Below are 144,179 nucleotides of genomic sequence, written 5' to 3'. Positions count from 1 at the left end.
TGGCACACACATTTGCTAATTCGCTGCAATAATTGCAAAAATTTTGTGACTGACCTGTGGCCCTAGATATACAAATGTGTTTCTCCTGTAATATTTCAAAAACTACTGAACAAATTTACACCAAAAATCCAAAAGTGTAATTTACGTACCAAAATCTACCTTTCTGCCAAGTTTGAGGTAATTCCTTCCAGCGGTTCAGGCTGTAGTCATGTTTAAAACTCCTATGAGAATTGACATGGGAAACATACGTTTTTTTGCCCCCACCCCCCTTTTTCTTGGCCCCCACTTGATGGATCCTGCCGAAACTTCCTATGCTCAACAAAAACAACTGGCACACCTTTTTGGGGAAATTTCGTGAAGATTCATCAAACAGTGCCAAAGATATAGGCAAGTCAAAAATGCTTTTTCAATGGAAACTTGGTCCTAACTATAAATACCTACAAAGTTTTAGATAACGTAATAGTTTTTAATGTTTTATGATGTAATTCACATTTTGTATGTTTGTGTTTCCCTGTCGGCATAGTATCAAACAATAAACTATTTGGATTTGGATTGGTGATAGTATCAATTGTAATGCATTTTAATCATTTAACCATTGTGTACACTTAACTTCTGATTGTCAATAGACATGGTCAGTTGCTACTTTGAACGATTTCAGGTGTCACGACTTTGGAAAACAGCAGGTGAGAATTGCTTACTTAAAGTACAAGAACATGGGAGAAAGGCAGATGAAGAACACTGAGATTGTGGAGAATGGTTCAGAGGAGACTGGGGCTGTGAGATATGAGCCTTGTCTTCCGCCAATAGGCTTGTAATTGCTTCACAACTGCCTATTGTATGGGTCCTGCTTGCTTCGCTCAATCACTTTATGGCATTTCCCTGAACCTTTTAGTCTACCCTTTTCCCTTGAGTTTACTCCTCATTGTTACTTCATAAGCTTCTGAAGACTAGCCTTCAATAGACTTAAAAGGCCTGTGTGATATTCATTGTGACCACCACGTCTCAGCATCTCCTTGTACTCCCGTGCAATTCTGTTAAGACCTCCAAAGGAGAGAGTGCAAGCCCAAGTCATGAAACATCTAAACCACCTTTGAAAACATGACATCTACTTCGGTGTGTTTTTCTCTCTCTTCCCCAACCCCCGTCTTTCCCTAATTTGAACCAGTAGGATGGAGAGTCCTCTTAAGATAGGGACAAGTTAACCATACTTACTGTTCTAACTTTGGGAGAGTGTGGACTAGCATAGAAATGCCTTCTTCCCAAATGACTCCTACATGCTTATCCGAAGAAAGGAAGATAATTGAGGACATGCATAGATTGCTATGCTTTAAATAGAGTCACAATTAAGAACTCATATCCCTCGCCTCGTATCCCATTTCTTCTTGACCAGGTTAGGAAGGCAGTGATTTACACCAAACTGGACCTGCAGGGAACATTCCACCTAGTCACAGTCTAAGAGGGGGACAAGAGAAAGACTGCTTTCTGTACTCAGGATTGTGCAAATACACAGTCTTGTCTTTCAGACCCTGCAATTTTCCAGTTGGTCATCAATGAGGGATTTGGATTTGCTTAGGTATTTTCTGCATCATCTACATAGATAATATACTGATTTTTATTTGTTTGGAGACAGAGCATATATCCCATGCTTGAGCCATCCTTTGACAAATGGGAGCACACAACCTCTGTTTGAAACTAAAAACATTCATTTCATGTGGCTCATGTAGAGTTCTTTGGTTATATTCTGTTATTGTCCTGAGTCAGTAGGGCCCATGAGAAAGCTGAATCTATTATATAATGGGCTTCTCCATTCCCAGTCTGAAAATTCAGAACTTTTTAGGATTTGCCAGAATTAAGCAGTGGTCTGCAGACACTATAACACCTATTAGTTAAGCACCGTAAAAAACAGATTCATCAACACAATGATTTTGCACCATCTAAACATCAAGAAACCTTTTGTAGCCCAGGCAGATGCATCACGGAAGGCTCCAGGGTGAATCCATTCTCAGTGGGGCATGTTACTGGTCAGCTTGTCCCAATGGCTTAGTATTGCAAAAAGGTATTGCCTGCTCAAATGTATTATCCAGTTGTGGATCTTGAGCTCAAGACCATAAAAGCAGAATTTGAGGAGTGACATTAGTACTTGTTAGGTGTCCGCCACATAATCACTATGTACATTGATCATAGGAATTTACAGCTCCTGAAATCTACGTGATCCCTAATGGCTATGCAGTTGTGGTTTACCTTTTTTCAGTGAGTTTGAATGCATAATCACCTATAGACTAGGAAAGGAGAATAGCAAGACTGTCTCAAATAGAAATGTCTGAGTTGAATATTCTGCAAGAAATAGCAGATAAACCACTAACTATCTTTCAATACTTTCCAGGCAGAAAAGGCCAATAAGGTGGTAGAGCAATATGGGGGTCATTTTGACCCCAGTGGTCTTTTGTCAAGACCGCCGAGGGACCGCCGTGCTGAAGACCGCCAGTGGTGGCGGTTTTCCGAATGGCGTATTCTGACTGTTGGCAGCTCTCCGTCCTTTTTCGGACAGAGAGCCGCCAACAGCCATACTGGCGGTCGGCGGGGAAGTGGAGGTTGCTCCACCTCCACCGCCACGTCAACAGAACACCTCCCACCGAATCACGTCCTGTGATTCGGCGTGGTGGTGTTCTGTTGACGGTGTGGTGTCGGCGGAGCAGCCCCCATGGATCCCGTCCCCTCCCGGGGGATCGACGGACCAGGTAAGTCGATCGTCCGTGTGCGTGCATGGGGGTGTGCGTGTGTGTATATAGAGGGGGTGTGAGAGTGCGTGTATGCTTGCGGGGGTGTTCTGAGTTTGGGAATGAGTGGTGTATGTGTGTAGGTATGTCTGTATGGTTGTGTGCGTGTCTGACTGTGTGTGTGGATGTTGGCATGTATCTCGGTGTGTGTGTGTATGTGTGTTGGTGATGCCTGCGTGCATGTCGTGTGTGAATGAGTGATGTGATGTTGGGGGTTTGGGTGGGGAGGGGGGTCCTGCCACCTTTGGGGGTGGCAGGGGTGGTGGGGGGTGTAGGGGAGGGAGTCAGGGTGGGGGTGGGGGAGACCCCTATCAGTGCCAGGGAAGGAATTCCCTGGCACTGATAGTGCTTACCGCCATGGATTTCATGGCAGTTCCAAACCGCATGAAATCCATGGCGGTCAGCCGGGTCCAAATACCGCCGGCAGTATAGTGACGACCGCCGGGCTGGAGACCCAGGTCTCCAGCCCAGCGGTCGTCTCCGCCCTCCGGAGAAGCAGCGGATGACCATGGCAGTAACTGCCATGGTCATAATTGCGAAATTTTGACCGCCAGCCTGTTGGCGGTCTTACCTCTGCTTCTCCGCCGTCCGCCAGGGTCGTAATGACCCCCTATGTGTGCTGTTCTTGCTGTCTGACTACAGTGATTGGGTGACATCCTGTGGACTGCTGAATTCGCCTAAAACAGCAATCATTTCTATAATGGCATATCACCAATTTATTGTTATCAAGAGTAGGATCCAAAAACCACACCTTTCGATCAACCAAAGGAAAGTAGATATCCTTCTGTGCAAGAACACCATGATAGGCTATACTCAATAGTGCCAAGCCACATATACCTCTTGGCCCAAGCAAAACAGACATTTAAAACCCAGGCACACAAACATCAACAGTCACCCACGTGCCAAAAAAGGATAAAATGTTACTTTCAATTAGGTATCTCCATCTATACTGTGCCAAGAAATTTTAAGCAGGCTTATTGACCCACATAAAATCTTGCATGTTGTTTACCTGATAGATATGGAGACCAAATTACTTGCAACACTTAGGGCCTCATTATGAGTTTTGGGGGCGACTGAGGCTGCCCGCTAAACTCTTCGGGTCGGAAGACTGCCACTCCGGTTCTCCGCCCGCTGGCCCTATTATGAGTTTCCCGCTGGCCCCGCGAGAAACTCACCACAGCATTGATGACGGCTTGTAAATGAGCCAGCTGCCTATTGCGGTGCGTCAGGTGCGACAGCACTCGTTGCGCTTTTCACTGCCTGTAAATCAGGCAGTGAAAAGCGCAACAGGGCTGTCCTTCGGGGGCCCCTGCACCGCCCTTGCCGCCATGGGGCCCCCCATCTCCTCCAGCCTTTGCATGGCGGTGGAACCACCATGCAAAAGCTGGCGGATATGGGAGTCATAGGTCCCAGGGCAACGCTGCTTGCAGTGCTGTCCTGGCAGATTTAGACTGCCTACACCGCCAGGCCATTGGCCGGCCTAAAAGTGGCTGTGCTGGCGGTCCGACCATGGTGCTTTCGCCACGGTCGTAATGTGGAGGTCGGACCGCCACTCTGACGGCGGTCCGACCGCCATTGCAAGTGTGGTGGTCTTAAGACCGCCACAGTCGTAATGAGGGCCTTAGAGTGCATCCGTGTTTCAAGGCTCTGCAGTGCTGAACAGCAATGATGCTTTTGCAGCAATATTCGGCTACTAGGTGAGCTGGGGAAAGAGAAAGGCCTTGTCGCTGTCACGAATGACCACACGCTCCGCCATCACTGGTTACCCTTTCCAGTGGAAGAAGTGTCACCTCAGGTATCTGGGCATTTTAGATAACAAGGACCTGGAGCACATGGTGGCATTTGGCAACCTGGACCCAAGTATGGTGCAAATGTGACTGGACCTCACAAAGTAGTTTCAACTGAATCTCTCACTCGGGGGGACAGACTCAAGCAGGGAAAATGGTTACCCTCCCCTGATCCACGTATGTGTCGGGCATACTCCCCAAATTAATGCCCCTGTTGACCCTCTGTCAAATAGACAAGCCCATTAAGCTCTTCATCTGGGGTTCAGCAAGACTCTCACCTGGCAATTCGGAAGCTTATCACTCATAGATTAGCAGGGGGACTGACTGCACCTGTCTTCTGTGGAGCATTACTGTCTAACTCTATATTTGGCACAGATGGTGTATATGCACCCCGGGTTTAAGACTCCTTGTTATGGGTCCCGATTGAACGCAGACTCCAGGAGGCCTCATTGGGACACAGACCCTCTATCTTTCTGGCTGAAAGCATGTGCTGAGGGCTTGCATGCTCGTTCTACCAGACCTAAAGCTGCGACCACTGCATTAGCACTTGGACTTCTGGCCCTTGACATCAGTCACGCGGCAATGTGGGCATCTATGCACACGTTTACCAAACACTACTGCCTGGATAGTCAGGTCCGTAGGTACAGGCACTTTGCCCGTTCGGTCCTGCAGGACTTTTTAGTACGATCTTAGTTTGCAGACTCACCTCTGGCGATGGTATTGCATGGATATCTAGACTAAGGTAAGGAATCTGCAACTAAATGTCTCTATCAGATGGACAAATTACTTACTTTCCGTAACGCATTATCTGGTAGAGAAATTATCTAGTTGCAGATTCCTTACCGACCCACCCATGTTCCCTGCTCTGCGAACTGATTTCCAGGGACAGGCACAGAGACTTCCTTTCAGGGCCCTAGTTTTGCTGCACCAGTGATCAGCGTTCTTCATGGCTCTGGGCTTCTGGTGTGGAAAGCTGTGAAAAAAACCTGACATCAGCATGCAGGGGTGGACCTGTGACATCATATCCGGCATGCATGCTGATGGATGCGGAGCCAATTGACGCCACCTAATGGTGCTTAGGGGTACTGCTCGAGAAAAATCTTCAGATCCAGACTTACATCTGGGGAAATTCTAAGGTAAGAAATCTGCAACTAGATGTCTCTATTAGATAACTAATATTTATAACAAATATATATGATGGTTGTATTCAAATTATTAATATTTGTTGATGCTACTCAATAAAAAGCATTTTATTATTCATAAATGTGTAAATGTGTCACAAATTAAAACTTGCAAATATTATGAATTAAAGTTTTTGGATTTGTGGGGTGTTAGAAATGGGGTTTCTGGTTGGCTAGGGTATGCACCTCAGCCAGGCAGAACTTACCCACTCTAGTCAGGGCAAGGGAGTTACACGTCCAAGAAAACCCCTGCTCACCCCCTTGGTAGCTTGGCACGAGCAGTCAGGCTTAACCCGGAGGCAATGTGTAAAGCATTTGCATAACACACACAACACATGTGAAGCAATATCCCCACCACAAAGGAAACACAACACCAGATTATATGAAAATATACTGTATTGTACACAACGCAATTATCAGACCAAACATCACATATCAGTACTATCCTGCTACCTTAGCAGTTGTCAGAACGTTACACATTAGTTACTCTGCAAATTAGCAGTAGTCACACATAACACACAGGTTACTCAGGGGGTCATTCCAACCCTGGCGGTCATCGACCGCCAGGGTGAATGACCACGGAAGCACCGCCAATAGGCTGGCGGTGCTTCCCTGCCCATTCTGACCGTGGCAGTAAAGCCGCGGTCAGAAAAGGGGATCCGGCGGTTTCCCGCCGGATTTCCGCTGTCTGGGCTGAATCTCCATGGCGGCGCTGATTCCGACCCCCTTCCCGCCACCCTGTTTCTTGCGGTTTTTACCGCCAGGAACAGGATGGCGGGAACGGGTGTCGTGGGGCCCCTGGTGGCCCCTGCACTTCCCATGCCACTGGCATTGGCAGTGCAAGGGCCCCCTAACAGGGCCCCAGAATGATTTTCACTGTCTGCTTAGCAGACAGTGAAAATCGCGACGGGTGCAACTGCACCCGTTGCACCCCTGCAACACCGCCGGCTCCATTCGGAGCCGGCTTCTATGTTGCAGGGCCTTTCCCGCTGGGCCGGCGGGCACTCCTTTGGCGGGCGCCCGCCGGCCCAGCGGGAAAGCCAGAATGGCCTCCGCCGTCTTTTGACCGCGGAGCGGCCAGATGGCGGTGACCGCATGGCGGTATTCTGCAACATAAGCAGTAGTCAGGAAACACGTTATCACATTAGAACACTTGTCATAAGAATATCATAAAACGCCCATAGTAGGAACATTAGAAAAAATATGGCAAGTTAGGGAAACATATTAGCAAGTCATGCCCATAAAAGGACCATTTGCATATGCCTATGAAACACATCAAAAACAGGTAGGCAACAGATAACTCAGACGAAGTCTCTAGTAAGAACTTATGTTCTATATATTGTTCCTTTAACAGTACCTGGCTTGATGAAGGCACCACCAGTGCCTAGAAGATGAACAATGGGGCCCCCGGCGCTCCTATGTGCAAAATGGGGGCCTCTGACATCCTTTTGAGGAGAAGAGGGCGGCACGCACCTCCTCTAGACCATTCATGGGCCCCTCCGGGGACCGTGATTACTGGGGGCCATCCAGGAAGTGCTTTTCAAAGCGCTAAGGCCATACTTATAGCCCGGGTTGCGGCGGTGATTCCAGCATGAAACAGTTGCCTCGAAGTGCCTGAGGGCACAGAGGAGTGCTCTCTCAGCGCAAAGGGGATATCAAGGCAGCACTCCTTGTGCAGGGAAAGTTACAGGGGTCAGGGGCCACGGCACCCTGCCCCTGGGAACAATGAAGCAGGAAGGAGCACAAGACTGGTGGGTCCAGCTACAGGCCAGCACAAGGGGTGCAGATAATGGCAGTTCCTCCTAGTGACCAGGCAGGTCACAGGTTAGCACAGCAGCAGCAGCAGTCCAAGGCGGTTTCCTGGTGAGTCCATTCAGCAGCGTCTTGTGTCCAGGTTCAATTTCCAAGAGTGTTCAAATTGTGGGGAAAATTCCCCTGTACTTATAGTCAGTTCTTACAGTGTTTTACAATGGTAGAGAGAGGAGGTTCCAGCCAGTTACAACTGGTTCTGGGAGTGCCCCCTCTCTCCTTTCAGCACAGGCTCCAAACATCAGTGGGGGGTTAACGACCCTATTGTGTGAGGCAAGGGCACAGTCTTTACAAATGCAGGTGTGCCCCACCTCTCCCTTCTCTCAGCCAAGGAAGACTATTCAGTATGCAGATGCACCTCTGTGACACCTCCACCCTCCCTGTGTACAGGCTGTCTGAAAAGTATGCACAAAGCCCCAACTGTCACTCTGCCCAGATGTGGATTGGAGTCAAGCTGCAAAACACCAGAGTCATAAGCACAGATAAATGCGCACTTTCTAGAAGTGGCATTTCTGTGATAGTAATAAAGAAAACACCCACACAAGTAAGCAGTATTTATTATTACCATCACAACCATACCAAACACGCCTACGCTACCCCTCATAAATCAGACAATACCCCTTACACATAAGGCAGGGCATTTCTAATGCAATCCTATGAGAAGGCAGCACTCACAGCAGTGAGACACCAAGTTAGGCTGTTTGTCACTACCAGGACAGGCCATGCAATATGGCACATGTCCTGCCTTTCTACATACATGGCACCCTGCCCATAGGGCTAGCTAGGGCGTACCTTAGGGGTGACTTACATGTAGTAAAAGGGGAGTTCTGGGCCTGGCAAGTAAGTTTAGATGCCAGGTCCCTGTGGCAGAAAATTGCACACACAGGCCCTGCGCTAGCAGGCCTGAGACAGGTTTTGAAAGTCTACTTCAGTGGGTGGCGCAAGCAGCGCTGCAGGCCCACTAGTAGTATTTAATTTACAGGCCCTGGGTATAGAGATACCACTGTACAAGGGACTTATAGGTAAATTAAATATGCCAATTAGGTATAAGCCAATCATACCAAATTTAGATGGGAGAGCACCTGCACTTTAGCACTGGTCAGCAGTGATAAAGTGCTCAGAGTCCTAGAGCCAACAGCGAGAGGTCAGAAAAACCAGGAGGAAGGAGGCAAAAAGACTGGGGATGGCCCTGCGTAAGGCAAAAAGTCCAACATGGGGTGTTTTGTTATTGCTACGAAAATGTGGTGGTGGTCTTTCTTTTTGTTAGAGGAGATGATGAAGATGATATGTCTGATATAATAGCAAGCACACAATCCTCCTCTGCTCCTATCTCAGAAACATCAGGTGATACAGAATATTTCCGCTGTTAAATTTCCCACAAATGTTTGTTTTCTTGGACAATTAAATTTCAGACTCACTAGTCTTAGCCATGACTACAAAAGGTGACCCTCTCAACACCTTCCTACCAGGAAGTAGGTCTAGCATGTACGCTGACATACGCACCTTGGTGGGAAATGAATGAAGGTTCGATGCCAGTGGTGGCAACAAACTTTTTCACTGCACTGGCCACTTTTCCCACATGAGGCTCCTCATTAAGTTCCATCTTTACTTCTTGTTAGCAGCACAAGCAGTAGCACTTAGCAGAGAAGTCTCAGACTTCTCTCTTTCTCAGTCTTCTCCACATGCAAGCGATTAAAAAATAAGAAGGGAGACAGTAAGACTTGGTCATTCTGATCAATGCAATACAAGCCATCATCATATTAATACACCTATGTCTAAACTAATTATTTTGTTAGACAGGCATTACTTAGACAAAAAATCTGTGAAAAGCTACATAGTAGATACCATGTGAACCTCCTCGGCCCATGGAACAACTAGGGAGCCAAGCACCTGCTCTGAATTCTGTTGGTGGCTTCCACTGGAGTGAGTCCTGAGCATCAAGTGGTGTCACTAAAGTGCTAGGGCCCCTGGATAAGCATCAGAGTGTACTCCTCCTGCCTAACCCTAAAAGCTGGGACCTAGAAACTTTTTCAAGGATTTTTGATAGAGAACCAACAGAAGACCAGGTCCAACCTGCCAATTCCATCTGATGAATGCGAGCTTTTCCGCAGCAGCAAACCTGTGAAAGTGGTCAGGAAGTCACAAAGAAGTCCTGTTTGTCCCCAGCTCCAGCCTTGCATTGCTGGAGAAATCTAAGCTCCAGAAAAGTGACTAAAGGTGACAAGAGACCTTCCTTAGGTGCAAATTTTGAACTTCTCTCTCTTTGAGCTTTCCGGCAAATAGTAAATGGCTTCACCAGGGCTTCATCTGACAGCTTTCCGGTCCTTGTGGAACCCATCACAGCCACTGCCAGCTGCCTTGCCCCACTGTGGATTTTAGACGGATTGAACCTGGTGTCTGTATCTGACACGAGTTCTATCACGGGTGGCCTTAACTTTTGATTTTGACCCGGTCTAACACAACCATTTGCCATGGTTGGTGCTATGTGCTTTGTGCTTTTTGGCACAAAAACATAATTCAAACTTTAAAAATTCACATTTCCGGTTTCCCTTGTTGAATGTTTATCATTTTGGTGTTGATTTGTTTATCAAAATTGTCTCTGTGTTTATAAATTACAGTGTGAAGTTTATTGTGTTGTGTTTCCTACTTTTCAACTGCAACTAATAATCCACATTCTCACAAAAATAAATACATATGTACATGAATTAACTTTGAATTTAGTTTGAATAAATAGAAATAGGTGGAGAAGGGTACAAGTGTCATAATAAAGATTAAGGTTTTTTAGAGGCATAATTCACGTGACGGAGTTCTTAAAGACCTGATAACTTGGCAACACCTCCAGGAAACGAAATGTATTTACAGAGGTTTTCAATATCATTAGATTGTACAGACCTACTCAACCCAAGAGCTGAAGGCTTGGTAGAAAGGACAAACCATTTGGACAGATAATAGTTACAGCTTAGCACACTACCAGGAGCTGTGTACTTACTTGAATGGAGTACTTTTGTTTCTATTGGACGGAGAATGGCAAAATACAAAATCAACACTGTGGTTTAAAGGATTTTTGTAGGGCAAGAACACTACAAGAAAGGTTTAAATTAAAGAACTTTGGCCCTCATTATGACATTGGCGGTAAATCCCACTTACTGCTGCACTGACTGCCGCCAACGTACCGCTGCAGCAGATATCCGTTCACCATATTATGGCACACACACACCAATCCGTCACTATTCAGCCACATACACAATTCCACCACACCAAAGGTCAGTGATAAACTGGTGGTATCAAAGCCCACACCGTTACGCCAATGGAACAACGCCCACCACATTATGACCCACGAATCACCACGGCGGACATTCAATGGCAGTAAACCATTGGCGGTACATAACGCCGCACTCAAAATACACACACACAAACAAAACAACACCACATTGGACAACACACACCTGACACCCATACACACACCACACCCACCCACTCACACCACTATAAAACACACACCCACATTACCCACAACCCTTTACCATTACAAACAATTGCCACCAGAGAGAGACAGCAAGACCACTGACAAAACCAGAGCCACACACTACTCACACCTATACACCACTCACGTACCCCACATCACACACCCCAACACATTACTCTACACACCCTCACCTACACACCTCACACAACAACCATGGCACCACAAAGACACCTTCTCGGGGGAGGAACTAAGGGTCATGGTGGAGGAAATCATCAGTGTAGAGCCTCAGCTATTTGGAGCACAGGTGCAGCAGATATCGATAGCTAGGAAGATGGAGCTATGGCGGAGAATCGTGGACAGGGTCAACGCCGTGGGACAGCATCACAGAACTAGGGATGACATCAGGAAGAGGTGGAACGACCTACGGGGGAAGGTATGTTCCATTGCAGGAAGACACCAACTCGCTGTACAGAGGACCCCCACCTCCTTCCCCACAACTAACAACATGGGAGGAGTAGGAGGAGGACTGGACTCTGGTAAATCAACTCTAATCTACTACTACCCCCCTACCTGCATGCCATCACATACCCTCACCCTCACTCCCATCACTCCACCACCTCCAACACACACCACCATCACATCTCACTCATCCCAATGCCAAGCCTTGCATGCCATACCAATGCATGGACATCACACCACAGCCCTGGACACCTAACACTAAAGCATGCACACTAGAGACAATGATCTAGCCCACCACATACCAACTAACACAAGTGAAAGCTGCCAGGGCAAATCCAACCAAAGAGGGCAAGCCACTGATGCACAATATGTCACACACAGAAACAATAACACATCATTTACATCCCCACAGGTATCCCAGTCAATGTCCCTGGAGAGGAGATGCCAGCAATATCCAGTCCCCCAACTGAAGAGGCCCACAGTGATGACAGCAACTCTGGTCGCCTGGATCTGGATGACCAGCCTGGCCCATCAGGGACCTCTGGACAGTCGATTACCCAAGCCCAGTCACAGACAACCACAGAGCGTCACCCATCTGGAAACACCACCACAGAACCCACCCAGGGTACCCACACCTCTGTCCCCAGGACACGTCAATCAGCAGTGTGTCTACATCTACAGGGACCCCAGGCCACACCTCAAACCCATGACAATCAGGGACCTGGGGTCAGTGGCAGTGTGGACACAGTTCAGGGGTCAGAGGCACAGGACAACAGGGAACCGACTCTCCTGGAGGCACTTGCAGAGATAGTGGGAGCATACCAACATTCCCAGGACACAATGGGCTAGATCCTGAACAATGTGCAGGAGAACAGGCGGCTGCAGGAGGGACAGTACCATGGAATCAGGGAGGACTTGCAGGCCATCAACAACACCTTGGTCTCCATAGCAGGCTTGCTGGCAGACATGGCCACTATTATGAGGGAGCCAGTATCACAATAGCGGGCCCCTGCCACAAGCCAGACACCTGAACTGCTTTCCACCTCCGTTGCCGCTAGTGGACAGGAGGCCCGCCACAGGACTCACAGGCCACCAGCACCCCTCCCCCTGCAGAAGGAGAACCACCTGCAAACATTCCCTGCGATCCAGGCAGAAGCCAGGGACTATTGCCATGACCCCGCCAGGAAATGAGACTCTGCTGATTGTCACCCTTGTGTCCCATTCTGTCACCCTGTCCACCTTGAACTGCCATTGCTCCCCTTCCTATGTCCCCATGGACAATGCACCTGTGCTACAGACTGGAACTATACCCTGGAATTTCCTCCATGATCACCCCACCCCATCCCCTTGCACCTGCCCCTCAATATTTTAGCACTTCAATAAACACCCTTGGAAAAAATAGAAGTATGGAGTATGCCATATTTTTTAAGTATGTATACATTAAACCATGTACAAACATTCCGATTTAACTGTACAGTAAATGAGTACATATGAAAGACATGTAGTTGGTTGCAGTGATCACACCAAGAGCTATTGTGAGGCACCAACATCTGTAAAAATGAATTGCCAAAGGGTACAGTAAGTGGGCATAGAAGTGGGAAATAGCCAAAGAATTTCTAAATATTGACAAATGTGAAGTGACGCTGTCTTACCTGTGTGTCATTGAAAATATTGTCTTATCACTGCTGCTCTGTTGTCCTCATCCTCTCCCTCCTCATCCTCACTGTCCACAGGGTCCACAGCTGACACACGGGCATCTCCAGCCTCCTCCTCCTCCTGCAGAAATGGTACAGGCGTCTCAGGGCAAGGTTGTGCAACATGCAGCATGCCACTATTATCTGGCAGACCCTCTTGGGTGAGTAGCACAGGGATCCACCTGTTAGATGGAGGCACCGAAACCTGGCCTTCAGGAGGCCAAAGGTTCTTTCTATGATCCTTCTGGTTCGCCCATGTGCCTCATTGTAACGTTCTCCTGCCCTTGTCCTGGCATTAGTCACAGGGGTCAGTTCCATTATAGGTTTGGGTAACCAGAATCATCTGCAAATATTGAGGGACAACATTTAGCCACACACTATCCCATATGGCCCACACCATACCCATACACCAACATATATCGGGTGGGGACCAGGGCTCACCTATTAGCCACAGGACAAAGGCATCATGCACCGACCCAGGATACTTAGCATTGACATGGGAGATGTACTGGTCCACCAAGCACACCATCTGTACATTCATTGAGTGGAAACTCTCACGATTTCTGTACACCTGTTCATTTTGACGGGGGGTACAAATGCAATATGTGTTCCATCAATCGCACCAATTATGTTGGGGATATGTCCCATTGCATAGAAGTCAGACTTCACTGTGGCCAAATCTTCCACCTGGGGAAATACAATGTAGCTGCACATGTGTTTAATCAGGGCAGACAACACTCTAGTCAGCACAACTGAGAACTTTGGCTGTGACATTCCTGCTGCCAAGCCCACTGTCACTTGGAATGAGCCACTTGCCAGGAAATGGAGTACTGATAGAACTTGCACAAGAAGGGGGATCCCAGTGGGGTTACGGATAGCAGATATCAGGTAAGGCTCCAATTGGGCACACAACTCTGTGATTGTGGCCCTATCAAGTCTATTGGTGAGGATGATGTGCTTGTCAAGTCCACCAGGGGTCTGTACATGGGGGTATGTCTCAATCTCCTATTCATCCGCAGCGGTAGCAATCTAAGGGACAAAAGGAGAGGTGAGGAGCAGGTCACAAACTGAACAATGGGGCAACAACAGTACAATGCATGCTGTCAAATTGTAATGGGTCAGTGAGAATTGTCCGGTATGTCCAAATTTAAGGAGTGACGCAGAAATTATCCTGGGCCTGCCCCCCTCCTGAAATGGCATCCACCTGTCCTGTGTGGAGGGAAAGGTGGAAGTGAGGTAATTCCGCTGACGTTGTGAGCCGTTGCGGGTGGCGGTCGGGAACCGCTGTGCAACACCTCATTGGGTAACATTGGTTCCTGTGGGTTACAGTGGCCAATGGTGATGTACGCCGGCGGTGACGGTATGCCCCGCCGCGGACGTGACCGCCATTTTCTATCTGATTCCTCACTTGCTACCTGACCTTCAACAGGAGAGGACTTACACTGCATGTGCTGCTGTGACTTGTGTCTGGAACCTACCATGGCCCATGTGACTGGGGAAAGGGCCCCTGCCTTCACTTTGGCGGAGTTGGAGAGACTGGTGGATGGGGTCCTACCCCAGTACGGACTGCTGTATGGGCCTCCAGACCAACAGGTGAGTACACTGTTGGCACAATGCATGTGGCATGAATGCATGGAGTGGTGTGTGAAGGCCTCGTGTAAGGGGGGTGGGATGGTTGTCCCCTGGGCGGCATACAGATTGTGTGCTGGGCCATGTGTGTGTAAATGTTGATGTGAAGGGGTATGGTGAGCTGTAAGTGTAACAGGTAGGACTGTCTGATTAATACTATTTTCCTGCGTGTATTCCCTCTGCAGGTCAGCGCCCATCAAAAGAAGGGTATATGGCGTGCCATCACCAAGGAGGTGCGGACCCTGGGGGTTGATGGCAGGCGGAGCACCCACTGTCGCAAATGGTGGGAGGACCCGAGACGCTGGGAACGGAAGACGGCGGAGGCCCAGCTAGGGATGGCCTCCCAACGAGGAAGGGGTGCCCGTCGAACCCTGACCCCCCAGATGGCCTGCATATTGGCAGTGGCCTATCCTGAGCTGGATGGGCGCTTGAGGGCATCACAGCAGCCACAAGGGGGTGAGTACAGTGCCCATCATTACAACTTACGCATGGTAGGGTGGTATCCGGGAGGGGGATGTGTGTCAGTGGCTGCCCCTAGGTCAGGCCTGACATTGCAGCATAGGTCCCCTGGTGGCAAGGGTCCAGAAGGGATAATCCTGCAACCTAGCTCATGGGCATCCACCACTGGTCAAGGCTGCGTGGATTTGAGGTGTGCTGGATTTGCTGGTGTGTGCCCCTCCCCATGCACTGGTAGCTAGCAATATCACTGGTAGTGCAATGCATAGTGCGTAGGCCTGTACCCTGTGTGTGAGTGTGCTGTGTACGCCAACGGTGGTGTTGGTGCAGCAATTGACCAAGTGTATCCTTTGTCTCTTTCACCCCCTTTTTGTATTGTCAACCTATCCTTATGTGCATTAGCATAATCTGGTGGAGGAGCAGAGGCACTGACGACGGAGGGAGCTGCATCCCACAGGACCCAGGAGGCGGAGTCCACGGACCCTGAGGGCACCAGCGGGATGGAGGGCGAGGGAAGCACCACGGCGGAGACTGGAAGGGGCAGTTCAGACACAGATACCTCCTCCGATGGAAGCTTCCTGGTGGTGGTGGACACCTTTGTGACCACCCCTGCTACAGGTGCAGCCGCCACCCCCCATACCAGCACCGCCCTCCCAGCAGCCCCTTATCGATTTGCTCGTGCCCGCTCACCCAGGAGGGTGAGCATCTCCTTCGCCCCAGGCACCTTAGGCCCTGCCCCAGTTAGCCCTGCTGCCCGGAGTGAAGAGGCTATTGACCTCCTGTGATCCATCTCTGTAGGGCAGTCAACCATTGTGAATGCCATCCATGGGCTGGTAGCCCAGATGCAACAGACTAATGTGTTCCTGGAAGGCAATCACACTGGCTTGGCACTGGCATGGTGGTCCAACAGAGATCGATCCAGGCTCTGGCCTCCTCTCTGATGGCAGCCATTGTCCCTGTTTCAGCCGTCTTCCCTCCAACTTCCTCTTCCCAATCCCATTTCCCTCAACCCCAACCTATACCAAGCACACAGGCAGACGAGCATGCACACAAGACAACACACAAGAATGGCACAGGCAAACACAAGCACCACACATCATCCCACAGGCACTCACACAAACACCATCCAAATGCAGACATAACAACATCCACAATTTCCACTGTCTCCCCCTCCTTCTCCTCCTCCACCTCCCTCCCAGTTCCATCTACAATCACACCTGCATGCACTACATCCTCATCCACTACCAGCATCACCACCACACCTAGCAGAACACACACCTCACTGGCAGACACCTCAACAAGAGCCATGCACACGTCCCCTGTGTCCTCTCCCACTGTGTCTGTACCCCTCGTCCTAAAGTACACAAACGCAAGAACTCAGACACCCAACAGCCATCCACCTCACAACAGCATCCAGCCCAAGCACCTGCACGCAAAATCAGCAGACACATCCTATAACCACTTCCTTTTCCTCCACTCCTAAGCCTTCTCCCTCTTCCCGCCCTAATGTCCCTAAAAAGCTTTTCCTATCCACCATTGACCTCTTCCCTACTCCTCCCCCCTCGTCCTGCAGGTCTGGCCAGGGTGGCAAAAACCCAGCCAGGCACCTCAGCCACCCAGTCCACGGGCCCAGTAATCACCACACCCACTCGTGGTTAAAAAGGATCCAGGGCACATGTCCTGAGGGTGAAGGAGCCTGCACCAGGCAGCCTCAAGGGTAAGGAGCCTGCCCCAGCTGCTGCCAGGAAGACCAATGAGCCAGCCAGCAGGAAGGGCAAGGGGTCTGGGGCAGGAAGTGATGGAGCCCCCACCACCAACCATGGTTGTGCAGCCATCCGAGGCTGCAGGGGATGGGCTGGAGCCTCCCCCACCAGCAGCAGCAGCACCACTACCACCACTGAGCAACCGTCACCCCCGGCGGACGGTATGTAGTCCTGCCTCCATGGGCTGCTGTGTGGCCTGCCCCTTGCAAATCAAGTGGGTATGAAACCTACCTGAGAGACTTTGACCTTGAACTCCTCATGATCAAGAGCACAGGGCACGATGCCCCATCCAGAACCAGTTGGTAAGATACCCACCAACCCCAGCCTCCCCAGGATCAAGAGCACAGGGCACGATGCCCCCTCCAGAACCAGCGGGGAAGACACCCACCAAACCCAGCCTCCCCAGGATCAAGAGTACGCCACAATGCCCCCTCCAGAACCAGTGGGGAAGTCACCCACTCAAGAGACTGTGGCCTTGCACTTCCCAGGACCAAGCACAGGGCATGTTGCCCCCTCCAGACCATGTGGGCAAGTCACCCACTCAAGAGACTGTGGCCTTGCACTCCCCAGGACCAAGCACAGGGCATGTTGCCCCCTCCAGAACCAGTGGTCTTATTTCATCTCCCAGCTGAGGTGCCCCCCGAGGTGCCTGCCTATTTACCAACTGATGCCCCTGCTGTGTTATCTCCGTGTTGATGCAGGTGACAAGTGGGGCCTTGGACTTTGGCCTGTGGCCATGTGGCCCACTCAAACTGAGGACTGGGCAGTGTCCCTTGAACTGTATAATTGTAAATATCTGTTCCATTGGCTAAATCTTTATTTCTACTGTGTTGATCTTATTACACTCACTTTAGTAAATTAATTTTGTCCTTGCATTATTCAGCCGATTTAGGGTGAATACCTTGTTTTCTTGTGCATCTGGTTGTGTGTATGGTGTGTGTATGTCGGGTGTGTGTTGTGCGTGTTGGTGTCACTCTCCTTTCCCCCCCCCCCTCCCTTGTGTGCTAGGCGACTGTACTCACCGTTGTTGTCTTCGCCGTCGTTGGTGTTCGTAGTGGAGCAGCACGAGATCATGGGGAAGACATGCAGCTCGGGCTCCATGGCGGAGTGGTTGTTCCGTGTGTCTCCAATGGTGAGTCCTTTCCCTTCTGAGCTCAGTTTCTGCCAGGCTTTTGATGTCGTTGGTACCGCCCCGGAAAAGGTGGCGGATTAGCTTGTCATAATACGGTGGGCAGAACATTGACTTCCGCCTGGCTGTAGGAGGCTACCACCGTGGTGCCTGTTGTTTCTGCCCTGGCGGTCGGTGTGGTAAAGTGGCTGTCTATCTGAGATCTATCCACCATGGTCATAATTTGGCAGTAATTACCGCCAGCCTGTTGGCAGTATTACCGCCACTTTTACACCAACCGCCAGGGTTGGAATGAGGGCCTTTGTCAAAATGGCTAATTTTTCTTTATGCCACCGTGATCTTTCATAATTTCAGCATTTCACTTTACAGATGTGACATGTAATGCCTGAGATTACATAATCACGCCATGCATAAGAAATCTTTAGTTCGTGTGAAAATCCCATTGCTGAAGTATGGGAACAACAAAAAAAAACTGAACCTCAAGCAACTGCACTTTTAATGCTGGCCATGAATATATCAACCTGAACATTCATTTTGAGTAGACATTTTACCCAAGTGGACCGTTTGGGTAAAATTGTTTTTAGCTCTTTGTCATTTTTGGATCTGGACTCTGGAGGGATAGCATCATTCATCCTTTGTATGCTGTCTCTGCTGAATCATCTTTGGAATGTTTGCATTTTGTGGAAAAATCAAATAAGTTTAGTGCTTGATGTCCGAGAGAGGGTAGGGCCCACTATTTGTTTTATAAATATTTGGATTATTTCCAATTTGTTTGTTTTCTGGTAGATGACCTGGACTTGGAGTAGGCAGGCTCAGATGGGATTAAAATAATAAAGTAAGAGCAACAGACATAGTGGAAATGGTTCTGACCTGGGATTATATATATTTTCTACTTTTCCTTGTGATTTGTTCAGTTTTGTGATTATACTGTTGTGTTTTCCTTCTTAGAGCATACTCTGTTGTGGGACATTGATGTTATTTTTTAATGCATTTTCCACTTTCTCACTGCCACTGTGAAAAACACATTTTAAGGGCTTGTGAGAGGCCTTAAATTTATGACAAATGCAGGTTCTTTTTCCCTACATGTACCATCGGTTGGCTTGGCATCAAGCAGTCAGGCTTAACTTAGAAGCAATGTGTTAAGAATTTGTACAGCAATTCAAACAGTGGTAGAATGCAAGCACTACACAAGAAGAATCACACACCAAATTAGAAACATAGCTTAGATGTTAATAAATAAAACAAGATCAAAACAACAAAAATCAAATCAGGATGACCGAAGATATGCAACTTTAAAGATTTAAATGAGAAGAGCACCAAAAAGCACAAAGAGCCTACTGTGGATATCTGGTTGCGCGGGACTGGGACAAAGTCACAAGTGCAGGCCAACTGCAATGGAGTGCAGGCCAGCTACAGGGACCCAGTTAGGCCCGCGGAACAAATTACCTTAGATCCTGGTCTGCGGAGCGCTGCAAGGATGAGCGTTGAAGATGCATGGAACAGCCGAAGCACTGTACTGGCTCCACGGTGCGTCGAGGCTGCAATGTTAGGGCCTGCCCCATTGTCGAGGGTCTCGTCGACATGGCTTGTAATTCAAAGTCCTGCATCGAGGATGTGGCGCACAGTCGAGGCAATGTGTAATCTGAAGAGCTGCAAAGCGTCTTCGTCAAAGGCTGCTGTTGAAGAGCGATGCAAAGCTCTGCACGAAGGATGCTTTGTGCAGTGGCGGTTCTGATGGGCTGCAGTACAATGCAGGCCTTTGAGACAGGTCCAATCCACACAGCAGCAGTGATGCGTCAGTTCTGTTCAAGTTTGCACTGTGCAGCAGAGGAGATGGGTTGGTTCTGCGGGATCCACAGAGGCTGGCAGAGCACCTTAAGCCCACTTCCAAGGGTCCAAGACTAGGGTGGTACCACTTGGCAGGATAGACGTGCAGATGGCAGGGTCCAGGTGCACGATCAAGGTTGTTGGAATCCTGTGGTGACCTTCAGGCTTCAGATTAGGAAGCAAACCAACTAGGCCTTGGAGTCACTCTGGGTTCTGTGTTCAAGAAGTGCAGGTCCAGTCCTACTCTCCCAGGCAAGAGGGGAGCAGGTCAGCACAGCAGGGCAGTAGTCCAGCTGAGTGACAGTCCCTTCCGGAGCATAGAAGTCCTTATTCCTGGCATCCACAGATACAGAAGTGTACTGAAGAGTTGGTGTCTGAGGTCCAGTATTTATACCCAGTTGTGCCTTTGAAGTGGGGAGAAGCTTCTATAGGCATGCCTTTGAAGTGCACAGGTGCCCTGCCTATCTGCCTGCCTCCAGACTAACTACATTGGGTATGTTGCCCATTGTGTGAAGGCAGAACACAGTCTATTCAAGTGTAAGTACGGCTGAGTCCAGCTTCTCCCTTCCCGCCCTGCCAGTGATGGCCCATCCAGTCACACCTAAGCTCCCTATTGTGAGTGACTGTCTAGGAGCAATACACAAAGCCTAACTGTCAACTACGCCCAGTCATGTGACCGAGAGACAGGCCACAGGCACCAAATGACTAAGGCAAGAAAATGCCAATTTTCTAAAAGTGGCATGTTTAGAATTGTAATTTAAAATCGACTTCACCATAAATTAGGATTTTTATTACAATTCCAAAGACACCAAACATGAAATGATTGCCTGTTCCCATCTGCAAATTACACTCATTAAATGCAATAAGGTGCTTCCAATGTTAACTTATAGGGGAGGTGGGCCTTGATGTAGCGAAAAACTAATTTAGTAGTTTTTCACTACCAGGACAGGTAAAACTGAAAAGTATATGCCCTACTTATTAAATACACTGCACCCTGCCCTCTAGGCTGTCCTGGGCCTAGGCTAGCGGTGATATATTTTTTAAAAAGGAAGGTTTGGGCTGGCAAAAGGTTTGTTTTGCCAGGTTAAAATGGTGGCTGAATACTGCACACACAGGCTGCAATGACAGGCCTAAGTCATGTTTAAAGGGCTACGTAGGCGAGTGGCACAGTCAGTGTTCAAGGCCCACTAGTAGCATTTATTTATAGGACCTGGGCACAGGTAGTGCCACTTTACTGGGGACTTATAACAAAACTAATTATGCCAAATGGATATAAGCCCTTTAGCACTGGTTAGCAGTGATAAAGTTTGCAAAGGCCTAAGGCCAGCAAAAATGAAGTCAGCAAAATCAGGACTTCTGAAGGCAAAATGTTAGGAGGGAAACCAAACCAATGATGCGAGGTCTAACACCAAGGCTACCCTTATCACCGATAGATTAATAGAGTTGACACTTATGCTGCCTTGCCGCCAAACCTCTATCTATTACGTCACCCACTGTCCCTACCTTTAAGGGACAGAGGCAAGAACTGGCTAAAGAACTGAATGCGAAGAGGCACTGTTTAAAAAAAAAATGGAAGCTCAGAGGGGACATTGCAGGCCTGAACATACACAAGCTTGGGAGTTAATTCTGCAGGATTGTCCATTGATTGCAGTTATTCCCTCTCCCAAGTGGAGACTCCTCCAGGGAGTGATGCCCTGTGTTCCCCAAGCAGCAGTGGATTACTGGGTTAACACAGCTGGCCCTGCTCCTCCCCAACCTAAAAGGGGTGCACTGCGGAGACTCTGCAGCATGCAATGTCCTCACCTGGCATTCATTATTGCCTATGAACCTGGGAAAGTACATTCACTTTACTGGATCTTTAACTTTAATATTGTTTTACTTTTCTTTTTCCCCTTTGGTTTACATCTACCTTTACATGTCATGCTACTGAACATGCATGTTTCAGTCTTTTCCTTTTGTTCACGGATCACACTGTTCTGGATAGCTATTCTGTTTTCATTAATATACTGAATTGTACAGTGTGAGATGGCACTTTCCCTAATGTTAAGAACTTGAACACAGACTGCACTGATTTTTCTCAACTGATGTTTTTTTTTATCAGAGACTTAATAAAATATGCTATTAAAGAAAGTGTCAAAACGATTTATAAAGATTTGCTTAGTGTATCTGGAAGTGGTGGCAGGCATTTCCATATATGTTCAGTTGCAAATACTTGTGCATACGGACATCTTTGTTTTGGACATCTAATTTCGCCAAACAAATATTTCTTATCTGGGTCCATGCTCTTTTTAGATAGTTGAGTGTGGGACCTGCACCCTAGTATACCAGGCTGCAACAATGTATTACTTTCTTACATATTTTTCTACAACTATATAGTTAAAGGGTACCCAATCCTCAAGTTGCTACATAAATCTGGAGTAAAGCAACGCAGCGCAAATCACTGCATTGCCTTACCCTGGGCAGATGTTTCATGGGCGTTGTGTGGGTGTTCATACGCAACTCCCAAGTATTTTGCTGCTTTACCAGATTTACCAGAACTGGTAACCCTGGGAACGTGACAATATGCTACACCTTCCCAGGGGAGGCGTAACGAGGAGAAACATCTTTATTTCTCCTCGTTACTTCCTGTTTCTATGTGTGCTGCTGCATTCTGCAGCACACATGGATAGAGGAATATGCCCCAGGCCTTTTTTTAGTGCAGAAAGGTGGCCTTGCTGCTCTGCACTTCGTGTCTTTTCACATAATTATGCCACATAGGCCCATATTTATACTTTTTTAGCGCTGCATTTGCGCTGCTTTTTGATGCAAAAACAGCACAAACTTTCAAATTACAATTGTATTTTGCAAGTTTGCGCCGCTTTTGCGTCAAAAAATGACGCAAATGCGGCACAAAAAAAGTATAAACATCGGCCATAGTGTTTTAGCAATGTGTCTATTAAAAGGGCCTTTGCAGTCCATGTTAGAAATGGTCCTTTTTGCAGGGTTATCCCCAAACATTTTGCCGCCTTCCTACTATTTTTTTTAATCTGTTTTGGCAGGTTTTAGGACTCTAGGCACTTTAATACTGCTGACCAGTGCTCTCTGTCTTAATTGGATTGGTAATAGCCATGATTGGTACATTTGATTTACTAGTAAGTCCCTTGGAAAATGCACAAGAGATGCCCAAGGCCTGTAAATCAAATGCTACTAGTGGGCCTGCAGCACTGATTGCGCCACCCACTTGAGTAGACCTGTAAACATGCCTCAGTCCTGCTGCTGCAGTGTCTGTGTGAGCAGTTTTAACTGCCAGTTCAATCTTACAAGTACGCCCACTTGCCAGGCCCAAACCTTCCCTTTTAGTACATGTAAGGCACTCCTAAGGTAGGCCCAAGGGAGCCCCATGGGCAGGGTGCAGTGTACTAAATAGGTAGGACATGTACTGGTGTGTTTTACATGTCCTGAAATACTGCCAATTTCCATTTTCACTATTGCAAGGCCCATCTCTCCCATATGCTAACATGGGGATTGCCTTGAAATATCTCTTAAGTGTAAGTTCCCATTGGGAGCAGATAGAGATCTGGAGTTTGGGGTCTCTGAACTCACAATTTAAAAATACATCTTTTAGTGAAGATGTTAAATTGCGTGTTTGAAAATGCCACTTTTAGAAAGTGGGCATTTTCTTGCTTAACCATTCTGTGCCTCTGCCTGGCTGTGGAATACACATCTGGGTCAGGATGACAGTTGGGCTGGTTGTGAATTCCCTCTAGACAGTCACACAAAGGGAACTGAGGGGTGCCCTACATATCCTGATGGGTCTTCCTGGGCTAGAGTGGTGGGAGGAGCTGACACTTGCAGCTGAAGAAGGCTGTGCCTGTCCTTACACAATGCAGTTTCCAACCCCCTAGAGTGAGTCTAGGACCAGGACAGGAAAGGCCGGGTCTTGTGCACTACAAAGACTTTCCTTTGAAGTTTGCCTACTTCAAAGGCAGAAATGAGCATGAGTATTGGACCCAAAACCCCAGACTTTTAGAACACTTCTGGATTAAGAGGAGACTCTGCCAAGGAGAAGAGCTGAAGAAATGAGAGGAGTACAGCCCCTTTGCTGTGTGTGCTTTGCTAAGTTGGTCTTTATTTGCTGCTTTTGCTTTGGAGAGGACAAAGACTGGACTTTTCTGTGCATCCTGCTTGTAAAGTTTCTCCAAGGGTGAAGTATCAGAGACATCAAAGATTTCACCTGCCAGCCCCTGGGTTCTCTTGCTGAGGACCCTGACTTGGCAAAAGGTGCCCACTATAGTCTCTAGGCCCTTGGGAGTGAAATGTGGCATAAAACAAGAAGAGACAGGCACATCGACTCCAGAAGACTCCAGAACCGGCTTAGAAGCCCAACTCCACACTGCTTCCTGCACCCGGAGCTGTGGTCCTGCTGAAATGCGACAACCACAACTAACAGCACAGGCCCGACACCACAGCAGCGCCTATGAAGTCCTGCAACACCATAAGTCCTGAGTGCTGTGTCACCGATGTCTATGACACACGACTCCACTGCGGTGCCTGTGGCCCCATGGCGTGACAGTGACACCGCGAAGTCTCTTCATTTGTGCCTTGACCCACTGGACTTATCAACCCCACTGGATCGTAAGGAGCCAACGCCTTGCCACCAACGCTGCCTCACCTCCTCTGCCCCCGTAAGGTACCAATGCCTCACCTCTGCAGCCTCCGGAAGGAACTGGTGCCTCACTCCCCCTGCATAGCAATAAGGAATCAACGCCTCACCTCCTGCGCCGCAGTACAGAACCGTTGCCGCACCAGCTCTTCGCCATAGCTCCATCTTCCTTGCTACACCTCACCTCCCCAACTCCATGCCACATCTTTGACTCTGCCTCATTTCTAAGGTACTGCACTTGGTGTCAGTGCGACTCCATGACAGGCACCACATTCCCGCAAGTGGTGTCAGACTGTTGGGAACGACTCTGTCACGACACCCTGATAGCACCAGTTGGAGCTATTGTGTTTCTAAGCTCTTTATTGGGAATTAATCTTTAAACATTCATATCTTCATTTGTGTATGTTGGATTTTTGTTGTTTTGGTCTTTACTTCGATAAATGTTGTCTATTTTTCGAAACTGGTGTGGTGTCCATTTGTAGTGTTTTCACTGTGTTACTGTGTGTGGGTATAAATACTTAACACATTGCCCTTGAAATAAGCCTGACTGCTTGTGCCAAGCTACCAAGGGGATGAGCAGGGGTTATATTAGCTGTGTGGCTCCCTTATCATGACTACAGTGAGGGCCTCTTTTTGGACAGGGTGTAAACTGACTGCCAACTAGAGACCCCATTTCTAACAGTCCCCTTCTTGAAAAGATATGCACTTCCTGCCAACAAGAGTAATTTTATCCTTCATGATCCATCATCATTTCATCTGGCTAAGATACTGAATCAGTCTTTATGTCCGTCTTGAACTTTTGATGATAGATGATGACTACTGATCCTGACAGTCGCAAAACTACTCATCGGCCTCCAACATAATGGACTAGAATGTACAAAAAAAATATACAAAAAAGTAATGGATGGAATTATTCAATTATTCTCAGCCATTGGTAATTGGGGGGGCAGCCCAGTCCATCGTTACTTTGCACACCACGCCACCTCAGTTTGGACCCTGCCATATGCAAATCAGTATTGACCCTGCCCCAATGGGAATATTCCAGGTGAGGTCCTCCCTTAACCAGTATCAAGCAACCCAGGACCAGTTTTGGCTTAGTTAGTGCTTGTCAGCCAGATACAGCTTGGTTCCAGTGACACTGTGCTCACAGGATCCAAGTTTGAGCATATCCTTCTGAAATGATCTCTCTCCACTGTAGGTAGTTTATATGTTCTTTTATTTCATTAAATTCATCACCCAAAGGAAACGTCCATACAACGAAAGGGGCACAAAGCTCTCCAACCTTCCAACCGTCACCATCCACCCTGGAATGCCACGACATCATATCATGATGTCACAACATTCCCTGCTCTAAGCATATCACGATCACCACATTACTTCCCCTTTTTTTTTTTTTAACAAAACTAAACATTGTAGTACACTACTACCACCTTCCTATTTACAATAACTGAACTGTAACATATCTATTATGTAAATATTACTAAGACGTGATAACATCTTGAAATTTCTTTGGTTTGTAACAAATTCTAGTACTTGTTCTACTTCTGTAACAGTCATTAACCGGTTTGCTCATTCTACTGACTTGAGTATTTTCAATCTTATTTTTTTTTTTTTTTTTTTACAGCTGGATCCAGAGCTATGCGTGAAGTACTCCACCAACTCCCATCAGATAACATCACAGCATTTTTACGTACTTCATGTATTTGTTGAGAATCTTTAAATTTAGATAAACCTTTTTTAACTAACACAGGGTTTTTCACTCTTACCCAATCACCCACCTGCAATTCCCTACTTCTGTTATTTTCCTCCATTCTCCGTAACCCACACAAATTAGCATTGTGTTTGGCAACCTGCCAGACCTCATTCATATCACTACCATCATGGAACAACTTCACCATCCAAAAAGGACATAATTCCGTAGATGCCAACCTCCCTCTCATTAGTTCAAAAGGAGTTTTTCCCGTGGCAACATGAGTTGTCGTGGGATAAGACCACACTAGTTCCTTTATAGCCTGGTCTACAGAAGAGTGATTTCTGTAAGAAACCTGAATGCAGTCTACTAAAACACGATTGAATCGCTCTACCATTCCATTACTCTGTGGATTATACAGTGGTGTTCTTATGTGCTTGATTCCACATTTACTCAAGAATTGATGCATCTCTGACGACACAAACTGAACCCCATTGTCAGTTAGAATTTGCTCTGGGAAACCCTCACGACTAAAGATTTTCTTCAAGCAATTAATCACAAGACGAGTGGTGGGAAACCTTACTGGTTCAACTTCTACCCATCTGGATAAATGGTCAACTATGACCACAAAATACCTCATGTCAGGAGGTAAAATGTGATAAGGGCCAAGAAAATCAAGGCCCAATTTTTGCCAAGCTCTTGCAGGTGACGGAACAAAGGTACTGGTCACCCCTTCAGTAATCAAAACTTTGTCACTGGCACAACACCTTGTACAGTTTTTTACAAAATCATCAATTTCTTTATCCATACCTGGCCACCAAAAATCAGACCTCAGTTGTCTTTTAGTGACCGTTGACCCCAGATGACCAGTATGTGATGTAGCAATTAAATTCTTTCTCAAACACTCTGGCGGAACAAGCTTCTTTCCTCTGACTAATTTGCTACCCTCAATAGACAGTTAATCAGAAACTTTCCAATACGGTTGTAACTCCAACGATAAACACTTTTCCTTGGGCCAACCTGCTTTGACCATACGCATTACTTCGCACAAAACACCATCATTTAACACCGCTTTTGTCCACTCTTCTTCATTCAAAGGCATATCATTCTCGGTGACACAAGCTACAAAACATTCTTCAATTTCAGTTTCCCAATCTTGTTCTTCACAATTTTCAATAGGCAACCTAGACAGACAGTCTGCCCTCCTATTCTTCCCACCAGGAATGTATTCAACAGAAAATGTAAACTCCAGTAACTTGGCAGATAGTCTAGCTATTCGCGCCGTTGAACGTTTCATTTTTTTTCCAGATAGAATTTCTACCAGAGGTCTATGGTCAGTCTTCAACGTGAAAGGTCTGCCCCATAGATACTGTCTGAATTTTTCAATACCCCACACACAAGCCAGGAGTTCCTTTTCAATAACAGAGTATTTACGCTCAACCTGTCTTAGTGTTCTTGATGCAAACCCCACCGTGCTTTCACGTCCATCATCGGACAATTGTGACAGAACAGCCCCAAGACCATATTCACACGCATCAACAGTCACAACACTATTCTTTTTTTCTGAAAATGGTTGTAGAGCAGGAACGCTTACAATTTCACGTTTGATCTGTTCAAACATATCATTACACTCATCAGACCACACAAATACAGAATTCCTCAAAGCTGATCTAAAACATTCTGTGTTTTTTGCGAAATGTTTAAGAAACTTAGCATAAAATTCACACAATCCAAGAAACGACAACATTTGATCCCTGGACTTGGGAGCAGGAGCTTCTAATATACTTTTGACTAAACCTGGCTTAGGTTTAACACCACCCTCTGAAAAAACATGACCAAGATACTCAATTTCTTTAACTTTGAAAACGCATTTGTCACCTCTTAAAGTCACCCCTCTATTTTCTAGTGTACTAAGAACTTCTTCTAAAATTTTATCATGTAAGATTTCATCACCGGTAAAAACTAAAATGTCATCTTGAAAAACTGCAACATTAAGGTTATCAAGAAACATGTCTGACATCAGTCTTTGAAATGCTGCAGCCGCCGAAGCTAATCCAAAGGGTAATCTGCAGAATTGAAAGGTTCCATCCGGAGTAATAAACGCTGTCAAATGTCTTGAGTCTGCATCTAAATCCACTTGATGATAGGCTGACTTTAGATCTAGTTTAGTAAACCATCTGGATGAACCTATTTTTGCAATGAGATCGTCGATTCTTGGAAGAGGAAAACTGCCCACCCATATAGCTTCATTTAACCTTCTCAAGTCCACGCACATTCTTAAATCACCTGTTTTTTTCTTGGCCAACACTATGGGAGACAACCACAATGTTGCTTCAACTTTTTCTATTATTCCTTGTTCACACATTTGTTTCAACAAATTAGATAATTCGGACCTTACACTTAAAGGTACATTCCTTAGTTTGTGTTTAACAGGGACAACATTATGCTTTAGTTTTATTTTATGAATATAGTTAGTAATCTTACCTAACTGTTCACAGAACAACTTCTTAAACTTTTGTTGCCAATCATATGCATAGTTTGAAGCAACATTAATTGGGTAAGGACTCTCTTTCTCTATTATCACGGGTTTGTCTCGACCTGGCATAATTGTGAGATTGAATTCAGCTTGATGAAGTAGCCCTAAAACATTGATGCCTTTTTTTGCAACATAAACTTTTCCTCGTAACGTCTTATCTAAAATTGTCAATGACGCCCAGAAATAACCTAGCAAATCAATTTTGCTACCTTCAAATGCAACTGTGGCTACATCTGGAGGAAAAAGAATTTTGGAGACCCATTTTTCCTTATAATTATCTTGTGCTATAATGGTTATTCTAGCCCCAGTATCAACTAATAATTTAATTTTTTCCTCATCGATCATTACATCGATATTTGGATCATTGACAACCTTGTTTGTATTAGCAACATCTTTGACAACCAAAACATACTCATTCATTTTTTCACCCGTACCACCCTCAGTATCATCACTCAATACACAATGAACATTGTACTTTCTGGCGCTCCTACATACTCTTGCAAAATGCCCGGTTTTGTTACAATTTTTGCACTGTAAATGAATTGCAGGGCAATTCTTGAAGGATGACACATGTGTTGAAGAACCACATCTGTAACAGGTTAATTTCTGATTAAACTTATTCCGAACAAAAGTATTGTCTTGTTTCTTATTGTTGCCACCTTGTGCATTAAGAACAGCTCCAGAAATGGTTGTTTTGACCATTGAAGCTTCTAGCTGTTTGGCATCTTCCATTGAGCATTCAATGCTCTTTGCAATGTCAATGGCTTTATCTAACGACGGATTCTTGCAAGTTAGTAATTTCTCTTGAATTCTTTTTGAATGACATCTAGCGATTAATTGATCTCTGATGAGTTGCGAAGTAAAATTCTCGAATTCACACTTGGCTGCTAAAACCTTTAAAGCAGTTATAAAAGTGTCAATGCTCTCACTGGAACTTTGTGCTCTTGTAAAAAATTTGTAACGATGTACCACAATGTTCTTTGTTTTGATAAAATATTTATCCAGTTGGGTAATGGCCATATCAAACTCATCCAATTCCTCCTCTTCAGCTAATTCAGGTAAATGATCAAAAATGTTTTGGCCTTCAACTCCCAGATGATAATACAATAAACTTTTTTTTCTTTCCGGTCTAAATTTGTGGCCATCTATAGCACCAAGATATGCCTTAAAAGAACGTAGCCACAATCTCCATTCAAGAGGTGGATCACCAGGATCTTGTAAAAAAGGTGCTGGTGGTGAAACGTTTTGCATAATTACTTGTATTTGTTAATATTACTATTATCTTCTATTATATGTTATTTTCTTTTAAATGTTGTAAAAAAAAATTTTTTTTTTTTTTTATATAATACCTTTCTTCTTGTTTATCTCTTCTTGAAACACAAGTCAAATTACCAACTAAAAGATGGCTGCAACATTTTTTTTTTTTTTAAAACAAGCTTCACAAAATTGTCCTTCCTCTATTGCAATGGTGAGGCAGAATCCCTTTTCTATGTTTTTTTTATTTAGAAAGACTTGTGACGTACTCGAAAACACTCTGACCGTGAAGACATCAGGTAAGTTAACTTTTTTTACTTCTTTCCTTTCTTCTTCCTCTTTTTTTTTTTTTAAATACACAGCTTTCACACGCCTACGCGCTTACTCGTTAGAGCGCGTGTGTGACAGCTACTTCAGCTCGTGCCGTCGCACGAGCAAATCCAAACCCGCCTATGCTCGCGCAAAACGCGTGAAGGCGCGCGTCTGTCAACTGCTTTAGCTCGTGCAGTCGCACGAGCAAATCCAAAATCTCCTACGCTCGTGCTATCGAGGAAATACCCAGCTCTGTGCCCCCAGCAAGCGCGAAATTTTACTAAAAGAAAAACAAAACAGCTCACGGAACAAACGTTTAGTTCCAGGTGATCGATTCCACTCTTAACATGTTTGAAACAGCGCCGATTCTTCCACTTCTAGCGCGTCCGAAGTAGCCTCCTTTTCATCCTCGTCGCCACTGAAATGATCTCTCTCCACTGTAGGTAGTTTATATGTTCTTTTATTTCATTAAATTCATCACCCAAAGGAAACGTCCATACAACGAAAGGGGCACAAAGCTCTCCAACCTTCCAACCGTCACCATCTACCCTGGAATGCCACGACATCATATCATGATGTCACAACATTCCCTGCTCCAAGCATATCACGATCACCACACCTTCCCATTAAGTGACATGCCCAGTTGTGGGTCCCGTGCGCACTGTCTTATATAAGAAAAATCATTTTTGAATAACAGATGTTTATTGTTCACCAACTCACGTGTTCTACTCAATGACCTCGGAAGGACAGCAGTATGCCAATAAGGGCCATCATTATTTCAGAGCTAAAACTATACTTGAATTGGCAGAGCCCACGGGTACGCGCAAACACACACACACACACACACACAAACTCGTGCCACATAGACAACCACATAAACCCCCTACACACACACTCACACACAAAAATACACAAATACACCTATACACACAAATGTACAGCAGTAGCAATCAAAACCTTTTTAGTTACTTTACTGCATAATAGGTCAATGTAACGGCCTCCCATGCACCACCCAGTCTGGGGCCCTGTGATCCGTCCCTGGTTCTTTTTCAAAGATTTACAGGCCACATACACACACAAAATTGTATTTTAAGCCCACCTCTGACCTGTGGCACACCTTGGCCCTCATTACAACATTGGCGGTAAAAGCCACTTACCGCCGTGCAGAAGACCGCCAACACACAGCCGCGGCCGCAGAATTTCGCCACAGCTGTTATGACCCACATTTCTGAATCCGCCAAAAGTCAGACACCCACACAAGTCCGCAACACCAAAGGTCAGTGATAAACTGGCAAAAACAAAACCTCCACCGTCACGCCAACAGAAATACACCCAGACTATCATGACACACGAATCCATGCGGCGGTCTTTCAACCGCGGTATTCCATTGGCGGTACATACCGCCGCGCTCAAAATACACACACATCTACAAAACAAAGCCACATTGGACAATTCAAAATACACACACCTGATACACATACACATACACACACCACTCCCACACACATATTACAATATAAAACACACACCCACATCACCCACAAACCCCTACGACCAAAAACTCCAAAAGAAGGCCAGAGAGAGACAGCACCAGCAAGAACAACAGCATCCACAGGCACACAACACCATCACCCACAGAACTTCCACGCACCTCACACAACACCCCACTACATATCACCACACTTATCACCACACACTCCACCCCACACATCACCTACACCACCCCATGGCACGGCAAAGACACCCCAGGTTCTCGGAGGAGGAGCTCAGGGTCATGGTGGAGGAAATCGTCCGGGTAGAGCCACAGCTATTCGGAGCACAGGTGCAGCACACCTCAATAGCAAGGAAGATGGAGCTATGGCAAAGAATAGTGGACAGGGTCAACGCAGTGGGACAGCACCCAAGAAATCAGGAGGACATCAGGAACAGGTGGAACCTCCGGGGGAAGGTGCGTTCCGTGGTCTCAAGACACCACCCGGCGGTTCAGCGGACTGGCGGCGGACCCCCACCTCCTCCCCCACAACTAACAACATGGGAGGAGCAGGTCTTGGCGATTCTGTATCCTGAGGACCTCGCAGGAGTAGGTGGAGGATGGACTCTGGTAAGACAAATCTTAATTATTACAACCCCCACCCTACCTGCATGCCAGCACATACCCCAACTCCTCAGATATGTCCCAACATCACAAACCACCCATCCCAACACCAAGCCCTGCATGCAACAAAGCAAGGACACACATCACCAAAGCATGCCCACTGCACATACCCATACAACCCCCTAAACCATCATCACACAAGGTCCCACACAGGAATGCAAGCACTGGGGTACACGGTCACCCACCCATTGCTCACCATGACACACACAGATGTAATAACCATCCTTTTATACCCCTGCAGGACCCCTACCCAAAGTAACCGGACAGGAGGGTCCACACATGCCCACACCACCAACAGAAGAGGCCCACAGTGATGACACCAGCTCTGTCCAACTGGATCTAGATGACCAGCCCGGCCCATCGGGGACCTCGGGACAGTCGGTTCCCCTCACCCAGTCACAAGCCACCACAGAGGTTCCAACCTCTGGAAACACCAGCACAGCACCCACCCAGCGGGCCCATACCTCCGTCCCCCGGACACGTCAATCAACTGTGTGCCCACCACTACAGGGAACCCAGGATAACCCACCACCCCAACAACAACAGGGACCTGGGGGCAGTGGCAGTGGGCACACGGTCCAGGGGACGGAGGCCCAGGAACACAGGGGAACTGGGAGGGCTGCTGTGCGACAGGGGGTGGACAGGCCAAGGGAACCCACTCTCCACAAGGCCCTCTCCTCCATCATGGGAGCCTACCACCACTCCGAGGAGACGATGGCAACGGTACTGGCCAAGTTTCAGGAGACCCAACGCCTGCAGGAGGAGCAGTATATGGGCTTCAGGGAGGAACTCAGAACCATCAGCTCCACCCTGGGCACCATCGTAGGGGTGCTGAAGGAACTTGTGAACACCAGGAGGGGCACTGTGGCACTACAAGGGGCCCCTGACACTAGCATGGACGATGAACTGCCCACCACCTCTGCCGGCGCTAGTGGACAGGACGCCCTGCCACAGGACCACCACACCAGCACCCCACCCCCTGCAGAGGGAGAACCACCCCGCAAATGGTCCCTGAAATCCAGGACAAAGACAGAGCACGATGCCAAGACCCCCGCCAAGAAATGAGACCACCCTGATTGTCATCCTACTGTCCCACTTTGTCACCCTGTCCATACTTAAACTGCCCCAGTTCCACTTCCTATGCCCATATGGGCAATGCACCTGTGAGACTAATAGACTGGACTCTGCCATGGACATTTCTCCGCCATCACCCCTCACCATTTCACTACCCCCTCCAATATTGAGCACTTAAATAAACACACTTCGAGCACAAAACAATCTGGAGTCTGTCTGTGATTTTGAAATAGTGTATTAGCAATTACAGTGACAAAATGTTCTTTCAATTGTAATGTCAACATACCTATGTCACACAACTCTAGTCCATGAAGAACCTAAGCAGATGTCACACAGTGGGACCCACATCTGTGAAATCGTAAGGGAAAGTGACAACTCAGTGACCATACACTGGGTGAAAACGACAGACAGTAGAGCGGTAGTAGTGTTAAAGTACATGAAGTAGGCAGGTCTGTACTCGTACCTGTGTCTCACTGGAAATATTGCTAGATCACTGAGTCCCTGTTGTTCATGTCTTCTTCCTCTGCTTCCTTGTCTTCACTGTCCACAGGCTCCACAGCTGCCACAATACCGCCACCTGGACCATCCTCCTCCACAAAAGGCACCTGTCGTTGCAAAGCCAAGTTGTGAAGCATACAGCAGGCCACGATGATCTGGCACACCTTCTTTGGTGAGTAGAATAGGGATCCACCTGTCATATGGAGGCACCGGAACCTGGCCTTCAGGAGGCCGAAGGTCCACTCGATCACCCTCCTAGTTCGCCCATGGGCCTCATTGTAGCGTTCCTATGCCCTTGTCCTGGGATTCCTCACTGGGGTCAGTAGCCATGACAGGTTAGGGTAAGCAGAGTCACCTGCAAATGGTGAGGGACAACTGTTGGACACGCACTAACCTGGAGGGATATCCCCAGACCCAGACAACCATTCCCACTGACTTGCTTCCAGGTGCTCACCTAATAGCCACTCACGGTGCCTCTGGAGTTGACCCATCACATAAGGGACGCTGCTATTGCGCAGGATGTAGGCGTCATGCACTGAGCCAGGGAACATGGCATTCACATGGGAGATGTACTGGGCTGCCAAACATACCATCTGTACATTCATCGAATGATAACTCTTCCGGTTTCTGTACACCTGTTTACTCCTGTGGGGGGGGACCAAAGCCACATGGGTCCCATCAATGGCACCTATGATGATGGGGATGTGTCCCAGGGCATAGAAATCACCTTTCACTGTAGGCAAGTCCTCCACCTAGGAAAAATGATGTAGCTCTGCATGTGTTTCAGAAGGGCAGACAACACTCTGAACAATACGTTGGAAAACATAGGCTGGGACATCACTGATGCTATGGCCACTGTTGTTTGAAAAGACCCACTTGCAAGGAAATGGAGCACTGACAGCACCTGCACTTGAGGGGGGATTGCTGTGGGATGGCGGATTGCTGACATCAGGTCTGGCTCCAACTGGGTACACAGTTCCTGGATTGTGGCACGGTCAAGCCTGTATGTGATAATCACATGTCGCTCCTCCATTGTCAAAAGGACCACCAACGGTCGGTACACCGGAGGATGCCGCAATCTCCTCACATGTCCCAGCGGACGGTGCCTATGAAGGACAACAGCGAGCACAGAGTCAAACAACTCAGAGGTACGTACCCACAGTTTACACAGAACACCATTCATACACAAAAGATGGCCTGTATGAGTGTAGAGTCTAGGTCTAGGTATGTGTGACGCAGTTGAAAATGAAGCCATGTGGGCCCCTGAAATGGCGGCTGCCTGACCTCTAAAGTGGGACAATGGGATGTGAGGTAACTGCGCTGGCGTTGTACACCACTGCAGTAGGCGGTCGAAGACCGCGGCGCAATGCTACATTCGTTAACATTGGACCCTATGGGTCCCAGGAGCCAATGACGATGTACGCCGGCGGTGACGGTACGCACCGCCGCGGATGTGACCACCATTTTCTATCTGTTCAATCACTCGATACCTGATCTTCGACAGGAGAGGACCTACACTGCAAGTGCTGCTGTGACCTCAGTCTGGAAGAGACAATGGCTCGAGTGTCTGGGGAAAGGGCCCCTGCCTTCACATCGGAGTAGTTGGAGAAGCTCGTGGATGGGGTCCTCCCCCAGTACACGCTACTCTACGGTCCTCCAGACAAACAGGTAAGTACACAGGGAGCATGTTGTATGGGCCATGCCTGTGTGGAGAGGGCTTGATGTAAGAAGGAAGGGGGGAGAGTGCTGCGTGCATGAAAGACAGTGAATGCATGTGCCACATGGCAAGGGTAGGGATGGGGGCCAATCACTTTGACGGTGCAGTTGGTAATAACTTCTCTTTTTCCTCTTTACATTTCATGTAGGTCAGCGCCTACCAGAAAAAAGATATTTGGCGTGCCATCGCCAAGGACGTCCGGACCCTGGGGGTCTACCACAGACGGAGCACCCACTGCCGTAAAAGATGGGAGGACATTCACCGCTGGAGCAAGAAGATGGCGGAGGCTCAGCTGGGGATGGCCTCCCAACGTGGGAGGGGTGCCCGTCGCACCATGACCCCCCTGATGTTCAGGATCCTGGCGGTGGCCTACCCGGAGTTGGATGGGCACTTGAGGGCATCACAGCAGCCACAAGGGGTGAGTACACTCTCATTCTACTGACTTTGCGCGCAGTGGAGGTGTCTGGGTGGGGGAGGTGGGCTGTGGGATTCCCTAGGCCACGGCGAGTTACGTAGGCAAGGTACCTCCGTAAGGCAGGCCATGTGGCACCCCACCCCACCCCTGTAGAGTGCCAAGTACACCTAGTCATGCCCCTGTGTCATCTATGCGTGCAGATGTCGTCCATAGCCTTGTAGGCCATTTCCCAGGAATTGAACAGTGGACCCCAAGAGCTCGGCGTAGTGCAGGGGGCTTCTGTGTCTGTCGTGTCTGCCAACGGTAGCGGTAATGCATGCACTCAACATGTCTTTCTTCTGTCTTCCCCCCTTTTTGTGGTCTCCCTGTTCTTGTGTGCATTAGCATCATCAGGCGGAGGAGCAGTGGCACCGGAGCACGAGGGAGCTGCATCCCACATGGCCCTGGAGGGCGAGACTACAGACTCAGAGTTCACCAGTGGGACGGAGGGCGAGGGGAGCTCCACGGCGGGGACAGGAGCTGACACCAGCGACACGGACTCGTCCTCTGATGGGAGCTCCCTTGTGGTGGCGACAACATCTGTGCCCCCGCATCTACAGGTACAGCCGCCAGCACAGCCCTCCCAGCAGCCCCTCAGCCTTTGCCCCGTACCCGCTCACCCAGGAGGGTGGGCATCACCTTCGCCCCAGGCACCTCAGGCCCTGCCCCAGTCACCCCTGCTGCCCTCAGTGAGGAGGCCATTGGCCTCCTCAGGTCCCTCACTGTTGGGCAGTCTACCATTTTGAATGCCATCCAGGGTGTATAGAGGCAGTTGCAACAAACCAATACATTCCTGGAGGGCATTCATTTTGGTCAGGCGGCCCTTCAGCGAGCTTTTCAGACTCTGGCCTCAGCACTGATGGCAGCCATTGTCCCCGTCTCTCGCCTCCCCCCTCCAACTTCCTCCACCCAGATACAAACCCCTGTACCTCAGTCTATCCCAAGCACACGTACAGACCAGCATGCACACACGTCAACACACAAGGGAAGCTCTGGCAAACATAAGCACCACACATGCCACAGGCACTCACGCAAGCATCACACACATACAGACACACCAACATCCACTGCCTCCACTGTGTCCCCCTCCTCCTCGTCTCCCTCCTCCCTCCCATTCTCGTCTACACTCACATCGGCATGCACTACCTCTACAGCCACTACGTCTCTCTCCAGCACACCCACCACCACACCCCGTCAAGTGCAGTCACCACCCCCACTACCATTCACACGTCCCCTGTGTCCTCTCCCAGTGTGTCTGTGATGCCCCCTCCCAAGATACACAAACGCAGGCACACACCCACCCAACAGCCATCCACCTCACAACAGCCTCCAGCGCATGCACCTTCACCCAAAGTCACCAAACGTACACCTCCTACAACCACCACCTCTTCCTCCACTCCCAAACCCCCTCCAGCTACCCGTCCCAGTGTCTCCCAAAAACTTTTCCTGTCCAACCTTGACCTCTTTCCCACACCTCCCCCACCCCGTCCGTCTCATAGGTCCCGAAGTAGCACCTCAGCCACAACATCTCAGGGACCAGTGGTGCCTGTAGTCACCGGAATCTGGAGTGCACCGGCCACCAGGGCAGCCAGTTTGGCACGGAGCCACAGCACAGACAGTCCCCCACCTTTGAAGCATCAGAAGTTGGCCAGTGCCTGGCGGGAGAGGGGGAAGACTCCAGCCACCAAAGCCGCTCCCAGGAGTCCCGGTGGGAGTGTGGAGTCAGCTGTGACACCTTCAAAGGTGGGGAAGGGCCACAAGAAACCCTGCAAGTCTGGGAAGAGCAGCACGGCGGAGAAGACCGCCATCATCCCCGATGCCCTGGAGCCCACCTCCAGCACAAGCTCAGCTGCCCAGGACAGGACCGCTAGCACCGGCCCACCTGCCCAGGAGGCCACCGCCAGCACCAGCCCATCCGCCCAGGAGGCCATAGCCAGCATTAGCCACCGCCAGCACCAGCCCAGCTGCCCAGGAGGCCACCGCCAGCACCAGCCCAGCTGCCCAGGAGGCCACCGCCAGCACCAGCCCAGCTGCCCAGGAGGCCACCGCCAGCACCAGCCCACCTGCCCAGGAGGCCAGCACCAGCCCAGCTGCCCAGGAGGACACCGCCAGCACCCGCCCACCTGCCCAGGAGGCCATCGCCAGCACCAGCCCACCTGCCCAGGAGGCCACCGCCAGCACTAGCCCCGCTGGGCCATGAAGGACCGCCAGCAAAAGCCCCGCTGGGCCATGAAGGACCGCCAGCAAAAGCCCCGCTGGGCCATGAAGGACCGCCAGCAGCTGAGACTCTGCAATGGAGACCGCCATCTCAAGCACCGCTGCACAGGGCACCGCCGTCTCAAGCACCGCTGCACAGGGCACCGCCGTCTCAAGCACCGCTGAACAGGGCACGCCATCTCAAGCACCGCTGCACAGGGCACCGCCGTCTCAAGCACCACTGAACAGGGCACCGCCATCTCAAGCACCGCTGAACAGGGCACTGCCGTCTCAAGCACCGCTGAACAGGGCACCGCCAACTCAAGCACCGCTGAACAGGGCACCGCTGTCTGAAGCACCGCTGCACAGGGCACCGCCGTCTCAAGCCCCGCTGAACAGGGCACCGCCATCTCAAGCACCGCTGAACAGGGCACCGCCATCTCAAGCACCGCTGAACACTGCACTGCCGTCTCAAGCACCGCTGAACAGGGCACCGGCTTTGCATTCCCAGGATTGAACAGTGGGCAAACCACCCACTATACAGACTTGTGAGACTGTGGCTTTGCACTCCCCAGGATGGAACAGTGGGCATGTGGCCCCCTCGTGGATTTGGTGTCATGTACTCAAGAGGCTGAGGTGCCCCCCCTTTCCCTCCCCCTGATGTGCCTGTTTAGTTGCTCTCTGATGCCCCTGCAGTGTTCTCTCTGTCATGGTCGGGGATCTTGTGTGGGCCTCGCCCATACCGTGTGGTCCCAGTGTTCCACAGACTCTCTTAGAGCACTACCTGGACTACTATGCTTGGTATATATTATGTACATGGTGTATATATATATTTCTGCCTACTTGCTTTTAATATATTGCAGTGGTTACACTCATTTTCTATTGTCTTTGCATTCTTCCAGGGGGTTTGGGGGGTGTAACTGTGATGTATTGATATGCATTAGTGTGTGTGTTGTAGTGGGTGAGGGTGGGGGTGTTGCGTGTGTGTGTCCCTGTTTTTTTCCTCCCCCCTCCCCTGTGTCGTAGGTGCAGTACTCACTGTGGTCTTCGCCGCCAGCGTTCGTGCTCCTGGTAGAGGAGCAGGAAGACTATCGCAGGGAGAATTTGGAGTTTCGGGTCCATGGCGTCCTCATTCCTCGTGGGGTGTGTAGAGGTGAGCGTTTTCCCTTCGGGATTCCTGTTTCCGCCGTGTTTTTATCTGCGGTGAATCCGCCCCGGAAAAGGTGGCGGATTGGCCTGTCATAATATTGTGGGCGGTACATTGTCTCCCGCCTGTCTGTTGGCGGTGACTGCCGCGCTGTTTGTTTGTACCGCCGTGGCGGTCAGAGTGTTGAAGTGGCTGTCTTTGTTGGTGGTTTTCGCCACAGTCGTAATTGCACATGTCTTACCGCCGGCCTGTTGACGGTCTTACCGCCGCTTTAACACCGACCGCCATGGTTGTAATGACCACCCTTGTCTTTCGGGCCAGCTGGGCCTCTTGCTGGAAGGATGAGGTTGACATTCACAAATGCTGCTCTAGCTGCCATAACAAGTACATGAGAGCACTGTTCAACCTCTAACCTTGAAATGTCAAAGGCTCTTAACTTGTCTCACCAGATACAAACCTTTTGTATACAGAAACCCTTGAAAAATTTAAGACGAAGAAAACAAAAGTCGAAAGGGCCGCATCATCTAGTATGTAAACTGCCTCAGGAAAACAGGCAAACAGGACTTCTGGGTGAGAGGTCAGGTATTATCACCTGATGGGAAGGGGGAGGCGCTAACATGATTTGCTAAATTTAAAGGGCTATTGAGTTTGCATGTGTTTGAGACATGATGCACCCTCATGATCTAAGGAGTGTGGCAGAAAGGGTAATATGTCACTCACCACGAACATCATGGACAATACTACCATAAAACAGGAATGATTAATAAGAATATATTTGTTATTTTAAGTTATATTTTATAACGCACTTCATGCGGTTTTAACTGCCACAGTGGAAAAAACAGATTTCTAGCGTCAAATTTGATTGTCTTTTTTCCTCGTGAAGGATTTACGTCAGTGCATTCTGCCAATTTAAATAATTGATTAGCAGAAATTACATTGGTGATAATGGATGGTATTTTAATGCCTTGGGTGCCAATATATTCAAGCTGCTCGGTGTATGCAATGAGTGCCATTAACTTTACTTCTTTCCCCAGATATGAGTTAAAATGAGACAGTCCCTTTATGTTAATTTCAATAATTATATCTATCGCTAATGTTTTTTGCAAACTATACCCAAAGTAACAATTGTGTTTACCGCTATGGTTTGGTCTGCGCCATTAATGTAAAAGTGATTTCTATTTTTATTGATGCCCCAAAAGTAATCCTTTAAGTTCACAGCTAAGTCGTGTTTTCATTACGTTTTAATCTTTTTTCTGCATCTGCATTACTCACGATTTTGCATACAAATTATCTAAATCTTTCTTTGTACTGTATATAGTTTTTGATTTCTAGTCTTATAGGCCCGTTTCCTGCCTCCTCATAATCAGAAAGTTTCAAATGGGGTTGATTTTCGTGGCAGAGCCATCGTGAGGATTTTTGGGGCCCTGGTTAGACATATTTAGGAACTCAAAGTGATGGGTAGAATGCTATAATTAATCTCAGCCAAGAGTATTTACTCGAGGCCGCCTAGGAGTCATTTTTTTTATTTTCCCACCTTAGACAGCAACCAGTCACTTGTCTGTGTCATGCTCCAGTAGAAATAGCCCAACCTAACAAACTGGCCAGGTCCTCTCTAAACACGAACACAAGCAACCGAAGACCAGTTTTGCCAATATGGGTGGCGTCATTGTACCTTCACCTCTATGCCACAATGAACATGGGACCCATGTCTTGGCATACTCTTGAAATTCAGGGCATTACGGTAAGGAAAACAAGAAAATGATGGGTGCATTGCTTGACCTTATCTCAGGCACTGGTTACTGCTACTTAGGACCAGAAAGAAAAGGAAAAAAGCCTCTTGGGATGAACGCACATGAGATAAGTGCTTACAATAAGACACCGAAGACTTACATTGCACTCATGAAAAGACAAATAGAACAAACACTGGCAAAGCCAATAGGTCTCGCCTTTGGGACCTATTGGCTTTGCCAATGGTTGTTAGCCAAGATGTAATTTATCCACAATACTTTGCAGCATGACTAAAGAAACAAAAGCTTAAAAAAACATATCCACTCCTACCAAATGAGTTAAACTTTTTAATTCAGGTTGGTGGGGGCGTCAAAATGGAGGGTCTGTGTGTGAGGGAAGCAACAAGGTGAGGGGTAAACAACTGGCTAATGGGGGAGCAGAGGAAAACGTGTGAGCAAGCAAGTGGGGAGAGAAGCAACGGAAATGTGCTATTTGGGGAAGTGGAATATCATGAGGGAGAAGGATGGACACAGGGCCGGCTTTAGTGCTGGTGGCGCCCTGTGCAACAGTTTATTGTGGCGCCCCATGACCACCTCCTCGGTTTCACTCACTACCACCCGGCAAATGTGCCCCTCATCGCTCCCCTTTCACATACATTCATGTGTTTTAAAGCACTTTTAAAGGCTGGCTTTACTAATCCACTCAGCTAGCCACATAAAACATAGGAGCATATTTAAGGGCCCCTAGCACCATTCCAACGCCATATTAGCATCATTTTCTTTACGCTAATGTGGCGTTAGAATTCCAAAAAACGCGGTGCCATATTTACAAAGTGGCGCAATGCATGCATTGCACCACTTTGTATCCCTGTGCGCTACATTATGCCTGTACCAGGCATAATATATGCAAATGTGGGATTCCCCCATTAGGGAGGGTCCAAAAAATGGCACAAAGAAATCTGACAGATTTCTTTGCGCCATTTTTTTCTGGCACTTTTAACGAAGAAGGTGTCTGTTGGTTACAATGGGCCTCTGGGTGCTTTGCAGGATTAGCATCAACATTTTTCACACTAATCCTACAAAGCGCCGGACTAGCGTCAAAAATTCTGATGCTAGTCCCCTAACTACCGCAATGGTGCGCCGTATATTAAAAATGATGCACACATGGTGGCGTTAGGGGGGTGCTAAAGAGTGCAAGAAAAGTGGGGCAGCACTGTGTGCAGCGCCACTTTTTTCAAATATGCCCCATAGGGCAGTGCTTAATTTGTAAATAAAAAGGTGCCGGTGCCCAAAGCGCTCCTCTTAAATGTAAGAGCCCCCAGTGCCATTCTAACACCACATTGGTGTCATTTTTTCACACTAATAGGGTGTTAGAAGGCCAAAAATGCTGCACCATATATACAAAGAGGCGCAATGCATGCATCGCGCCACTTTGTAAGCCTTTGCGCTACATTATGCCTGCGCCAGGCATAATGTATGCAAAGGGGGCATCCCCCCGTTAGGACAGCTAAAAGAATGCCGCAAAGAAATCTGTTAGATTTCTTTGCGTCATTTTTTTCCGGCACTTTTAACGCCTGCTCAGAGCAGGCATTAAAAGAAGGCTTAAAGTGGTGCAGTGCTTACAAAAGGCACTAACATCATGAGGAATAGGATATTACATCTAAAAGATGATTTATAGATGGTGCCATAGGAAGAGGACAATGAACAGAAATTCAGAAGCCTGACTCCAGCCTACTGCATGACAATGGCATGTACAGTAAAACACTTGAAGGACTAACTCTTTTGAAGCCAGATGGCCACCCACCAACCCAAAGAAGGACCGTCACTCTATTGTGAGATCCCTGCCTTTCTGGCAATTATCTCGCCTTCCAATCTGGCAGCTCTTCAGGTGAGTTTGCTGCGCATGCACCTTATTTTTTAGGCCTTGCTCAACATACATTTTTGTTGTTTAAAAACAAATTGCCAGAATAGGTAATTTTTTTCTGTGCGTCTTGTTATTGTTTGATTTCAATGCCCAGGCCTGCCACTCTTTGCATGACTGTCTCAGGTAGGGAAATCTAGTAATGGCGCTTCTCTACATAGAACCTGGCGACTGTCACTTTGACTTGGTGGACCAATGGCGGATCAACTGTGTGGTCAAGGGTATCCACTGACAGTGCCAGCTGAGGCTGTTTTGGAGGAAACTCCATGGTTCCCCAAGCTTAAATGAGTTGGGGTACTGCTTACTCTGTACTTCCTCTCCTATTTTTGTCACCATGCTATCTTCATGAAACCTCAGAGAGTTTTTCACCTGCTGCCAATATATGTTAAGTTATACTTCTTATTAGTGGTAAATATAATGTGTAACGTTTTGTACTGCATCAAATGCACAATGGCAAGGGATATTTTAAAAAGCTGTATGTAATGAGCAAAATAGCAGCATAAAGTGACATTATCATACATAAAGTCTGGCATAAGCCTTTGCTATCAAAACATTTGCCATTAGCGAAGAGACCTACTTGGATAGATGGAGCATCTGTTTTATTTCAGGGCCACGTGTTCATCCCCCTGCAAGACTGACTCAGAGTGATCCAGGCCTGTGGGTCTCATTTTGGAAGCCCCTGGCCTGTTCACTTGGACAAGATAGAGATGAAGTTACTTTCCCAGACAGTGGAAGTGTATTGCTGACATTCCTGAGACTGGAGGGAGGCAATCTAGACAATGAAATGGTGAAAAAGGAGACAGACTTCCCCTTAGAGATTTGATAAGGTCCTCTTGAAACAGAGGGCTGCTGATAAGTCTTTCTAAGACTGCCATTTGGTAGATGGTAATGGAGAAGGATGTTACTGAGTTAATTAGTGGCCTTCTTCTGCCCGTCAAAGCACAGCTGATGCATGACTCAACAGTGGCCCAGCATTCTTTCACTGAGCACAGACTCTGATCAGGAGGTGCAGTAAGCCTGCTGCTACTCGGTGAATGGGTAAGAGACTGATTGGTTATTTAGCTCCAGTGCTGCAACTCATATTGGGCTAGATGTATGATGCCTTTTTGAGTCTGCAAATTGCCTGATTCACATAATCAGGCTATTTACGAATGCAAAAAGGCATTTTGATACGTATTAATCCCAAATTGCAATTCAGTAACATGTCACCGAATCACAATTTGGGACTGCAAAGGCATACTGATTCAGGATTTGGAAGGGGGGTGCCTAGGGCGTCCATTCCGTATACCGAATCAGAATGTGATGTATGAATCACACCGAATGTGACCGAATGCAGTGGCAAAACATTTGCGCTTTACTACCAGCTTAAAGATGTTGGTAACCCGCTCTCAAATGTGAAGGGGTCTTTGAGAATGTTTAAAAATATCTATTTTTTAAGAACAGGCAGCGGTCCCACGGACAACTGCCTACTCTTAAAAAACTACAATTACATTTTTCATTTTTTATTTTTAAGTGCATCTCGGAAAACAGGCTGCAAAAAGATTGCTTTATTTAAAAGCACTCACAGACATGGTGGACTGCTGCCCCTTGCCTCCTTATGATGGTTAGCGAATCGTGGTGGATCACAAATTGTGACCTACCTCATTAATATTCATGAGGTAGGTTTATTTGCAACACATTAAGAATCTCTATTTAGGGAACATGAGCTAAATAACTCCTTTGCAGATTAGTGATAATGATTACCAGATAGTGATTCGCAAAACAATCTCTATTTGGTAAATGCTATTTCTATTCTGTTTCTATTCTTCGTACATTTAGCCCATCATTACATCACTAGGCCCTCGACCTCAATTATGGTGAAGTTTAAAGTGGGGGCAGCCTTCTAGCACAATAGAATCACAACTCATATATAAGGTATCTGGTATTTTTTATGTTATGTGTAGTATTGAGCCTTAATGTGCATTAAGCACTTTTCTTTACTGAAAGTGAAGCACTGGACTGGACAACCACATTATTGCACTGTTGGGCGTTTGTTGAGTTATGAGACTGCCGTATTCCCACACTAACCTCCCTGACAAACCTGTGTCTGCTGTCCACCTTCACAAATGAGAGTCAAATGCTGAAAGTGTTGTGCTTGGTCTAGTTTTGCAGATCCATAGTAGGAAGGACCCCAGGTCAGTATAGGCAAACAACCTCCGCCTCCACTGCTCTTGTCTAGTAGCCCCTGCTTCCCCCATGGTCTCCCGTAACTTTACAAACATTTTCCTACATTAGTAGAAAATCTGAACCCAAATGATATTTTTATGAACAATATTTAGATAACCATATGTACGTCAAATGGTGTGAGATATTGGGTTTTCAGTTGGGGAACAGTTTTCAGTTGGGGGAACCCTACTACAGCAACAGCCACAATCCTTGTGAGGGTGAACCACAAAATGTCACCAAATTAACCTGTGCTTAATCCTGTGGTAGCTTGGCACAAAAGTTGTCTGGTTTAACCTAGAGGCAATGTGTAAAGTAATTGTGCAGCTCTTCAAGCAGTAACAAAGTGAAAACACAAATAGACAAATCCCACACCAATGTGGAAAAATAGAGTAAAATTTTATAAATTATCTAGTAAAATCCAATCCGTAGAACTGGAGTTATGAATTTTTAAAGCTTAATGTAAAATATAGTGCATAAAAGACCAAAGCGCAAACTGTGGACATCTAGCCACGCAAGACAGAGACAAAGTCGAAAGTTATGGCTGACCGCGATAGATCGCAGTTCGTATTCGGGAAATGGAATAGCTCTGCTTACCATCAGACTTTTTGAATTTTGAAGAAAAATATACAAAGGTAAAGATCAGTAGGGCAAGGCAGCTAGCAGCATCTGAGAAGGAGGCATTGTCGTTAGGGAGCTGCTGGACATAGTTACTTTCGGACTTAGGGCCTGATTATGACCTTGGCAGATGGGATACTCTGTCACAAATGTGACGGATATCCCATCAGCCATATTACAAGTTTCATTGTATCCTATGGAACTTGTGAAATGACAGGCGGGATATCGACTATCGCATCCGCCAAGGTTGTAATGAGGCCCAAAGTCTCTTTATTTGGAAGGTAAAAATCTCCAGCTGGATGAAGCTGCAGGTTGTAGCCAACAAGGGTTCCAAGAGTCCAGATACTCTTCCAGTGAAGAGCCATGGAATAGGATTTGCTGCTTCAAAGACAAACGTAGTAGGAGCTACTACAAAGTCAAGCCAACTGGCGATACACCTTAGGTAGATCAACAAGCAGGTAGGTATGGGCCTCTTTGTGGCTTTCAGAAGACTTTTTGGCAGATATTTTTTTAAGACTCAGGGTTTTGATTTGAGCTATCAGGCACCTTTAGCACCACCTTTGAGAACTAATAATGGATGGGCACCCACTGCAGGGTTAGGATCACCTCAGGCTGGGTCAAGGCATGGGTTGAAGATGGTAGCAGCTTTTTCTTCTGTCTCTGAGGCTCTGATCTGGAAGCCAGTCAACTTGCCTTTGAAGTCACTATGGTAGTCCTAGGTTCAAACACAAAAGCAGGTCTCAAGCAGCAGGGCAGTCTTCTGAGGGCACAGGGAAGACGACAGGCAACACTGTGGTCCTCTTGGAGCAGCAGGGCCATCCTCTGAAGTACATAACAAGCCACAAGCAGAAGGGCGGTTATCTGAGAGCCCTGTGCAGGTCCAGAAGTAAACTGAAGAGTAAATCTGAGGGTCTAATGTTTACATCTGGTGCCAGCTTTGAAGTGGAAGAATCTTGTAGCGTTTTCCCCCACAGATGGTCTTGGAAATTCCTGACTCCCTGCCCAGGTTCCACTGGGTCTGGGATCACAAAAGACTAATGTGACGTTCTTTGACTGTGTGCTGAGATTGGTCCTTTGGCATGTAAGTGGGGCTGTGAACAGCTACACCCCTCCCATCTTGTCAGGATGGTCCATTCTGCGAACACTCAGGGTCTCATTTATGGAATCTTGCTGCACTGCCTGTGTCAAAAAAGAAAATGGCAGGAATGAGCCATATCTAGGAGATACGGCGCATTCCTGTCCTTTTCCTCTGTGCTGGCGCACAATCGGCTGACATGCGCCAACATGGTGTCGGCGTTGCAGGGATGATTGTTTTTGGGCAGGTAGAGGGACCTTCCTGCACAAAAACAATCACAAGAGGTGTTTCCCTCTTTGTATGTGTGCTGCAAGATGCAGCACACATAGAAAAGGAAAAATGAGGAAAAATAAAGGTATTTCTCCTTGTTTGGCGTCCCTCATGCTTCCCCTGGAAATGAGTAGGCTTTTGACGCATTCCCATGTTTATGAAATCGTGTAAATCTGTGAATGTGTTAAATGCCATGGGTGGTATGTTGAAATACCCAGCGTAACACCCATTCCACGCCTCCCTGTCGCAGGGGGAGGCAACGCAGCGACTTGCACTGTGTTGCCTCAGTCCAAATCTAGAAGGCCATGAAAAGCCACGCAGGGTGGCTCTAGGTGGCCTTGTAGATATGGCCCTGCAGTGCGCGCGCCAGACCATCAGTAAAAGTGGCGTTCCAGCGGCACCCAGGGGCTTGTAAATAAGCCCTGCAGTCTCTTTTTGTGTTACTGTCTTAGAGGAATACACAAAGGCCAACTACACCTAGTCATGTGACCCAGGAATCAGGCTGAAGGCACCAAATGGTTGAGACACGAAAATGCCAACTTTCTAAAAGTGGAATTTTCAGAATTGTGACTTAAAATCTGACTTAGTAATAGTAATAAAGGGAGTTTTAAATTAAAATGTATCAGACAATAAACATGATTCCTACCTATTCCTAAAAAAGTTAGCACTTATTAAATGTAATAAGGTAACTCAATGTCCAGTAAACGTCAGCAAGTGCTTGATGTGCTGGATACTGAACAGATACAGTTTATAAAAGGAACAGTTTGCCTCAGATGGTATACAATTATTCAGTTTACCTCAAACATAATGACACAAATGTAGAGAAGAAAACTTCTCTTGAAGCAAAGAAGGTGTATTAAAATCAAATAATTTGACACATGCAACTCTGTTTTCCCTTATTGACTGAGGCAGTTTGAATGTTCTTAGATTAAGTCTAAATCGAATTCAAAAAGGAAAGAAAACAATTGTTTTAAGACTTGGGATCTCATTTAAGCTGAAAGAACAGCTCACAAGCCATGAGATTGACAGAGGCCTTAGCCTCCACATCTTTTGTGGAGGACTACCAATTTTAGAGATCCCACCCTCCCCACAAAATGTGAGTTTATTGCTGAAAATCAAAAATAAATGTCCAGGGAGTTTTCTCCCAGTGTGTCAAGGACATTTTCACATTTTCCTTCCTGGGACAGCCGTGCATTGCTGGCAGCCGAGAAGGCTCTGTCAGTGAGAGTCTCAGTGCTGTAAACATGGTGGGATAACCACCACTGGGACCTGGTGGTCCGGTGGTGGACACACTGCAGTTCTGCTATTGGAAACCTATTGATTCCCCCTTTTTTATTGGTGTTGAGGTCATGAGTCACATGTTCTGGGTGGCAGGAGCTCTGCTAATTTATAGCACTGTTTCCCCTCCACTGACCTCTAAATGATCCAGATAAAGTTCCAGATGATAATGCTACTCTAGTTTTTGCAAAGAATAAATAAAGAAGCAAAGGAAATGATACAACAACTTTCTTATTAAACGTCTATCACAATTGCTTTACTAAGGGGCCTCATGCCAGATGGGGAACTCAGCAGAGTCCCACTTTACCATGCCTTAAGACGTCACTAATACTACTTCAAAAATAGCAAAATTTCTGAATAATCTGTTGTTTATTCAGAACAGCTGATACCCTGCTTATCTACTGTAGAGCTTAACACATTCTCTATGATTGTGAGCAGTCGCGGTTCATGGGGATCAAAGGGGGCGGGCGGCACGCGGTGAGGGGATAATACTAAAATAAAAAATAAATATAGTGAAAAAAAGTACCTGCCACACCGTGCCGCACCTCCGTCCACTCAGCAGGCTCCCAGCCGGCCCTGCAGCCAATCCGAACCCTTCAGAGCAGCGTTCAGATTGGCTGGAGCACACTGGCTGGGCTCTCCGAGGCAGAGTGGAAGTGGAAGATCTGCTAGCAACACAGTGCCGGGTTGGAGAGAGCCTTCTGCGCATATGTGTTTGGCCAGCCCGAGACGACTGGCCAAACATACATGCGCACTGAGGAGGAGTGTTATGGACTCCCCCTCTGTCCCTGTCATCCCCTGTGGCTCTGACCCTTTTACAGTAAAACCATGATAATGAGCGTTTATTATGGTTTTATTGTAAAAGGTTTGCAGCTGCTGCTGCTGCTGGCGAGGGGGCGTGTTCCCCCGCCATAGCGGAGGAGCCGCCGCTGATTGTGAGAAGTATATAACATTATTTTCTACCTATGATTTATCATTATTGGGAGCAGGCAGGATTTTATACCTTAGCTTTATTAGCTCCACCAATTTTAATGACATCACAGTATTTGTCTAATCCTCAGGGGCAGGGTAGTTATTCAGTGGCCAGATTTCCATATCATTCCTTTTTGAGTAGTTGTTCAAAGGAAGACCTTACGGGAATTAAGGCCAAGATGTATTTACAAACAATTTTAAAATCTCAATTTGAAAATTGTGAAGCAGAAAACAAGGGGCCTGATTCACAAAGGTAAACTTACACTTTTGTGTATGTTTACGATTGTTTGCTATTAAGAATGGTATTTCTTGATTAGTATCTTCACGATTGTGGAGTCTCTGCACATAAACAGATAGGACAGTCCTGTCCTTTTATGTGCATAGACTCTGCAGTCATAGACATACTACTTGTAATACCTTTGTGAATAGAAAACAATTGTAAACTTACACAAAAGTGTACATTTACTCTTTTGAATCAGGCCTAGGGTGTATACAATGGATTTGTTTATGGCATAGAGAATTGGAGAGATTTGCATATTGCAATTGGTACATCATCAGCAGCTGATGACATCACTTATGCCGGAAGTACGCCGACAGTGGAAGTTAGCAGAACTGGAGAGAAATGGAGAGGAAGACATTTTCTGCTGACAGATTTATAGCACCATGGCCATCCAGGATCCACATCAAAAGGAGGAATCTACCAGGAAGGAAAAGATGTTCACAAACCATGATCTTGAAATCCTTGTTGAGGAACTTGCAGGAGGTTGATTTATTGTTTGTAAACATCTTCTTGAACAATTAAGAATGCAAACAAAGAGAAACAACATAGTTCATCCAAGTGGCCACTCCCATCTAAGGACCTAGTGGTAACATCAAAAATTATATAAAGGTTCAGGAAAAGCACTGTAGCACTGAATGGGAGATGTTACAGGATGTAGATAATAAATTAGTTTGTCCACCACCACCAGCAAAGGTAGCATCATCCTAACCAGTCCAACATAACTTGTGTAAACAGTATACTGGTAACTTATCAGAAGCTGCGTAAAGGGTACAATGACTTCAGTCAGTAGTGGCTCCACTCGGTGGAAGCACCACACTCCATCAATAGGGTATCTGATGATAAGACTAACGTACTGTACATCGACAGCAGCAAAAGAAGGATGTGCTAGGACTCAGATGGGACAGATTTTAAAGACTATGTAGGGATATTTATAAAATCTACAACATCAGTAATAAGAATACAATGTTCATAAAAAAAATGCCCAATAGGGTCCCTAGAGAAAAAAATAATATAGAATTCCTCATTGAGAACTGTTGGAGCGGCTCCAATCAGCTAGGCTCAGCAGGACACCACGTACCCCTTCAATAGCCACCAACATTCATGAGAGTTGATTGACACATCTGGCGTGAGAACCAGAGAAAAGGGTTGCGACCAGAATGCTCAGCAATGCCCAAAACCAAAGCTTATATAACTGTTGCAAGGATACCTATGTTAGTCCTTCAACTCTTTGGTTATCAACCTTGGATGATATCTATGAGGAGTGCTCTAGTGAAAGAGCTACATTTCAGACAAAATAAATTAACATAGGATAATTGTGTTGTACATCTTCTGGGCCATAGTTACAAGAAAGTGGCACATCAGCTTTGATGCGCCACTTTCTTGCGCCCCCCTGCACTTCTCTAACGACACCATGTGTGTGCTGTATTTACAATATGACACGCCATGGCACATGTTAGGACAATAGAGTCAAAGGTTTTTGAAGCTATTGTGGTGCTTTGCAAGATTAGTGCCACAATTTGTGGTGCTGATCCTGCAAAGTACAAGAAGGACCATTGAAAGTAATGGGCACGTCATTTTAACGCCTGCCTTGTCAATTATTGACACAAAAAGTGGCAAAATCAAATGTTGTAAATTGGACTGGGCCATTTTTATGGGCCTCACTGTGTGGGAACGCCCCCTTTGCATACATTATACCTGGCTCAGACATAATATGGCACCAGGGGTAACAAAGTGGCGCAGTGCAGGCATTGCGCCACTTTTTAAATATAGCGAAGGAGAATGGCCTCCTTAATGCCATATTAGCCTAAAAAAAGACACTAGGGTGGCGCTAGGAGGCGCTAGTGCCTTGTAAATCTGGCCCTCTGTTCTATGGGGTAATGATGCAAGATCTAGAAAAAGCAAGAAAACATAATTGAAAAGTGAATCTTCACAAAATAGGGAAAAACACATGAAGGCAGGGTTTATGTTCCTTTCTCTTAAGAATATAAAGTAAATCCATCGGTCCAGGATTAAGGCGAAATCATCTTTAATATAAGATCTCCATAAACAGGAATCAGGTCCTTACAGTGCACCTGCCCAAAGTAAACTGACCTGAACAGAATGCTCAGCATCAGAACCCCACACAGCGTCACGTTACAAGTTCTAATGAACCATTACTCCCCAGCACAAACCACAACAGCAGGACAAAATTACACATGTGCTTTAATAAAATAAAGACCAGCAAAATGTGGAGACTTAGCCCACTTCACCTGAGAAAACCGAGTGGTCCCCCAGGCTCTAAAACATTTCCTTGATGATCTGCACATTGAAGTACATTAACTGTTTCTCGTTCTAGTCTGTTTTGGGTAGTCATTTTTTGCATTGTAGTCAACTCTTGATTTGTCTTCATTAAAGACTATTCTCACACCATGACCATCATTCCCTCACCCATGCTAACAAATTCTTTTGCAGACATGTGAGCCTTTGATAAGGTCTTCCTACTAAAACAATGAAGGAAGACCTTCATCATTAGGGAGACACTAAAAATTGATATGAACATACTATACCACCCACCACTATATAATCAAACATAAAGAAGTATATAAGAAATAAAAATGAGGAAACTCCATTCCCAATCATCAAATCAATAGCAAAAGACCAAACAACATACATGAGAAACTCCTATGCAAGACCAATCCCAATACTAACCTCATTGCCTGACAAGGCTATGTGCAATACCAAGTCCCACTACAACCAAAACAGTATCATAAATACTAACAACAAAAGTAGACCCAACTTTAATACAAGAAGACAGTGCATTATCCCACTTAAACATCAATCAATCTTAAAATTATTAACAAATTATTTTTTGAGAAGCCAAAAAGCCCACTGGATCATCAAATCAATAAAGAACACATGCACCCATCATCCCACGAAGACACACGTTTGAACAATGTCCACACCTCTCTAAAAGCTACATCATATGAAGAAGACTTCCTCCATGCACAGAATTCTTTGCCCAGCTACACACACACACACCTATTTTAGCAATTATCAAGAATTCCTTTTAGCTTCTGTGGAGGTAGAATAGATGATCCCTCCTTTGGAACAGTAGAACCTGATGAAATTAGAATTCACTGCTCTGTCACCCACTGCATTTTTATTGGGAAGATCTGTGAAAAAGCTATTGAGATACACCTGAAGGCTCACATCAACAATAACAATCTCTTATATTAATTGTGGTCCAGCTGCAGGTCTACTGTAGCCAAGCATCTAGTTGTTTTTCGGAAGTCATCCGCATATTGTCAACAATGGTGCTCCATGACTCACGTCCCGCCAGATCCCGGTGTAGCATTCATCGTCCCTCACCAACTTCCATCAACATCCTACATTCAAGGAAGGGGTACGGAATAAGGGCCTATAATGTCTCTCTTGACTATCTAAAAGCAGTTCCTCCTAGTAGGTCCTTACAGATCACCCGTCCCGCAAGACACTGATGGAGTTGGCCATAGTTGCAATTTCTCTCTAGTAAGCACATACGTGGTACCCTTTAACCATCAATATGCTGATAATGAACAACTATATCTAAATATTTGAGGAGTCAACCACATACTCACACCAAGCCCTGCCTTGCACATTGCTGGTTACCCTGCTGTGACTTAAAACTCAACCTCATTTCTTGCACTCCATGGTTGATACCCTGCACCAAACCATGCGGCTTATGTGAAGGCCACCAATCCTCATTGAAATCAGGCACTGAAAAATCAATTATTTCAGATCAATTTCAAAAGATAAATTCTAAATCCTTACCTCCTGGTAGCTAAGTCTTGCAGATGGTTCAAGCCTCAGCCCTGCACCACTTACTGATGCCAATGCCCTGCTCACAGGTATCCTGTTCTGCGCTCTGGTCTTAATGAAAATGTTCTTCATGGTATTAGACGCCTCATCGAAAGGCGATGGAAAACCATTCATACCTATCAAGTAGAAGCGACCCTCACCCCTCTGCAAGCTTGTATCATCTTTAAAGAGTAGTTTGCTGAAAAAACTATGAGGAAGGCATGACATTACCAATATTTGTGTCAGATGAGCTCATTTCTGGCGGCGAGGTGCACAAAAAAAATACAGGAGCCCTCCCACAAAACCTAATTTTATGCTCAGTGCTACCTCTTCACTCTGTCTACCCTGCCTAGCGCACAGATGCTCTCCTCTATGCCAAAACCTTTCTTTCCTAGTGATCCAACCATTTCTTCTTTGTTGTGGTCCCATTTATTGTTGTATAATTCTCTCTTTTTTTTAAAGCCATTTTGTTATTTTTATTAATAAAATATCATGTTTTCAAAGAACATACATTCCTTTGATTCGAACCGGAACTATGATGTACATTTAAAGCGCTTCAATGCCTCATCAGAGGTAGTAAGTGCTACATGAATTCACAATAAAATGCAGTCCACTTATAGTAAAACAGGTGAAATAATTGGAAGTGAGTAGACCTGGCCCAATAATTTACTCCAGGTCTGTGGCGCATGCTGATTTAACAACAGAAGAGTAACAAGGGGAAAGAGATAATGCTGATGGTGAGCCAGTATGGGAGAAAGGAAGACCAAGGGAAGAGGTAGATCTGGGGAGATTGGAGGGAAGGTATAAACTATAGCCCAGATTTAAGAAGGCCTAGCGCCTCCTTTCGCCACATTACCGTAATTTTTCATAACGCTAATTCAGTGGTCTTCAAATTTTTTATTGTCGCGTCCTCCCATTAGAAGAAAAAAAATCATTGAGCCTCCCTTCCGAAATTTCCACAATTATTCTAATAAATTGGCAATGTTTAAATATGTCTAGGCGTATTTAAACATTGCAGTTAAGTTATGTTACTGTTTCAAAAATGCAATCAAATACATGATGCTAAACATACTTTTCTGTTCAGGCAGACCTTGTATAAAAGTGTCCACAGTGTAATTGTTACGGGTGGGTGGGGGTTTTGAAGAGTATTTGTAGTCTCCTACCTTTTGACACATACACCCAGATTGGATATAAATGACAAAACATATTAGTATTAGCTCATTACAAAGCGATTTACTGCTGCTCATTTTCTTCAGCTTAAACAAAACCCTGTTGTAAGCATGATGCTTATTTAGGCCAGAGCCCGGCACCCCTACCCCCCCCCCCGGGATTATTTAAGGCCCCCTATGGCAGCCTGCCCCCCAGTTAGAAGACCCCTGCACTAGAGTGACTTAACAAGGCCAAATCTGCAGAGCCAGATTTACAAAGTGGTGCAATGCATGCATTGCGTCACTTTGTAACCCCTTGCACCATATTATGGCTGTGCCAGACACACTGTATGCAAGGGGGGCATTTGCCCGTTAGTGGGACTGCAAAAATGGCGCAGTGCAATCTATGAGATTCCACTGTGCCATTTTTAGCTGCTATTTTTAATGCCTGCAAAAGGCAGGCATTAAAAGGGGGTACACCATTATTCTTAATAGGCCCCTAACCTCCACCATGGTGCACCGTATGTTTAATACGGCACACACATGGTGGTGTTACGTGGGCGCTAAGGGGCGAAAGAAAAGTGGCACTGCATATAATGCAGCGCCACTTTTCTTAAATTTGGCCCTAGAGGTCTAAAAAGAGATACAAGGAACAGAGAATTATTGTAGTGAGAATTGAACAGATATGGTAAGACCTCCATGGCTGTACATGCATTCCTGCTCCCTCCCTCTCAGCTCCCCACCCTCTGCACACATAAGCAAGGAGGTCATACAAACCTGTTTCAAGTGGATCTTGGTGAATCATTTCAACATTCAGTCCATCAGTGTGTGGTGCTATTGTAGGAGTCTGGCCTGGTTTGTAGTGGGTACCTAAGTTACTTACACCTTATACCAGGTCCAGTTATCCCTTATTAGTGAAATGTAGGCAGTGTCTAGAAGCCAGGCTCTCTAAGGGTAGCTGTAGCTGAGCAGCCGAGGCTTATCTAGGAGACATGCAAAGATCATGCAATACCACTGTAGTTACACAGTACTCACACACATGAAAGAAAATACTCAGTGTTACAAAAATAATGGTACTTTATTTTGGTGACACAAATGCCAAAAATACCACAAAGACTATAGTCCCTTAGGAGGTAAGTACGAACACAAAATATATACACTAGTATGCAGAAACAGGTGTAAACACAGTTAGAAAACAGTGCAAATAGTGAAAATCACAATAGTTAGAAATGGGCCTGGGGGAACACAAACCGTATACTAAGAAAGTGGAATACGAATATCGATTTCCCACCTAGGCAAGTGTACTGTGTAGAGGGGCGCTGTGAGTATTAGAAAACACCAATGGTAAGTAATATAACCCACCCTAAAGCCCAGGAAAGCAGGATTAAATCACAGTAACTTTCCTAGAACACACAAGAACACAAGAAAGAAGATAATGCAAGAACCAAAAGAGACTGAAAGACACCAACGGTGGATTCCTGGACCTGAAGACCTGTGGAGGAAGGGGACCAAGTCCAAGAAGCACAGAAGAGTCTAGGGAGAACAGGAGCCCCTGCTAACCCGGATGAAGGTGCAAAAGAAGAACCACAGGTGAAGAACAACAGTCAGAATTGCACCCAAGAAGACGGATGTGGGGTCCTGGTTGGTGCAGATGATATCCCATGCTGGATAGAAGACTGCAGTCTGGTTTGCGTCACTGGATTCCGCCAACAAGCCTTGGCACACGCAAAGCTTGCAGTTAATGAAAAATGTCACTGCCTGGGACCAGGAGGGACCTGGTGGACTCTTTCCAGGAGGGGTAGTCGGAGAGGTCTCTCAGCAACTCATAACTCCCTCAGAAGACCAGGCAGCACACACAGGAGTCCCACAGCATGGGGACAAAGAAGGTGCAAAAGGAGGCCCATGACGCACTACAACAAAGGGTCCCACGCCGCAGGAGAACCACGCAGGAAGCTGTACGTCGCAGGATAGAGTGCTGGGGGCTGGAGCTGCACGGTGCACGAAGAACTTTGTGGAAGGATGCCAACAAGCTTTGGCAACTGCAAAACATGCAGTGCACAGGGGTACTGTCTTGCGTGGGGAGGAAAGCTCTTACGTCTTACCTCCACCAAAGTTGGACAGTAGGACGTCAGGACAGTCGGGACCACTTCAGTCCATCACCCGTGATGCTGTATCCACGCACTTCGTCAGGAGAGGGGACCCACGCCACCTGTCGCTATGCAGAGAGGTGCCCACTGAAGCAGGGGAGTGACTCCTTCACTCCAAGGAAGATTCCTTCATTCTTCCGGGAAACAGTTGCAGTTACTGGGAGGAGCTGAAGTCGTCTTTGCTTCTTTCTTGCTGTTTGTAGAGTTCCTGGAGGGTCCAGATGCCGTTTCTTCGACGAGAAGGTGAAGTAAAGGATGCAGATGATTCCTGCTGGAGTCTTGCAATCCAAATCTGAAGAACCACCCAAGAGAGAGACCCTAAAGAGCCCTGAAAGGGGGACTTGTCAGCTAAACAGGTAAACACCTATCAGGGGAGGGCTCTGACGTCACCTGCTGGCACTGCCAACTCAGGTGCTCCCAGAGTTCCCTGCCAACTTGGAATCCAAGATGGCAAAACCCAGGGACCCACTGGGGGAGCTCTGAGCGCCACCCCTGTGGTGGTGATGGACAGGGGAGTGGTCATTCCCCTTTCCTTTCCTTTGTCCAGTTTGCCCCAGAGCAGGGACTGGGGGTCCCTGAACTGGTGTAAACTGGATTACGCAAGGAGGGCACCATCTGTGCCCTTCAAAGCATTTCCAGTGGCTTGGGGAGGCTGCCCCTTGCAAGCCTGTAAACCCTATTTCCAAAGGGAGACAGTTTAACACCCCTCACCGAAAGGAAATCCTTTGTTCTGCCTTTCTTGGCTTGAGCTTCTCAAGCAACAGGAGGGCAGAAACCTGTCTGAGAGGTGGCAGCAGCTGAGGCTGCTTGGAAAACCTCAGAAGGTTGGAATGGCAATACTGGGGGTACTCAAAGGAGCCTCCAGAGTACATGGGATCATAGCACCAATGCTTGCAATGTTGATACCAAACATGCTTACGTTCGGAGTTTCCATTATGTAGCTGGACATAGGTAGTGACCTATGTCCAGTACACATGTAAAATGGCGTCCCCGCACTCACAAAGGCCAGGAAAATGGTCCTGGAGGTCATGGGGGCACCTCTGCTAGTGCAGGGGTGCCCTCACACACAGGTACTCTGCATCCTGCCCTCTGGACTTATAAGTGACCTGGTGCAGTGTAAATGGCAGTGAAAGGGTGCATGCATCTTTTCACACAGGCTACAATAGCAGTCATGTAGAAGCCTTTGCATGGGCTCCCTATGGGTGGCAAAAGATATGCTGCAGCCCATGGGGATGCCCTGGAACACAAATGCCCTGGGTACCTAGGTACCATATACTAGGGACGTATAAGGGGGGCACCAGTATGCCAATTTTGGGTGAAATACTGGGTTACCAGTATCCAGTGACCAATTTTATAAGGAGAGAGAGCATAACTACTTGGGTCCTGATTAGCAGGATCCCAGTAGACACAGTCAAACACACTCACAAACAGGCCAAAAGTGGGGGTAACCAAACTAGAAAGAGGCTACTTTCCTACAGCTATGTAGGATGGTCGCCATATTTGTTCAAAAAGAGAGAGTTAAGAAAACAAGTGAAAGTGAAATAACTTACCTAAAGAAAATGTTGATACCGAGATCCAGAAAATAAAAATTCACTTGCAAAGAATATGCTCAGGAAGTGATCTTTCTTATGAGTTCAGCAACAATCCCTAAATCTCATAGGGGCAAATCACAAAAGCCTTTATGAGTACTCTTGGATGTCCTCTTACATGCCTTTGTGAATTAGATGGGTAACTCCATTTTAGTAAAAGTCAATCAAGGAAACAGTCCATTGAAACTGATCTAGCTATAAATGAATATTCTCTACATATACTCATTTTATTCCCATTTTAGATGTTTTGTACCAATTCACAAAAGCATGAAAGAGTATAAAAGAGAACTACAACTGGAGTACTAAGTTGCATGCCCCATAGATTTCTTTGCCACTGGGTAGGAGGCTTAAATCCAGAGGAGAGTAGCGCCTATCTGTAGTAAGAGTGAAGCAGAAGAGGAAGACAGATATTAAATGAGGTAAAGGACCGTCAGCATTCAAATAGACATGAATACTCAGCACACACTAAATGGGAATATTCATACACAATTAGTAGCAATAGAAAGGTCTGTGTGCTCTTTGCACTTTTATTAATAGAGACTTTGAAGCTTCAGGGGCAATTTTACAAAGTCTTGTAAGAGTACTCCTTTAGTACTACTTCCAGTACTCAGAAATGCTTTTGAGAATTGGCCACATATCTCTCTAGCCTCAGTTGCTTTTGCAACCAAACTGGGGTTGCTTAGAAATGGGCTTAGTGTGGGTATTTAGGGCAATGCTTAGCTTGTGCCAGTGGGTCCCAGTGGTAGGCACCGGCACTCATTTTTGAGTGCTGGACTTATTTTTCATCAACATACTTTGACCCACAGCAAGAACGAGAAAGGCAGAAAAGAGAGAAGTAAGTAGGAGGAGAAAGATTTGAAAACAGTGGGAGAAAGCAAGGAAAAAGGATAACCTGCAGGAGTGAGATAAAAAGACAGGAAGTGCACTGTAGACAGGATAGAGTTATAATCAAGAAAATACAGCTCAGTATTCAGCAAACCGACCAGCCAGTAGCAGCAGAGGGAGGTTCTTGAGAAACATTTTAGGCCCTCTATTATTTAACAAATGAAGCACTGATTAAATGTCATCTACATGCTGAAAATGATCACATAATGTCAGTGGAAAATTCTTAATTGTTTGTACTGGTATAGTTTGCAATGACCTTTTCAGAACTCCTACAATGCTCTATAGCATTGATTCCCAAACATTTTAGAAACATGTCCCACTTTATAGACCGACAAGCTTTCCCAACCCACCGAGCTTTAGTGGACATGAGGTGGATGATTTTTAAATCTTACTAAAGCATCCTGTGCCAGCACACTGCCATTTACAGACATCAAATTAGCACAGACATAGGGCCTGATTACGAACTTGGCGGATGGGATACTCTGTCACAAACTTGACGGATATCCTGTCCGCCGTCTTACAAATTCCATTATATCCTGTGGAGCATGTAAAACGGTGGGCGGGATATCCGTCACGTTTTTGACAGAGAATCCCATCCGCCAAGTTGTAATCAGGCCCTTAGAGTTTTACTGATAAAACTATTGCACACAAATAATAATGTGTGGAAATCAGGTTTCAGTGAATATTTATCACTTATGCATTACCAAATAAAGTGTCCTGATTTATTTTGATCATGTTACTAAAATCTTTGCTTCCATTGCACCGCAGAATCACAAAAACATGTTCTTACATTGTTTCTTTCATAACTGTTGCATGTGAACAGTTTATTTAGAGGTATTTACATTTTGTTGTATGTTATGAAAATATTACATCCTACAACCTTTCCAGTCACACTCTGTATTCCAGCAAGATTGTCACATAATTCACTTTACTTATCTTTCTCTGACTGCAAAGTGAGAGGAGGTTGTAAACACCAGTCTCCATGCTAAATAAAAACAGCAATTTTGTCAGAAGACATAGCCTGACGTTTGGCCTCTGTCTTTGAAGAAACTAGTGTGACTAGATAAATACAGAATTTAAAGACATCTTTATTTATTGCTTGGACTTTCACAATCCAACAGGAATCCGTGGGTCCCAAACCACAGTTTGGGAAACTCTGCTCTACAGTATAGAAACAACTGGACAGAGAAGATCTGGATGCAATTTGCATTATTCAGAAGTTGTTCTGTATTAGTTGCTCTTGTTACAGATCCTGCTGTTTTTTTTTCCAGACGAACAATCTAAGTTATGTGATTGATAAACTTTAAGTGCATTACCAACACCCAGGCAGACAAAAGGTTACTTTTCTTTGAGAAAACTGGGTTGATTACAGAAGCCACCTCATTTTTTGCCCCCATTTCTAGCTAGAACTGATATTTGCAGACTCTGACTGTGCCCTGGGCCCTGCTAACCAGTCACAGGGCCATGCTCTTTTATAAATGGTATATGCAAATTAGGCATAATTATAATTGGAGCTGACAACTCACCTATAAGGCCCTAGTACATGGTAGGGCATGTAGGTTTAGGGACCCCAGTATAGTTAGGGCACCCCTGCGTGCATTGCTGTGGTCCATGGTGTCATTATAAAGGCAGGCCTGCCTTGCTGACTGCTTTTAAGTTAAAATTAATACTAAATTCGACTTTGGAATTAAAAGTACGTTGAAAGTCTCAAACTACCTTACCTTTACATTTAAGTCACCCCTAAGGTCTGCCCTTGGTGCCACAAGGGTTGGGTGCAGTTGTAAATATAAGCAAGGGTTTTATGGTTATGTTTTATAAGCCCTGGTGAGGGTTGTGGCCTGCAGCCCATTGGACAGGAACCCCCAACAGCAAGGAAAAATATGGCAGAGGTGCACCACAATTCAGATCCCAGATGAAAGAATATACTGAAGGACTGCACAAACAAGGACTGCATCAGCTGTACACTTTGGGCTTCACCAAGAAAAGGACTTTGCCTTGCTTCTGCAACTCCAGGAGTTGTAAGCTACAGGTACAAAGGAGCTGACCAGAGTCCTCTGCATCTCGTCCTGAAAGTAGGACCCACCTGACCGGTGTCTAATAACCATTTGAGGATTCTGACCAGGTGCATTCTGGGAATTGTTGTCCCAACTTTTAAGGAGCAACTCAGAGCTTCTGGAACCTTGGATCAGGTTTGTGGACATTTCAAGGACCCAAAAATGACCTCGGAAAGAAGATGCAGAAATTTGGAGATGTTTAGAGCAACAGTTGTAAAAAGCTCTATAAGTTGAAAATATCCATATTCAGCTCATTGTTTCCTATTTTTAAGTGTGCTGCCTGCCTCTGAGTATAATTTTTGTGCAGACAGGTGTCCCTTCCTGTACAAAAATAATCCTGCCTGCAAATCAGGGACTTTGCTCCCTGGTGCAAGAGTGCCTGCATTGGCGCAAGGCAGCGCATTGCGGGCAAGAGCAAGGAAAGAACAGGAATGCACTGTATAATGTTAATACAATGCATTCCTGCCTTTTCACGCAGCGCAGCAAAGTCGCTTGCTGCATTGTGTGAAATATTGATGAATCTGCCCCTCAATTTCCTATTATGCACCAAAAACACAATTAGTTAAAATAATAAATACAAAGTGTGCACAACTAAGACCTCCAAAGTAAAGATGATTTTCTGGAGGGTGAAGAAAGTTGGAAATATAATGTTCATGCACAGTGTCACAGAATATATATATCTCCAGAATAAGGTACATCGTCATCATCATCATCTACATCTCTATAGCATCTTAGACCGAACTGTCCACACGCGATGTATAAAGGAAAAAGATAAAATACTAATAAAACAACTTCCTCTACAGGTCCCTTGTAAATGATAATGAATGCTATTCAAGAGCACCAGGAGTTCTTTCCAGCAAGTATCTGAGTGAGCCCCCTCCAGAGGGTTATTTTGATCCATGCACCTGGAGTTCTTTCCAGCAAGTATCTCAGGGCCAGATGTAGGTAGGTTTCCTTTTGCGAGGTGCAAATTGCGAGTCCCAGCGACTCGCAATTTGCACCTCGCAAAAGGAAATGAAGAAAGGTGTCTCAGACACCTTCTGCGACTCGCTATGGGGTCGCAAAGACCCACCTCATAAATATTTATGAGGTGGGTCGCAATTTGCGACCCCATAGCGAGTCTAGGCACTCACGGGGATGGTGGCCTGCTGGAGACAGCAGACCACCATGTCCTTGACTGCTTTTCAATAAAGCAGTTTTTTTTTTTCTCTTTGCAGCCCGTTTTCCTTAAAGGAAAACGAGCTGCAAATAGAAAAAATACCAAAACCTTTTAGTTTCGTTTTTTTTCAGAGTAGGCAGTGGTCCATAGGATCACTGCCTGCTCTGAAAAAATATTTTTGTTTGCATTCACAAAGGGGAAGGGGTCCCATGAGGACCCCTTCCCGTTTGCGAATGAGTTACCATCCACTTCAAGTGGATGGTAACTGCGAGTTGATTTGCGACCGCTTTTGCGGTCACAAATCAACTCTACATCGCGGTGCGACTCGCAAATAGGAAGGGAACACCCCTTCCTATTTGTGAGTCTGAAACACATTTTGCGAGTCGGTACCGACTCGCAATATGTGTTTCTGCATCGCGTGAGGGCATTAGCGCCTCACAAACGGCGTTTTTCGCCGTTTGCGAGGCCCTAATGCCTTCCTACATCTCGTCCTAAGTTTTGATCCATGCACCTGGAGTTCTTTCCAGCAAGCATCTGAGTGAGCACCCTCCAGGGGGTTATTTTGATCCACGGAGGTTGTAACTTGCAACCAGAGATGGGTGTTCGACCAGAGAGCTCCTGCTGTAGAGTATGTGGCAAATCCAAATTGATATTCACTTACCTACAAGCAGACGTCTAGGCCCCTCTGCTTTAATATCTTCTCTGTGGGGATTTCTCCTCCCCAACCGTGCAAATTTCAGCTCACATAAATATATGTTTTAGTAGTAAATGTAAGAGGGACAGAGGAGAGTGGCTTGAAAACAGGGAAAAGTTATGACTAAAGGAAAGGGGACTAAGGGGCATTAATGATTGTTTATGTGCATGAAGGTGTCCCTTACTTCACATAAATCATTAAAATTATGACAATATGTTACTTCTATGTATGCTACATTCTGCAGAACACATAGAAATAACAAATCACCATTATTGATTGTTTAAGTGCAGGAAGGGACACCTTCCTGCAAATAAACAATCATTTCCTGCAATGCAGACATCCTTGCACTATGATGCAAGGGTGCCTGTGCTGTCGCTAGGTAGCTAACTTTAGTGCGAGGGGTATTTTTCTAAATGTGCTGCATCCCTGCTTTTCTAAAATGACACGGTGCAGCGCTGCCAATTTTGGTGCAGCCTTGCACCACTTTCTTGTAAATATGCCCCTATGTGAGGAGGGCTTTGTGCAGGCTTACGGAGGGGTTAAGGGATGGATATAAACCCACCTAAAAAAGGGTAGGACCATTCCTATTCACAAACTGCCCTTTAATTGTTACTACAGCCAAAAAGGGCCCAAAGCAGTCGTAAATATTCTCCAGCTCAGCAGGAGTAGGTACATGTGAAAATACTGGTACTGCAACACCCTCTCATAGAAAATAATACAAACTAAAAATAAAACCCCATTGCAACTACTGTTCAAATAAATTCAAATATCTAAAATATTAAAACATATAAATACACTTTTAAATTTGAAAATGAATGTAACATTAATATTTGTTAAAAATAAGCTACTTTTTATTAATTGTATACATTACGTTTAATAATTTTTTGTACCTAAAAAATATCATTGTTTTTTTCTTTAACAAGGAATATTTTTAACTTAAACTTCGGAGAAATTATTTTATTTTAATTAAATATATTCAAAATAATTAGTTTGTATTTTAAATTATGTAATTATTGCTTTATGTTTTATATTGTTCTACATTTAACAAAAACTATTAACATTAGCATTTAATATAAACTTTACAATGGAGAACTCTGCTCTGATTGTGGAGGCCTGTGTCATACGTGCAAAGCGTCAAAGACAGTTATAGTGTCATTAGTAGTAGTAACTTTATAGTGGTATTTGATGTATTTACTTACTCCAGCTCCCATTTCAAGAGGTAGGGACATGGAAGCCTACACTTTTGAGTAACATTACACTTTTAAAAGGTAAAAATACTCAAAAGCGTAAGGGTGCATTTACTTTGTGAATAGGCCCAACCATCTTTTAACCACAACATGTTGCACTACTTCTACTAGGTAAAAGTGGCTCCATTGAGCCGAAGTCGTGGGCTATTGTTGTAGTTTATACCCAATAGCACCCAAGCAGAAAAGGTCTTGTCATGATGCTCTTTTTCAGAGATGGAAGAACTTTTTTCAGCCAAGGTTGCAATTAGAATCATTGGTATTTCTTTGGTAACTGCATCACTTCTGAGGACCTCTGTCCTTTGGAAATACTACCTTAAAATGGAGCATAGAATGATGGGTATGATGTGTGGTGCTGCTGCTCTGTATTGCACCTAAACTCAGTGATAGTCTACTCTAGGCTTTTCTGGCAGTTTTGCAGTGGTACAATATCCTTGCTTCTGTGCCAGGAGTGATCTGTGGCTCAGGATGGCAGGTCCTGCGACCCGCAGAAGGAGTTTACCTAAAGCTTAGTCCCAGTTTCACCGTTTCTTACATTATTTGGAAAAGTACTCTTTACAGTATCTGGGAAGGTACTCTATACCGTCTGGAAAGGTACTCTATTGATGCTCAGGACACTGTTGAGTGGATGAGCTTTGGGGCAGCTTGTTTTTTACATCTAAAAAAAATGAGGTGCTTTCGTTTCGGGCATTCTTTTATTTTCTAACTGCTTTTGGCATTGTAGAGCAATATCTGCGAGTTGTACAATTATAGGGCTGCTGCTTGCTTTGCCCCCACTAGTTATCTGGGCATCACTTTGGATGTCACTGTACTTTTACAATCAGTCTTTATCTCTAAAATATTTGTATTGCTTTTACATGCTAAATGTATAATGTGAATGATTTGTTGTTTCTACAATGCATTCTTTGTGTACTTATCTTTCCTATGGTTAAGGTTCACTTTATGGATTTGGGCCCATATTTATGAAAAATGATTCACAACTGCGCTAGCACAGTTGTGCATCATATTTCTTAACACAAGCTAACGTCATTCCCTAACGCCATGCGTGTGCCATATTAAAAAAATGACGCACAATGGCGCTAAAGAATGGCGAACGCCTAAAAAAATAAACGCTAGCTGTTGATGAATGGCGTTAGGGGAAATGGCGCTAGTGGGGAAAAATGATGGTAGGCTGATTAGCAGCAAAATACCTGCCACTAGTCAGCCTAGCATCATTTTGTGACGCACAAGCAGCCAATAATTACTCCTGTCTAAGTATAGACCATTACCGCAATCCCAATGCCCACCACAGGGGACCAGTGCCCCCAGGAGGAGCCCAACATACCCAGTGCTAGCCAGAGGGCCCCATGTAAGGGGCCTCCAGTGGCACACCACACACACATACACTTACCTGTGATGGGCTCCCCTATCCAGTAGTGTCCCTCTAATGTGGGTGGTGGTGATGCTGGGGGCTGGGGTGGCCATCTATGTGCCCATTCCATGGTGTTTCCCCATGGAAATGGGCCTACCAGCTCTTTAACGCCTGGTCTGACCAGACTTTAAATAATGACGCTAATCGGGCTTAGTGGCATTATTTAGGTCTGCCTCCTGGGTGCGCGTCGTTTCAGCGTCTGGAGTTAAATACAGCGCTTGGGGGCTTGCGTCATTTTTAGGAAGGGAACGCCTACCTTGCATCTCATTGTCAGAGTGAGATGCAAGGTGGGTTGGCGCATCCTAAAAAGGGTGCTAACTGCATTGATGATAGATGGGTCTAGCGTCAAAATATAAATATGGAATAAAGTTAGCCCCACTTTAGCGTTAAAAAAAGTATGCTAAGGCGTCGCTATCTTTTTTGCACTAAAGAGATACAGGGGGGAAAGGGGAACAGTCTCACACTCAAGTCAGATAAAATTGATTCAGGGAAGTTGCTACCAGATGCAATTAGGAGTAAACGGGAACAGGTGAATATCTGTCTTGATGAGACTTCTGAGAGAGGATCCATTGTTATGGCTTTTTTGGAGTTAGGCAATCATGTAAGAGAGGCCCTATTGCAACGACCCAGAAATGGCCCAGGAAGGCATATGGGTGGTTTGACTCACATTGTACTAAAGCTCACAAGAGATTAAAGGAGGTATTAAAGGCAAACCCAAGGAAAGATGATAGAATGTAGGGGGCTTTATAAAGATGCACTGAACATGTGTAGGGACATTGTTAAGGAGGACGCATGGGAGACGCTGCAGAAACCGTGTGAGGTATCAGACTTTGGAGGGTGGCAACGCACCATACTTTAGGGAGACAGAGACCCCGTCAGTGGATATAGTCATTCCCTGGAGGATTGAGGCATTTTGCATCTAATTGTGCTGAGAAAATGGAGGGGAAATGCCCTTATGCATAGTTCCCACAGGAAGGTTCCCAATGTTTAGATTCAGGCCAATTGGAGCTGAGCTTAGAGGAGGTTAGAACTGTAATAGAAGGTGGAAGGAAAGGTAACGCGTCAGGGCCCATTGGTTTACCTTCAGATATGTTTATGGAGAATATTGATTTTTATGCTCTATTAATCAGAAATGTTTTAAAAGTTGTGGTAAAACATGGCCTCCCACTCACTTGGCGCCAGTGAGTGAGTGTGTCCATCTTTAGAAATGGAAATAAGATGGACCCACTGATTGATCGCTTTGTGAAGTTTATTGAAGATTTGGGCCTGAGTGTAAATCAAGGTAAATCTTTTAGAATGGTGGTAGGGACAGCCAAGAAAAAGACAGGTCCACATCTCCTTAAAGGAGAGAAGATGTCAAGACCTTTTCTTATTTGGATGTTTTATTTAATTGTCATAATAACTGGAATTCATCACTGATGGTGAGTAGTATGTCATTTGAAAGGAACATAGAAGCAGTCTTTAGATTTGCAACCAAGATAGGTTCCAAACCATTGAATGACATGGCCTGTAAATGTGTAGCAAGTTTAACTTATGGGGCGGGTTTATGGGAATGGGCAGATATGAAAAGCCTCCAAAATATAGAGAATAAATGTTTGAGATAAAAGCTGACAGTTTCACTCAGTTGTGCTCATTTTAAATGCCATGAAGAATTAGACCTCCCATATCTCGAGCTTAGGATCCATCTTGCACCTCTACTTCTGTGGCGAGAGGAATGGGGTGAGCCTGCCCCCTCTCTGAATAGGTAATTTTTTCTGGTTTGCTTGACCTTTGATGAGGCGGATACAATTCCTTGGATATATCAGGATTATACTGGGGAAAAGTCTCAAGAGCAACTGTTTCCTGGTCCCAGAAGCAACTACCAATGTGAGGAAGCAGGGTTTTCCCAATCTGGTCAGGAGGGAGAGGGAGACTATACAATTTAAAAAGTAAGGTCCATATTTATACTTTTTTTGCACTGCATTTGCGTCATTTTTTGGGGCAAAAGCGGCGCAAACGTACAAAATGGCACAAAAAAAGTATAAATATGGGCCTAAGTGTATCCACCCAGACCCTTCTACTTACTCAGCCAGGCATCCAGCCCTATATTACAATAATCACAACTGTAAATCATAGGTTTTTATTAACCAGATTTTGTTTGAATAGCTTACATTAGTTATTGCTTTTACAGAATCAGAGAGGCTGGGTTGGCCCCTCTAGCCTTGTCCCTGTGATACTTTCTCAGATCAAAGCACTCTACAATGATGTTTTTTGCCCTTTTTCTTTTAAATCTAGGAGAGTTGATCATTCCAGTAGTCAAACATGGAATCAAACATTTACATTTTATGCAAGGTAGAGTCATACTTGTTCATCTTCAGCAACTTCATATTAGTGTCATATGTAACTCTGTAGCTAGTTTTTTGTACAAGTTAACTAAATTAGGCCTCAGTTCGATCATCTTTAATTTACTACATCCTCTGGTATTGTATTGCTGAGGCATAAGGCATGTTGTGAACGTACATTGGACTTTCACCATTTAACTTCAGGACATTCATTCTATATATTTTATTGAATGTTATAGATTTTTATATTGCAATGTCACATGTATTATAAGGATTTACTATTATGATATGTTTTTTATTCCTGTGGTCCTATATTCACTTTTATGGTTTTCGAAAACTGAATAAAGTATTATTGGATTGGATTTGGATCGATATAGTATGATGATGGTGAAAATGTAAATAGGTGTGAGGCCTCACAGCAACTAAAATGTGTCAAAAGGAGCGAGCCTCTCCATCACAACAACTAAGATATGTGTTTTTTCTCTCTCCCGAGTGCTGGTGCATTTTTGGTTGTCTTGCGCCATATGCAGGTATCCTTACACCTTAGGGAAAGGGCGTCTGATAGATGTCCAGCTTAGATTTTGTACTGAAAGCATACCCTTCCAAAACATTAGACATAGTTTACTATGTTTCTCTAAAGTTGGAAAAGTTTGGAGAAAAGAAAGGTTTGCTCCAGCATTACATCTGTCTTAAAGAGGGATGCATTTTTGACACAATACCCGTCTACCTTTTTAGTAGATAGGGATTTGTGTCAAATTCCATGGTTGGTTACATATGAATGCCCATGTACCGACCATGATACGCCCCCATGATGCAAAGTAGCACACATCACTACTTTATATCACTTTATGGCAATTTTCTCCCAATTCTACACTTTACAGTGGTTTGGGTCACTTTTGTGACGCAACCCTGTGCAAACTGTCAGTATATCTCCCCCCACATTATTTGTGCATATAGAAGTGTTACCACTGCGCTTGGTTTGTCATGCACAAGTGTGAGATAACTTGTTGAATTGGGAGTGGCTGTTACTAAGCCCCTTAGTCATTCACTTCTTCAGGTAAGTGCAAGAGACATTGGCCCTCATTACAACATTGGCGGCAAAAGCCATTTACCACCGTGCAAAAGACCGGCAACACACCGCCGCGGCAGCGGAATTCCGCCACGGTCATTATGACCCACTGATCGGAATCTGCCAAAAATCAGACACCCACACAAGTCCGCCACACCAAAGGTCAGTGATAAACTGGCGAAAACAAAACCTCCACCGTCATTTCAACAGAAATACGCCCACACTATCACGACACACGAGCCGCGCTCAAAATACACAGACATTTACAAAACACTACCGCATTGGACAATTCGAAATACACACACCTGATACACATACACACACCACTCCCACACACCCATTACAATATAAAACACACACCCACATCACCCACAAACCCCTACGACAAAATTACAGAGAGAAGGGCAGAGAGAGATACTACAAACAACTACCAAGCATCCACAGGCACACAATACCATCACCCACATAACTTTCACGCACTTCACCCAACACACCACTAAATATCACCCCACTTATCACTACACACCACCCCACACATCACCCACACCACCCCATGGCACGGCAAAGATACCCCAGGTTCTCTGAGGAGGAGCTCAGGGTCATGGTGGAGGAAATCGTCCGGGTAGAGCCACAGCTATTTGGATCACAGGTGTAGCACACCTCCATAGCTAGGACGATGGAGCTATGGCGAAGAATAGTGGACAGGGTCAATGCAGTGGGACAGCACCCAAGAAATAGGGATGACATCAGGAAGAGGTGAAACGACCTACGGGGGAAGGTGCGTTCCGTGGTCTCAAGACACCACATTGCGGTACAGAGGACTGGCGGCGGACCCCCACCTCCTCCCCCACAACTAACAACATGGGAGGAGCAAGTCTTGGCGATTCTGCATCCTGAGGGCCTCGCAGGAGTAGATGGAGGAATGGACTCTGGTAAGTCAAATCTTTACTATTACATCCCCCACCCTACTTGCATGCTATCACATACCCCCACCCTCACCCCCACCCCCATCACTCCAACTCCTCACAAATGTCCCAACATCACAAACCACACATCCTAACACCAAGCCCTGCATGCAACAACAAAGCATGGACACCCATCACCAAAGCATGGCCACTGCACATACCCATACACCCCCCTAAACCACCATCACACAAGGACCCACACAGGAATGCAAGCATTGGGGTACAGGGTCACCCACCCATTGCACACCATGGCACACACAGTTGTAATAAACATCCTTTTCTACCCCTGCAGGACCCCTACCCAACGTCACCGGACAGGAGGGTCCACACATGTCCACACCACCAACAGAAGAGGCCCACGGTTATGACAGCAGCTCTGTCCAACTGGATCTAGATGACCAGCCCGGCCCATCTGGGACCTCTGGACAGTTGGTTCGCCTGACACAGTCACAGGCCACAACAGAGCTTCCCCCCTCTAGAAACACCAGCACAGCACCCACCCAGCGGGCCCATACCTCTGTCCCCAGGACACGTCAAGCAGCAGTGTGTCCACCACAACAGGGAAACCAGGCTAACCCACCACCCCAACAACAACAGAGACCTGGGGGCAGTGGCAGTGGGTACACGGTCCAGGGGACGGAGGCCCAGGAACACAGGGGAACGGGGAGGGCTGCTGTGTGACAGGGGGAGGACAGGCCAAGGGAACCCTTCTCTCCACGAGGCCCTCTCCAACATCATGGGAGCCTACCATCATTCCCAGGAGACGATGGCAACGGTACTGGCCAAGTTTCAGGAGACCCAGTGCCTGCAGGAGGAACAGTATTTGTGGTTCAGGGAGGAACTCAGATCCATCAATTCCATCCTGGGCACCATCGCAGGGGTGCTGAAGGAAGTCCTCAACACCAGGAGGGACACTGTGGCACAACAAGGGGCCCCTGACACCAGCCTGGACGATGAACTGCCCACCACCTCTGCCGGCGCTAGTGGACAGGAGGCACCGCCACAGGACCACCACACCAGCACCCCACCCCCTGCAGAGGGAGAACCACCCCACAAACGGTCCCTGAGATCCAGGACAAAGACAGAGAACGATGCCAAGACCCCTGCCAAGAAATGAGACCACCCTGAATGTCATCCTTCTGTCCCACCTTGTCACCCTGTCCATCCTCAAACTGGCCCAGCTCCACTTCCTATGCCCATTTGGGCAATGCACCTGTGAGACTAATAGACTGGCCTCTGCCATGGACATTCCTCCACCATCACCCCTCACCATTTGACAACCCCCTCCAATATTGAGCACTGAAATAAACACCCTTAAAGCACAAAACAATCTGGAGTCTGTCTGTGATTTCAAAAGAGTGTATTAGCAATTACAGTGACAAAATGCTCTTTCAATTGTAATGTCAACATACCTATGTCACACAGTTCTAGTCCATGAGGAAACAAAGCAGATGTCACACAGTGGGACCCACATCTGTGAAATCATAAGGGAAAGTGACAACTCAGTGACCATACACTGGGTGAAAACGACAGACAGTAGAGAGGTAGTAGTGTTAAAGTACATGTAGTAGGCAGGTTTGTATTCTTACCTGTGTCTCACTGGAAGTATTGCAGGATAACCGAATTCCTGTTGTCGATGTCCTCCTCTTCTGCTTCCTCGTCTTCACTGTCCACAGGCTCCACAGCTGCCACAACACGCCATCTAGACCATCCTCCTGCAGAAAAGGCACCTGTTGTCGCAAAGCTAAGTTGTGAAGCATACAGCAGGCCACGATGATCTGGCACACCTTCTTTGGTGAGTAGAATAGGGATCCACCTGTCATATGGAGGCACCTGAACCTCGCCTTCAGGAATCCGAAGGTCCGCTCTATAATCCTCCGAGTCCGCCCATGGGCCTCATTGTAGCGTTTCTCTGCCCTTGCCCTGGGATTCCTCACTGGGGTCAGTAGCCTTGATAGGTTGGGGTAACCAGATTCACCTGCAAATCGTGAGGGAAACTGTAAGACACACACTAACCTGTAGGGATATCCCCAGACAACCACTCCCCCTGACTTGCTTCCAGGTGCTCACCTAAGAGCCACACACGGTGCCTCTGGAGTTGACCCACCACATAAGGGATGCTGCTATTCCGCAGGATGTAAGCGTCATGCACTGAGCCAGGGAATTTGGCATTCACATGGGAGATGTATTGGTCTGCCAAACACACCATCTGCGCATTCATCGAATAATAACTCTTCTGGTTTCTGTACACCTGTTCACTCTTGCAGGGGGGTACCAAAGCCATATGTGTCCCATCAATGGCACCTATGATGTTGGGGATGTGTCCCAGGGCATAGAAGTCACCTTTCACTGTAGGCAAATCCTCCACCTGAGGGAAAACGATGTAGCTGCGCATGTGTTTCAGCAGGGCAGACAACACTCTGGACAACACGTTGGAAAACATAGGCTCGGACATCCCTGATGCTATGGCCACTGTTGTTTGAAATGACCCACTTGCAAGGAAATGGAGTACTGACAGCACCTGCACTAGAGGGGGGATTCCTGTGGGATGGCAGATAGCTGATATCAGGTCTGGCTCCAGCTGGGCACACAGTTCCAGGATTGTGGCATTATCAAGCCTGTAGGTGATGATCACATGTCTTTCCTCCATTGTCGACAGGTCCACTAGTGGTCTGTACACCGGAGGATGCCGCCATCTCCTCACATTTCCCAGCGGACGGTGCCTATGAAGGACAACAGCGAGCACAGTCAACCAACTCAGAGGTACGTACCCACAGCTTACACAGAACACGAATCATAATCCGAAATTTAACCTGTATGAGTGTTGAGGCAAGGCCTAGGTATGTGTGACGCAGTTAAAAATTAAGCCATGTGGGCCCCTGAAATGGCGGCTGCCTGACCTCTAAAGTGAGACAATGGGATGTGAGGTAACTGCGCTGGAGTTGTACACCGTCGCGGTAGGCGGTCGAAGACCGCAGCGCAATTCTGCATTGGTTAACATTGGACCCTATGGGTCCCAGGAGCCAATGACGACGTACGCCGGCGGTGACGGTACGCACCGCCGCGGACGTGACCACCATTTTCTATCTGTTCAATCACTCAATACCTGATCTTCGACAGGAGAGGACCTACACTGCAAGTGCTGCTGTGACCTCGGTCTGGAAGAGACAATGGCTTGTGCGTCTGGGGAAAGGGCCCCTGCCTTCACATCGGAGGAGTTGGAGAAACTCGTGGATGGGGTCCTCCCCCAGTACACGCTACTCTACGGTCCTCCAGACAAACAGGTAGGTACACTGGGAGCATGCTGTATGGGCTATGCCTGTGTGGAGTGGGGTGAATGAAAGATGGGGGGGGGAGATTGAGGCGTGCATGAAACGACGGTGAGTGCATGTGCCACATGGCAAGGGTAGGGATTTGGGCCAATGACTGTGACGGTGCAGTTGGTAATAACTTTTATTTTTCCGCCGGTACAATTCATGTAGGTCAGCGCCCACCAGAAGAAGGATATTTGGTGTGCCATCGCCAAGGACGTCCGCACCCTAGGGTCTACCACAGACGGAGCACCCACTGCCGTAAGAGATGGGAGGATATTCGCCGCTGGAGCAAGAAGATGGCGGAGGCCCAGCTGGGGATGGCCTCCCAACGTGGGGGGGGGGTGCCCGTCGCACCATGACCCCCCTGATGTTCAGGATCCTGGCGGTGGCGTACCCGGAGTTGGATGTGGCTTGAGGGCATCACAGCAGCCACAAGGGGGTGAGTACACTCTCATTCTGCTGATTTTGCTCGCAGTGGAGGTGTCGGGGTGGGGGAGGTGGGCTGTGGCTTTCCCTAGGCCAGGGCGAGTGTGCTAGTTAGGTCCCCTTGTTCTGCCAGACCCTGTGGCACCCCACCTGTGTACAGTGCCAAGTACATCTAGTCAGGCTCCTGTGACATCCATGTGTGCAGATGTCGGCCATAGCCTTGTAGGCCATGTCCCAGGGATTGAACAGTGGACCCCAAGTGCACTGCGTAGTGCAGGGGGCTTCTGTGTATGTCGTGTCCGCCAACGGTAGCGGTAATGCATGCACTCAAAATGTCTTTCTTCTGTCGTTCCCCCCCTTTTTGTGGTCTTCCTGTTCTTGTGTGCATTAGCCTCATCAGGCGGTGAAGCAGTGGCACCGGAGCAGGAGGGAGCTGCATCCCACATGGCCCTGGAGGGCGAAACTACGGACTCGGAATTCACCAGTGGGACGGAGGGCGAGGGGAGTTCCACGGCGGGGACAGGAGCTGACACCAGTGATACGGACTCGTCCTCTGATGGGAGCACCCTTGTGGTGTCGGCCACATCTGTGCCCCCGCATCTACAGGTACAGCTGCCACCCCCCTACCAGCACCGCCCTCCCAGCAACCCCTCAGCCTTTGCCCCGTGCCCGCTCACCCAGGAGGGTGGGCATCACCTTCGCCCCAGGCACCTCAGGCCCTGCCCCAGTCACCCCTGCTGCCCTCAGTGAGGAGGCCATTGACCTCCTCAGATCCCTCACTGTTGGGCAGTCTACCATTTTGAATGCCATCCAGGGTGTAGAAAGGCAGTTGCAACAAACAAATGCATTCCTGGAGGGCATTCATTCTAGTCAGGCGGCCCTTAAGCGAGCTTTTCAGACTCTGGCCTCAGCCCTGATGGCAGCTATTGTCCCTGTCTTTAGGCTCCCCCCTCCATCTTCCTCCACCCAGACCCAGTCCCCTCTACCTCAGCCTATCCCAAGCACACCTTCAGACCAGCATGCACACACGTCAAAACACAAGGGAAGCTCAGGCAAACATAAGCATCACAAATCCCACAGGCACTCACGCAAGCATCACACACATGCAGACACACCAACATCCACTGCTTCCACTGTGTCCCCCTCCTCCTCGTCTCCCTCCTCCCTCCCAGTCTCATCTCCACTCACACCTGCATGCACTACATCTACAGCCACTACTTCCATCACCAGCACACACACCACCACACCCGCTCACGTGCAGTCACCACCCCCACTACCATTCACACGTCCCCTGTGTCCTCTCCCAGTGTGTCTCTGACGCCACCTCCCAAGATACACAAACGCAGCCACTCACCCACCCAACAGCCATCCACCTCACAACAGCCTACAGCGCATGCACCTTCACCCAAAGTCACCAAACGAACACCTCCTACAACCACAACCTCTTCCTCCACTCCCAAACCCCCTCCAGCTACCCGTCCCAGTGTTCCCAAGAAACTTTTCCTGTCCACCCTTGACCTCTTTCCCTCACCTCCCCCACCCTGTCAGTCTCTTAGGGCCCGACTCTCCAGGTCCCAACCTTGCACCTCAGACACAACATCTCTGGGACCAGTGGTGCCTGTAGTCACCGGAATCTGGAGTGCACCGGGCAGCAGGGCTGTCAGTGAGGCACGGAGCCACAGCACGGACAGTCCCCCACCTGTCAAGCATCAAAAGTTGGCCAGTGCCCGGCGGAAGAGGGGGAAGACCCCAGCCACCAAAGCCGCTCCCAGGGGTACAGGTGGGAGTGTGGAGTCAGCTGCGACACCTTCCAAGGTGGGGAAGGGGCACAATAAACTCAGCAAGTCTGGGAAGAGCAGCACGGCGGAGAAGACCGCCATCATCCCCGCTGCCCAGGAGGCCACCGCCATCATCCCCGCTGCCCAGGAGGCCACCGCCAGCACCAGCCCTGCTGCCCAGGAGGCCACCGCCATCATCCCCGCTGCCATGGAGGCCACTGCCAGCACCAGCCCTGCTTCCCAGGAGGCCACCGCCAGCACCAGCCCAGCTGCCCAGGAAAGGACCACCAGCACCAGCCCAGCTGCCCAGGACAGGGCCGCCAGCACCAGCCCAGCTGCCCAGGACAGGACTGCCAGCACCAGCCCAGCTGCCCAGGACAGGACCGCCAGCACCAGCCCCGCTGGGCCACAAAGGACCGCCAGCACCAGCCCCGCTGGGCCATAAGGGACACGTCCCCTGTGTCCTCTCCCAGTGTGTCTCTGACGCCACCGCCCAAGATACACAAACGCAGCCACACACCCACCCAACAGCCATCCACCTCACGACAGCCTACAGCGCATGCACCTTCACCCAAAGTCACCAAACGAACACCTCCTACAACCACAACCTCTTCCTCCACTCCCAAACCCCCTCCAGCTACCCCTCCCAGTGTTCCCAAGAAACTTTTCCTGTCCACCCTTGACTTCTTTCCCTCACCTCCCCCACCCTGTCAGTCTCCTAGGGCCCGACTCTCCAGGTCCCAACCTAGCACCTCAGCCACAACATCTCTGGGACCAGTGGTGCCTGTAGTCACCGGAATCTGGAGTGCACCGGGCAGCAGGGCTGTCAGTGAGGCACGGAGCCACAGCATGGACAGTCCCCCACCTGTCAAGCATCAAAAGTTGGCCAGTGCCCGGCGGGAGAGGGGGAAGACTCCAGCCACCAAAGCCGCTCCCAGGGGTACAGGTGGGAGTGTGGAGTCAGCTGCGACACCTTCCAAGGTGGGGAAGGGGCACAATAAACTCAGCAAGTCTGGGAAGAGCAGCACGGTGGAGAAGACCGCCATCATCCCCGCTGCCCAGGAGGCCACCGCCATCATCCCCGCTGCCCAGGAGGCCACCGCCAGCACCAGCCCTGCTGCCCAGGAGGCCACCGCCATCATCCCCGCTGCCCAGGAGGCCACTGCCAGCACCAGCCCTGCTGCCCAGGAGGCCACCGCCAGCACCAGCCCAGCTGCCCAGGACAGGGCCGCCAGCACCAGCCCAGCTGCCCAGACAGGACCGCCAGCACCAGCCCAGCTCCCCAGGACAGGACCGCCAGCACCAGCCCAGCTGCCCAGGACAGGACCGCCAGCACCAGCCCCGCTGGGCCACAAAGGACCGCCAGCACCAGCCCCGCTGGGCCATAAGGGACACGTCCCCTGTGTCCTCTCCCAGTGTGTCTCTGACGCCACCGCCCAAGATACACAAACGCAGCCACACACCCACCCAACAGCCATCCACCTCACGACAGCCTACAGCGCATGCACCTTCACCCAAAGTCACCAAACGAACACCTCCTACAGCCACAACCTCTGCCTTCACTCCCAAACCCCCTCCAGCTACCCGTCCCAGTGTTCCCAAGAAACTTTTCCTGTCCACCCTGCCCAGGAGGCCACCGCCATCATCCCCGCTGCCCAGGAGGCCACCGCCAGCACCAGCCCTGCTGCCCAGGAGGCCACCGCCATCATCCCCGCTGCCCAGGAGGCCACTGCCAGCACCAGCCCTGCTGCCCAGGAGGCCACCACCAGCATCAGCCCAGCTGCCCAGGAAAGGACCACCAGCACCAGCCCAGCTGTCCAGGACAGGACTGCCAGCACCAGCCCAGCTGCCCAGGACAGGACCGCCAGCACCAGCCCAGCTGCCCAGGACAGGACCGCCAGCACCAGCCCAGCTGCCCAGGACAGGACCTCCAGCACCAGCCCCGCTGGGCCATAAAGGACCGCCAGCACCAGCCCCGCTGGGCCATAAGGGACCGCCAGCACCAGCCCCGCTGGGCCATAAGGGACTGCCAGCACCAGCCTCGCTGGGCCATAAAGGACCGCCGGCACCAGCCCCGCTGGGCCATAAGGGACCGCCAGCACCAGCCCCGAAGGGCCATAAAGGACTGCCAGCACCAGCCCCGCTGGGCCAGACAGGACCGTCAGCAGCTGAGCCACTGCCAAGGACCTCGCCGCCACAAGCACCACTGAACAGGACACTGCCGCCACAAGCACCGCTGCCAAGGACACCGCCACCACAAGCACCGCTGAACAGGACACAGCCGCCACAAGCACCGCTGCCAAGGACACCGCCTCAACAAGCACCGCTGGCCCATGAGTGCCAAGGGCACTGACGCTACTGAGTCTGTCACGAGCAGGATGAAGCACTCTGAGCACAAGGCCCCCTCCAGAACCAGTGGAGATTCACATCCACTACCTCAGTCCTTGGCAGGATGAAGCACTCTGGGCACAAGGCACCCTCCAGAACCAGTGGAGATTCACAACCACTACCTCAGCCCTTGGCAGGATGAGAGTGGGCAACCCACCCACTGTAGAGACTTGAGAGACTGTGGCTTTGCACTCCCCAGGATTGAACAGTGGGCAACCCACCCACTGTAGAGACTTGAGAGACTGTGGCTTTGCACTCCCCAGGATTGAAAAGTGGGCAACCCACCCACTGTAGAGACTTGAGAGACTGGCTTTGCACTCCCCAGGATTGAACAGTGGGCAACCCACCCACTGTAGAGACTTGAGAGACTGTGGCTTTGCACTCCCCAGGATGGAACAGTGGGCAACCCACCCACTGTAGAGACTTGAGAGACTATGGCTTTGCACCCCCCAGGATTGAACAGTGGGCAACCCACCCACTGTAGAGACTTGAGAGACTGTGGCTTTGCACTCCCCAGGATGGAACAGTGGGCAACCCACCCACTGTAGAGACTTGAGAGACTGTGGCTTTGCACTCCCCAGGATTGAACAGTGGGCACATGGCCCCCTCGTAGATTTGGCGTCGTGCACTCAACCGGCTGAGGTGCCCCCCCTTTCCCTTCCCCCTGAGGTGCCTGTTTTATTGCTATGTGATGCCCCTGCAGTGTTCTCTCCGTCATGTTCGGGGATTGAGTGTGGGCCTCGCCCATGCCGTGTGGGCTTAGTGTTCCACGGACTTCAATGGAGCACTACCTGGACTACTATTCTTGGTGTGTATATTTGTTTATAGTATCTATATATTTTTGCGTACTGGATTTCAATATATTACAATGGTTACACTCATTTCCTTTTGTCTTTGCATTCTTCCGAGGGGGGGGTTTGGGGGGTGTAACTGTAATGTATCATGCTGTATTAGTGTGTGTGTTGTAGTGGGTGAGGGAGGGGGTGTTGCGTGTGTGTGTCCCTGTTTTTTCCCTCCCCCTCCCCTGTGTCGTAGGTGCAGTACTCACCGTGGTCTTTGCCGCCGGCGTTCATGCTCCTGGTAGAGGAGCAAGAAGATGAGGGCTGGCAGGATCTGGAGGTCGGGTTCCATGGCGTCCGGATTCCGAGTGGGGTGTGTAGAGGTGAGCGTTTTCCCTTCGAAGTCCTGTTTCCGCCGTGTTTTTGTTCGCGGTGAATCCACCCCGGAAAAGGTGGCGGATTGGTAGGTTGTGATACTGTGGGCGGTACATTGTCCTCCGCCTGTCTGTTGGCGGTGACCGCCATGATCTTTGTTTGTACCGCCGTGGCGGTCGGAGTGTTAAAGTGGCTGTCTATGTTTGCGGTTTCCGCCACGGTCGTGATTCCATTTTTTTTTCGCCGGCCTGTTGGCGGTCTTACCGCCGCTTTAACACCGACCGGCAGGGTTGTAATGACCACCATTGTCACGTCAGGGCGGTTCAGGTGATAATTTGTGTGCTGCTTTGGTGTTCACATGCCACATGGTATTTAGAATGGCTATATGCTCCTTATGTACTAGTGGTCTTGTTCTACGCAACAAATAATTGCATGACCACATTATGACATGAGTGTGGCCTTGTGTGTATTTAGCCATGTACAATTTGTCTAGAGTACTTAGAATCAGGAGTGGTCCTAAAGGGAGGGGCATGTCATACCTACAACACTGGGCAGTTCCCTCCCTGTTGATATACATGCACCCTAAAGGGGGTAGTGTTATGAGCTTTCTACAAGTCATTCTTAGAGTATCTGGTGGAGTGCACTCTAAATGAATGTTGTTGCTATGATACATTTTGCTGTTTTCTAACAGTTTTTTGGTCTGTGTCCTTTTTAATGTCTCCAGGAGTTGGTGTCAGTTTCTGTGTGCATGTATAATCCATTTTTGATCATTTCAAGATGGCTGCTCATCAGTGTGTATGCACAGAAATGCATGTACGGGGCTCAGGCATTCAGAAATGGGTGTGTACGATTTTTAACAAATCCCATTCAAAGATGGGTGCTTCCGCAGATGTGTGGACAGCAACTGCAGCCATCTTTGTCCAGGATTTATTAAACTATTGCAAGTGCATTCTAAAATGGTCACTGTGGGTGGGCTTACATCCATAATGGCCATCTTTGAATTTAATTTGTTAAAATCTTACTAGTGCTTTCAAGATGGCCACAGGGGGAAGAGGACCCCCTACAGGTACTTTGCAGGGGAGCCACTTCAAGTTTTGTTATGCCACTGCACAGTAGATGCAGTTATCCACAACGATCATCTTTAAATGCATCTACAGCATTTTTCAGCATTTTTCTAAAATGGCCGCCATGGACGCATGTGCTTTTGCAGCAGTCAAGAAAGAACTAATCTTGTTTTGAGGCATGTTTTCTTCTTTATATAATGTTCAGGTTTAGGTGTTAGGAAGCAACACAAGGAAGAAAATGTAGACAGTCACTGGAAAAATCCCTGAAGTTTTTTGGAAACATCCACCTGTAGTCAATCGCATAGCTGTACATGTGTTTATTCACTAGGGGTCATATGTACAAACCTTTTTGCCGGTCGCAAATGGGCCGATTTGCGAATGCATAAAGGCTTTTTGGGATGTAGAAAGTCCTATTTGTGATTCGGTAACTATTACCAAGTCGCAAACTGGGTTTGCAATTCCCTATTAGGAAGGGGTGTGTTTAGAGCATCCCTTCCTAATACCGTATCGCAGTGGTATGTATGAATGGTTTGTGGCCAAAATACAATTGCAAAACATTCACAATATACCACCCATTTGTGTACGGAAAAAAGATTTTTGGGATGTAGAAAGCCCTATTTGTGATTCAGTGACCTATTACCAAATTGCAAACTAGGGGGCATATTTATAATGCCCTAGTGCCATCTTGCACCACATTAATGTCATTATTTTTTACGTTAATGTGGCCCAACGAGGCCAAAATCCCCACGCCCTATTTAAAGGGTGGCGCAGTGCATGCATTGCACCACCCTGTAACCCTTTGCGCTACATTATGCCTGCACCAGGCATAATGTATGCAAAGGGGGCGTCAGGAAATCTATGAAATTTCCTCGCACTATTTTTTACGGTACTTTTAACGCCTGCTCAAGAGCAGGCGTTAAAAGGGGGGTTCCATTCTTTAGAATGGAGCCCTATGTACTCTGTAGGAGTAGCGCCAGTATTTTGGTGCTACTCCTGCAGAGTACATCAATAACGTCATGTGAAATGACGCTATTGGCCCCTACCCTGTGCCATGGTGAACCGTATTTTAAATACGGCGCACACATGGTGACTGTAGGGGGGGTGCTAAGGGGTGCAGGGAAAGTGGTGCTGCACTCAGTGCAGCTCCTCTTTCCATAAATCTGCCCCTAGGTTTGTGATTCAGTATAAGGGATGGGTGAGTTTAGGGCGTCCAATTTTGAGACTGAAACATGATCGCAAAACATGTGCAATATATCGGCAACTTCAAGTTACAACTCCCCGAACGTTCTTCCTGTTACTAGTGTTGTATATGGTATAGTGAAGACAACAGTAGCATTCTGGAATGGGACAGGTTTGCTGTCTAAATTGGTAATAGCAGACTGGTGCGAATTTGTAAACAGTTTTCACATACTTTGTTTTCAAGAGACTTGGGCAGTAAACCCAATTCATCTAAATAGCTTTAGAACCTTTCATTCCCCTGTGGTGCCATCAAATATAGGGACAGCGAAGGGGGAAAGAGGGATTTTTTTTTTTTTCAAACTCCCTGACAGGTTCCAGCATAACTATATTGGTCCCACACTCCTTTTATCAGATTGTAATTGTTGGATTTTCAGCTACATTGCATTAATTAATTTTTATAATAACATCCTGAAGGTGGAGGTAAAGTCAGTTCTGATTCTATTAAAAAAGGATTTTGAAGCTATCTGGAATGGGATTTATAAGGATGTGTGTATTCCTGTGGGGCGGGGACTTTAATGTTGAAATATGCACCATGGGTTCAGAAAACAATCTGTGGCCTTAAGTGAAAGTGAGAACGATGGGCATTCACATGTCATACACTCACTCTATGGTGATCAATTGAATGAGTTTCTTTTTAATATTGATCTGGCATTCTGTAATGAGATCTGTTCCCCGCCAGTTCCATTTACATATACATTTAATGGACAAGGGAATAATTAGGTGATAGATTATATATTGGTAACAAACAGAAACGCCGCAAGGGTTGGAAGTTTTACTACCCACACTATTACGTGCAGCGACCATTACCCACTGAGTATAGATTTGGATGTCAAAAGAAGAGTGGCCGGGGCACACCCATATTGTAGGTCCAGATAATGTTCAGGAATTGAGTAGATGTCCGGTCTGGGAAGATGATGTATAGGAATTTATTGTAGATGCAAGTAGATAGTTCAAATCCCAATCACAAAGATTGCGTTGTACAAAATGTCCATGTATCGAGAAAGCCAGATGGTAATAAATGGTCAGAGTTCCAATAGGATGATCACATGTAACAAGAAGTCCATATAGCAAAAAAGCCAATCACGTGTAACAATAAGTCCATAAAGAAAAACAGCCAACACGAGTTTCGTCTTCAAGACTTTGTCAAGGCTTCCGAAGTGTAGAACATATATAAAGATACGGTTGAACCAGACAACGTACTGCTGGTGGTCATAAATCTCTTAGGAGAAGTCAAATAGTGCTGGAGAGATGGATGCTGGCCCTGATAAGCCTCGAGGTTCTTGTAAACACCACCCGTGCCGGTCTCGTCGGGATTCAGCAGATTTGGATGTATTGTGCAAGGATTGGTCAGCTCAGGTGTTACATTCGAACTGTTGCACAGTGGGTTACGTGGATATTGCAAGGCATAATGAGTATACCTTGCGATGGTCCCAGATTGATTCTAGGAAGTTTAAAAAAAAGATGATTTGTGGTAATGAACATGCTTTTGAGAAATGTTTAGATATGGGCCCTAGCCCTGAGGATATTATTAAGGGTTTCCAGAGGATTGCTAGGGGCATTAAGGATGGACTGGTGGTTGTCTGCAGGGGCAGTCGTAATAATAAGAAAAAGGGGTGGTTTGATGCATCCTTTACCAAGGCCCATAGTATATTGAAATCAGTCTTTATAAAAGCCCACGCTGTATTCACGAAAAACTATAATCACGTTTTAATACAGAGGAAAAAAGTGCTGAATGAAGAACTGTGGGATAAATTGCAAGAAGCCAGCCTCAGTAAAGATTCTGCTTCCTTTTGGCGTGCAATTAATTCTCCTTATCTTAGGACAGACGACGGACCATGCCTGGAAATTGCAATTAGCGAGGCAGATAGGAACTCGCACTTTTCGACCATCTATTCGAGCCTGTCTGATAGGCTATGTTTAGTAGATATTGAGGCCCCTGATAGCTGTTCACTTGCCTCTGTTAACTTTCCAATTAATCTTGTATTTACCTTAAAGGAAGTTATTACAGCTGTAAATGCAAGTAAAGGTGGTAAGGCGCCGGGGATAGATCTTATCCCTGTAGACTTATTTAAAGCCAACACTAGTCTTTGGGGACCATTGCTTACTCAGGTGCCAAACGCATGCTGTCAAGTTGTTTTTTTCGGGTCTCGGACGGAATCTCTTATTGTGCAAGTTTTTAAAAAGGGGGCCAGTCATAGTCCAACTTGTTAGCGGCCAATTTCTTTATTAGACTCTATGCTGAAAATGGCTGGTCGTATAGTCCTGGAAAGACTACAGGATTGGGCTCAGGAGAAGAACGTCTTATCTGGCCTAAAGTATGGGTTTCGAGCTGGAGTGGTGACTGTTGAGCAGGCCCTTAATCTCAAGATGCTGATTGAGAAATATTGTATTATACCTGGCTTTTGTTGATTTGTCAGCCACGTTTGATTGTGTAAATTCAGAATTGTGATTTATTATGATGAACCCATCAATTATACAATTCCTTAGGCAAATGTATCAGGGTTGTAGGACTAGAATGCTGTATGGGTTATCGGGTGAATGCACCTAGCCATTTAGCATAGAGAGGGGGGTAAGGTAGGGTTGCGTTTTGGCACCTTTCCTTTTTTCTTGATATACTAATAGTTTGGGCAGTACGTTGACTGCTGACTGTAAAAGTTTTCCCCTGCCAGTGTTATTAGGAGGCGCCTTTCCACCAGGGTTTCCGCTGCAGTAGCACTGCCACGAAAACCTCGGCGAAACGGCTACTGGTGACAGAGCATCTCTTCCCTGTCACCAGCAGACGACTCCCCCATACCTCCGCAAGCACAATCCCCCCCAACCCCCTCCCCACCCTCCTTCCAGGTAGTTCGCCCTCCACCCCCTCCAAGTTGATCGCCCCCGCCCCCTTCCCCGCATACATGCACACGCACACAGACACCCACACGCACCACGCATACACTCATTCACCAACACTGACATACCAGCATTCACTCACATGCCTCCATACTCGCATTCATCATAACACTCATACTCGCATTCACCACAACACTCATACTCGCATACACACATACATGCACACACACATACACACTTACATGCATACCCGCACTCACTTCTACATTCAGACACACATACAACCATGCATGCACACATTCATGCACACACGCAGACAACACACACACACACACAACACCCCCCACCCTCCCACCCACCTCCCCTGTCGGATGATCAACTTACCTGGTCCGGGGAGGAGGTTGTCCGGCAGGGAACGGGTACTTCCACCTCTGGCAGCGCCCCGCCAGCAGGACACCACCAAGCCGTATTATTGCACATAATACAGTGGGCGGAGTTCTTCTGGAGGGGCGGGCCCCAGCGCCTCCGACCGCCACCACGACTACTGCTGGATTTCCCCCCAAAATGTGGCGTAAATCCAGCAGTACCCGTAATATGGGGGTCGGAAGATCGCCAGCACTGGCAGTGTTCTGGCGCCCATGGCTTTGGCGGTCTTGCTTAAAGACCGCCAAAGTCATAATGACCGCCTATGTGCACAGTTTTCAACTGCCTCTCTGAAGAGAGGTTCAGGGATGGAGTTCTCGTTGTATGTTGGGTGGTCTATCCATGGAGAACACTGAGGATTTAGGACAATGTTCTTCATGAACACTGAAAGAGTGAAAGAAAGGAGATGAAAATGCATTCTTCAGAAACCCTAGGGAGTTGAAATGATGTCGCACATTTTCCAGAATTTTTTTAAAAGCTCTCTTGTTGAAATTGGTGGCTAATTTGTGTGACTCTCTAAAAAGAAGTCCTTCAGGATTAAGCCTAATAATGTAAATATAATTGCGATGTGCTTAAAAACTCTAATGAAAGGTAAAAAATATTGACATTTTAAAATGAAGTAGGAATTTCCAGAAGCACTGCGCATCTTATAAAAGTTCAGAGGAGTTTTTTTTATATATTTAGAGAAGGACCTTAAAAGGAAAGACTTTTTTTAAGCATTAGGGCCCATATTTATACTTTTTGATGCGAAACTGCGCTAACGCAGTTTTGCGTCAAAAAAATTAGCGCCGGCTAACGCCATTCTGAAGCGCCATGCGGGCGCCGTATATAAGCAATGACGTTAGCCGGCGTTAGCCGCCGGCGCTGCCTGGTGTGCGTTGAAAAAAACGACGTACACCAGGCAGCGCCGGCGTAGGGGGATATGGAGCTTGGGCGTGAAAAAATGGGGCAAGTCAGGCTGAGGCAAATTTTTCGCCTCAACCCGATTTGCGCCATTTATTTCCACTCCCAACCCCCATAGAAATGACTCCTGTCTTAGCAAAGACAGGAGTCATGCCCCCTTGCCCAATGGCCATGCCCAGGGGACTTCTGTCCCCTGGGCATGGTCATTGGCCATAGTGGCATGTAGGGGGGCACAAATCAGGCCCCCCTATGCCACAACAAAAAAAAAAAATATATACTTACCAGAACTTACCTTATTGTCCCTGGGATGGGTCCCTCCAGCCTTGGGTGTCCTCCTGGGGTGGGCAAGGGTGACAGGGGGTGTCCCTGGGGGCATGGAAGGGCACCTCTGGGCTCCTTCCGAGCCCACAGGTCCCTTAACACCTGCCTTTTCCAGGCGCTAAAAAACGGCGCAAAAGCGGCCGTACGTCATTTTTTTTTACCCGCCCACTCCCGGGCGTGAATTTTGCCCGGGAGTGTAAATACGGCGCACATGCCGCGGAGTCACTTTTTTAGACGGGAACGCCTACCTTGCATATAATTAACGCAAAGTAGGTGTCCACGCTAAATAAGGACGCAAACTCCATGGACTTTGGCGCTAGACCCGTCTAACGCCAAAGTATAAATATGGAGTTACTTTTGCGTCGGAATTGCGTAAAAAAAAACGACGCAATTCCGGCGCAAACGGAGTATAAATATGCCCCTTGGACTCAAATAAACTGCACAGTAACTATATTTTGTTTTAAACTACTCTTATTTCCATAAACCTGGTGAAGAGACAGAAAAAGTGGAAGTCGGAGGAAAACTCAACCTCACTGAATTCCAGGATGTACTTGTTAGTAGACAGTAGTAGTTGCTGAATTAGTTGATGTGAAAACAAAATAAGTTTCTGTAGCTCCATTTTCGTTTTCTGCACTGTTTCACTGTGGGAAAAGAAGATGGCTACAATATATAAAAACACATCCCAACATTTGACCCAAACAAGAACAAAGGATTAAGGGGGTCATTCCGACACAGGCGGGCGGCGGAAGCCGCCCGCCTGGCGGGAACCGCCAGAAGACCGTACCACGGTCAAATGACCGCGGCGGACATTCTGACTTTCCCGCTGGGCCGGCAGGCGACCGCCAGAAGGCCGCCCGCCGGCCCAGCGGGAAAGCCCCTTCAACAATGAAGCCGGCTCCGAATGGAGCCGGCGGAGTTGAAGGGGTGCGACGGGTGCAGTGGCACCCGTCGCGATTTTCAGTGTCTGCAAAGCAGACACTGAAAATCTTTATGGGGCCCTGTTGAGGGGCCCCTGCACTGCCCATGCCAGTGGCATGGGCAGTGCAGGGGCCCCCAGGGGCCCCACGACACCCGTTCCCGCCATCCTGTTCCTGGCGGTAAGAACCACCAGGAACAGGATGGCGGGAAGGGGGTCGGAATCCCAATGGCGGCGCTTCCCTTTTCTGACGGCGGCTTTACCGCCGCGGTCAGAATTGGCCAGGAAGCACCGCCAGCCTGTTGGCGGTGCTTCCGCGGTCGTTGGCCCTGGCGGTTGATGACCGCCAGGGTCAGAATGACCTCCTAAGTGTAAATTGACTTTCAGACCAATATAGCTATTGTAGATCAACAGTGACTTTCTGTAGACAATAGTGTGTGAATGAGCACTGGTTAAGCGCTGCGGCATCTCTTACAGGTCTCCTTCCCCTCTGTTCCCTTCCTGAACAACATTTCCCACAGTGCTTAACTTGTATAAATATAAGTGCCGTGGCCCACACAGGAGGTGGCTACAACTGGCACCACCCATTGCACCTGCCAGCGCTGCCAATCACACTACAACACAACTACTAACCAGCACACACCTACAATTGTGACAATTCAGACTATTCCAGGACCCAAAGCTATAAGAATAGCCTGGGCGACAAGTGTACGTAATTTGTAATGTATAATGAATTAATAACCAGCTGTTGCTATGCTGATCTGTGAATCAGACAGACATCGCCACCATGTGGTATACTGCCATAATTGCAAGTGTTGATATTTCAGTGCCAATGCTGAGCACCGGAAACCACAGGCACAAATTAAGCACTAATGTCCACCCATCAGGTCCCTGTAAAACCCTACTAACTAAATTCCAAGTCAGTGTTACCTGAAGGTGGGTCGTTCTGAGCATCAGACCAATCCTGATGTTGTCATAGATGCTCGATGCTGACAGAACTCTTGTTTGGTTGACATTGGATATGAAATTGTGGCTTTTTCTTGGTTAAATAAATGTAGGTTGCCATTTGCGAAAATATGATCACTTCACAAAAATGAAACAACAACATGAAGCACACATACACATACAAGGTGTCCTAGTTGAAGCTGTACTTATGCAAATACCGAAATTATCTGAAATCCTAGATCTTAGTAAAGGCAGGAGGTTGAATTAAGGGATCTCCATCCCTCTGTTTTGGCTGTCAAGCCAAAGATGATTGTGTCCTCTCTAGTTTTTCTACTCTGAATATAGAGCTGTTGGTTGCAACTTTTAATCACTTCTGAATAATTATGGGTGCAGAATCTAGGTTTCCGTGTTGAGGCTTACTAACTTTGCCAATTCTATTTAGGTCTGGCATTAGCTAAGGCCATTTTTATTTTTTCAAAAAATACGTTAAACTGCATACAGTATGTATATACAAGAGCATTCAGTAAGCCTTCTTCATCCATTTATCAGTTGTAGTGTCATTCACATTTTGCTTTCATCCACCACAGCATAAAGAATGGAGCAATGGGTCAGTCCACTTCTGCCATTGGTTCCCTTCTACGTGAGTGACAGCATTTTGCCCGAGAAAAATGTCCTGATCCATAAAGAGCATAGATATCTTCATCACATCTTCACATAGTTCACATCATCTCATAAAATGTATCTTTGTTTAACTGCTTGTTGGGCATCCCCCCAGGCTCACTGAACAAACTTCGGACAGTTGTCATCTCCCTGAGCATCATCTCCCCCTTATACCTGTCCAATAATCTGTTCTGTGGCCATTGCCTAACTGGGTTAACCATCGCACATGCCTGTGAACCTCACTAGACTTCTCAGAAGCCTCTAGTACAAAGTCCTAATTTACAGAAGTTAGAGTGAAGAATAAGCACACTTGATGAGACTGGCCAACAACACAACCCTACAAATTTGTCTTCTACCTCTTAACAAATCAGTAGATTACACAATCAAAACATCCCCAGAGGTCTGCATAAATGCTTTGGTTATTTTTACTATTTTTAAGAGATAATATAATTCAGACCTATAGAAAAAATCAACACATATGTCTACCTGGTATCAACCTCTTTCAGTCTTCAAATCTCTTGCTTCTCCCTCTAAGTGATTGCCACACCTAAGTGAACTTTGGTTTGAAGTCTTCTGGGATATAGCTATTCAGAGTGGTAGTTGTTCTTTCCATTGACATGAATTGCTAGAACTGTTGTTCCATCTGAAAGCAATATCAACTGGAAAGGTTCACTCCTACTAATTGGATTAAGTTCCTTCGTTTGCATCGTTTACAAGTTGCATTGTTTTGGTGGGGTGGTAATTACACACCTGTACATACTGGTACCACATGATAACATTCAGTTAGTATCTTTTAATTGTGAGTCATTCCCCACAGAATGAGGGATAACTGTAGAGAACTAGGGCCATATTTACAAGTGGCTTGCACTGCGGGTGCATCACTTTTAGGATGCACCAAGGGCACAGGCTGCAACCCATATCTACAACGCCAAGCAAAGCCGCTTTGCGTGGCTTTACATGGCCTTGTAGATATGGAGTAAGGCAATGCAGCACAAGTTGCTGCGTTGCCTTATTCTGCGTCAAAGAGGCGTTCCATGGGTGTTGTGGTGGTATTCCCAGATTTAATGGATTTTATTGCATTCCCAGATTTACAAGGATTTGTAAACCTGGAAATGTGTAAAAAGCCTACACCTCCCCAGGAGAGGCGTAAGGGAAACCCAACAAGAAGAAATACCTTTATTGCTCCTCATGTTATCCATTTTCTGTGTGATGCATTCTGCAGCACACATAGAAAGAGGAAAACACCTCTCGTGATTGTTTTTGTGCAGGAAGGTTTGTGCAGGAAGGTGTACCTTCCTGCACAAAAATGCAAGGGTGCCTGCACTGGTGCATGGCAGCCCTTTGTGAGCCAGCACAGGGTAAACTAACAGGAATGCTCTCTATCTTATAGATATGGCACATTCCTGCCCTTTTCCTTTGAAGCAGGGCAGCGCGGCAAGAAGGCTTGCGGCAGTGCCCTGCGTTAAAAGATTGTAAATATGCCCCCTAGTTTTACCAGTGTAATTCCACAGGGTATTCCCTTTCCATAGATATTATTGCTCAGTTTGCACACCTGCATTTAGGCCAGTGGGAAATGTGAGCAGAGTGGTGGTGCAAGGTGGGATAGTGAAGCAACAGGGCTGTGGACATTAGGAGGGGGGAAGGAGAGGGCACTCTTTGACATGGGCAAGCTTCTTCTATACCTTGGAAGAGGGTTGAATGGGAGGCAGCCATTCCCAATAGGGTTTTATTGACTGGGTTTTGTTGCCAGTAAAACTGGATCTGTTTTTCCTACACCCAGCAAATCCAGATGCAGGAGCAACATCCCACTTGTAATTAAGCAGAGCATATTTCCACACAGGAATTCAGCTCTGCTCAACTTGTAATCTGAGCCCTTGTAGTGTAAATGAGAATTGATTTTAAATCACCAATCACAGTGACATCGCTTTTCCGAAATGGTTCTTGTATGCATAGATCTTTATCGGAATATCTCATAGTTTTGTATCCTCATCCGACACTTAGGACTAACCTGCACATCCCAGTGAAGAGTTCATACAATGCCTGTTCTTACTTCACCCTCCTTCGGGTCCCTACATCTGTATTTCTCCCTTTCGGCTCCATTTGTAAATCTCTCACATCTATGCACAACATTGGAATTAGAGATGAAAATCATCTTTTTACTTTCTAAACTTTTTCTTAGCAACTGTGACCCTGAATGTTTCCCTTCCATTGCTTCCACTTTTTACCAAAACAAGTAGACTTCCTTCTACACTGCAGGCACAGCCATTGACAGCTATAGCTTTTCTCTTTTTAAAATATTCCTTTATTTTAGTATAAATGCAGAGGTATACTTTTATCAAGGTCCACTTCCACTATGGGTTGAATGCTGGATTACTGCCAGCCAGGAATCCTTCCTCCTCTCTTCCAGAATGTCCAATAAAATGGTTTGCCTACTATACGTAATTCCCATTTGTTCCACAAAGGTGGCATCCTAAGAAGACATTTTGAGATTCCTATGAGTTTATGTAGGGTGTGCCACACTGTGGCAGTCTCTTTGAGGATTGGGTCACCACCTGGTCACAGATGGCTAAATAGATAAGTAGGGATAAATTTGGGTAGCACATCAGGTGACGCTCTAGTAGGATCCACATGGAGGCTGCTCTAGGACCACAAATGTGGGAGAACAGTTGCAAGAGGTGGAAGGCTACACTATATAAAGTCATATGCGACAGGTGCAAGCCTCCTGCTGTGTTGTCTTTCTAAAGCTTGGATGCTCCACGTCTGGGCTTGCAACCGCTCCACATATATGATTGGATATCAGCTTAAGACAGATAGAGAAGCTATCAAAAGACTCGCAGGCATGAACATGCCAAAAATATAATTAAACATAGGTGCCTGGCACCCTTCCCTACAATGACAGGTTTAGATGTGTCCATTTCAGAAAGTATTGCTTAGCACCGGCTGTCGCAGGCGAAGATTATCCACAACCATGCATGTGAGACCCCTATTGATAGACATGCAAGCTGGCACTAGTGGTCACTTGGAACATAGGGAGGGCTTTACATTTAGCCGAGTTGATCTTGTAACTGACAAATGAGAGAAGTTATTAATAATGGAAATAACTTCTGGGACTGAGGTCTCGGGAACGGTCAGTAGAAGTAGGATATCATCTGCATACAATAATGCTTCCACCTTCCCCAGCCCTGTGGGTACTCCCTTAACTCTAAACAAGAGTAGGACGACTGCTGATATGGGTCCAATACGAGCAAGAAAAGGAGGAGGGATAGTAGGACAACCTTGCTGGGTACCATGACTTATCTTAAGAGTGACTGACAGGAAAGCTCTGCAGTTAATCCCTGCAGTGGGTGAGTCATACAGAAGACCAATCTTACCTGGGAAACCCTTCACCAGCCTCATCTTAGACATGACCTGGATAAAGTATGGCCATTACACATAGGCAAGCACTTTCTCAGCTTCCAATGAAAGGAAAAAGACTTCCTCAGGGTCATCCTTCGTCTGCCAGAGGAGATGTGTCAGTAGATCATTACGGGAGGAGTGGCGCAGTAGAAAGCCAAAGTGTGAGTCATGGATTAGTTGGGGAATCACTCTACCTAAACGAGTTGCAATATCTGGGCAATAATCTTCAGGTTGAAGTGAATCAGGGATATCAGGCGATAGATTGCACACTCTAGGGTGACAGTGGCTTTATTAGATACAATGCTCAGACAGCCGGAATCCATGGCTTCCTGGTATACTCGAGATAGAAGTGTACCATGAGTGGCTCTCCGGGGTATCCATCCTCCCTCAGAGACTTACATGTAGGTAGGGCTGAAATGGCCTCAGCTATCTTCTCTTCCTATGTAAATTCCCCCTCGAGCAGTGCCAAGCCCTCCTCTGAGAAAGTCGGAAGATATACTGTGGAAAGGAAGGTAGCAAGCTGTTCAGTCGTTGTATAGTAATCTGAGTTGTAGAGGGAGAAGTAGAAGGAAATAAAGCAGGTTACAATATCAAGAGGATGAATTCACATATTCCCATTGGAATCACGGATTGGCGGTATGGCCATCTGGTACTTTGCTGTAGCTGTTAAACTATGAGTCTCCTGGCTTTTTCCTCCTTTTCCTCATGATCATCCATCTGCCATTGTAGTTTAACTAGGGCTTTCTCTGTGAAAAACGTATTGAGTCACAGTTTGGCTAGTTCTAACTCCTTCTGTTGGGCATGGCTGAGTGAGGCCTTGTAAAGATGAGTTTGGTCGCTGATAACTGACTCAAAACTGTTGTCAGTCTAAGTGGGCCCTATGTTGTGCTATAGCTGTGTCCGTTGATAGCGCGTCAGAACCTTGATAAGTAAACTTACAAGGAGACACGCCCAGGCCGATGAACCTTTTGACCATGTTTGGAGACTTCCCAGAATGAGATATCTTTTTGGTATCACTATCAATAGGTCAATAACCCCATCAATAATCACAATAACTAATCAATCAAGCTAATCAATAACATTTAACATAGATCAATACAAAGAACGCACCATGACCTTTCAGCCATGAATAACCACACAAATCTAGTAAGTGTTAGGATATTTATTCCCTATTAGTTACAATCTAATATCATATTTATTAGTTTCAATATCAACAAGCACGTCAAACCACTATGACTTTGGCAATCAGAGCAAAACTTTATCAAAGCATAGATCATGAACATTTAGAATGAAGCACGATGTTAATATGAATCAACTTTAGCAGAGTATCATTAGTACATTATTCAACAAAGCAAGAATCTTGTAATTTGTCTATTTGCATCCGATATTAGTGAACTCCTTAACTAACTTCGAATTAGCATCAGCAGGTTGGGCTTCATGCAAAACAATTTAGCAAACACAAATTTGGAAAACATCTAACTATTGCCTCTATCAAAAGAACAGTTGGTACCTAGAAAGAAAAGGCAAACAGACAATTTACAGTTATCATCAGATAGTTACCCCTCCAACGATTCAGTAATCAGCGTCAGTCTTCGTCCTCAGGACATCAGTCGATTTCAGCATCAGCAAAGATAGGGCAGGGCAAAGTCTCAGTATTGCATAGCTAAGAATAAGGCACTTCCCTCATAAGGAAGAGAAGTAAGTATCAGGTAAGGATTCAATATAGGATGATTAAGATATCAGAACAGTAAAGTCTCAAAGTATAATAATTTCTCGGTAGAGTGGCAAGGGGCAGTGAAGAATGGCTGATTTCTCCTCGGGTCAAGCTGTTATATCAAAACTGTCGAACTAATCCTTAATTCCCTATTGGATCAATTTTGGTGCATCATTATCTCTGTCGAATAATTCTCCAAGCGCCTTACTAGAATTTTTCACGAAACACAGTTCTCATGCATCCGATTGGCCCACGTTGTTGACGTCTTCATCGGCAGGAATGTCAGGTAAGAAAAGTTACACTTTACGCTCCAGTCAGTAGTCCCATTGTCTTCTCCTAGTCTAGACAACCTTGTACCTGTTACGAATTACACTGTTGCATTCAGCAAGAATGTCTCCTTGAGCAAGTCGGGTCCCATGAGAAAGAATTTACTACGGCTACACACATATCTCTAGCTCCTGGAAAAGTACAGCTTCGTGTCCTTCAGAAAAGCAGCACATTGCACGTTAGGAAAAACACAGTTTAATATGAGACCAGGCAGCTAGGCCCAGACCCTTGCTAACTAAGGCCTAGTAATTTAAATTGACAAACCCTAATGCATGACTCTAGTTAAGATACGCTAATACAAAACCATACATTAATACATTATTAATTCAACATTAATTTGTCTCATTAGTCTTCGTGTACATTGGTGGGCACTCCCCATGGGCACATTTCAAACGCGTGTATTATTTTCTACATTAACACATTTCTATGCAGCATCATTACAGAATATATTGCAAGCTTTTCATGTTAATATTAAGTTTAAAGGTCACACTCCAACATCGTCATCAGTATTCCCCTCAGTGATGCTTTACCGCAGCCCATTGGACCCTGTGGGAGCAAATAGAGCATTCATTGTCATCGAGGTAGGAGCTAATGTGATTTCGGAGGTCCTCTTTAGCTTCACGCAGTTAGTAGCATCTGGTTGAGGTGGGAGCCAATAGTCCCATGTCCAGTGCCAGCTAGCTTCATGGAATTGTGATTAGATAAGTGTTGGATTTGGCCCTTTTAGCAGGGCCATCCCCAAACGTTTTGCCTTTGCCCGCCACTTTTTGCTGAAGTAGTTTTTGTTGGCCTTAGGACTCTGTACACCTTAGCACTGCCAACTAGTGCTAGAGTGCCTGTGCTCTCTCCCTAAAACATGGCTTATACCCAGTTGGCATATTTAATTAACTAATCAGTCCTTAGTAAAGTGGCACTACATGTGCCCAGGGCATGTAAATGAAATGCTACTAGTGGTTCTGCTATTTATAAAGAACAAAGGAAACCCACGGTACTCAGGGACCAGGGGTCTAGGTTTTTCTAAAGGAACAAAGGGCCAGATGTACCAAAGGGTTTTTCCCATTCTGTGTCAATGGGAAAATGTGTTCGTACATATGGCCCAAAGTTCTCTCGAGTGCAAAGTGCAAAAATAGTTTAAAACATAGAGATACAATGAGGTCTATGTCTGATTTCCAAATTGACAATTTCATGTATTTATTAAGTCAAAGTAAAAAACATTGCAGTGGGGAAAAAACCCAAGAAAAGTCATGAATACTTCAACACTGCGGCATTTCACAGGTGACATAAATGAATACACAATTGTAAGGTCATAAACTGTAAGTACCCATGCTCATATGTACAAATTAATAATTACAACAATTTGAGTCAAGGTACTGCAGTTAACAATGTTTTGATACCTTGACCAGATATAGGGAATATCAACAGGATATAAGGAGTTATGCCTGAGATACAAATGGGGTTTACTACACATATATAACAAAATGTCTGCTGAAGAAAAAGAAGTATAGAAGAACAGAACAGAAGGCAAAAAAGAGGGGAGAACTACATTACATGACATATAATAAAGCACAAGTAAAACCAGCTGATCCACCATGCAATACATGTCCAGGTACAGCCATGCACATCACTCCACAATATAAACATTTTAAAAATGTGGTAGTGTGAAATTCCTCGTAGACATGCACAATAATGCCAGCAGCGTAATGGTGAAGATAACAGGCATTGAATGACTAACCCACACAAAACATGGTGAGTTGCTGTGAAGAACAAATGTGAACTAACCACGAAGGCACCACTATGTGGTCCTTCACTCTGCCATTCAGCGCAGGATTCCAGGCCGGGGCACAATGAGAATCTACTCAGAGGTGCTCCAATAGCTGGTACTGGAAAACAGAAAAAGCAAGAAGGGAGTGAGGGTGTGAGGGTCTGCAGCATTGATTGTTCCACCCACTTAAGTAGCCCTTTGAACATGTTTCTGGCTGCCATTACAGAATCTGTGTGTGCAGATTTAAACTGCCGTTTCAACCTGGCAAAGTAAACCTTTTGCCAGGACCAAGCCTTCCTTTTTAATACGTATAAGTAAAAAAGTGAGACATGTACTTTTAAGTTTTGCATGTCCTGGTAATGAAAAGCTCTTACATTTGTTTTTCACTACTGCAAGGCTTTTCTTTCCCATAGGATAACATTGGAGTTGCCTTATTACACTTTATAAGCATAATTTCCAAATGGGAAGAGATACTAGTTCATGTTTGGTGTCTCTGGCATCACAGATTAAAATCCTTACTTATGGTGAAGTCTGATTTTAAATTGCAATTCTTAAAATACCACTTTTAGGAGGCTGGTATTTTCTTGCCTTAGAAATTTGGGTGGTTATTCTAACTTTGGAGGAGGTGTTAATCCGTCCCAAAAGTGACGGAAAAGTGACGGATTTACCACCAGCCGTATTACGAGTCCATTATATCCTATGGAACTCGTAATTCGGCTGGTGGTATATCCGTCACTTTACCGTCACTTTTGGGACGGATTAACACTCCTCCAAAGTTAGAATAACCCCCTTCGGGTCTGCCGCCTGTCTCTGGGTTACATGATTGGGTGTGGGTGACAGTTGGGCTTTGTGTATTCCTCCTAGACAGCCACCTACAATGGGAGCGTAGGTATGACTCGATCAGCCACTACTGGCAGGATGTGAGAGAGGAGCTGGGCACAGTCCGACATGCACTCGAATAGGCTTGGGTTCTGCCTTCCCACATAGGGATGCATAACCCCTGTAGCTAGTCTGGAGCCAGGGCAGGGAAGTCAGTGCATCTGGGCACTTCAAATTCACGCCTCTAGAAGCTTCTCTCCACTTCAGAGTCACAACTGTGTATAAAGAAGGGCCTCAAACAGGAACTCCCCAGTACACCCCTTGACCTGGAGATTCTTTGTAAGGAAGAAGGACTGCTGTGCTCCAACAAGGACTGTAATCCTGCTGGACTTCCTCTCCAAAGGAACTGCTACCATGCTGTATGGACCTGCTGCTTGCTGCTCTCTTGCCTCAGGAAGCGAAACTGGACAGGACCTGCAATGTCATCTTGAAACCAGGACCCCAGAGTGACTCAAAGAGCTAGGCTGCTGGCCTCTTCAGCTGAGCCACAGGGATATAAAACTCTCCCCATCTAGTTTCTGGACCCAGCTGCAGCGAGTTCCTGACCCACAAGTGGTACCCTTCTTATTCTGGACAATTAGGCCCATATTTATACTTTTTGGCGCAAATCAGCGCCAGGGCAGATTTGTGTTAAAATGTTTACCACCGGCAAATGCCATTCCAACGCGCCAGCCGGGCACCTTATTTATGGAATGGCATTTGCCGGTGCTGCAGTCTGGTTAGCGTCAAAATAAAGGACGGTAAACGGGCAACGGCGGCGAAGGGAAGACTGGGGGTTGTGCGCCAAAGAATGGTGTAAGTCAGGTTAGAATCAAAAATATTGTCTCTAACCTGACTTGCGCCATTTGTTCACACACAACCCCCTTGGAAATGACTCCTGTCTTAGCAAAGACATGAGTCATGCCCCCCTGCCAAATGGCCAGGCCCAGGGGACTTGTGTCCCCTGGGCCAGGCCATTGGGCACAGTGGCATATAGTGGGGCCCAAGTTAGGCCCCCCATGCCACTTAAAAAAAAAAAATTACACTTACCTGCACTTACCTGCACTCACCATGGATGGGTCCCCCCATCAATGGGTGTCCTCCAGGGGTGGGCTAGGGTGGCAGGGAGAGTCCCTGGGTGCAGGGAAGGGCTCCTGTGGACTGCTTCCATGGTCTCCCACCATGACAATGAGCCCAAAGGTCCCTTAATGCCTGCCATGACCCAGGCGTTAAAAAATGGTGCAAATCCGGCTGGGCGCCTTGTTTTAAGGCCCACCTCCTTCTGTGCGTCATTTTGACGCCAGAGGATAAATAAGGTGCACATGCCTTAGAGTAATTTTTTGCACGGGAACGCCTACCTTGCATGTCATTAGCGCAAGGTAGGTTTTCATGTTCAAAAAATGACTCAAACTCCAAACAAAGTATAAATATGGAGTTAAGTTTGCACCGAATTTGCGTAAAAAAAAATGATGCAAATCCAGCGCAAACAGAGTATAAATATGGGCCTTAGTGTGGCTCACAAGCTCATGAAGTCAAGCTTTTGACCGCAAATGGGTCTTTTCACACTAGAATTGTGCTACTCGCACCAAAATTCTGTGTGAGCCGCCGGCAGCCCATTTCTTTGCAAAGTAGCATCGACAGCCATGGAGGAATCGCCAACAATAAGCTTGACTCCAGTATGTTATTGTGCATTACAACTTGGAGTAATCACCCTTGGAGGAGAAAGTAATCTATGCAAGATTGAGTGTAGTAAGAACAAGGGAGAAAGATGTTTTTGCTTTCCATCAGGTGAAGTAAGTGCCATACATCCTGTAGGTCATGGTTTCCCAGCAGGTCTTGAAGAAAACCCCCATCAAGCCTAGTGGGAGTTTCTATATGCCTAGCTCTATGCATGATCGGGTCCTGTGTCAAGTTCCCGTCCCCTGCCAATACGGCAAGTGTCCTTCCAAATGCAATCATAAGTCTGACTATGTGTTCCAGGAAGTAGGTCTAGTCTGTTTTAGGGGGTAAAGTGATCCCATGCTAACGGTCTTCTCTAGAATATGTAATTAAGTGAAGACCCAATGGCCCCACGCCATCTGACCAGGTTGTGAGGATCTTACAGGGGAGACTTTCCTCTATTAGGATCTCCACATCACATTTCTTGAAGCATCTATAGAAGGAGATAGTACAGCCCTGAGCATCAGCTGACCTGCTGCTGCTAATAACAGTCCCAACCTAGTCTCAGTTGAGTTTCTGTAATTCTGCTTGGGATAGATGCATCTACTGGATGAGGACAATGTCTCCTTGTTTTGTGTGAAAGCAGAGTAACATATTTTAGCACTTGGTGTAGTGGGATAGTCCGTTGTCAATCCTGATAATCAGTGGAACTGGTTTAGACACTTTAGCAATCTATGGCCCTGATTTTGAGACTAGCGGTAAAAACCGCCTACTGCCATGGTGACGGGTGCCAAAAGACCGTCTCCATGGCTACCAGCCGTCCACCTTATTATGACCACAGCCGGATTCCCGCCAGAAGAATGGCGGAAATCAGGCTGTGGCCATGCCAGCGGATGGCGTTAAGGTGGCTCTGCCAGCAGACCACTGCCAGCAGTATTATGACCCATAATACTGGCCTGGCGGTGTTATGCTGGTGGGCACTGCTTGTGGCAGCAGCGCCCCGTCCCCTCTCCTGCCGGATACAGGTAAGTCGGGTCTCTGAGCAGGGAGGGGTGGGGTCTGTTGTGCGTGTTTCTGCGGGGTGTGAATGTTTGTGTGTGCGTGGATGCGGGTGTGTGTTGCGTGTTGAATGCGTGTGTGCATGTATGAAGGTGTGAGTGCGTGTATGTTGTGTTATGTGAATGCTTGTCTGCGTGCATGTATGAAAGTGTGTGCGGATGTGTCTGTGAATGGATGTATGCATGCGTGGATGCATGCGGGAATGGGTGTGTGTATGCCTGTGTGTGTGTGTGTGTGTGTGTGTGAAGGGGGCGTGAATGTAGGGGGGTGGGGAGATGGCGGAGGCTAACTGGAGTGGGGGGGTGACCCCTATCAGTGACAGGGAAAGAAAGCTGGACTAAGGGCTAGTTAAGACCCTGGGATACAGGGCAGGGTTTTCTGGTCACTGTAGTTGCAGCGAGCACTTTAACTGCAAAATGATTTGCATTTATTCTTGGTTGTGTGAGTGTCTGAAAGGAAGGATGGTGGTGGGTAAAAGAAGAAAGGAAAGGGAAGACAACTGCTCAGTCAGGCTGGTAAGGGACGATGAAGTTGATCAGATAAAGGGACAGGTAGGTGGAGTCCCTGGCAGGTAACATTAGGAACAATTTTTGTGGGGGAGAGGGAAAGAGAGTCTCTGTGCTTTGAGGTCTGAGCAAACTGCTGCGCTGTCCGATGCTGATCTGTCCCTCAACCGTACTACAAATCATAGAGTGTAAAGAGTAAGAGGGCCAAATTAGTATTTTAAGGGGTTCTCATGGTCCATGGTTGTTGCGGATTAGAGGATATGATAAGGAATAGAGTACAGAAAGGCATGCTACAAGACCACCACAAGGCACCACACCAGCAAAGGGGGGTAGATGAGCTAAAGACTCTCATGTATGGCAATTGCCAGTCACCCAGTAGTGGGGGCCCATTGCAGAAGTTCATTTCAATAATTGCAGAAGGATAGCAGTTAATTAAAGCTTGATTAGGAGGCATTGCTAGTCACCAAGAAACAAAAACAAATAGACATAACAATCAGTAACATTGACTTTATACCTGTCCTCAATATGGTTCAGCAAGCTGTGACAATCCTCATCAACAGGATATCAGTTCGGTCAGCAAGACATCAGGGTTCAGCATTAAAGTTCAGAAATGCAAAATTTCTTCATGCCGTTTGGAAAAGAAAAGTAACTAAATGCTCAAGAAGAATGGGGAAGAATGGGCTGGAATAGTCTCTCTAATCTCTCAGTGTAGTCCGGCTACATTAGATTTCCTAAAACTACTTCCCACATCCTTATTGGTCAAAAGAATTGCATGTTTACACTTAGTCCAATGAAAATAAAACCCTAAATCTAAAGTTTTTCTACTACATGGTTCACATGTCGATGATTCGCTCCTCGTCTCCCGTTCTTGTCATTCGGCTTGTCGGGTATCGAATTGGGTTGCAGCTTATACTCCAGTCAGTGCATCCATTGTCTTCTCCTGGGAAGGCCAGTCTTACACATACTATGTGAAACATTGTATACCTAGCTAGTACTGCATCGTCTAGCGAGCAGGTTCTCATGAGAACGAACTTCAGCTACGAGCACATGGTCAGTACAGTGGAAAATCACAATTTAATTCTCTAAGCATCCATTTTATAAGTCGCCAGAAAATGCAGCTTGAGATGAGGCCGTGCAACTAGGCCCAAGACCTCGCTAAGTTAAGGCCTACAATGAATAAAGCTAATACATAATGCATAACCTTTAATATGACATATTACTACATTAATCAAACATTAGCTCAACATTTCACATTAATAAGCCATTAATAAGTACACTTCGTGAACACTGGGGGCCACTCAAGTGTGCGCAACTTCAAATGCGTGCATTATTTTCTCTATGTTTATACATTTTCTACACAATTCCAACACTCAAAATACATGAATAGTCATTAATAAAACCCAGTGTTAACAATCCCTCCTCTGATGACTAAATGTGTCATCACACTAAGGCCCATATTTATACTATTTTAGCACCGCATTTGCATCGTTTTTTTACCCAAAATCGGCGCAAACTTACAAAATACAATTGTATTTTGTAAGTTTGCGCCGATTTTGCGTAAAAAAACGACTCAAAAGCGGCGCTAAAAAAGTATAAATATGGGCCTAAATCTTTCCACACAAATTTTTGCTTCAGCTACAATTCTGTCATTTCAATCCCTCGTAATCTTCGTTCCCTTTTCAAGTTTTCCCTAAACAAATTTTCCATTTTCATTTCTTCCCTCCTCTGATCATTTTAAATTTTATTCAATTTAATCATCCTAAACAATTTACATATTCCCCATGCTCCAATTATGCAAATCACAATAATCAATATCCCTTGTATTATTTTCAAAAGCATCCCTTTCCCAATGTTGCTGAGCCAAATCCCCACTGAAACAAATCGTTTGCCATCTTTCTCCCAAACACCTGGTTCTTTCAACTCTTTCAAATCAGCAATTTCCCTAGTCAGATTGGTAAGTAAGCTTCTAATTTCTTCACTATTATCAGAAATATATGAGCAGCAATGCTTCGAATTAAGCATTTTACAAACACTTTTGCTAAAAGACTGTTTAAAGCAAGGCGGTTCTGAAGAGTCACAGCTCTTTCCGCAGCCAATTCTGTATCTATCAGGATCATGGTTCCTGAAAAATGTGTCAGCATGTTATCCACAATAGTAGACAACTTTTTAATTTTATAGAATTCAGAACAACGCCTACTGAAGGAATCATTGCTCCAAATATATCTCCCACTAGACCAAAGGAGACTCTCTCCTTTCTCTGATGTGACATAACTCAGTCAATTTCAGTAATCTTTTCAAGTCATCAAGTTGGAATATCTTTGGGAAAACTATCCCCAAGTAACATGTGCCATACCATCCTCTTGGAAGACGGTAACAAGCATTAGGTCCATAAATGTAATATATACCAGGAATCGCTGGATCCTGTCCATTCAACATAAATGTCCATTTACTCTGGAATAAAAACACATGCTTACATTCACTCATTCCCACAAACGCCAGTGCGAGATTTAGGTCTATATACACAAAAGTTCCCTGCGTGTTGCACATCTAAAGCTAATTACCCTTGTGTCTTTATTGCACTGTAAGCATAATCATTTCTAAAGGTCCTTTTCTCTAAGCCCTTTTCTAATTTCTCCTTTAATGCTTTCTCCTGTCATCTGTGTGATCTAAAAAGCTCTTTTCCAATGGTGTAAGCAAGCAAGTCAGGTTATTCTTGTGTACATATGCGGTACCGAAAGTTAATGTAGGCTCAAAGAAACCCCTTACTAATACTATGTAATTGTCCTCTACTCAGGTATCAAATTATGGGGACAAACGAAAACACAACGTTGAGGTTGGAATAGAAAAATTGAATATACTTCTGGTTATAGAATATTGTTAGTAAAAGACTACAACTTATCCTATAAGTAAGAGGCAAACTATGATAGGTAACTTCTTCTTCGACTGATTAAGCAATCTGTGTACACGCAGTCATCGTCTCAACATACTCACTCAATAAGCGATAGAACACATTTGAAGAAAGTTCCCCTTGAGTATTGTCTACGTGCAGATACTTCTCATCTAACCTAAACTTCTCTATCGCCGTTAATGCAGTAGTTGTCTCCAAAGATGAAGTATGGTTGGCTTTACTCTTGTCAAGAATAGTCATACCCACAATCAATATCACACACAATATCACACATACGATTTCCAAACCAACACTCATGCATTTACAGCACCTGTTCTTCCTAGCCTGCTGGCTAAAATGTTACTCATGATCTGTAACAAATCAGAAAGTAGAAAAGAACATTTAGAAACTATGCAGCAAAATCAAAAACAAAAATCTTCTTTCAACAGTTATTTACAGCTTTCAGCTTTCAATCTCACTTCCAGGATCCTTTTTCTCAAAAATCTGTAAGCTTGTCAAAAATCGGTTTAGCAGCTTGTCAAATCAGGTTATCAAAGTCTTTTCCAGTTACTTTCAACAGTCTATTTTCCCTTTTGCTTTCTCAGTTCAGTTCATTGATTTCCTTCAAGTGCCAAAATATTGACCTGGAATGTCTCGATGAAAACAAAAGACAAAAACTCTCTTTGCCATTCACTTGTTGTTGCATACGTCCATTCAGGACCTGCGTACCTTCGACTTGCTATTCTCTTTCTTTTCAACTTTCGATCTCCATTCAGTTCTCCTTCACTGAGATCATATCTACTTCTTCCTCAATTGTTGTCTCAACAACGTCTTCCTTTCTCTTTGCCTGCGACTCTTGCCACTTATCTCCTTTCAGTGGACCCTTGGTCAATCCTCTTTTCAGTGTTGAACTTGAAACTTCTTCTTGCTCTGCAGGATTTTATCTTGACGGACCTGCAACTAGTTCAGGAGGAGTCAGATCACATTGACTTTGAGCACCTCAACTTCTTCCCCCTCGGGGTCTTGGGTTTGCTCTGTTTGTCTCTCAAAATCGTCTGCTTCTGGGAGAACCTTCCTCTGACTAGTCTCTCCTTCTGCCTCAATCGACATTGGCTCACTGTCGCTCTCCTGGAGGTCTTATCATTTGTCTCTCACAGGAGTGACTGAAGCGTTCTCAATGTGCTCAGACCCAGTGTCAGCTCCTCTTTCTTCTCTTTCCGGTTGTGAGGCTTGTCTGGTTGTTGTTGGTGCTCTCAACAACTCATCTTCATCATCCAAAGAACATGCCACTTTTCTCGCATGGTTTGCATGGATCCAGTTTGGAACTCCAGTGCACCTAATAGCTGTGGTAGTGATCAAAACTATCTGGAAAGGGCCTTTCCACCGAGGTTCCAAACACATCTTCCTCACATCTTTTCGGACCACAACTCAGTCACCAGCTCTCAGGTTTTGTCCTTGATCTTGTATCGGTGGAAGTGTGGTGGCTTCCACCTGCTGAGAGATAAAGTGATCCACATCAGCCAGGCCTTTGCAGTACTCCAACACCATATGTTATGTTCACAAGAGCATTTGCTGGAACTGGTGGCAACCTCATTGCTCTGCCCATGAGGATCTTGTCTTCCTCTCGGGTGTGTTTCTCATTGTCATCAGAACTAACGGCAGTGCGTCAGGTCACTTCAGATTCGTGGATGCACACATTTTCGCCATTCTTGATTTCAAGGTACCATTCATCTGTTCCACTAGTCCTGATGCTTCAGGGGGATAACTACAATGCAACTTCTGCTCAATGTCCAATGCTGCACACAGTAATTTAATTATTTCATTGTTGAAGTGACTTCCCCAATTTTATTCTAAAGAGATCGGAAACCCAAAACGTGGTATCAGTTCCCTAAGAAGTGGATTCGCTACTGTGAGGCTGTCATTTCTCCATATAGGGTACGCTTCAATCCAATGACTAAAGATGCAGACAATCACCAGCACATATCTCAATCCTCCACATAAAGGCATATCAGTAAAATCCATTTGCATTCTGCTGAATGGACCTCCTGCTCTTCCAATGTGGCTCAAATTGGCCACTGTCCCTTTTCCCACATTCATTTGCTGACAAATGATGCAACAATGGCAAACTGCTTCAGCAACTTGTCTTAAACTCGGATTAGACCAATTATGTTTGAAGAAGCAAATTATTGCATCCCTCCCAACAGGTGCTTGGCCATGATAATACTTAGACATTTGAGACAACAAACTGTTTGTAAAAACCAATTGACCCTCTTCTGAAACCCACAATTCATCCTGTCACTGTACACATTTCATTTTGCTCCATGATAGTTTTTCTTCCCTGTCAACAATATTCTGCAGTGTTCTCAATTTCTCCACTGTATGTATTACATGCAATGCAAAACCTGGACATGTTTCATGTTCTTCAGGTAACAATTCCCACTTATCTTTGAACGATATACAGTTCAGTGTGCAAAATCTTGCGACTTGATCCGCATATCCATTTCCTATTGACACAAATTCTTGCGATTTCAGATGTGCACTGCATTTCACCACAGCAATCTTTTCAGGCAGCTGGATAGCCTGCAACAAATCTCAAATTCTCTCACCATTTCTCACTGGTGAACCAGAAGAGGTCATGAAACCTGTCTGTGACCACAGCTGGTAAAAGTCATGGACTATTCCAAATCCATACTGGCTATCCATATAGATGGTAACTTTAAGCTGAGCAGAAACATGGCACGCTGTAGTGATGGCTACCAGTTCTGCTACTTGTGCAAAATATACTCCTCAAAACCAGAACGCTTCCAGCATACCAGTAATGGTGCACACATCATATCCTGCTCTCAGTACTCCTGTATTGTCTCTTAGGAACTGTGAGAAAGTGCCTCTTTCTAGCCTTGTTACCCCCACTTTTGGCCTGTTTGTGAGTGTATGTCAGGGTGTTTTCACTGTCTCACTGGGATCCTGCTAGCCAGGGCCTAGTGCTTATAGTGAAAACTCTATGTTTTCAGTATGTTTGTTATGTGTAACTGGGACCCTGCTAGCCAGGACCCCAGTGCTCATAAGTTTGTGACCTATATGTATGTGTTCCCTGTGTGATGCCTAACTGTCTCACTGAGGCTCTGCTAACCAGAACCTCAGTGGTTATGCTCTCTCATTTCTTTCCAAATTGTCACTAACAGGCTAGTGACCAATTTTACCAATTTACATTGGCATACTGGAACACCCTTATAATTCCCTAGTATATGGTACTGAGGTACCCAGGGTATTGGGGTTCCAGGAGATCCCTTTGGGCTGCAGCATTTCTTTTGACACCCATAGGGAGCTCTGACAATTCTTACACAGGCCTGCCACTGCAGCCTGAGTGAAATAACGTCCACGTTATTTCACAGCCATTTACCACTGCACTTAAGTAACTTATAAGTCACCTATATGTCTAACCTTTACCTGGTAAAGGTTGGGTGCTACATTATTTAGTGTGTGGGCACGCTGGCACTAGCCAAGGTGCCCCCACGTTGTTCAGGGCAAATTCCCCGGACTTTGTGAGTGCGGGGACACCATTACACGCATGCACTATACATAGGTCACTACCTATGTATAGCTTCACAATGGTAACTCCGAACATGGCCATGTAATATGTCTAAGATCATGGAATTGCCCCCCCAATGCCATCCTGGTATTGGGGAGACAATCCCATGATCCCTCCGGGTCTCTAGCACAGAACCCGGGTACTGCCAAACTGCCTTTTCAGGGTGTGCACTGCAGCTGCTGCTGCTGCCAACCCCTCAGACAGGTTTCTGCCCCCCTGGGGTCCAGGCAGCCCTGGCCCAGGGAGGCAGAACAAAGGATTTCCTCTGAGAGAGGGTGTGACACCCTCTCCCTTTGGAAATAGGTGTGAAGGCTGGGGAGGAGTAGCCTCCCCAGCCTCTAGAAATGCTTTGATGGGCACAGATGCTGCCCATCTCTGCATAAGCCAGTCTACACCGGTTCAGGGATCACCCAGCCCTGCTCTGGCGTGAAACTGGACAAAGGAAAGGGGAGTGACTACTCCCCTGACCTGCACCTCCCCTGGGGGGTGCCCAGAGCTCCTCCAGTGTGCTCCAGACTTCTGCCATCTTGGAAACAGAGGTGCTGCTGGCACACTGGACTGCTCTGAGTGGCCAGGGCCAGCAGGTGACATCAGAGACTCCTTCTGATAGGCTCCTCCAGGTGTTGCTAGCCTATCCCCTCTCCTAAGTAGCCAAACCTCCTTTTCTGGCTATTTAGGGTCTCTGCTTTGGGGAATTCTTTAGATAATGAATGCAAGAGCTCATCAGAGTTCTTCTGCATCTCTCTCTTCACCTTCTGCCAAGGAATCGACTGCTGACCGCGCTGGAAGCCTGCAAAACTGCAACAAAGTAGCAAAGACGACTACTGTGACCTTGTAACGCTGATCCTGCTGCCTTCTCGACTGTTTTCCTGGTGGTGCATGCTGTGGGGGCAGTCTGCCTCCTCTCTGCACTAGAAGCTCCGAAGAAATCTCCCGTGGGTCGACGGAATCTTCACCCTGCAACCGCAGGCACCAAAGAACTGTTTCACCGGTCCACTGGGTCTCCTCTCAGCACGACGAGCGAGGTCCCTTGAACTCAGCAACTCTGTCCAAGTGACTCCCACAGTCCAGTGACTCTTCAGTCCAAGTTTGGTGGAGGTAAGTCCTTGCCTTTCCACGCTAGACTGCATTGCTGGGAATCGCGTGTTTTGCAGCTACTCCGGCTCCTGTGCACTCTTCCAGGATTTCCTTTGTGCACAGCCAAGCCTGGGTCCCCGGCACTCTAACCTGCAGTGCACGACCTCCTGAGTTGTCCTCCGGCGTCGTGGGACCCTCTTTCGTGACTTCGGGTGAGCTCTGGTTCACTCCACTTTGTAGTGCCTGTTCTGGCACTTCTGCGGGTGCTGCTTGCTTCTGAGAGGGCTCCTTGTCTTGCTGGGCGCCCCTTCTATCCCCTCACGCAATTGGCGACATCCTGGTCCTTTATGGGCTACAGCAGCATCCAAAAACCCTAACCGTGACCCTTGCAGCTAGCAAGGCTTGTTTGCGGTCTTTCTGCACAGAAACACTTCTGCACAACTCTTCACGACGTGGGACATCCATCCTCCAAAGGGGAAGTTTCTAGCCCTTGTCGTTCTTGCAGAATCCACAGCTTCTACCATCCAGTGGCAGCTTCTTTGCACCCACAGCTGGCATTTCCTGGGCATCTGCCCACTCCCGACTTGATCGTGACTCTTGAACTTGGTCCCCTTGTTCCACAGGTACTCTCGTCAGGAAATCCATCGTTGTTGCATTGCTGGTGTTGTTGTTACTGGCAGAACTCCCCTATCACGACTTCTGTGCTCTTTGGGGAACTCAGGTGTACTTTGCACCCACTTTTCAGGGTCTTGGGGTGGGCTATTTTTCTAACCCTCACTGTTTTCTTACAGTCCCAGCGACCCTCTACGAGCTCACATAGGTTTGGGGTCCATTCGTGGTTCGCATTCCACTTCTAGAGTATATGGTTTGTGTTGCCCCTATCCCTATGTGCTCCCATTGCATTCTATTGTGACTATACATTGTTTGCACTGTTTTCTATTGCTATTACTGCATATTTTGGTATTGTGTACATATATCTTGTGTATATTTGCTATCCTCATACTGAGGGTACTCACTGAGATACTTTGGCATATTGTCATAAAAATAAAGTACCATTATTTTTAGTATATCTGTGTATTGTGTTTTCTTATGACATTGTGCATATGACACCAGTGGTACTGTAGGAGCTTCACTCGTCTCCTAGTTCAGCCTAAGCTGCTCTGCTAAGCTACCTTTTCTATCAGCCTAAGCTGCTAGACACCCCTCTACACTAATAAGGGATACCTGGGCCTGGTGCAAGGTGTAAGTACCCCTTGGTACTCACTACAAGCCAGTCCAGCCTCCTACATTGGTTGTGCAGCGGTGGGATAAGTACTTGCAACTACTTACCACTTTGTCATTTTGTACTTTTCATAAGAGAAAAATATACAAAACAAGTTCAGTGTATGTACACCTAACCAAAAAGTTTTGCTTTTCTCCTCTTACTCCTTTGCTAAGTGCTGAAAAGTACCTCTAAACTTTCAAAAAGTTCTTAATAAGTTTTAAAAGTTTTTTTCTGTTCCTTAAAAAGTTCTGAAACTTTTTCTTTCTTTTTCTGTCCCTTAAACCTTTTCTATAATGTCTGGTGCAGGCCAAACTGTTGATCTGACCAAACTTGCTTATGATCACCTTAGCTGGAAAGGAGCAAGGAGTCTCTGCATTGAAAGAGGTTTAGGGGTAGGGAAGAATCCCTCAAGAGAACTGTTAGTTAATATGCTCATTGAACAGGATAAGACCATAGTTGGCACATCTGGTGAGAAATTAGCTGATGGTTAACACTCTGATTCTGGGGTAGCCCCAGTAAAAGTGTTAGAAGGGAACCTTCCCAACCTGCCCCTTAGCAGGCCACCTAGCATGGCTGGTACTAATGTGAGTTCTCATCACAGTAGGAGTGTTACTTCTGTAGGCCAGAATGTTAGAGTGCCATATGTTAGGGACAGGTCTCCCTCTGTCCATTCACACCATTCTTCTGTGTCAAGGCATGCCCAACCCACCCTCCCTGAAGACAAAATGTTAGAAAGGGAACTCAATAGATTGAGAGTGGAAGAGTCCAGGCTGAAGCTTAAAAAGCAACAGCTGGATCTAGACAGGGAAGCATTTGACTTAGAAAAAGAAAGACAGAGGTTGGGGTTTGGACCCCATGGTGGCAGCAGCAGTTTTACAGATAGTAATCCTGTGAAAGAGCATGATTCTAGGAATCTGCACAAGATAGCTCCCCCTTATAAGGAGGGGGATGACATTAACAAGTGGTTTGCTGCACTTGAGAGGGCCTGTGTTGTACAGGGGGTCCCTCAAAGGCAGTGGGCTGCTATCCTATGGCTATCTTTCAGTGGAAAGGGTAGGGATAGGCTCCCTACTGTGAATGAAAGTGATGCCAATAATTTTACAGTTCTTAAGAATGCACTCCTAGATGGTTATGGCTTAACCACTGAAGAGTACAGGATCAAGTTCAGAGAAACCAAAAAGGAGTCTTCACAAGACTGGGTAGACTTTGTTGACCATTCAGTGAAGGCCTTGGAGGGGTGGTTACATGGCAGTAAAGTTTCTGACTATGAAAGCCTGTAAAACGTAATCCTGAGAGAGCATATTCTTAATAATTGTGTGTCTGATTTGTTGCACCAGTATCTAGTGGACTCAGATCTGACCTCTCCCCAAGAATTGGGAAAGAAGGCAGACAAATGGGTCAGAACAAGAGTGAACAGAAAAGTTCATACAGGTGGTGGCAAGGATGGCAAGAAGAAAGATGGTGAGAAATCTCAGGATAAGCATGGGGATAAGGGTAAAACCAAAGATCCTTCTTCAAATCCTAAACACTCTTCAGGGGGTGGGGATAAAACAAATTCTTCCTCTTCTTCACAACCTGCACACATTAAAAAGCCTTGGTGCTTTGTGTGTAAAAACAGAGGCCATAGGCCAGGGGATAAGTCCTGTCCAGGTAAACCCCCTGAGCCTACCACCACTAATACATCAAGCTCTAGTGCCTAGTCCCTTGGCCTACAGGGACACAGGTGCCAGTATCACTTTGGTGACTGAAAACCTAGTGCCTCCTGAACAACACATCATTGGACAACAATATAAGATTATTGATGTCCATAACTCCACTAAGTTTCTTCCCTTAGCTATAATTCAGTTTAGTTGGGGTGGAGTTACTGGCCCTAAGCAGGTGGTGGTATCACCTAGCTTACCTGTAGACTGTCTCTTAGGTAATGACCTAGAGGCCTCAGGTTGGGCTGATGTAGAGTTTTATACCCATGCAGCCATGCTGGGTATCCCTGAGGTATTGTTCCCTCTCATTTCTACTGAAATGAAAAAGCAAAGGAGAGAAGGCCTGAAAACTCAGGATCCCTCTCCAACAACAGGTAAAAAGGGTATCATAGTATCCCCTACCCATCCTACCATTCAGGATACCATTCCTGTGGTGGGAGACACCTCTCCTGGGGTGGCACCTGTTCCAAGGGAATCATCAGCTGGCATAGCTGTACTCCCTGAGGTGGAAGTACCTCTCTGTGGGATAACTAACATTGGTGAGAAAAAGAGCACCATTTTAGTTAACATGGAGCATCCCTCCAACCCTCCCAGAGAAACTTTAGTGCAGAAACCCTGCACTGCCTCACAACACTTAGGACAGCATCCCTGCCCTAGTGTGGAGCTCATAGGACAGCATCCCTGCCCTGCTCCAACTCAAGAGAAGCAGCATCCCTGTTCTCTCTTCCAGCCATATGGACAAAGTATTTGCCCAGCTATGGCTTTTCTGAGACAGCATCCCTGTCTGGCATTCCCATCACTAGAAATAGGTTCAGTGGACAATTCCCACTGCTCTAAACTAAAACTTACTGATAGAAACTCTGAAAATACATCTTCACATTGTTGCTTAGCTAAAAAACTTCAAACAGGGTGGTTTACATCCCCACAGGGAAGTAACCATATAGTGGATGATAAAGGGAGTAACCAGTCTATTGCAGAGCTACTCTCTACTTATCACCACTTAGACAATAAAGTCTCAACTGGCCAAGGTTAGCCTTATTGTCCTTCGTTTGGGGGCGGGTTGTGTGAGAAAGTGCCTCTTTCTAGCCTTGTTACCCCCACTTTTGGCCTGTTTGTGAGTGTATGTCAGGGTGTTTTCACTGACTCACTGGGATCCTGCTAGCCAGGGCCCAGTGCTCATAGTGAAAACCCTATGGGGCATATTTATACTCCGTTTGCGCCGAATTTGCGTGGTTTTTTTTACGCAAATTCGACGCAAAACGAACTCCATATTTATACTTTGGCGTTAGATGCGTCTAGCGCCAAAGTTCCTGGAATTAGCGTCAATTTTTTGCGTGAACACCTTCCTTCGTTAATGATATGCAAGGTAGGCATTCCCGTCTTAAAAAATGACTCCAAGGCTATTGCGTCGGATTTATACTCCCGGGCAAAAATGACGCCCGGGAGTGGGCGGGTCTAAAAAACCCGCATTTGCGCCAGATTTTAGCGCCTGGGTTAGGGCAGGCGTTAAGGGACCTGTGGGCTCAGAATGAGCCCAGAGGTGCCCTCCCCTGCCCCCAGGGACACCCCCTGCCACCCTTGCCCACCCCAGGAGGACACCCAAGGATGGAGGGACCCACCCCAGGGACATTAAGGTAAGTCCAGGTAAGTATTTTTTTTTTAAAAAAATTGTGGCATAGGGGGGCCTGATTTGTGCCCCCCTACATGCCACTATGCCCAATGACCATGCCCAGGGGACAGAAGTCCCCTGGGCATGGCCATTGGGCAAGGGGGCATGACTCCTGTCTTTGCTAAGACAGGAGTCATTTCAATGGGGGATGGGCGTCGTAAAAAAATGGCGCAAATCGGGTTAAGTCGATTTTTTTGCCTCAGCCTGACTTGCCCCATTTTTAGACGCCCAAACGCCATTTTTCCCTACGCCGGCGCTGCCTGGTGTACGTGTTTTTTTTTCACGCACACCAGGCAGCGCCGGTCAGCTAACGCCGGCTAACGCCATTCAATAAATACGGCGCCCGCATGGTGCTTCAGAATGGCATTAGCCGGCGCTAATTTTTTGGGCGCAAAACTGCGTTAGCGCAGTTTTGCGTCAAAAAGTATAAATATGGGCCTATGTTTTCAGTATGTTTGTTATGTGTCACTGGGACCCTGCTAGCCAGGACCCCAGTGCTCATAAGTTTGTGACCTATATGTATGTGTTCCCTGTGTGATGCCTAACTGTCTCACTGAGGCTCTGCTAACCAGAACCTCAGTGGTTATGCTCTCTCATTTCTTTCCAAATTGTCACTAACAGGCTAGTGACCAATTTTACCAATTTACATTGGCATACTGGAATACCCTTATAATTCCCTAGTATATGGTACTGAGGTACCCAAGGTATTGGGGTTCCAGGAGATCCCTATGGGCTGCAGCATTTCTTTTGCCACCCATAGGGAGCTCTGACAATTCTTTCACAGGCCTGCCACTGCAGCCTGAGTGAAATAACGTCCACGTTATTTCACAGCCATTTACCACTGCACTTAAGTAACTTATAAGTCACCTATATGTCTAACCTTTGCCTGGTAAAGGTTGGGTGCTAAGTTACTTAGTGTGTGGGCACCCTGGCACTAGCCAAGGTGCCCCCACGTTGTTCAGGGCAAATTCCCCGGACTTTGTGAGTGCGGGGACACCATTACACTACCTATGTATAGCTTCACAATGGTAACTCCGAACATGGCCATGTAACATGTCTAAGATCATGGAATTGCCCCCCCAATGCCATCCTGGTATTGGGGAGACAATCCCATGATCCCTCCTGGTCTCTAGCACAGAACCCGGGTACTGCCAAACTGCCTTTTGAGGGTTTGCACTGCAGCTGCTGCTGCTGCCAACCCCTCAGACAGGTTTCTGCCCCCCTGGGGTCCAGGCAGCCCTGGCCCAGGAAGGCAGAACAAAGGATTTCCTCTGAGAGAGGGTGTGACACCCTCTCCCTTTGGAAATAGGTGTGAAGGCTGGGGAGGAGTAGCCTCCCCCAGCCTCTGGAAATGCTTTGATGGGCACAGATGCTGCCCATCTCTGCATAAGCCAGTCTACACCGGTTCAGGGATCCCCCAGCCCTGCTCTGGCGCGAAACTGGACATAGGAAAGGGGAGTGACCACTCCCCTGACCTGCACCTCACCTGGGGGGTGCCCAGAGCTCCTCCAGTGTGCTCCAGACCTCTGCCATCTTGGAAACAGAGGTGCTGCTGGCACACTGGACTGCTCTGAGTGGCCAGGGCCAGCAGGTAACGTCAGAGACTCCTTCTGATAGGCTCCTCCAGGTGTTGCTAGCCTATCCCCTCTCCTAAGTAGCCAAACCTCCTTTTCTGGCTATTTAGGGTCTCTGCTTTGGGGAATTCTTTAGATAACGAATGCAAGAGCTCATCATAGTTCCTCTGCATCTCTCTCTTCACCTTCTGCCAAGGAATCGACTGCTGACCGCGCTGGAAGCCTGCAAAACTGCAACAAAGTAGCAAAGACGACTACTGCGACCTTGTAACGCTGATCCTGCCGCCTTCTCGACTGTTTTCCTGGTGGTGCATGCTGTGGGGGTAGTCTGCCTCCTCTCTGCACTAGAAGCTCTGAAGAAATCTCCTGTGGGTCGACAGAATCTTCCCCCTGCAACCGCAGGCACCAAAGAACTGCTTCACCAGTCCTCTCGGTCTCCTCTCAGCACGACGAGCGAGGTTCCTTGAACTCAGCAACTCTGTCCAAGTGACACCCACAGTCCAGTGACTCTTCAGTCCAAGTTTGGTGGAGGTAAGTCTTTGCCTCCCCACGCTAGACTGCATTGCTGGGAATCGCGTGTTTTGCAGCTACTCCTGCTCCTGTGCACTCTTCCAGGATTTCCTTTGTGCACAGCCAAGCCTGGGTCCCCGGCACTCTAACCTGCAGTGCACGACCTCCTGAGTTGTCCTCCGGCGTCGTGGGACCCTCTTTCGTGACTTCGGGTGAGCTCCGGTTCACTCCACTTTGTAGTGCCTGTTCCGGCACTTCTTCGAGTGCTGCTTGCTTCTGAGAGGGCTCCTTGTCTTGCTGGGCGCCCCCTCTGTCCCCTCACGCAATTGGCGACATCCTGGTCCCTCCTGGGCCACAGCAGCATCCAAAAACCCTAACCGCGACCCTTGCAGCTAGCAAGGCTTGTTTGCGGTCTTTCTGCACGGAAACACTTCTGCACGACTCTTCACGACGTGGGACATCCATCCTCCAAAGGGGAAGTTTCTAGCCCTTGTTGTTCTTGCAGAATCCACAGCTTCTACCATCCGGTGGCAGCTTCTTTGCACCCACAGCTGGCATTTCCTGGGCATCTGCCCACTCCCGACTTGATCGTGACTCTTGGACTTGGTCCCCTTGTTCCACAGGTACTCTCGTCAGGAAATCCATCATTGTTGCATTGCTGGTGTTGTTGTTTCTGGCAGAACTCCCCTATCACGACTTCTGTGCTCTTTGGGGAACTTAGGTGCACTTTGCACCCACTTTTCAGGGTCTTGGGTGGGCTATTTTTCTAACCCTCACTGTTTTCTTACCGTCCCAGCGACCCTCTACGAGCTCACATAGGTTTGGGGTCCATTCGTGGTTCGCATTCCACTTCTAGAGTATATGGTTTGTGTTGCCCCTATCCCTATGTGCTCCCATTGCATTCTATTGTGACTATACATTGTTTGCACTGTTTTCTATTGCTATTACTGCATATTTTGGTATTGTGTACATATATCTTGTGTATATTTGCTATCCTCATACTGAGGGTACTCACTGAGATACTTTGGCATATTGTCATAAAAATAAAGTACCTTTATTTTTAGTATATCTGTGTATTGTGTTTTCTTATGACATTGTGCATATGACACTAGTGGTACTGTAGGAGCTTCACTCATCTCCTAGTTCAGCCTAAGCTGCTCTGCTAAGCTACCTTTTCTATCAGCCTAAGCTGCTAGACACCCCTCTACACTAATAAGGGATACCTGGGCCTGGTGCAAGGTGTAAGTACCCCTTGGTACTCACTACAAGCCAGTCCAGCCTCCTACAGGAACCATCAACAAAGATAATTTGGTCATTTTCTTCCAATCGGGTGTCTCTAATATCAGGTCTCGGTTTTGTGCACAGATCAGTTACTTCAAGACAATCGTGCTAAATGGTAAATAAAACTTCAACTGAGTGAGGGACCATAATTGTCAGGGGGTGTCCCATCAGGACACCTTCACACTGTGCAAGGCTCTGTCCAACCGTTGCAACTGCACGCAGGAAGCCTGGTAAAGCTACTGCAACTGGGTCCAAAGTAGCTGAAAAATATGCTACTGGGAGGTTTACACCTCCATGGACCTGCATCAAGACAGACAAAGAACATGCATCGCGCTCATGACAAAACAACGTGAAGGACTTAGTGTAGTCAGGCATACCCAAAGCTGGAGCTTTACACAGACTCTGTCTCAATTCAGAAAATGGTTTCATGCAAGCCTGATCTAACTCTAGTGGATCGGTAACCTCCTTATGGGTCAGCTTCTGCAAGGGCTTGTAAATGACTGAAAAATTGGAAATCCATTGGTGACAGTAACCTACTATCCCTAAAAACATCCTGACATCTCTATGTGTGGTCGAGGGGTTCATCTGCAATATGGCTGTGACCCTTTCTCTAGATATTTTTATTCTTCCTTTTTCAATGTGGTGCCCCAAGTATTTCACTTCTTTCTGACAGCACTGCAATTTAAGTGGAGACACTTTATGACCATTCTTTCCCAAATGGTTCAGAAAGGCAATCGAGTTATACTTGCACTCTTCCCTCGTTTTGGATGCAATCAACAAGTCATCAATGTACTATCCCAATGTCGATTGGAGAGGCAATTCCAATGACTCCAAATTATTTTTCAAGATCTGATTGAATATGGAAGGTGACTCTGAACACCCTTGAGGAATTCAACACCAACAGTAAACTCGGTCTAAAAATTTGAAACAAAAGCAAAATTGACTGTCCTCATGAAGAGGCACAGAAAAGAAAGCTTGTGACAAGTCTATGACGGTGAACAATTCCAGCATCACATGGAATCTGAAACAGAATCATGGCTGGATTTGGCACCAAGGGGCAACATTTGATCACAATGTAATTTATTTTTCTCAAGTCTTGGACAATTCGAACTTTCCCACAGGGCTTTTTCACTCCCATTATCCCTGAATTACCCAAGCTGCTCAACACCTCTTTTAAGACCCCTTGGTTTACAAATTCTGCAATTATGGGAGCAACATTCATAGGAATATCCTGTGGCATGTGATACTGAGGAGTCTAAGGAAAAATTGCGTTTGGCTTTACAGGAATTTTGACTGGCTCAACTCCCTTTATCAGGCCAATCTCTTTCCCTGTCAAATCCCACACCTTTTCTTTAACCGCTCCCTGTAAATCAGGAGGAAGCTCCTTTATGGTGAATACTAGAAAGAAATTAATCGGGGGTACTCCTCATTTATAGTCTCAGAATTTGTTTCTGGAGTTGGGTCATCCTCACCATCACTATTCGTCTGTATCTCAATTTCGTCATTTGAACAAGTATTCGAGCACCTGGTCTTACACAGCAAGTCTCTCCCCATTAGGGATACCGGACTTGAATCACAGACTATGAATTTGTGCAAGCCTCCTTTAAAGTTGCCAATTTTAACCTGAACTGGTTCTGTAATTGGATTGGTCAAATACTAATTTGCTACTCCTACAATCCGGACTGTCTCTCACTGTAGAGCGTGTAGCTCCTGTGTCAACCAAGAATGAAACTTTATGACCCATTACCTTTCCCTTCACATATGGGCCTTTCTGATCTACCTCTAAAGAAACTGCAAGCATGCACTCCTCTTCATCTGAACTCTCGCTCACCCAATCATTGTTTATTCCATTCTCTTTGTGTAACGGGAATTGGTGAACTGTGTTATTATTTTGGTTAAACGTCTGACCTGTGACCTGTTGAGGAAGCATCACCTGCTGCAGTTTCATTGTCGCTTGAGGTATTTGAATTTGCTGTCTATGCACCATTTGAACCTGCTGTTGCATTGGCTGCAATTGTGTCATTTGTACACGTGGTATTTGCATCTCCTGCGTGGGTTGAAAATTCTGCATTTGATTCACGTTATATTGAAAATTTGAATTATGACCTCTCACTCTTGGGCGTCTCATGTTTTGGAATGAGCTGCACCATCATCGGATACTCCTGCTTCCAATGTCTGACCGCTCTACAAGTGTGCAAGGCAACAGTCTCTTCATTCCCTGCATGTCATTCTGGATCACTACAGTACCCAAATCGGGACTACGGTTTCCATAACCAATTCCTCCCCAAACTCTACCTCTCATCTGATTGTGAAACAACACATTTCCCTGCTGCTGCTGTGGGACATTTCCCTGCATCCCTGTTTTTGCTACTTTAATCTGCATCACCATCACCTTTTCCTTCAACTTTCTCTGCTTCAACTCAATCTCATAACTACATACTGCAACACCTCATCAATTGGCTTTCCTTGCCAACAAATCAAATGTTTCTTAATCATCTGGCTAATTTCAGGTCAATCCTTCCACAAATCTAAACACAAAATGAATCATGACTTTCGGCACAATTGTCTCTGTACCATTGTAATGCTTAAATGCCTACAACAATCTCTCATAATATGCATGTATCAACTCTTTTGCTTCCTGAGCTGTCCTATGAATTCTCTGCCTGTCAGTGTTTTTAGGCAAAATTCTCGTTGTCAAAAATTCAATCACTTTGTAGTACTATTTCATTACCTCAGGAGACGGAGCACCTGTAGTGGGATCTTTCTCTGGTTCTTTGGTCGGCCAATTTATACTCCTCTTACATTCCATCCATAAATCAGCTATCTCAAATAGAGTGTTCAAGTCTTCCCACAGGCATTTTGCAAGTTTCACAAACCTGTCTGTCTGCTGGTACCATTCTACCGGCTTCTTTCTCAATCTGGGATAGTCATTTGTCAACGACAGTATATCATTTCTGCTCCAAGGGACATGAACAATATTCCCTCCTAGAATCTCTCTCATTGGTAAAATTTTCACGGGATCCTTGCCCTGTTGAACATTTGCAGTCAGCTCCACAGAATCCTTTTTTCTTTCATCTGTTTTTTTCACCCATCTGCCTTCCCATTTGTCTAAGGCTCCTCATGTCTGGACACTTTGGAGTAACTCCCTAAGGTGTGCCTTCATTCCTGCAGATCTCATGTGTTTGAAGTCTTTTGTGTCAAAATCAAACCTGTAACTCCTTTTCAAATGTTATGTTTTCTCTATTTCTATGCCGTTCTTCTCTGCCAGGACTGCCAGCCTCTGATGTACGTTGCTCACTTACCTCGTAATTTTCAGGCACCGATATCTCAATTCGGCTTCTGGGTAAGACTCTAGTCTGTTCACACCCATAGTTCATTCAATGAGCTCACCCGCTTCCATTTCTAATCTTGTATAGTTCAAGTACTCCTCTCCCCTAGAAGGGCTCTGCAGGGTATTCAACTTGTCTAACCATTCAGTCAATTGATGGGCAGTCAAACCTTGCAATGAAATATTGTTGGCCTGGGCATGTGGCACTTGTTGCACCACCGTATTCGGAGACTGCAGTGTCAGTAATTTCAGGCTCTAACTAACATTCGACCCTACAACAGTATCTGGAGGAACTCTGAATGGAATAAGGTCTAGCAATGATCTTGATCAGTCAAAGGTCTGTCCCATATGAGAGTCTACACGGACACTTTCATTAAGACCTCCCCTTATTGGATTCTGACTCAGGACTCCCTGTCCATTTGCACTGTTTTTTTTCTTGTGCGAACAAAGGTACAACTGGACCAATGGTGACAGGTACAGATACAACATCTGGGCTTAGTCTGATGCTCAAGTTCTGTGGGTGCATAATTCCTGCATTCTGGCTCATTAGTACGGACCTGTCTGACTGTGTACCTGTTATCGGCACGTATGTTGGCACTGCTTGTGGCTGCACTTGAGGCAGTAAAAGTGGAGTTGGCTCAGTCTGAACCAACATCAGTTTCGGGAAAACCTGTCCTGTTGGCACTATTAGGTTTGTGGCAGTTTCCACTATAGGTACATTAGGGTGAAATCATCTGGACATTTAACTGTGGCACCTGATTTTGTGTTACCGGAGTAATAGGTGCATTAAGACTGATCTGCATTCGGCTCGGTGTCATGCTAGGATTTATATGCACTGGACTCATTGTTAGGTTAATCTGTGTAGGAGCTGAAGGATTTAGACTAGTGCTCAGGCCACTCTCTTGTGCTGCATATGGTGGGGGACGAATGAATTCTTAATAACTGTAAAATAAACTCATCATCGTCTGACCCTTCCTCAAGCGTAAACGATCCTCTAGGCTCCTTTGATCTTTGCTCCCTACTCTCAGAAGAGCTTCTGTTTGTTTTTCTGGTAGATTTCCTTCCTTCTCCCTTGCTGTCCTGTGTAATTACTGGAAACAACTTAATCCCCTGTATAGTTTCGACTATCCACAATTTCTGATCAGTGTCTTCTCTGTTTTTCTCATCCTCCTCTCAAATTTCTCTTGCTGTTGCTGTCTGGCTACTAACTCCCAGATTGCTAATGCTTCAAACTGTGCTGGTATCAGAGGGGGTTTCAGGTCATACAGCACCCTCCTCAGATTCTTTAAGCTCCTCAAATTGAATGGTCCACGGCAGGAAACGCTATCTTTCTCTGTCACTTTGCACCATTGTTTTAACCAAAGGCATGGCGTGACAACCTGCTCTTCTATTACATTGTAAGCTGGTGTACTTTCTGGCAATGTAATATCCCCTATACTCGATGTCAAGTACGTATCTCCCTTAATGCACTCTTTAAAGCTTTGAATTTTTTTATTTTGTGACCTTTATGTTATTCTAAATCAAAGCAGGAAGTGACTTTTAATCCCAGAATTCTCTCCACACACCTTCTCAACCAATTGCACTTCACAGAAGGCTGCCAATCCGTGCGCAACCCTTCTCACTAACCAACCCATACCAGCGCGGATCTCACACTCACACATACTGTGGTTAACAAAGTCGTGCAGCTTGTCTTCCCAAACTCAGATTCACACAAAACGAATGCAAATTTATTGCGAGCCCTAAAGAAAATCAAAACTCAATTTGTCTGTTTGCTACAGGTCGGGTAACACAATGACTTCAGAAACTTTACAGATTTTTCACTGAGGGCTTTTGCTTTAGCAGCTACTTCTTCTTTCTCAGTTTCCCTGATTCACAAGCACAATTCTACCTGCAAATTTCACTCTCAACTGGTCAGTAGGTCTGTCCTGGTGTACATAGGACTTGCCAAATTTCAGTCGAAAATTCTTTCACTCACTTTGACTCACATTCTGACTTGTCATCCACGCCGATCGACCTATTAAACCAGACAAATTACAACAAAAAATGAGTGTCTCATACACTTATCAACATACTACGGAGTCTTAGACCACGCAGGGTCTGTATACCAACAACCACATGGACAATTTTTTAGCAAAGCGCCACACACATGTGAAGTTCTACGACTTCCCTACTGTCACACTTCGGAGTATGCCCACTCTTTCTACAACTACATTTGGAGTACACAAACTCACCTAAACCCTCACAAACATAACAGTTCACCTGCAATTTGCATAAGCTGTGCAAGCGCAAAACCTACTTCATTCACTCTGTCACTAGAATTCCGAGAACATCCTCAAACAATCATTGGCAAGCTCTAAGATTCTGGGAAAGTCATTTTAAGCGCTTAGGGGCACATTTTCTATTCACTTTGTATCATTGATTCTGAAAAAATCCAAAATGTCACCAATTTGACCCAAACTACGAATTACTTTGTAGGAGACTAACCTCTACCCGACTACCATCTCTGGGAACGCCTGTTATTTCTCACTCACAATCTCTGAGACCAAATACTCTTTTACCTATCTCTGGACTGTATGATGAGCTCTTAAGGAGACAAATCATATACCAGACCTTTGTGATGGGCTGTTAAGGAGACAAACCATGCACGGGGCCTCTATGATGGGCTCTTAAGGAGACAAACCATCAATCTCAGTTACCAACTCTGTTAGCACGTCAGACCTTATTAAGTAAACTTACAAGGGAGACACGTATAGGTCGATGGACCTTTTGACTGCACTTTGAGTTTTTCCCACCACGAGCCCTGTACCAATACAAATCAATAACCATAGCAATCAATAACATCAGTAATCAATAGGAGTCAATAATTTACATAAACCATGACTTTGCAGACATGAATATCCACACCTTTATGGAAAAGTTAGACTGTTTATTTCCCTATATTAACAATGCTAATGTCATGTAACTTGGGCCCTTATTTGGACCTCGGTGGGCTTTTGCCAAGACCACTGAGGTTACTCCGGGCTGAAGACCGCCAGTGGTGCCTGTTGGGTTGTAGTTAGAATGTGGTGGGAGCTATTGCCTAGTAACGCTATGAGGGTGGTGGAATGCTGGGAACGGAGAGGACGGGAGTTGAAAGGAGAACCTGCCAGGGTTGGTTACTTAACTCTGATCTTAATAAAACGACCCTGTTTTCATGGATGGAAGGCGCCTGAGTATCTTTTCAGTGGCGACGAGGATGGGATTAAGTGAGTGAGCCAACCCTGGCATGTGTGGAGGATTGTCCGTGGAGTACCGTTGATAGGAGTGGAAGGAGTGGAGGTTCAACGTGAGCTGGCAATACGTATTAGAGCCCGCTGCCAAAGGAAGTTCAAAGTGAGCCGGCAATACTTATTAGAGCCCGCTGGCAAAGGAAAATCTAAACGCTGAAGTTGGAATCAAGGAAGGGGAGTTGTGATGAAGTTTTGATTATCTCGGGAGATGTCCTTTTTTTTACTGGAAATGTCTGAAGCCAGAATTTGAAAGGAGAAATACTTGACGTGCGTAAAGAAGGAAACGCTGAACCCGCTTAAAGAAGGGCGCCGACGATAATAAGGTGGAAAGTGGTAATTTACAATGTGTTTTACCTTAGGCGTGACTGTTGAGGAGGTTGCGTGAGTGCGCTGGCGCGATCGCACGTCGCGTTCCTTGTTTCCAAGGAACGCGCATGCGTCAGAGTACGCGTTCCGTGTGTTGTCAAGGAACGAGCGTACGTCAAAATACACGAGAGCAGGAACGCATCCGGAAGTGTGTGTGTGTGCGCGTCAGTGTACGCGCTTAGGCGTCAGGCGTCTCCGGGGAAACCGAGGTGCGCGTCAGACGATCGCTGAGTTCGTCGGATTACAGCGACAACGGAACAACAAGTTCAGGGAGGTGTAACTGTTGGTTTCATCTCTACGGCAGTCTAGCGTAATGGATGGACAGTGCTGAAATTGGAAAATGAAGGACTACGAGGTATTTATATATATATATATATATATATATGTATATATATATATATATATATATATGTATATATATATATATAAATAAAAGAAAAAAGGAGAAGTGTATGTACAATAGCCTGCGAAGGGAAGCTAATCATCGGACAAGGACAGAGACTTCATTTACCGGCGGACAGGAACCAAGACACTGTTCTGTATAGATTGTTAAGAAAAAAATAAGGGAGATAATATGCAGTCAATTGTGCCACCCCCAGTATTCTTGAGTACGCCTGGCGAATCTAGTATGCCTTGGGAAGATTGGCGTGAAGCATTTGAAACGTATTTGGAAGCTTTGGGTGGGGCTATTTTTACGGCAAAAAGAAAGTTAGCTTTACTCAAGCACAATCTAGGTGTTGAAGGGAGAAAAGTGTTGAAAGCGCTGCCCAATAATGAGGTGTTCGAAGTCAATGGGGATGGGTCGGATGAAGAAGATGAGGGCAATGACATATATATGAGAACCATGGCAGCTTTAGAAGATCATTATAGCAGGAAAATGAGTATTGTGGTCGAATGCCATAAGTTGTTTTAGAGAATTCAAGCACCTAATGAATCTGTTGACCAGTATGTGTGTGCGTTAAGATCTTTGGCCAACACATGCAAGTTTAAAGAGCTGCATGAGGAAATAATAGAAAATCAACTGATAAGTCATACCAGGGATATGAAAATTCAAGAAAAATTGTTGTCACTGAGGGACCCATCATTAGATGAGGTGTTGGCGGCAGCAAGACATATAGAAGCCACGTCTAAGTATATCAAAGAGTTAGGAAAAAAAAATTTATAAAGATAAGAGTGATACAACTATTCAGGAGGTGGATAGGATTAAATGTGAAAAAGATGATGGGAAAGCTGAGGGTAAGAAGAAATGTTACAGGTGTGGAAGCACTAGACATTTGGCATTTTCGATGAACTGCCCAACCAAGAAAAGTAAATGTTTTAAATGTAACAGTATAGCACATTTTTCCAAGGTGTGCAATCAAAAGAAAGGTGGGGACAAGAAGGATGTAAACTGTTTATGTGACAAAAACTCCTTGGGAGATGGTGAAGTTAATGAACATATAGAGGTGCTTATGATGCAAGAGGTAGCCTCGGAGTATACACCGCATAATGGTGATGTGTTAATGCTGAGTAATGATGACTATAGACCGCCAAACTGTGTTGTGAAATTGAATGGGGTATCGGTTAGTATGTGGGCAGATTCTTGTTCCCCATAAACATTAATTGATAGAGAGACGTGGATGAGAGTGGGAGAGGTGCGTTTGTTAAATCGTAAGGTTGAATTGATGGATTATGGAGGGAACAAGATACCCATAATTGGTTATTTCCAAGGAGAGCTGGAGTTCAAACAAAGGGGCATCACCAGTGACATCTATGTGGTGGAGAGTGGAAGGTGTTTATTAGGTTGGGGTGAACAAAACAATTTAGGAATTGTGCTGAATCCAAATACGAAGGAGCAAGTGTTGACCTTGGAGGGTGAAGAACAACAATCAGTGAAATGGAAGTTAGAATTCCCTGTGTTGTTTGGTGAAAAATTGGGATGTTTGAAAAAGTTCCAACACAAAATTGTACTGAAAGAAGGAGCCATACCTAAGGTGCATAAGGTGAGGGGAGTTCCTGTGGTGCTAAAGGAGGCCTTGAGAGAGGAATTGAAAAGGTTGTTAGGAATGGGAGTGATAGAGGAAGTTGAATCCTCGGAATGGTTAAGTCTAGTAGTTTTGGCGAGGAAACCAAATGGTAAAATCCGTATGTGCGTGGATTTGAGGGATCTGAACGAGAACATCTGGGTAGATAGGCACCCAATACCGAACATAAACAGATTATTATCTAGTGTTCGGGATGGTGAGATATTTTCTACTAGACTTATCCAATGCATACCACCAAATCATGCTGCATCCAGATTCAAAACATCTAACGTCCATCATAACACCTGAAGGGGCATTTAGATTTGTATGTATGCCATGTGGGTTGGCGTCAGCTTCAGCGGTTTTCCAGAGGGTTATGCAAAGTTTGCTAGGGGAAGTTGAAAATGTAAAGTTTTTCCGGGATGACGTGTTGGTCTGGGTGAAAAACGTGGAAGAACATAATAAGGTATTGAGGAAAGTATGTTCGATTTTGGAGAATGCAGGGCTGACTGTGGAGGTGAAGAAATATAAATTTGAATGCAAATGTGTTGAATATCTGGGTCATACAGTGTCGGGAGAAGGTATAAAACCGAAGCCAAGTTTATTAGAGGCGATTGAAAAAGCTCCAACCCCTACAGACAAGGATCAACTGAGAAAGTTTTTAGGTTTATCAGAATACTATGCAAAATTTGTGAAAAACTTTGCTGATATTGCTCAACCGTTGCACTCCTTAATGAAGAAAAATCAAAGGTTTGAGTGGTCTAGGGAATGTCAACAGGCATATTCTGTATTGAAGAAGAGCATAATCAATGCGGTGGAGTTGAAACCTTTTGTGGCAGGAAATCATACTATTGTATCTACAGATGCGAGTATGTCTGGTCTGGGGGCAGTATTTATGTAGTCACACAAAGGGAAAGAACACGTGATAGCGTTTGCTTCTAGGACATTAAAAGGGGCAGAGGCAACGTACTCTGCTATCGAGAAAGAAGCTCTTGCCTGTTGGTGGGAGTAAGGTATTTCAAGAACTATGTGTGGGGACGGAAGTTCGAACTAAGAACGACCATAAACCTTTAATTGACGTATTTACCACGAAAGGTGCCGGTCGAGCGTCTTCCAGAATAGCAAGATGGATATATAGTCTACAGGAGTATGATTTTGTAATGAAGTATGTGCCGGGGTAAATAATGTGAACGCAGATTGTTTATCCAGACTGCCGATTAAAAGTCCTGAGGGTGAGGAAGAAGAGGAGTGGATGGTTGCGAGTGTTCAAGATTCGGGGACTGATGCTATCAGTGAAGAGGTTTGGCGAGAGTCAGTGAATGAAGATGTGGAATTGCAAATGTTGAGAAAGAATCTGGGAAAACATTGGTCAGAGTTGGAAGATGTTACAAACGTTATAGCAAATTTCAAGTGCGTGTGGTCTGAATTATTGGATCAGGACGGAGTGTTGAGAAGAGGTGACAGGTTAATTGTTCCACACAAGTTGAGGGAAAGATTACTGGAGGTTTTACATGAAGGGCATGGAAGTATGTCGGGAATGAAGAGGAAAGTGAGAGAGGATTTTTGGTGGCCAGGAATGGACTGAGATGTGGAAAGGTTTGTAAGAAATTGTGTGAGCTGTGCTTGTGGCGATAAGTCCCATATGGGGGGGAGGACCCCGGTGGTCCCGTTCCCATTCCCGGATAAACCCTGGCAGAAAGTGGGGATGGACATATGTGGTCCTTTCGCATTGGACACAAATGGGAAAGTGTTTGCTGTGGTGAGGGTAGACTATCATTCCAAGTGGTCTGAGGTAAGCATTGTGAAAGAAGTAAGGTTAAATGTGGTAATCACATTTTGTGAGGAAGTCTGGAGGAGAGAGGGATATCCGGAGGCGGTGGTGACAGATAACGGTCCACAGTTTACATCTGGTGAATTTACTGACTTTGTGGAGAAGTGTGGCGTTAAACATATCAGAACAGCTGTTGCACATCCCAGGGAGAATGGATTGGTGGAGAGATTCAACAGAGTATTGAGTGAGAACATACAGTTATCTGTACAAAATGGTCTAAATTGGAGGAGGGAGATAAAGAATCTTTTTTGGAGTTATCGCACCACACCACATTCTTTAATGCTGGAAACCCTGTTTGTATTGTTGAAGGGTAGAAAGCCATGTACCAAAGCTGTGCCAGGGTGGATGGGTAGAACTGGAAGGGATAAGGTGGATGAAGAGGCATTATTGAGTTGTGTAAGTGGAAAGCAGAAGGTGTACGATGAGAGAAGTATGGAGTGTTGGAAGAAAGGCTGTTTGAGAAATGGTGATTGGGTGAGGATTAGGATGTGGGATAAAACGAAGAAAGGTTTGTCTAAGTGGTCTGTGCCTAAGCGAGTGGCGAAAGTGTATGATGATAGTGTTGTATTGGAAGATGGTAAAAGGTGGAATGTGAGTAGGGTGGTGAAATGTAATGAAGCAGAATTGCAGAAGTGGAAGAGTACGATGGATAGTAACAAGGAGGGAGATGTGGATAAGGAGATGTGTAGGGAGAGGAGATCTGTGAAGAGACCGGAGTATTTGAAGGTCTATTTAACATAGAGTCACCTTCATCAGAGTGTGGGTAGCCTTGAGATGTTATCTCATCTAGAGGTGGTGGGTATGCCCACATAAAGAATATTTATGTAAGGAAAATTTGGAACAGTGCTTAAATAAATTGTAATTTCAAATGTATTTTTTGTTTCTTTGTTTGACATGTATGTCACCTATACTCATGCCACGTGTATATTATTAAATATAATTGTTTTGTTTGTCTTGTGTAGAAGGGGGGGCTGTGTTGGGTTGTAGTTAGAATGTGGTGGGAGCTATTGCCTATTAAAGCTATGAGGGAGGTGGAATGTTGGGAACAGAGAGGACGGCAGTTGGAAGGAGAACCTGCCAGGGTTGGTTGCTTAACTCTGATCTTAATAAAACGACCCTGTTTTCATGGATGGAAGGCGTCGGAGTATCTTTTCAGTGCCGGTCTCCCGCCCACCGTATCATGACTGCTGGCAGCCCTCCACCCTTTTTCAGATGGAGAGCCGTGGAGGCTACTCCATCTCCACCGCTACTTCATCAGAACACCGCCCACCGAATCACGTCCTAGGATTCAGCGTGGCGGTGTTCTGGTGACGGGGTGCTGGTGGCGGAGCAGCCCCCATGGATCCCGTTCTCTCCCTGAGGATCACCGGACCAGGTAAGATGATCGTCCGTTAGGGGAGGAGGATGGGGGGTGTTGAGTGTTGTGTGTGTGCATGGGTGTGTGCGTGTGAGTGTAGAGGGGGGGTGAGTGCATGTATGCATGCGTGGGGTGTATTGTGTGTATGGGGAATGTGTGCGTATATGTCTGTGTGCATGTGTGCATGTGTGCATGTATGTGTGCGTGTATGTGTGTGAGTGGTGTGAGCGTGCGTGTAGGGGGTGGTGTGTGTGTGTGTGGAGGTTTCTGTGGGGCTGGGGTAGGGAGGGGGTCCTACCACTATTGGCGGGTGGTAGGGGGGTCGTGGGTGTTGGGGAGGACTCAGGGGAGGAAGGGGAGGGGGAGACCCCTATCAGTGCCAGGGAACGCATTCCCTGGCATATGGAGTTCGTGGCAGTACAAAACCCCACGGCGGTATGTGGGGTCCTGATACCGCCGGCGGTCTAGTGATGGCCGCTGGACTGGAGACCAAAGTCTCCAGCCCAGTGGTGGTTACCACCCTGGTGGTGGCAGTGTAGAACTAGTGGTTTTGCATGGCAGTAACCTCCAAGCTTGTAATTCCATTTTTTTTCCGCTGGCCTGTCGCAGTATTACCGCCACTTCTACACCGACTGCCAGGGTTGTAATGAGGGCCTTAGTCTCAAAATCAAATGGTAAACATACAAAAACAATATTGGCTGCCCAGAGTGATGAAAAAATTGCTATCTAATCAAGGCTTGAGCTACTACACATTTTAAAGTTACAGTACAAATTAGTAGCATGAACAACTGCGCAAACAAAATAACATACATTTACATTCAGCAAAGAAAAGACATCAACTGTCATTGCATGTAGCAAGCATAATCAGCGAGAACCCTAACTAACATCAGATCAGAATAGCATGTTTGGCCTTCATGCAAAACAAGTTTAATCACACAAATTTGGAAAACATCTGACTATGGCTCTATCAAAATTAGCGGTTGGTACCTAGAAACAAAAGCAAATAGACATAACAATCAGTAACATTGACTTTATACCTGTCCTCAATATGGTTCAGCAAGCTGTGACAATCTTTATCAACGGGACATCAGTTTGGTCAGCAAGACATTAGGGTTCAGCATTAAAGTTCAGAAAAGCAAAATCTCTTCATGCAGTTCAGAAAAGAAAAAGTAACGAAACGCTCAAGAAGAATGGGGAAGAATGGGCTAGAATGGTCTCTCTTCTCTCGTTGCAGTCCGGCTAAGTTAGATTTCCTAAAACTACTTTCACGTCCTTATTGGTCAAAAGAATCGCATATTTACACTCTGTCCAATAAAAATAAAACCCTGAATCTAACGTTTTATTACTACATGGTTCACATGTTGATGATTGGCTCCTTGTCTCCCACTCTCGTCATTCGGCTTGGAGGGATCAATCTTGTTGCAGCTTATACTCCAGTCAGTGCATCCATTGTCTTTTCTTGGGAAGGTCAGTCTTACACATACTACGTTAAACATTGTATCCCTAGCTAGTACTGCATCTTCTAGCGAGCAGGTTCTCATTAGAACGAACTTCAGCTATGAGCACATGGTCAGTACAGTGGAAAATCACAAATTAATTCTCTAAGCATCCATTTTATAAGTTGCCAGAAAATGCAGCTTGACATGAGGCCATGCAACTAGGCCCAAGACCTCGCTAAGTTAAGGCCTACAATTTATAAAGCTAATACATAATGCATAACCTTTAATATGACATATTACTAAATTAATCAAACATAAGCTCAACATTTCATATTAATAAGCCATTAATAAGTACACTTCGTGAACACTGACGGCCACTCAAGTGGGCGCACCTTCAAATGCGTGCATTATTTTCTTTACATTAATAAATTTTCTACGCAAATCCAACACTCAAAATACATGAATGTTCATTATGAAAACCCAGCGTTAACACAGACAACATTTGGCTGTACCCTTCGATAAGGAAGACATAGTTTGAGTTATTCGGGGTATGCCTGGGGACAAAGCGCCAGGTCTAAATGAGTCCACCACCCAAATTTTTGAAGAATATGCTGACCTACTGGCCCCACACTTGTGACTGATGTACTTAGAAGATACAGACACCACCTGCCTCCCCCACTCTGTTAAGGAAGCTCTTAATGTCACTCTATTGAAGCATGAGAAACTTCCAACTAACTGTGACTCGTATTGTCCTCTACCCATGATAAACATTGACAATAAAATAGTTTCTAAGTTAATAGGTAATAGGATACTCCCTCTGCTTCGCCAGATTGCCCTCCCAGACCAGTCTCAGTTTGTGCTGGGGAGCTCCACGGCCAACAACCTGTGCACTCTCTTCATGCTACTTAATTCCTTAGACCCAAGCTCAATGTGGTGGCGGTGTTTCTGGATGCCACCGAAGGGTTTCAGTTTACTGCAGGGGCCATATTTGTTTTCCTTGCTCAGCGGAATTGGGTTTAGCTTCTTCTTTCTTCAGTAAATTTGGCTCCTATGCGAGCAACTACAAGCTGCATGTGAACAGTGCTGTCTCACCTGCCTTCCCATTTAGCAGAGGCACCCACCAGGGATGCCCATTATCCCTAATCCTATATTCCATTGCTATAGAGCTGCTTATGGCTTGCTTGAGACAACACAATGCTGAAAGGGGGCTCAATTGTACAGCTCAGAGACTCATAGTCTCCATGTATGTTGGCACTGTGGCTGATATATTAGAAACCCTGATCCTAACCTTGGCCATTTGCTACAAAAAATTATCAGGTTTGGTGGACTTACTGGGATCAATATAAATTCATCAAAATCTGTTATGTTCCTGTTAAAGTCATTCACGGATCAGAGATTGGGTTTTCACTGCAATGGGCCGAGGCCACAATAAAATACTTTGGCATATGGATCAGCAGGGGCTTTGATGAGCTCTGGTGGGAAAACCATGGCAGAATAGTCATATGACTTAAGGAGCACATCCCCACGTGGGCCAAACTGCTACTGTGCTTGGCTAGAACGATAACAATTACTAGGATGTTGGTCCTGCCCAAATTCCTTTACCTATTTGTCAGAATACTAATCCCACTGACAAGGGCTGTCTTTCTTCATCTTAAATCCTAGATTCCTGTAATGTGGGCTGGGAGGAAACCAAGAGTGCCGTGGGAGGTACAGTTTGAGCAGGTGGGTCTGGGCGCACTTGACTTTGAGCCCTACTACTATTGAGTGCAAGCCCAGTTTTACCGTTGGTGGCTGTTACTGACAAGGTTACAAATGCATGCAGTGATCTAGGAGTATGTTACTAGTCCTTACCTGCCGGCCATGGTGCTCAGTTCACCCCAATGCGACCTGCTACTAGATAGATAGCTTTAACAGGGGCATAGCTTGATCAGTAAGATTGAGGGGAATGACCTTCAGATTTTCCATCCATCACGCTCAGTGCTTAATTTGTAAATAAAAATGTGCCAGTGCCCAAAGCTCTTCTCTGAAACATGTGGCTGCTGCAATTAAATGTACGAGCACAGAATACTGATGCAGCGTAATCCTGAAGTCATCTCAGGCCTCTTTAATCCATTTAGAGCATTCCCTGCCCCTTCAGCGCACTCTTGTTTCTTCCTCTTTTTGTTACACTTTTTTGTTTTCCTCTTCCTCTGTCTTTCCCATGTGTCTTTTGCATGTAGTGAATGCTTGAGGCAGAAAAATAGGTTCTGGCCCTCAAAAATAAGTGCTGGTGCCCAGCACCAGACACCACTGGCTCCAATGTAGCACTGATCATGCTGGAATATAATATTACAACACATTAGTCAAACACTGAAGTGTGAGAGGGACTTTAGGGGCAGGAGAAAGGGAGAGGAATGCAGATTGGTATGGGTACTAAAAGAAACCATTATATTGTATTATAGCAAACATCATTCCTTTGTCATTTTTAGCTGTGCCCTTTTTAACCTTGAAAATACCATCCCTTTCCATGGTTATCAGAAGCGTGCACAACTCTTGATATCCTTTAGTAGACCAAGCAGGGTGGCACAGTTTACAAGTATGGGCCACAGATGCTAACAATCCATTCATAAGTGTCTGAGTATCTAATATTTTACATGCCTCTGTTGTGCACAGTACCCCTCCACTATTATCCCATGCTTCAATGAACCCAGGATGTAATCAGCTACTGACTCGCCTGACTTCTGCAACGTGGCTGTGACTAGAGAAAAATAACCATGTTTCACTGCTAAGTTATTAATTGTGTCCCTGACAGACTCTAATCAATTCATCAATCTATTTTCTGTGACATCCATATTATTAGTCAGTGTTGTCCAATCTCTTTCCTGCACAATTGGGAACGCACTCTTTACCAAAGACCATCTGCTACCATATCCTATTTTTAGTAGGCCTGGGTGGAGATGGCGTAGCAGAGGTACTCGGAGTAAAAAAAAATCCATCGCCCTACCTGGAGTTCCACTAGCGGGCGGAGTTTCTTGCCGCACCCATTCGCGTGACTTTGAATGTCACTGGCAGCGCAAAATAGTATCTTGTGTTGGAATTCTCGCGTGAACGGCACCACACGGTTTGCAAGAGCATGGCAATCTTGTTTTTTTTGCTTGTCATTGTGCTGGGGCCTACTTTTATCCTCTCTATATCGCTCCCATCCCCCACTTTAAAAAACTTTTTTCACCTAGTTTCTTTATATTATATTACCTTTTCTCTTTCTCTTTTTATATTTTAACTTTACTCCTATTTTGTGTGTTTTTTGCGATTTTTTAACATTTTCTTTTTTTCTTTACTTTTTTCCTTCCTTTTTCCTAATTCTTCCTTCCTTATCTCTTCCCCCCCGCACCCAAGTTCCCATCACCATGGCACAGCAGGGGAGCACCAGGCCCCTATCTTCCAGCCGCCTTCCTTGCTGAAGGCTGCGACGCAAGAGGTGCAGCCCGCACCATATTTTCGGACGTGGAGGTGGCTCTCTTAGTCTTTTATGTGCAGTTCCTCCTCCCCTTCACCTTGGCAGCAGGCGGCAGGCCCGGTTCTGAGTACAGCCTCCAAGACCACCAGCAGGTCTGGGAGAGGGTGCGCTGGGCTGTGTGCCACAACTCTGGAGTCCGGCGCACCCGGCAACAGCTGACCCACGGGTGGGCCGACATTCTGGATTGGGAGACGGACCTGCTCGACCTGCTAGGCATCGAGGTTGCGGGGCTCGGTGAGTAAAAATCAATTATTAGCAGTTGTGCTCTATGCTAATAGTTTTTCTTCCCAAATAGCAAGCATGCTGCTCAGTAACACGGAGGCAAGTTACCTTTATGTTACAAATATAATATTGTGTGATCGTCATCTAGACAGATGCTCAGCGCTACCTAATTGTACTTCTTTTTGGAACTTTTTGAGCTGATTAAGAAGTAATGCAGGGACTCCTCCTGAGTCTTGTGTCCTGTGAAAGATAGTCATCGTTAATATATTAGTATTAGTGATTTTGCATGTTCTCTTACTTCTCTCTGCCTTTCGTTTTTTGTAGCTTGTGCAGTGCCAATTGGCAAACAATTTCCCGGTGATGTGTAATAGTTTTGCATGCATCCAATCTAATGCATTGAGAAATTGATAATGAGATGAGAACTGTAGAAATCATTAATTATTAGTAATTCCTAAATGTAGTTTAGGAAATTAGGCATAGAGTTAGGAAATTTGAAATAGGAGGATGGTCCTTGATACTAATATTATTATATTATCCATGCCCCCTCAACCTCTGATGTAGAAATATTACTGTGTTTGCCTTTTCCTTTGAAAAAAGTAACATTCTTGGAGAGATTATTTATTAACAGTACCACTAATCTTTTCTAATTTTCTTTCTTACATCATCCAGCATCCAGGGGCCGGAGGAGGGCTGTTGAGGTGGGTGAGGCAGCTGAAGGTGGCCCCTCCACAAGTGCTGGGGCAGATGAGTTTGCTGGCGCCAGTAAGTCCTCCTGTTGTTATTAATATTAATATTTCTTTCCCTAACTTTTTCGGCTAGACACTAAGAGTTATTTCCTTTATTTTTACTGTGCCTGTCTCCTATTTTTTTCCCAACTCCACTCCGATTTATCTGTTTCAGAAAATCTTCTTATCTCTGCATTATCCTATTTACTTATTTTCTATTCTCTAAGTTTCTTTACTTCGAACTGGCTGGCTATGATTGTCTGTAGCTTCCTTCTTCTGTTTCCCTCTCCCCTTATGTATCTTATCTTATGGAGTGGTGGTAAGGCTCAGGGAAAACATGTACTGAAGATTGCATGCTCATGTAAGGTATTCTATACATGTTTTATGAGTACAGTTAGCCTGGGCGGAATGAACGGAGTCCAGCTTAGCAGAATTCCACGGAGTTGAAAAAAAAAACTCTGTATGATTCTGTGAAGCCGGCGTTCCGTTCCCCCACGGAGTCCTCCAGAATGCGCACATCTCGGAAGCGCTAAGCAGCTTCCGAGATGGGTGTATTCAGGATGGCCGTAGGCATTGAAAGGTGCCCCTTTCAGGCCTCCTGTATACCGGCCTGTCCCATGTGTAGTGCTCACGGGGCAGGCTGGTGCACAAGAGGCCTGAAACTGCAGCTTTCACTGTCTATGGCCCTGGCCTGAATTCCGTAGGCAACAAAAGTTGCTTTTTCAGTCCTTGTTTGTGCACCAGTGTGCACTAACAATGACACAAAAGAGAAGAGGACTTACCTGGGGTTTCCCCGGGGGTCCTCCTCTCTGACGAGTCATCCTCTCAGCACGGCTGCCACCCTCCTCTGCTCCGGTGTGCACTGCAGCCTAGTTATGGGCTGCACAGCGTCAGCGCGAACCGTCTGCACTCGTGAAGTGCAGCCCATACTGGACCGCAGCGCGCCTTCGGTGAGCCCGCTCCACTGGCAGGGCTAGTGGAGTTTTTTGGACAACTCCTTTTTCCAAGTCGAGCGCGGAGTTCCAAAAACTCCATTAGCTCTGCCAAAAGAGCAGAGCTCCCCGCACACCCCTACTTTTAAAAAATTTCCAAACAACAAAATGCCCACCTGATATTTTAATCGATGAGAATCCGTACCTGAAATATAGTAATGTATTTTTGGTTGTATTTTGCTATTAGAAAAAAAAACAATAGGGGGAGGCGTATGTGGTGTCTAAATTGTGTAAATATTTTTCTACCCGCACCGACCACCAGTGCTTGGGCCAGCTGCGTCAGCACCAACTCAGCTGCGGGAGCGGACATGGGGGTAGTCTCTGTGGCGGCAGTGGCAGGCGGTGCTAAGTCCCATTGCTTCCTTATTGACAACTAGTAATATATAGTTACAAGGGTGCACTGGTGTTGTTGACTCACTTGTCAACAACACCCTGCTTTTACAGATGCAGTGGGAGTAAAGTAAGTATTGGGCTCTTCTATCTGACACTCAGCAGACTAAGGTTTATAAAATGAACTTGAACTCTGTGTTTTGGAAAATTGAAAAAAAGATGGAAGTAGAATGGATGAGTAAAATATAATATGAGTGAAAGGATGTGTGTGTGGATTTGGATGAATGGGTGCATAATAGTAATCATATAGGTGGGTGATGATGAGGATGATAGGATGCATGTGTGGCTGAAGGATGGATGAAAGGGTATACTCGTGAACGATGCCAGCCCAGGTGGGAGAAAGGGTAGGGGTGAAAGGATTCCATGCCTGGATGAGTGAACGGACTCCTTGTGTGGGTTAGATTTCTTGGATGGGTGAATGGGTGGTTATTGGCTAAACGTATGTTGTTGAAAGGTTAGTAGAGAGCCATGTTTGGAATTTGGAAAATGGCAAAGGACTGGATGAGAGAATGTAAAGCTTAGCTGAAATGGTGTGTATCAAAGCCAAGGGTGAAGAAGAATATGACTACTAGAAGAAGACATTTGCAATGATGATGAAAAGATAAATGCTTGGAATGACGAAACAATGCGGCTCTTCTAGATAGAACATTCTGCTCACCCACTTTACTTGCTTGGAATGATTTTTATCAAAGGTTTGATGCAAAGGTTTGGATGGTATTTCAGAATATTCCCTTGACTCACAGTATTTTTCAAGTGAGGCAGGTAATAATATGTATTCCAGCATCCATTAACCACCGCCTCCAACCCGCGCTATGGCCTTTCACCAATGCCACCCATGATGACATAACAGCTGCACGGTTCAATTCGGCAGAATCGGCACTGCAATGTTGGCTGTGCAATGTGCGTCTGTCAGCTTAAGTTAATGTGTCAAACACTTTTCAATTCATGGCATTGCTAAAAAAAGGTGTTTTTCCCAGTTTCCTCCCAGTGACCACTGTGTTAGTCACTTCCTAATACTTAACTCCATTAATTTGTCTTAAATTCTGTCCCAGACCTAAGAATAATTTAGGAAAATCAACCTTTGGTTCTGCCACATTTTTCAAGGAAAGTGATAATTATAATTCATTATGGCTTCCATTATGGATTTGCTTCTGTTCTAATTTTTCCCTTTCAACATTTGACAACCACAGTGAGTCACACTACTAGCCAAACCTTAGGCACATGATGATGATGAGGAATTGATTGATCTGTAAAGTGTGTACTCTACCTACCCATCCTAATCAACTCTACCTTAACCTGCAAGTGAGTAAGTTAAGAAGATTCCTTTCCTTGCTGCAAAGCAAATGTATATATTTTTGCGAAAAAGTAGTTATTACAATGTGTGGTGGAGGAGGGGCCTGAGGACAGTGAGTAAAGTGGTCCATAAGTAAGTGCCTTGATTTTCCTGACTGGGATAGTATGTGATGATGCGAATGCGCCAAACACAATCTAAATCCCATTCCTTAATCCTTTCCCTCTACTGCAGTGCATCGTTTATCCCACCTCCTACTTATGGCAGACAGGATATCTGTATGATTGATTATATTATTTATGTGGGGTGTTTTGGTCTAAGTAGTCATCAGCCTTGTAGTCCAGGTACAAAGAAGAACAGGGACATTGGAATAAAATAATTTTCTAGTAAAGTTGCCCCAGCTGCAGACAGTAACGAGTATGACTATGGTACCAGCTGAGCTAGCAATGCCACCATTAGTTTAACACAACAGTAGAGAGAAGAATACTTGTACTCCATAGTGTATATTATGGCTGTTACAGTTAGCACCATAAAATTGAATGACCTGAGGTGACCACCAAATGTACTACTATTGTGCCACTACACTACATGATTTTAAACAAGTGCTTTGCTAAGAGCATTGTTTAAAATTTCTCTTTTTTCTTTCTTGATATCGCTATTCCTGCTGGTCCACCATCACAGCAGGAAATAACAGCCCGGATGAAGCTGGAGGCCATACGGGCTGAATACCAGCCACTGGTAGTCCTTGAGGAAGAGGAGGAGGAGGCAGCAGCAGTCGCTGCTGCCAGTACTCAGGGCCCCAGCCAGGCCCCATTGCCTCCAGCCCAGCAACACCTACACCGCAGTGCCAAGGCAGCCATCTGCTGTCACATCATCCCTGCCCCCCACCACTCTGAGACCATCTTCCAACGCCGCATCCTGCGGAGACTTGCACAGCTAGAGGCCCGTCAGGTGCATATGGAGGGGCTCCTCAGGAGAATCCTGGCCCGTCTTTAGTGCCCTCCTCTGCCCCTTTTTTAACCTTTTATTTTGGTGGGTGGGACTTGATGTGGGTGGAGAGGGTGAGAATGGGTTTTTGTGAGATTTCTTTTCCATGGACAATTGGGCATAATATTCCTGTTTTTGACATTCTTTGGGGAAAGGGATAATTGTTTGGGGATAGGGGTGAGCAAGTTGTGGGTGGAAAGGGTGGTTATTTATTTATTATTATTTTTGTTAGGGACAGGGTTTAAAATAAATGAAATAAAATAAATAGTTATGTACAGTTCTTTATGCCTAACATCTTTTTTGGAGGTGTTATACTTCTCACTGCTGCCTTACGCAGCATGTTTTCGAAATCTGCTGATAGTGTATTCCTTTTAGCGCAGCATGTTTTACAAATGTGCTAATAGTGTATAAGGATTATTTATGGAGTTAGGTAAACTTGTCCCAATACTCTTCAAGTCTCTGCAGGGCATTCTTCAAAATTTGACCCATAGGAGGGAGTGGAGAGGTTTTCATTTGCCAATTATATTGCCTAAACTAAAAGTACAACAATGCTCCATAATTATCTTACCTGAATGGATGAAGCAAGGGCTGCATGGTTTTTCAAGGTACCATGGTGGTGTAGCAGTAGCATGCTAGCGTACTAACAGTGAAGACATCGGAAGTGAGGTCTCACTCCACCTAGGTGAACTGAAATGAAGATCCTGCACACTGACTTGAGGTTGCTTCGACCACATCTGCCCCCACTAAGTGTGAGATTAATCAATGGGGTAAATTATGAAGTAACACCTCAATCAATCACACAGCCCGGGGGAAGGAGGTTATGGATTTGATGAATGGATGGGGAATGGATTTTGGGAAAGGTGTGACAAAAAGACAAACACAACACAAACACAATATTCACCTGGGAAATGTTTATCAGCCCGTTGTGGGAGGAATAGAAAAAGTAAAACGTGAATATGTATGACACAGATAACTTAACATTCTGCCAGCCCCAGTGAGACCCAAGTTGTATATATCTAAAAATGTTTGGTCAGCTACGTTTGAAAAATAGTACATAATATAATAATTCATCTTGGAGTGAAGGTAACACACACACACACACACACACAGTTCTAAAAAAAAGAATATTCAAAGAAAAATGATACTAGTCTTTATTGCCAAATTGGGTGCTGCATCTGCAATCTTCTTGGAATGCACCATCAATCTTCTTGGGTGCGTGACTGAAGCGGTCTGATAAGGTAAGCATGAGTGTTACGCCGCAGGAGAAGAGCCAGCCTGTGGATTGTAAAACAGAAATGATTATCATTCTGATATTGTAGAATATAAGTATGGAATGGAAGATAAGCTTTATGAGGAGTAGTGTACAAAAAAGACTTAGAGGTGGCAGAGCAAGAGCAAAGACCTTTGCAATGATGCAGCAACAATCACAGACAGGTATCAGCAGCGTGCATCGGGATGATCTAACTTGCAACTGTCATGCTCATCATAATATTTACGCTAGAGCACTGCATAATGTGACATTATCATCCATCACATGTCTGTCTCCTCCAGTTTCCTACAACAGGCCCCCCACCCAACTACATAGTTTCAAGTTTGAGCCAGACACATACAGCAGCATTGCATTTCCCAAATCAAGTAATTGATGCACCTCTCACCACCAGTCAGAGTAGGCCTCTTAGACTCCTCCTCACATCACCCCTGTTGATTTCCATGAAGTTGATAACTTCCTTCTTCTGGCAGTTGTTTAAGTTGTCAAATCACACTCTGATTCCTTCCATCATACTAAATTCCAGACTCTGCTTAAAGATTATAATGTCCAACTCCAGTCCATACCAACTGCTATTGAGAGTCACAGTCACAACCCATTTGAGATAGTCCGACCTGTAACTGTTTAACAAGAGAAACATTGATTATTTTTTATTTTCTGTACTAGAATTTTGTTTGTTAGCTAAATGGACTGGTCGGGTCTTCTTTGACAAATGTGAACCAGAAAGCAGAGCACCAGATAACAAAGCAGCATGAAAACACCGGCAAACAAATTTCTGTAAGCGTGAAAAGGGGAAGGGGAAAAAAAAATCACCTTCAGGAAAAAAAAATCACCAATTTTTATTTTTATGCTACCAACATTGTAAATCGATCGCATCACAAACACAAGCCAGCGTAATATATTTAAACAATATAAACATCCACCCTCACTATCTGCCGCCACTAGACATGAGTCACACCAACCATCTCAATTCTCAACATTGAAACATGTATCCCTCATATCAATCGTTGAGGCATATATAGCATTACTTACCTGTTCCAATCAAGCATAGTGGCACATTGCTGATCTGCTTCGATTCAGGAGACGAAACACACATTGGACAGTAAGTTGTAAATCAAATATCTGGGGCAGTCCTGCTAGAGGACAAAAGAAAGGATAGGCACAGAATGGAGGCAGGCATTGTCTCTCAAACTTGCTGAAGTGATTTTGGTAGGTTTGGGGGCTTCTTCAATGCACACTGGTGAAATTACAATTAGGCCATACATGTGTCCAAAACAGTTGCGGTTCATTAGTCATTTAGACAGAAACAAACAATATACACTAATAAGGTTCCCACAGCTAGCTATTTTGTTTTCTCAAAGCTATTTATAGTAGAAAGTAAAAGGTTCTATGGTGCCCCAGGTCTAGTAAGGGAAGTACAGTTCGTCCTCAAACTCAGGTATTTCACGCAGAAGTTGGTCAGCTAACACACTACCATGACCTGAGTCTGACCAATCATCACACTCATCCATCTCCTGTTGTACTTCAGGGGTGCTGTAATTTGGTGGTATAAAGTGCTGATTCATTTTGATCATGGTCAATCTCTTGACATTTTGGGGTGAGAGACTGGTCCTCACTGTCACACCTGCACCAGCTGCACTGAACACACGCTCAGCAGACAGACTAGCTACAGAGCAAGCCAGATACTTTATTGTCAGCCTGATGAGCACTGTCCATTGGAGCTTCTTTCCGTACCAATACACCAATGGGTTTTGATCCAGATATACCTCTGTTGGGTCATCCGGGTAGGCCTGGACCATTTGCTCAATAGTCATTGGTGCTCCACCTTGCTCGAGCTCTGTTGCCTTCACCTCTGCAGTGGACTTAATCCCTGCCTTTAGAAACCAGTCAAATGCAGATTTTGGGGCTGCTGCTCCTGTTCCTGTTGTTGTTATTGTTGGTGTCCATTTTTGCTGCTGTGAGCCAATAGCACTATCCACAGACTCTGTGGAAGTTATAGGCTGCACACCAGAACTTTTGCCCATAAGTGGACCTCTAATATCTAGCTGTTCTTTTTCTAGGTCTCTGGCTTGCTCAGCAATCCATGTTTTGTAGGTTGAAACATCCCCATCTGAAAAAGGAATGAAAGTAGCTAGTAATTGTTTGATCCATGGGTCAAGAATTGTGGCACAGATGTTATGTTTGGATAACACAATGTCTCTTTGACGCCTTGTATTAATGGATAAGAGAAGGATTAAGCTCTCCACCAACTCCTGCACATCTGTTTTTTCCTCCACACCTGCGTACATTTCAGACAACTCCTTTAGCTGTTTCTGCAGCATATGCACCAATGGGATAGCTTGACCCATGGTATAGTCCTCCTTGCTGACTTCCAGTGTAAAAATTTCAAAGGGAAGCAGCATCTCTGTCAGGTATTTGACCAGGCCCCATTGGTCCATCTCAATGATCATGAATTTCACAGTTGCATCCCCTTTTTGCATGACATATTCATCGATCGGTCTGTACTACTCAAACAGACGTTGTAACATGTAATAAGTAGAATTCCAACATGTTGGCACTGCCTGTATGAGGGCTTTAACTGGCATTCTATTATCATGCTGGATAATCCTCAACAGCTTGCGGGCTTTAAAAGAATGGCTAAAATGAGTGCAGATTCTTCTGCATATGGACAGTAGGTTACTGACTCGAGGTTCTTTTTTTAGGAAGTCCTGTACAATGATGTTTATGCAGTCCGCAAAACACAGGACCCTGAAATAGCCGCCACCTTACATGGCCTTAACTATATTACTGCCATTGTCCGTGGTAACAAATCCAATGTTAAGCCCTCTGGGGCGCAGCCATTCAAAGACCTTGTTGTTAAAGTCATCCATAATGTTTGCAGCTGTATGAGATTTCTCCATGGCTAACATAGCTGCTTCCGAGCTGTGTCAAAACCTGCAGATATCATGTCTCTAACCCCCAAAAAGAGCTCCAGTGTGCAGTGATGCACATGTAATCAGTGGCTTGGCAACTTGTCCACATGTCTGTCGTCAGGTGGATTGTCTGGACAGCACTCTGCTGCAAAGCTTGTCCAACCAATTCCAGCACATCATGATGTAGCGCTGGAACAGCAACTCTGGTGAAATAGGTCCGGCTTTGAACCTTCCATTTCAGGCACATAATAGCCAGAAAACCACTCCTTCCACAAAAGAAAAAGGGAGGAGGTCCAACGTTAACATTTTAGCCAGCTTCCTGTTGTACAAACGTGTTGTTGGATGGTTGCGTTTGTACTGCCCCTCCTGCCTAAACATGGCAGTAATAGTAGCCTCGATTTTTTTTTTTGCTGGTGCCACTGATGCAGAGACTTAGAAGGTGGTAGTAGATCAAACAACATTCAGCAAGGAGGCATGGCCACCTCAACAAAGAACAACACATGCAGGACTACTGGCTGCCTAAACAAAATGGCCAACAGCCACATCAAACAACAAGCAGAATGAATAGGAAACATGGTGACCTATGACAAATACTCTCAGGCACTGACCAGACAAAGAAGGCAGTGGTACAGGAGAAAAAAACAGCATTAAGTCAGTATTAGTAACTCCAAAAACTTAATTAAAGTGGCTACACAATTTTACAACAACAACACACATCATACAAAGGCATCAAGTGCTATATAACTCCATACACTGTTTGCAGACAAAAATGTGAAATACCATCAAACAACATTTTGTTATCTTTAATCCAATGCCATCCCTGGTGTTCTATTACATTAGCAGGCTAGACACTTTACATTAACATTCAATTTAATGAATATTGCAAATTTTCAAAACAGAGCGTGGAGCAAATGTAGTGCACTGTTAAACATTTTTCCTTTGTAGAACAAAAATTACAAGTAAATAAAATAACTAGCTCCAAATGCAGGCCATCCACCAATATAAAATTTGAAAAACGAATGAAAGTACAGATAAATCATGTGGGATGCCCCCTATCAAACAAACAAGTTGTACAACACCCTTCTGCAATTGTTTTTAACTTTCTTGTGAAAACTCAAATGCAACTGTCCTTAAATCCAATGATACATCCAAGTGACAAAAAGGTGATCCTTTCAGCTTGAAATCCAAGTGAAAAGTGGCCAGGAGATGGCTAAAGTAGTGGGAGGACCTTGCTGGACAGGAACAGGACGTTGGAGTCTCTGGGGCACTTCCTGTTGTTGGGGAAAAAATGTGTACTCCTTGCACAACAATATCAATGCAATAGGTCAGTTAGAGAAGAGTTTTCACTCAAAGTTGCAGATTTTAGCTGCTTCAGCTTTGCCAGGTTGCAGCAGCAGTCGATCGCGCTCACTCGCGCTCGCCTACATCACTAAAGATGTGCCGGAAGTCGCTAGTGTGGCGCTAACTCTCGCAAGCAGGTAAAAAATCTTGCTTGTGAACGCAAGAGAGCGGAAGTGTTTAGTCTCACATCTCGCATGTGCAAAATAACAGATATCATGCGGAAACGGGGAAAAATCAGAAAAAACTGCTACGTTGAGGAGTGTAACGGGAACTCCGCGTTCTCCGCGGAATGCAGAGTTGCTGAATTCCGCAAACTCTGCCAGCGGAGCAGAGTTTTTCACCCAGCCCTAATTTTTAGTAACATTTCTCTACATCTCTGGGAAGGGGGGTATAGGCAATTCATATTCTATTTCACACTGGCTGTGAACAGGTCTGGGCCATCCTTAGTCATCTGAGCTGTAATTTTAGTGTTCAATAGTACATCATCAGTATCTGAGTTCTCACCTTTTAGCGCCTGTGTGCGTGACCATGTATCAGCCATTCTCCGTTATCTCTCTTATCCTGAGGTCTATTAATGGAGCATTGTATTTTCTTCCTTTCAGTGTTCACCTCCTCCTGGAACGTATCTGCCTCCCTTCTCAGGTGAGCTAACTGCTCACACTCCTCCTCTTTGCTTTTCTCTTCTGCACTCAGCCCTCAATCCTCCCTTAGATGAAAAGTCAAAGCTGGGGCAGGGGTTTGAAAAGCAAGCCCTCCTAATGATAGGTGTATATTCAGGACCGGTGTTGTGGCACCACTGCCTCTGGGGCTAGTTGGCATGTTATATACCCTAGTAAAATTACCTTTCAGGGATATATGGAAACAAAGGACACGTGGTAAGCCTGGTTTTGGACCCAGTGTCTGCTTCTGTGTGTTATTTCTTTCACAGTGTCTGTAGGGACCTGAAAGTGATGGGTAAATTGAAGTTGTTTGAGGAGGGGCTGAACAATGAGGTACAGGTAGAACAGGCCCTGCAGAACGAATGCTTTGGTCCAATGTCGGTGACTGCTCTCATTGCTGTCTCTAACTGTGATACAGGAGTTGAATTCACTATTTGCATCCAATCTCTGTCTTTTCCTTTCTTCCTCGGTTAACAACATGATCTCCTCCTCAGTCAATGTACTGCCAGCTATTTTCTCGCTGTCTGCTCCTTCCCCTAGTTTGACATATAGGCCTTGAGGCTTGGAGGCGATAAACAGTTTCTTCAATTTATTTATATCAATATACACTGA

Source organism: Pleurodeles waltl, chromosome 1_2 (genome assembly GCF_031143425.1).
Source record: "Pleurodeles waltl isolate 20211129_DDA chromosome 1_2, aPleWal1.hap1.20221129, whole genome shotgun sequence".
Lineage (NCBI taxonomy): Eukaryota > Metazoa > Chordata > Amphibia > Caudata > Salamandridae > Pleurodeles > Pleurodeles waltl.
This window is presented reverse-complemented; position numbering follows the sequence as displayed.